We start from the raw sequence: 144,179 nt of genomic DNA, 5'->3' as shown, positions 1-144,179 counted from the left end.
TGCTGCAGAAAGGTCTTTTTTTAAAGGTTGCCGTTCGTTTTCATGGAAAGTTTTTGACAGTCCGAAACAGAGATTGGATCGAGCACAGATACTGATACAGAGGGATGTTTGTATATGTATGTAAATAAGCGTGACTTGCACGTGAAAATGCACATCTGTTACATAACTTGACTGTGTTCCAGCATTATGTCCTTCAGCAGAAGCTGCCTAGAGAAATTCTCAGTTGTGGGTATCCTGTACAGATTTTCTGTTGGCGACAGTTACAGTAGCATAAATATTTCCTATTCTGTGTTCCAGCCAAGAAGTAGGCTTGATCTGGAAATGTAGGCACAAATCAATGAGGAAAAATAGGCAGCTGCTTTTCCTAGAATGAGCTAGTAATGCAGGCTTTTTGGTAATCTTACAAATTACCTAAATGTTGCTGCCACTCACTGAGAAATCAAATGTAGTCCAAGTAGACATGTATTTCGCAGAATCACATACAGCTCTGAAGTTTTTCTCAAGTACCAACTTTTGGTTATAGAGCAAGTTTAAAACCTCAGTTTGGACCAATGCTGTCAGTACTGAAGATATTCCGTGGCATACTTCTTCAGGTTTGTAACTGAGCTTTGGCAGCAGCAGTTTGGAAAGCAGATTAACATAATGACTCTATTTAGGAAAAATGGTTTTATCCAGCAACTTGGAAGAAAAAGAAAAGCTAAGTCTGGAGAGTTTCCCAGCAGATAAGCTGCAGACCTACGGTGAAAAGCCTTAGATGCCTTGGCTGAGCAGCATGTCTGATGTGAGACTGAAGCTGAAAGCTGGCTTCAGTTTCCTTGTCAACACCCCTAAATGCCATTTGTGCCCAATAACACAATACCATGAGGAAAGCATATGTAATTAGGTATGTGCGTTCCTCTTGAAGTGGAGGGGCTCATCCAACTGTCTGAGCTGGAGACAGAATTTAGGAAAATAACAGGTTGGGTGGCCAAATTATCTGTATCAATTGCTACTCAGTGGCTCTGCAAATGAAACTGTATTAGGAAGCCTACTTTTATTTCCTGTCTCAAGACAGAAAGGTCAGCCAGGCAGGTATGCTGCAGGTTTTTAATAAGCTGGACAAACAACGTTATTTAGGCTCACATTTCAACTTGTTTGCTCATGTAGGTCATCACCTGCATAGCGTCAAAATGTGGGACCTTATCTAGTAAAATTAATTAAATTTTTCTTACACAGACAATTGTAATCACCACATGGCCTTGTCAGACAATCAAATTTAAATAGTATCACTCCCACAAGAGGTGGATCAATTGCATCATGTTAGTATTTATAGTTAATGTACTATGGAGAAGGCATGGCTTTGTGTTTGGCTTCTTAAGATGGTGCAGTTTCAAGTCTGGAGTATTGAAAGTCTCTGCTAGAAGATAAGCCATTCACAGGATTGGCAATGAATTTTCTGCATCTCAGTGACTGCAGTCCGTATCTTGCAAAAAGATTCTCAGCTGCTGGCTGGTCAGTGGCCTGGGTGGAGTAAGCTGGTGGTATCTATTTAATTTCCTTGGAAATCATGTATCAGAGTTACCCTATTTTGAATACCAGGTGGTGAAAAGGTCTGGAGTCTGCCTTGTTCTCCAGGGGTGGGGCTCTGTGTGCCAGTTTCAACACCCCATGGACACCCACAGTAGGCAGAACTTGTATGTCCTTTGCCTCAATAACGATGCTTTAGTTCTTCATTTACCCTAAATTTTACCGTTTAGCTTCTCTAGCTCAAATATGCGTAGCTAATGACAACAAAATGCGTCTGGAGGTGTGGGGTTGTGTCCTCAAAGGTGGACCTGTCCAGAGGTTAACAATGTTACATAAGCTGTTCCTGCCCTGCAGGTGAACAGAAGATTTTGACCTAGTGAGCAGTCCTTCAATGATTCTCATAACCTCATTTTCCATGAAAGGATGTATTATGCTGTCTGGGGGCATACACCTAGGGAGGCAAATGCAGTTTAAGAGAAGCAGTTAACTCATCTATGCAAAGAACACAGGAACCATGGATTAACATACTTAAGTTTGATTAACATCTAACAGAATTTGGACTGGGCTTTTGGCTGCAGCTGGTAAGGATCCATTGAATTTATATTCAGATTAGTTGGCAGGAGATTTGTAATGTGTCTTTACATACCTTTTTCTTGTCTAGGTATTCTCACTTCTCATTGGGGAAGTAAATGGCTTTTGAGGAGAAGAAAACATAAACAGATTCTTTGCATATGTACTACAATCTTAGTCAAAACAAAGATATGTTGATTATTCCATAGAGAATACTGTAACTTGGATGTGATCCAGTATATTAATTTTTTAAATGCAACACAATGTAGGGCAGTAAAAATCCATTGTAAACCTTTCTTTGGAGGTAGAATGGTGTAGTGAAATTAAGAGTCAAAGTTCTTACATCCTTATTCCCATTAAGTGGTGTCATTGTTGCTTATTGATGCCAGTGGCACCAGATTTCGCTATATAGTGGTTATGTTACCAACTCATTATAAACAATGGAATTTGACCCTGATTTTTAATATCAAGAGATGTATTTGACAGTAACTGGTACTCATATTCTGCTTTAAAGATTTGAAATAGATGCTAGAATCAGCATATTGTGAACTTGGGTATAACTGCATTATTCTTTAATCTTTGAGGAGAATCTGTGTCTTGATATTCCAAAAGTTTTTCCTTATAAAAAAGATATGTATCATCTAAAGCCATCTGTCAAAAAAAACAGGAGGAGTATTCTGGGGAGGGATTTGCTTTACTAGAATAGCTTTATTGATTGTGTCAGCGTTCTTGTTAATTAACCTATTCAAACTGTCTGGTCTTTAATTGATGTTTTGCTTGTGTAAGGATTTGTAGTTCATGCCTTTGGATGTACACATTAGGTTTATATTAAAATGTAGACTGCTAGCTCTTCATCTCTGTTATCTCTGTTTTGTATCTGATTGTCAGAGAAATTAGCCAATAGTCATCAATGAGGTGCTAATTCTGACCTCTTTTGATGTGCAAGATGATGAAAGAATATAGATTAGGAAGCAAAAAGCATAATTTTACCTTTGACATTGGCTTACTGGGTGACCTGAGGGAAGAAATTTAATCTTTTTTTCTGTTGCTGTACAAGAACACTCTTCTAAGCCTACGAAATTATTTTTGTTGAACACTCAAAGATGCAAGTTAACTTCTGTAAAGACACTTGAATATAAAGACTTCATATTAATGTGACATGTTTAAAATAGAAACACTAACACTGACAGCTGTAGGTTGTATGGCTTTAGTGTCGCACCACTCCAGTCACAGGAGTGACTGTACAACAGCACAAAACTATAGCAAAAATAATCTTGCCTTTTACAATCTAAAATTTAAGACAAAAGACAATAAGAAACAAGGAAGGACAGTGAATAAGTTAAAACACAGAGTCATTATTATTCATCAAAAAATATGGAAATTCAAATACTTAAAGGGATTAATAATAGCTTTTTTTTTCAGGGGAGAGTCTTCAAATAGGAGGTGATGTAGAACTGCTTCTCTGAAATGCCAGCGTATTACCAGTGAGGGCTGATGCCTTGCTAAAGAATAGGACAAAATCTTGATTAGGTCAAGAAATGCTGGGCATGGGAAGAGACCATGAAAGGCGAGGGAAGGCTCAGAGAAGTCATGGCTTTAGACTAGCAGGTGGATTTGTCAGGCTGGACAAGGGAAATTCGGCGGGTCTTGTGGTGTAGGTAAAATTGTGCAGGCATAAGCCCTGGCCCAGACTGATGTCTCTCATAGGTGATGCTGGTCTGGAAGAGTGTGATCAAAACTGGTTCAGGGCGTTGAGATGGAGGGATGATCAGGGCTGCTCAAGAAAGATGGATGATCAAAACAGTAATAATGTGTGTTTTGGGCAACTGGCACATCTATGAGTAATAGGGTGGAATACTAAACTAGAGAAGATTACTTTGATGGAGTGCAGTTGGTTTTTCTCTTGAAAAACAGATAAGACACAAAATAAGAAGCAAGCTGGTAGTTATTCTATGCACAAACCCATTTCTTTTGGGAAAAGCTATTGTTTTGTAAAGCTTTTGTACATTGCAAGCATATTCTATGAGAACTTGCCACGTTGTGCTTATGTCCTTCAAGGGCAGAACCTTTAAGCTCTCTTCAAAGTGAGTAACACTGTGTTCCATAAGTAACAGTACAAGAAAAAGACATGCAACAGAAAATGATTCAGAGAGGCAGTAAGGGTGAGAGGATGTTGTTCTTAACATATTTTGATCTTAGATCCATGAGAATATTTTTCACTAATGAAAATAAAGACATCTGTGCAGGGTCTTGAATTCAGAGTGTATGCAGAATCTTGAAATTTCTCCTATATAGAAATCTTGTTTTATTACTTTTCAGGACTTTTTTGGGGTACTTGAGAAATTCAAAGGATTGACATAGCAAATAATAATATTGCCACCTGGTAAGTTGCTCATCTTTATCTTATGGAGATGTTTTGACTTTTATCTTGCAGACAGTTTTCTGAAGCACGGGATTAAAATACTCCAGGTGTCGACAACTTTGACTTGAGATTTTTTCTATTCCCAACTGCTACTTGGAACAAAATACTCTGCTGTCACAGGGCTCAGGGAAAGTCATGATGTACTCTGCAATCATGCCGAAGCTTTGTAGTTGTGCCAGCTCAGGGTGTGGGAGCTGCCTGAGAGCTCCTCAGCTCCGGCTCTGCTCATACTCTTGTGGGGAGGCAGTATGTGCTTCAGGAAGCTCTACACTGCAATCTCATTTTGACATACAGTTTTTATTGTCATAGTTCACATCCAGCGATCAGAGCTACAGGGTGCATCTTCCTTGCATTGCAGACACAGGTGGGAGCAGTGAGGTTGTTAGCTGGTGGAACAGCAGGGAGGAATTTGCAGCTGCTATGCTGTGCTTTTCTTCTCCTAAAATAGGCTTTAGGAGGAACTGACCACCATGCTAGTATCCTTCTTACATCACATACAGGAAAGATGAACTAAATCAAATTTATTTCTACGTTTTCACTACCATTGGCTTAATTCAGACCCTTTATACTATGGCAGTCTACTTTTTATTAACCAGGTTGTTCAACAGTTGAATTTGCTGTCGATTCTTGTATAGTGATTTAGATGGTGACTATGTTATGTTTCTTCCCCCTTTCTTCATGTGGTCTATAGAGAAATTTCAGAATCAGTCTATTTTGATGAGAGCTTCTGAATCCTGACTTTCAAAGTTTTGGTACTGCTGAGCGAAAGAGTTTTGATCACAGGGCTCTGCCAAAAAGGGCCCCCCAAGTGAATGTTTTGTGTGAAAGCATGCCTTGCAGTTTAAACCCAGAGTGACAGTGATTGTAATACAACGCTGTTCATGTGACAGCCAGACAAAGGGGCTATTATATACGGCTGGCTAGCATCAGATCTTCCCAAAGCCAACAGTCAGGCTAAGCTTGGTCGCCCCGAGAACGTGAATACACTAGAAGCATTCTCGTGTTAAAAAAGAAGAAAAAGATGCGTGTATGTGCATGAGCATGTGTGTACGTGTGTGTGCACCAAGGTCTGATTAAGTTGTAAGTACAAAATGATGTAATTGATTTGTTTATGTTTTTGTGGAAGTTGGAAAATTTGAATATAATGCTACACTGAGGACAGACCAGGTGGGAGTAAGACAGTATGTCAACAGACCAAGTAGATCTGGAGTTCTTTTGTACCCTGCCACAAGATTGCTTGGTGCTTTGGAGCATGTGTGATTGAGTTTTGGTTTCCTCTACAGTGTTTACAAAAATTTGGACTGCACTGGACTGTCAGTGCACATGTTATGATCACTGGAACTTAAGCACAAATAATGCTTATGTGTGTTTGTGGGAAGCATTTTTTTGGTGATTTATAAATCTTCTTCAAAGGGTTCCAGACCACTGGAAAGAATCAGAGCACTTGGTTACATGAATAAATGTCCTTGACAACCTGTGATCTGGGCAATCTTGGCCCCAGAGGCCACAGACGTGTCAGCCATTGCAAATCTACTTAAAAAATAGGATACTGAGCTGGAGTGGAAAGCTCTTCAATGAGAAATGTATTTGTTTAGAAACAACTGTTTCACCTTTGCAGCCCTGAGAGCTGAGCCATCTTCTCCAGCACACAGGAGGTGGCACCTGATGATGACCAGGTCTCACCTGGCAAAAGCACTTTGGCCTCATTCCCTATGTACTGCTGTATGTCGCTTTTTTTATTTCCTTTTTATTCCCCCCCCCTTTTTTTTTCCCTTCTTCCTCTTTCGTTCTTGCTCTTCATCTTCTCCTTTTTTCTCTTACTTCCTTTTTCTTTTTTCTTATTCTGATTGCAGACCTTACTAAACTAGTGTTTGCTCATGAATGGTATTCACTCCTAAACGCTTAGCATACAGGAAGAGTGTTATTTACAGAGCAGTCTTTGCTTGTTTGTTGATATACTGGCATTGGTATAAAACCAAAGCACTGTGAGTTCAATTTCTTTAATTTGTGTAAGGTTCAAATATGCTTTTTTCATTTTGTTCTGTTACACTTGTTGAATACAGAAGTTCAAAAGAGAAATGATTTAATATTCTGCAGTTGTTTTGTTTATACTGACACTTTTTTCCTACTTTGTTTACACATTCCTAGTGAGTATTTTATTTTAGAGAAGCTTTTGAAGTGTAAAGAGGAACAGAAACCATTTTTTTACAACTGGTGGTGGAGTAGTATTAAATAATTAGTATTTTTATTTATTCTGTACTCCGTCATTAGGCTTTTCTTTAAAGTTTTTTTTTTGTCTATACTTTTGAGTCAAGAAGTATTCTAAAGAGGGTCAGGCTGTATTTTGTGTTTCAGGTACAAGTGATAAATCAAGAAGCCTAGCATATTGATGGCTCTATTTAAATATACAATACAAATGCCCGAAGAGCTGATGATATTGTTACTCTCACCTGCACCATTGAAGTGCCAAGTTCAGTCCTGCTCCATCCAGTGTGTGCTGAGGGCTGCCTCCAGCAGCCAGCCCTTCTGCATGGTCACTCCCCACCACTCCAAAAACATGACTGTTGGGAGTTCTTGCAAGCTCTGTATGAACCTGGCACTTTTGCTTGCAAATTCCTTTTTATGCCAGGTTGCTGTTCTTGAGGATCAAAACTAGAAAGCTTAATGGTTTTGTCTGGATTCTACATGTCAGTAAAAATCCCAACCAGTTTTGGTCTGACACTTGATGGGGTTTTGGTCGTTGTTACTTCTTTCTGTAACAGTGTGTTCGAACAGGCTCACTGCCCCTGGCAAAAAACAGGACAGTGCTTGGTTTTGGGAACACAGTTGGTAGAGTTAAGACTCCTGACCAGCTTCTTCCTGCAGTGTTTACCTTACATATTTTAGTGAATCTTTTAAATAGGAAGAAATCCAAGGATAGAGCCCAGTTGGTGTTAGAAGGAGACTGAGCTGTTAGCCTAAGACATTCAGTGATCTGTCTCAGTACATCAGATGAATAAATGCTTGCTAAGGGTACAGCTGGGCCAGACAGGCTGTTTTTTACAAACAATCCTGAATAAAAGGATTGGTATCTTTTTTTATTTTTTTTTTTTAACTCTGTTAGACTGCATGGAAGTAAGTATTTCCTTTTCTCTTGCAAGCTCCATGGAAGTGATGCTTGTGATCTCTGTATGTGCTATTAAAGGATGTTTGTAGGCCACTGAACAGCTTAATGACAGTAGTAGATTTTAATTATCCATATAATTACTTTTTTTGGTATGTGAATCTCTTTGATTATGAAGTTACTATGAAAGTTCTAAAAGTGCAGCTCATGTGAAACAGTACATTGTCGTATCCTGAAAACAGCAAAGCAAACAGCTTCTCCAGATCTGAAATCCCATCTCTTATGTGGCCCTTTTACTTAGAAAGGAAATTATTGCTTCCAAATACTAATGTTTGGATTTGTACAAATGAACTCATGTTATGCATGTGCTTTACTGTTCAGATCACATCCTGCTGTACCATGTTTGTTTTGAGGACCACAAAACACATAGATATTTGAGTATATATTTTAAAATCCATGGATAGGGCTTAACTGCCTTCTGATTCCTGCCTTCTACATATGGTTTGATATAGGTGTTGCTATCTCTCATGATGTAAGCTTTTACAGTCTTGTTTGATGTTCTCAGGACCTCCCATACTTTTGGTGTTTTCTGATGCATCCAAATTGAGCTATTCAATGACACAAAACCACAAAACATGGGATCTTTGAAACTTGTGAAATTTGCTTTTTATGGTGACTTTCAGGAATCTGAAACACCACTTGAAGAAGGTTCTGTGAAAGATGGGAGGGAAGTTTGTCACTTGTGTTCAGCAAGTCTTGGCTTATATCCTTTCTAGATAATTATAATATGTTCAGATTTGTGTCTGTTTATTCCAAGTTTTTGTCAGCCCCTAAACGCACCTCTGATTTGTCCATTTGTACCATTGTCCTATCTGTGATGTTTGTGATGCTGCTTGTGTTTTATGAGTTCCTATGTGCTTCATGAGAAAGCTGATGAATACCTACCAACCCAGAGTAGTTCTTCCATCGGAGATTGTGTGTCCCCTGCTGCTACTTCACAGATCCTTCTGCCAGACAGAGGACACATTCCTCAAAGCAGCTAAGGTGAAGCAGTTAAGTAATTAATACTTGTCCACACTGGCTGTATGCTGGTTAGGGAGCATGTAAGAGAGGCAGAATAAAATGCCTGGTGCCATTATTCTTGCAGGGTGGTGTTGTTTTCCTGCTAGTGGGAGTTTTTGGTACACAGCAGCTGAGAAGTGTTTCACTGGCTGCAGTACACTATTATTATGATGATGTTATTGTTATTATTATTATGTAATGTATTTTAGTGGATTCTGATTAACCACATGATTGCTTTTTATGCATAAGAATGTGAGTTAAGTAATGGATTTTTTTTTTTCCTGCCATGTCAAAGATCTGGGGCACCTGTGGTCAGATGGCTGCTGCTGCTGCTTTGTGCTTGTGTTTTCTTCCTGCCATGACCCAGAGAAAAAAAAAAAAGTATGTAACACCCTGCATGTTCTCAATGTCATGTTTATGAAGAGAGGAGCTCTAAGTCCAGTAGCAAAGAAAACACTTCCCTAACTCCGCTGGCTGTTTCTCTTGCCTGTTGAGAAGCAGGAAGGTTGGTGGTCTACCGAGTGTAACAAACAGCCCTGATCAAATGAACTCCTTCCTCTGCTGTGTAGGGGACTGAGGTCTTAACCCTTGGCAAGGGTATGGGCTTCATGTAGGCTTGGGTGCTCCTGCTGTAGCCTGCCTGGGACTGAGGGATGAGCTCTCTGTTTCCAGTGGGTTGAGGAGGTATGACCATCTGGGGAACATCTGCACCCTGTACTCAAGTGTTTGATGTGAGGACTGCTCCTTTAGTTTTCAGTTTTGGCAATGATGTTTCTAAAGAAAATTTCTCAGTTTGCCCAGGCTGCCCGACTCCATTGCTCTGTCATCTCCAAAATCATAGGCTGCCTCTTCACTATTGTCTGTTTGCCCCAGTCTCTCCCCTCCGCCCCCTTAACACACTCATCTCCTTCCCTCAAATTTCCTTCTGTTTACACACTGAAAAAGTGAAAGCAGAAAATCACTGAGGTTCTTTTCTCTGCCCCATTCGTGGACCGTGCGAGGCTGAGTGCAGGCTCCTCCTGGTGCCAGGGCAGACCCCTCGGGCACAGCGCCGAGCGGGGGCATTCATTCACCAGCGGTTCGTGGAACTCTCGGCTCCGCCTGTCTTGTAACGGAGCTTTAGTGCTGCTTTAATCCACGCCACATGCGGGTGACCTGAGCAAACCCTGTGGTGAAACAGAAGCCCTGTTGTGTGTTTGCGGAGCAGTTGCTCGGAAGCTGATGTACAGCTGTGGCCGGGCTTGTTTGGAAGTGAAGAGTAACTTGATCTTTTAATCTTTTTTTATTTCCTTTTTTTTCACTCCCCAGACTGATATTGTAAATAACAACTGTTTCTGAAGGGTACCTGTCAGTGGGATTGAAATGCATATTTTAAACTGAGGCATAGATTTCATGAAGGTTTTAGCTGTGTGCAAAGAACGTGCTTTCTTTTCTTGTGAATTATTACAGCTGATTTAATTTCTTTTAGAATAAAAGGTATTAATATGTTCTTCCTACTTGCACTGAGTAAACTAGGAATAACTCAAGTGAGAACAGGGGACTTTCAGAGTAACTGAGGTAAGGTGCATGAACACTGATCCTTTGTGCATTGGCTGGGAAATGTATTGTAGGACCTGTGGACATATACATGTCTCTGTCATGTCCCAAACCTGCCTCCATTAAAGCCAGAACAACTGGCCTCTTTTAATAGATTATTAAATTTTCTTTCAGAAAAAAAGCTTAATTGCAAGCTCTGTAATAGCCTCTGCTGAGAATGCATGGTAGCATTAGTGCTCTTTATGCCTTAGGGTTGTTTTGGATAAGGCACTACCAGTTGCAAATACTGCTATGCAGGTATGCCACAGGGCTTCATCATTCTAAGATGGAAGATGGTACTGAACATAAGTTTCACGAATTCCAAGGAAGTTGCTTAAACTTTGATTCTGCAACAGAGTGAGTTTTTCATTATTGAATAAGAAGATTGGGAGAGCAGTTATCAAAGAATGAAACAAAAAACAGCAAGAGAACTTCTGTGCCTGAAGTATCCCTGCTGCTGTGTAGTAGATTTTTTTGTCTCCATAACCCATTTCAGAGAGCTGGGAGACTTAATCTCTTCTCTGGAACAATATTGTTTCTCTGCAACTTTAATGCACTTCTAACATAGGCTCCATTCTTTCTTGCTGAACACTAGTTCATGCCAATTTGCATTATGTATGAATAACAACAGCCAGGATATGCATTCATGCTAAGTGAACCTCAAAGGATGCAATGATTTGCAGTTCTGGTTTGCACTACTAAAATATGGAGGAATTTTTGTGTTTTCACAAACTGTCAACCTTTCTGTGTGTACAACACCCTTTTACAAGTTGATTTTTATTTTGACAGTGGATCAACTTCAGAAAATAAATTGTAGGCTTTTTTTGTTTGCTGAAATATTCCTGGGATATAGGAACATGGCGATGAGTGATGTAAGAATAAAACGTCTGAGGTTACTGGCTCTTGGTCTGCAGCAGGAAGATTTTGGAATTAAATAGAAATCCATTGCAGTCATCCAAAAAATGTCCAGTGACATTCAGAAACATCTCTGGAGGCTGCATCCTAGGATGTACTATAAGCATCCTCTTCTTTTCCTGTAGTAGTCTCTCACTACACTTCCAAAAATTACACTGATTTCTGTTGCATTGCTCATCTCCAGGGAAATACCAAAGTTTCAGCACAACTAGGTCTTCTCTTCAGCATATATGTGTGCTTCTCTTCATTGCAGTTCACAACAAGAATACCAATGGGAAAATAAATTAAAAAAAAAGTCAGAAAAGAGAGCATTATTGGCTTCCTCAGAGGTAACCCAAATGTGTTAAAAATTCTCTCAGTTTGTGGTATTGTGCATGGCAATTCCTTTGTAAATGTCTCTGACCCCAAAATCCATATTTCATGTTGCTAATACTACACTCACGGTAAGTACTATAAGCATGATGTGCATGTAATTGTCACTGTGGCAAAATATTGAGCTGGAGGTGTGGGTCTTAAAGGTAGGCTGAAAATGGAAACTAGTAGACTTAGATTCCAGCACTATTGTTGTTTTTTTTTTTTTTTTAATGAGACAAAACATTTAGACAGGAGCCTAAGAACAGTGTACTTCAGAGGAGTATCATCAAAACCAAAAAAACCCTACAGTGTTAGAAAAAGTTGCAGATCTTACAGGGAGTGACACTGATAAAAATACTATATGTGAGATTATGACATAACATATACATAAAAGTGAGTGTGCTCAGTTAAGTGGTCTATCTTTTTGCTTAATTAGAGTCTGAGGGAGAGAAGGTATTTGCAAAAGGCACATGAGAGGAAAGAGAGACAAGAGATAGCTACATGGAAACTTGCTAGAACCCTTTGCATGGAGCAGCCTTGGACTCTTGAGGGCACAACAAAGACTCTTGAACAGTGACAGACAGCATCTGCCCTGGTTCATCTCACCCATCGAGGGAGACTCCTTCCAAAAAATTGGTCACTTGCTGTCATGGAAGGCGGGAATTGGAGTGTCCCACTCTGCCCTCCAGAGAAAAGAAGCATTCATGGATTAGTTCACTGGCCTGCTGATATGTTGGGTCAGACAAAGAGACTGTTGCTTGCCCCAGCCCTTGGTAAACAGCTTTGCTTTGGCTTTCAAACACAAGGGCATCCTTCTGTCTTTCAGGAGTGGATGCAGTGGGTATCAGTACAGTTTTTGTTGCTCTTCTACACATTCTTACCTTCCTTCACACTCTCTAAAGCAGAAAATTGGTGAGGAAGGTCAAGTAATCTCTTGCTGCTTACTGGGTGAAATGGATGAAAAGAAGTAATTTTAAGCAGTATGGCAGCTGGTCTGTCTGTCTTCCTTGCTGACAATAGCTACATACATTTCTGTGCTCTCAGTAGAAAGCCTCTATGAAATTGAAAAAAAACCACTTAGTCAAGGGAGAACGTGAGTGAAGGTCAGAGTTGTTTTACTATGTCAGGACTGGTAGGTGCTAAAAGATTGGGGTTTAGAGCCAAAAGAAGATCAGCTGGTAGTAAAAACTGTTCAATAATAGTTATTGGCCAGACCAAGCATGCAGTTTCACAAGGTGTCATGATCATGACTCAGTCTTTAGTCATCAAATTGGTCGCAGCAGCACCCAGCATAGGGCCATGGGCAGGAGGAGGGATGTGCTTCCTCTTGGCATTACACAATCCTTTGGAGTGGCCCCTCTGGTCTCTTACTCTTACACTGGCTTCGAGTTCTCCTTGTTTGTACTGTGTGCTGCCAGGCTGCTGCAGTTGGGTTTGCTATCTCTGTGAGAAACACCCTGCTAAACTGCTTGCAGTGTCCTTGCTGATGCCAACGAGATGACTAGGCAGGCAGCATTGAGCTGTTGGGTTGCTCTGGATTTCAGAGAGCAAGCAGTTTCATGAGTGAGTTCAGATTTCACCACAGATTTCTGCACAGATGCAGCACCCTCTCCATTTTGGCTCTTCCCAGAAGCTCCCTCACTGTGACCATCTAGTCCCTCTGCAAATGCTGTTTTTCAATGTCCTCCTACCTGGTGGCTCATCTGTTAGCACAATAAAACAGCAGATGTGCTACTGAATGTGAAATCCTGTCCTGTGCAATTTTCAAACCCTGAATTGCTTATGTCTCTCATCCATTAATGAGATGACACATTCACACACTCAGATGACCATTTCCTTCTGAAAATAGTGAATGCTTTTTATTTGCCTTTAAAAAAAGCCCATACACAATTTGCAATACTTGTTTTTATTTTTAATGAATGACTGAACCACAGCCAACAACGTTCCTGTAATTTTAACTGAGTGGCAGCAGAAGTTGTAACAGAGATGCTGCTGATGCCAGTTGGGCTATAAGTTATACATCTACTAACAAAGTTTGCCTGTTTTCTGGCACAGTCTCTGACACATACACTCCAGTCAATCATTGTAAAATGCCTAATAACAGATGTGGCAATTAAGCTGAAGAATTCTGTCTCTCTTTTAATTTTTATTACAGAGAATAACGAAGTACCTCATTAAACCCACCATCACAGAGATTTTTTAAAATTTGGCATATAAATGCCTGCAAAAATTAGATCTCTGAATACGATACTTATTAAAGGTGCTTTGTCAGACAGTGCTATGAATAGATCATTTTCGTAATGACAGATACGTGCTTGTGGTACTGCTGTCCTTTTACAACCCATACTGCGAAGACGTACAGTTTTAAAGAAGGCAACATGTGTCCTGAAGGATAACGTTTTGAGGGATTTAGGGCCTTGTGCTCAAGTTAATAAAAATGTGATCTTGATTCTTCTGGGTTCAAGTTACACTGCCTTCAGCTGGAATTAGCATCAGACATTTAGGAAAGTTTCAGATAACCTGCAACCAAATTTTAATATTGTTTATCAGAATCATTAGAACAGAAATCATTAAACATAGTTTAATAAGAGAAATAATCTTGAAAAAATATATTAATTGCAACCAAAAAAGTCTTTTTTTTTGATTGTTGGAGCTTCGAGGGCATTTGGATTCATTAGTTTATTTTAATGATGTACAACGCACTCTTTTGAAAGAAGAGTCTGATTAATTTAAGAATTTAATGATTTGAGATGTCTTAAAATTATGATAAGAAAATTGAAGCTGGTATAAATCAGAACTGGAAACTTTGGTATGGAATTACTCTTTTAGTACCAAAGTGGTTTTATGCATGAAATACAAAGTTGTTTTCTTTGTCATTGTTAGAAAGAACATGGTTTTTTACTGCCCGTCACAAGTGTTGGTAGCATTTTTATTTGTTAGAAGTATTATCTTTTCACTGAAGTGCAGTTTCTTGTCTTAAAGCATTCAACTATTTATCTAGGAGTACACAGAATCTGTCAGTTTATGTGTACATTTACTTGCACGTATATATATATATATATGCACCACTGTGCATGCACACACACATGCACACACAAAAAACCTGCAGACACCACTGGCACCTGGCAAGCTGAATTTCTCCCTAGGAGTACTTTTTTTCTCTGCTTTTTTTGTCTGCTAACAGACAGGGAGACCAAGCACTAAAACTACAGAAATACAAACATGGTTGTAGGTTTATAGAGACATCAATTTGATAGATGGACCACTCAGTGGATAAAGAACTGGCTGGGTGGCTGCATGCAAAGAGTTGTGGTCAATGGCTCAATGTCCAGCTGGAGATGAGTAATGAGTGGTGTCCCTCAGGGATCGGTGTTGGGACCAGCCTTGTTCAACATCTTTGTTGGTGACATGGACACTGGGATTGAGTGTGCCCTCAGGAAGTTTGCCAATGACACCAAGCTGTGTGGAAGGAATGCCATCCAGAGGGACCTTGACACGCTTGTGAGGTGGGCTGATGCCAACCTCATGAAGTTTAACCATGCCAAGTGCAAGGTCCTACATCTGGGTGGGAGCAATCCCAGGCACAGCTACAGGTTGGGCAGAGAAAAGATTCAGAGCAGCCTTGAAGAGAAGGACTTGGGGATGAGAAACTTATCATGAGCCAGCCTTAGTGTGTGCTCGCAGCCCAGAAAGCCAACCGTATCCTGGGCTGCATCAAAAGGAGTGTGACCAGCAGGTCAAAAGAGGTGATCCTGTCCTTTTGCTCTGCTCTTGTGAGACTTCACTTGGAGTATTGTGTACAGTTGTGGTGTCCTCAACACAAAAAGGACATGGAACTGTTAGAACAAGTCCAGAGAAGGGCCACGAGGATGATCAGGGGACTGGAGCACCTCCCGTATGAAGACAGGCTGAGAAAGTTGGAGCTGTTCAGCCTGGAGAAGAGGAGGCTGCATGGAGACCTCATAGCAGCCTTCCAGTATCTGAAGGGGGCCTAGAGGGATGCCGGGGAGGGGCTCTTCATCAGGGACTGTAGTGATAGGACAAGGGGTAATGGGTTCAAACTTAAACAGGGGAAGTTTAGACTGGATATAAAGAAGTTCTTAACTGTGAGGGTGGTGAGGCATTGGAATGGGTTGCCCAGGGAAGTTGTGAATGCTCTATCCCTGGAGGTGCTCAAGGCCAGGCTGGTCAGAGCCTTGGGTGACATGGTTTAGTGTGAGGCATCCATGCCCATGACCGGGGGTTTGGAACTAGATGACTTTAAGATCCTTTCTAATCCTAACTGTTCTATGATTCTGTGATTGAATTCAGGTGTCTTAAATGTTCAGCTACTTCTTAACCTGTTGATCGTATTATGTCAGTAAATATTACAGGCCACAGGTGGGATAATGAGCCCAATTTGTCACTCTGTAATGTCTGGGAGCAGAGCAGATCAAACAAGCTAGATAAGTAGAGGTGGAGGAGAAGGCTCCCAGAGAAAAGCATTGTTTCCATAACTATGCGTTCTTAGAATCGTTATGAAAGATATAGAGTTAGAATAAAACTGAGTCCTGCCCCAGTTCTCCTGGAGCAGTAGTAATGAATATACAGCTGCTAAAAGTATAAACTGATACAGTATGAGCACTTGATGGCATCTCGTTAATGCCTTCAGCAGTAGTAAATTAACTGTGGTAGAGAGAGACAGGGAGATGGGTGAGGAATGGAGTTGGTGGGAATATGGTTCTGGTCTGGCAGGTGTTGTTCTGTATTGCTCCTTCCATTTATTCCAACTAGTAGCATCTCCAAAATATGCACTGAAAGGATCTTCAAATGTTGTTGACCTAGTTTACTGAAAAACAGAGTCTTATATATTGCTCACTTAATTGGATGGCCTCATCAGGTTATAGTGTCTCACTAACAGGTGCTCAGTGCAGAATTACCTTTGACTTTAATGGGAATAGATTTGCCCCTTTAACTGTGATTAAAAAACTAGAATTGACCACTCTTTCTCAGTTTTGCGTTACTGTTTTCCATTTTCCCCTTTGATGAAATAATGCAGTAATACTACATTGATTCTAACCTTTGCAAATGCCAAAGTAAAAGATGGAAGAATTGAATGAACGAATGAAGTGTCAAAGAAAATACTTCTGGATTCCCTATTATTCTACCAGAATGTTTTGTATTTACTGGGAGAGGGGGCAGAGGGGAAAGTTCATGCAATGAATCATAGGTGCTTTGAACTAGATTGCTGGAAGTAGAAAAGAAAAGCTGGTAAATAATGCATTGAAATGTTCAAAAGCTTTAAAATGAGATGGCATCAGAGTTAATTAACTTTTTTTTTTTCCAGAAAAAGATAATTTGAAAATGGAAGTATTTAACAAAGTATTATGATACAGATGCATACAGTGAATGAATGCTAGGCTAAATCATGAGAATAGGAACTAACTGGAATAACAGCTTTTATTTTCTGTGGGCATTATATGCAAAATGGAATTTCCTTGCACGATATACAAAGATAAACATACTGAAACAGTGCTACCAACATATTTGTTCACAAATTTTAACAAGTTGGTATCAGAAGATGTAAACAAATGAGGGTGTGCAGATGTCTGATTTTCATAATGGAAAGGTTTGGTGAAAGGCTGTGACAAGTGTGGGGAGCTGCAGAGTGAAGAATTTGCCAATGATAATGGAGGCTGTGTCTGGGAAAGGGAAGAATCTAATGTATGATGGAAATGTATGTGGAAAAAAAGAACATGTATGTAATGGGGGAAGAAGAGAAACAGAGGCAGTCTGTGAAGAGAGATGAAACAAGAAAGTAGAAGACATTTAAAGGAAGTTGGGCCCATTTGAAATGGATCCTAAATTACATAGCAAGCTGAAGGAATTGTCTGAGTCTGGTGACTGTAACTCCTTTACATGCTGGCAATAAACTGGAAGTGGCACAGTGTCTGGAAGGCTGATACTTGACATAATAGGAAAAGAGGGGTTACAAAAGCTACAGTCAAGAGAGGGGAAAACCATGAATGAGACTTTCCACAGCAGTGGAACCAGGGCATTGGTGTATTTAAGCAACCACAGGATTGTCCTGGGCAACTTGTCAGCAACCACGGAGTTTTCACAGTTGTACTCATGAACACAATATCCTTTCTTATTATTCCCAATCTAAAAATGAAATAGCAGATGTCTGGTTGTGTTGTCTTCTTAAGGGACTATGGTAAAAAATCGATTCAGATTTCTCATGTCCTGCCACTTAACATCTAACTTGATAAATAACTTTCCTTAAACATATGTATGCAGCCATTTTTACTCTTACACCTTCTAGACTTCACCTGCACTATTAAAACACCCCTGGAATTAATATGAAATACCACTTTTTCAGTAAGTTGATTAAGAAGAAAAGGGCAAGCAGGGGGGGGGGGAAACGCCTGTGTAGATATGATTTTGTATCACGCCCTATATCATGTAGCCTCTCTTAAAATATGTGTTACTTGCTTCCACTACTGACTGTTAAAAGACAACAGCTACCCTGGAAAGACGCTCGGGGCTGATAGCTGCCATCTGTGCACTGGGTGAAGGCCGCTGGTCCCTGCATCAGTAGCCTTGTCCCAGCTGGGTGAGTCACCAGGCAGCCCCTGGCTCCTGCATGTCTCTGCATCCCCCCACTGTTTTCTTCCAAAATGTGGCCTGTGGCTTCCCTTGGGGCAGCTGCACAGCCCCGGGGCAGTCTGCAGCTGTGGAGAGGGGCTGGAAGGGGAGGAGGAAGACACTGAAGGTCTGACTGGAAGGTGCAGACAACAAACAGCTGCAATAGTTCATTGGCAAACAGGCAGTCATCTGGGGAATGGCAACCTCCAAAGATCTACACACACTGAAGAGATGACTGAGGGCGGGGTTTCCAAAAGCAGGCTGCTGTATGCCATTCCCTGTGTGTGGAAGGGGATCTACTCTTGGCTTCAAGTTGTCCTGCAGTGATAAGGAGAACATTGCCATTACCCCAAAATATGACTCTGAGGCAATGCTACCATCCACAATACAGACACATGTTGTGCAGATTTTCAGTGGTCTGTCTTTATAAAATTGGCTTATTATAAACTCTTTTTAGAAAAAGTTTCCTTTTATTTCTCATTTCTCACCTCACACATAGCTTTTCTGTTCCAAAGCTTACTCTTGTTTTATTGTTTGTCTTGGGATGAAGCAGCATTAAGCATCTTGAGGAATTTACGTTTGGGTTTTTTTTTTTGGTATGAGAGCCTGAAGCAATAAAATATTGCTCTCTAATACCCAGACCAGAATTACATAATAAGTATACTTACATGGTTCACTTAAAGTGTCTTGTGCAAAAGAAGTATATCAGGGTTTATGTTCTTGCTGTTATTTCATCTAAAAGTGTGCTTTTATGATAATTTGATTTGGATTCTAGACAGCCTTAACTGTGTTATTTGGTAACTTTTCATCTGAGTGGAAAATAGCTGGATAATCTTTAGGTTTAGCCAAAAGATTTTTGTTAACAGTTCATCCAATTGACTTCCAAGTAAATAAATGCACAGTACCATGTGCTGTAAATAACCTTAATGATCACAGGTTTGCTTGTTCAAGACCTATACTAGTTATCTGCCTGGAAAAAAAAAATCTTTCAATGTGAACAGTGCTCTGATTTAGTGGACAATGACAGCTACAGTGAAGTGACCCAATGCTTGTGATGTTTGGCAGCCTGCCTTTGAGGAATAATAATGAGTCCATCTGCAAAGGATCTGGCATGCTGGCATTTGTCTTTACCATGCCTCCTTGCCTTGTGCAAACTTGACTTCCACTGAACTTTCTTTCCCTCTCCTTTTAATACTGATTTGAGGGAGAAGAGGGCTGATCAATGGATATATCTTCCCTGCCAGTTTAGTGGCTATAGAAACTCTCACTGTATCATGAGAGTGTTGCATGGCAGTAAGTGAGATTGGTGGGCCAAAAGGAGTCTTGCTTTTCAAGAGGCCAGAAGTTCCTAGGGAAACTCTCATCTGATGTTTTACAGTAAGAAAATCTTGTAAAAGGTACTGCTGAGTGACTTTGAAAAAGTAGAAGTGCACCTGTCTCCATGAAAGAGACTTGTTCCAACACACTTAGCCTCTGTCCTGGTTATTCTTCAGGTACCAGTCTAAATTGTTTTTCCATTTCATGCACTTAGTCCATTTTAAATACCTTTACACTCTTCAAATCTGTCAGTTTACTTCACTTTGCATCTCAGTAACTAACAAATTTGAGACTTTGTCTGCATTGTAACTGTTTTTGAGTGACTTAGGGGTACTTTCTTTTTCATGCAAGACCAGCTAGTGTTTGGGAAGGGAAGCCTGAGATGGGGCTGCATTGCCTTGTGTGCCTAAACTTGACTTAATTGGCATAAATGGCTGTGACACTCTGAGGGACGTTGGGAGTGAAAAAGCTTGCAGAAGAATAAACATATGAAGAGGAAAACTGGAGGGATTATTTTGTGTGGTGGGGTATGAAATAAGGAAATTAATAGTATGTTTTGAAGGAAAGCCCAGTGATTGTGTTAGTATTGTTTGCGTCTAGTCATATATTTAGGTACTTCATCAGCAGGTCTAGGGTCTTTATAATAATGCTCCTATTCAGTTTAATTCATATTTGGTTTAGGAGTGAAGTTTCATGTGACATGGCATCAAACTGATTTACTGATTTCCAAAGGAAAAATGCCTTCTGCTCTCCACCCATTAATTCTCTAATGTAATCAATAAAAGCAATCAGTTCTTTTCACGGAAGTTAACATGGGACTAATCATCTTTGACAAGATTAGGTCAGATTCAAATTCTGCTTTGCCTGACATCGGTACTGTATAGGATGTTTTTATAAACAAACTGTGCCTCTAATAGAGGAGCTGAAACTCAGGACTGAGAAGAATGTAGTGCTATGAAAAACACCGTGTAGGAAGTGAAAGACCAAACAAATCTTCCCCAGAAAATCTTGAGGAAAAATTCTGGGGCCATGATTTCCAGTTTAAGGTAGCAATCACAAAGTCTGTTATCAGATGCTGGCTTAATCATGCTCTGGAGAGCATGAAGGCAGGGGCATCAGCAATGGGCAATGCAGTAACAACTGTGTTGTTTGCAGTTCAGTCTGGAAATTTAACTGTGATGGACAGAATGAAGATTTTTTAAACTAGTGTCATGGTTTAACCCAAGCCACACAGTTTGTTCACTCAATCCCCTCTTTTCTCCCCCAGCTCCCAGAGAGTTAGGAAGGAGAATCTAAATAATGTAGCCCCCATGGGTTGAGATAAGAACAGTATAATATCTAAGCTATAACACAAATCACTACTGCTACTACTACTAATAATAATAATGATAAAGGAAGTAACAAGTGAAGAGAATACAACACCTCACCACCCACCGACCCATATCTCACCCCACCCTGCCCAACTGAGCACCCACCGATACCTCCTCCAACCCCCAGAGCACTCGCCTTTCCGGATCACCCTCAGTTACATCCTTGGCATGACGTGCTATGGTATGGAATACCTCTTTGGCTAGCCTGGGTCAGGTGTCCTGTCTCTCCTTCCTCCCGGCCTCCCCTCCTCCCTGGCAGAGCATGAGGCTCAGAAAGCCCTTGGACAAACCAAACATTTGAGCAGTAACTAAAACATACTTGCTATCAGTACCGTTTCCAGGCTGAAAGTCAAAACACTGCACTGCACCAGCTACCAAGAAAGAGAAAACATGACTGCTACTGCTGAAACCAGGACAGCGAACATTTGCAGTACATGCTGCTAAAGGCAATGTACTGTAATTAAGACCAGCTCATGGGATTACAGTCCAGAGAGCTGTTCAACATACTCATCATCAGCATACTCAGTATCACTGCAGAAAGCAGAAATGCGTCAAGTAAAACCATACAAGAACCATGGCAGAATACAGAAAGTACTATTATGTAGTTAATCTTATAACTAACTGGCATATTCCTGCTGCATTTTTTATGTTGCATTGGTAAAAATGCTTTTGTGACTGTAATGAGAAAGCTACATCAGCATTTCCCTTGATCTTGTATCTGTTATGTCATGTTAACAACTGCATCGTACTGTTCTCTGTTGCTCATGTTGCAGTTCTAATCCTGCTTAATTCACCAGCACCATTTGATTCTGCTGACCCAAAAGTACTTGGCTCTCAGCCTTGAGCAATCTTCACTTCTTTTACATTTTGCATTGTTTTGTCTTCCTTGCTCCCCCAGTTCCACTTGTATTTACCTTTTGTTATGACAAATCTGAGGGAGAGCTGGGTGTCCAGAGGTTTCCTTGTTGCTCTGCTGTGGGTAGGTGGAGAGATTAATTTGTAACTGCGTCTGTTTTCACTGATTAAAGGAGAAGTGTTTGTTTGCCTTTCGTAGTTACCTACTCTTTCTCTGGTTTTGATCCTGACTTCTATAGGAAAAGAAGCATACCAAAACAAAACATGTGCAAAACTGTTAACATATTTGGTAGTAGTACAGAAAGTGCCTATAAATTTCAGATGATGGGTAGTAATGTTTAACTATTTGTGTTTGTATGGTGCACATCCAGGCTTTTTCAACTGCTTACTAGTGAGACAAATGTGGTTTGTGTAGTTACTGCAATTAAAATGTATTTTAAGGGACTTACAGGAGTATATTATACCTGCACACCTGTTACTCCATTTTAAAATGAGCTTGGTAGTAATTATGGTATGCCTCAGGATGATCAAGTTAATTTTTTTTATATGACTTACGTTATATTGATGTCTATTAATATCTTCCTTTGATGTAATAAACATATAATGAGTTATTTTTCCTTAATCAGATTACAGAGTTTTAGGGAAGTAGTCTGTGGTTGCTTCATGCAATTGCAGTGCTTTCCTGTCAACATTTTTAAATCATGGGCCTGCCTTAAAGTCTAGGGAAACAGAGAAGCTAAACTTACCTCTTAGTTTAGAGCCTTCCTTAAAAATCCTGCCCAAATGAAAATAATGATGGAGCTTTGCCAACTGAAGTTTTTTCCTCAAGTAGTATAAAAAATGTTAGGATTATAAGATTTTTAGTGTTCAGTTAAGACGTGTTTGGAAGAAAGACCTGGTGGTAAAAATCTGTGGGCTAGTTTGAATTTGTTGGGTGTTCAGTCGGATTGTAAAGTCAGAGACTTAGCCTGAGCTGAGGAGATCATACACACTGGTTAACACTCAAAATGATGGGAAAATGTATTTTGATCAGTCTAGTATGAAGCTTGAAAAAATGTTTTTTTTCTTTGCCACCTGTATATGTAAACGTGTTGTTTGATATTGGAAAGTATTTTGGGGACAACCATTTGCTGCTTTGAAGTTCCTTTTCATGGAGATTAACAATGCTACTCATGATAGAAAGTTCAATGGCTGGTAGCAAAATTCCTGTATACTGCTCAGGAACATAAATTATACAATGTGGTGTAGGAGGTCAGAGGAGTTTTCAGTTTTAGCATGAAGTATATACTCTCCATGCATATGCTGATCACTAATTTGCATACAGAATGCATTCTCCAACACAGCATTTTTGGTACTCAAACCACAGGTTCTATGGTATATATAGGTAACGAAGATACTGCATTATTGAGTGACATAAGCAATATATAATATGAAAAGGGAGTCTCTGAACAGAGTATCTCTGTGCAAACTGTAGACAGCAAGAGTTAAATGAGTCATCTACAATTTTTATTGCTAATGTAAACACTTTAGCAATGCTAATCAGTTGTACTGATTTTCTGTTTTGATTTACCTTAATAATTAAGCCAAAGATCTGGAATGCAATCAAGTTTTACACTAGGGGGTTCATGCAAATGATTTTTTTTAGATATAATTTTATTTTAAATTTTGTTAAGTGCATCCAAATAGGAAAGTTGCTGAAGCTGAGAATTAAAAAAAAAAAAAAGGAAATACAGTTTACAGTCTGCATAATCAAAGTGACTGTTCTCAATGAGGGAAATCACCACTTTGTTGAAATTATTAGCTGAAAACACAGCTGTTTTTACTGCTTTTCAAACAACTGCACGCTATCTACTTTGCTATGCAGCGTGCATGCAGAGAAACAGTTACAGACCATGAAATGTCTTTCAGCAGCCCTGATTTTTCAAGAGGGCTTCAGCAAAATGGGATCATCTCTGTATACTCAGGTACCTTATATATAATAGTTTCTTTTTGAAAGCTCTTTTTATGTTGACTTCTGAAGAAGGTATTGTAAAGTAAGACTATTTCATCTGTCTCCCTTTTTTTTTTTTCCTATGGCCCAGCAGACATTTTTTCTTATAATAAAGTTATTGGTGTGGTTTGCTTTATTCTTGTTCCATAATATTTAAAGTAAGAAATTTCTACTTCTGTTTAATTTATTTTGTTAAAAATACTTGTATAATTTAAAGCCAGACATATTTATTGGAATTTATTTTCTTAACTACCAAATAGACTGAATGTTTTTTTTCTTTTTAATCTCTGTAGCCACATACTGTTAAATTTTGTGTGAAAACGAGGATATAAAATCAAATGTTAACTCAAAGGGAAATGTAGCAGTTTAAGTTGTTACAAATTACCTTCTACTAGCATTCAGTCTGGCATTTGTGGATTAATGGCAGGTTGGATTAAAAGTATTTCAATATGCAAACTAAAATTGTTTGCTTGAAAACAAACATGGACCTAGTCAGTGTTAGGACAATATTTTAGATTCTTATGTTATTATTTTTTTAATCAACAAAGTGTTCAGTCTGTTTGGAAATTGTACAACTGGTAGAGGAGGGGGTATTTTTGCAAAACTGTATCGGGAATTCAGCTATAAAGAGCAGGGTAATATGAGGCTCTTTGTTAACAATGACAAGTCATTTAGCCCTTCCCCTGATTAATTGATTTGTTTGCATGAAAATTACTGTATATATATAAAATTAATATTATTTAATAAAAGAATCATGCCATTTTTTGCAAGTCATGACCTTGCATTGCACCTCCCCGTACTGTAGCATCTTGAAGTACTGATAAGTATTCATACACATATATAATTTAATCTGTATGTTTGCATTAGAAATTGAACACCACCACTCCCTGAGTCCTAAGGAATATCTTGTACTGGATTTTGTTGCTCTGACTTGCATGTCTCCATATGATGCTGTTGCCTGGGTCCTGTAGGAAGGCAGTTTATGGAGATACTGAGGTCAAGGTAGTGCTCAGGTGTTAGGGTACAGCCTTTTCAAAGGAGACCCTGGGCATTACCCCTCCTTGGTGGCCTGGACCCCAGGTGCTAGCACTTCCTTAGGGAGGCCACATAGTGAAGGCAGTGTGTAATTTTGGGGAACAGCTGTTTACGAAAGATGCTGCTTGAGATGGAGTGTTACATGGTGTTTTCAGGAGGCCAGTGTAGGCTGCAGAAGTTGGGGATGCTGCTGACAATGGAGTAGCACAGACCCCTCCTTGTAAGTGATGTGCGGGATTTCTGGTGCCGTGTCATCAGCTGAATCTTTCTACTCTTTCTCTCTTGAGCAAATGCCAGACTTTATTTTAAATTGTAGCTCTGTCATTTGGTGTGGACAAACTGTCACTAAACACCCTCTGAGCATGGCTGTCTGCACTTTGATGGACAGTGGGACCTCTAAAATGTAGTTTGTTCATCACCTGGATGCTCTGCCGTTCATGTGAAACTACTCCTTTTGTAATTCTTCCAAAATAGGCATGGTACTGCTACTGCTGGACAAGCAGTGTGTGTTTCTTGAAGTACCTGTTGCTTTATATCATATATATTGATTATAGATGGGTCAACAGTTTTACCTCATTTATAATCTGCATAATAACATATTATAAATATTTTTTCGTACAGCCACCTTTTTTGAAATATGATTCTCTGCTTGAGCTCTTCTTTTGGCTTCCCTATCTTACTCCTGTACCATTGGATGGGGACAACTTTGTCTTTGAATCTGGAAGATCCCAATGTGTGTAGCCACTGGGAAAGGTAATGTTTTCTTTTGGAAAATACATGACATAAATTCTGATCGTAATAATTTTTTTTTTGTTTTACTTAGCACGTTTTAAAAGATTTAAAGCTTTTAGTTGAGTAATTAACTGGGGAAAAAAATTCACATTATTGTATGTACAAGGTAAGGTCATGGATAAGTAAAAGACTATTTCACACTGGGCTGAAATGCAGTCATTTTTGCAGGAGGTTGTTAGGATGCAAAAACCACTACAGTGGCACCAGTAGTGTTACACAACCACCTGGGTACAAGAAGTGAAATAAAAATAGATTTTTCAATTTAAGTGAAAAGAAGCTTTTACATATGCAAAATATAATTAACCATATTGGAGTTTGGCCAAAATTTGATTATGTTGATTCTTTCTAACTCAATTTCTCATTCACAGAATCTGAATTAAGATCTGGTTTGTGTTGGTTTTTTTTCTTTTTTTTATTTTTATTTTTGATGTTCAGAGATTTTTGACATACAGAAAGAAATTAATCAATTTAGTTGGCCCATTCTGTCACCTAGTTTCACATGAATTACACACCACAATGGGTAGGAGAGGTTGGGGTACAAGCATTTGCTGGATTTTTTTTCTTGTGTAAAGGTTATAGTAGTGAAATCAAGCCTTATGGTCTCATTATTATTATCATGATGCATTATTGTTATGATTGGTCAGCTAGTCCTTGAGACAGTCTAACTGTTCACTTGAGGACATCAGTATTTCCTGCATTTATGGTAAACTGTATTTTGGGTTTAAACACAGGGTTAGGATTAGTGGCAGTGTTGCAAAGACACTGTACATTTTTTTTTTCAATTTTCATGGCTAAATCTTTACAAAGAAAATGGAAAACTGTATTTCCTTTTTAATAAAGTCTTTCCACAAAAAATAAAATATTTCCCCAGGGATGTATTTGAGATTCATGTCAAGCATTAGGAGTCTCTGCCCCTACTGTTGTGTACAATTTGGTTTATACAACTATGTGTATATGAAGTAGTTACCATGCAAACCATACAAATAGCTGCTTGCAGTATTCACCCCTATACACTTGCTTTGCTGCTTTTAGTGATAAAAGCAGTTCTGAGGGAAACTATAAGGTAGCAAAAGCAAAATGGGAAAAAAGCCCCAAATATAACTATTTACATTGCATGATGTATTTTAAAACAAACTAATCAAGATGTACAGAAAGTGAAATATACCTGACCCATTTTATTGCATGAAATTTTTCCTTTTGCTGATTCTCAGGAATAGGGAAGAACTCCAAGTAAACTTACTGAGACATTCATGCTGTAGCTCAGAACAAGTGACAAAGGTACATAAGTATGAAAGTATACATAAAAAAAGTATGAAAGTATACATATTTCATATATGAGAGTATACCCCAGCTACAAGCTATTTACTGCTGCTGTCACTGGCAGTGCTGTATGCTTTAAATAAATCTACCCCTGCCAGTAATAAATTGTTTTTTACAAATGAACCATGATCACAGCAAGAAGGGGGAGGTTGTGCCCCCCTGCCTTGAATAGAGAGCGCAGAGCCTCAGGCAGGCACTGGCACCCCATCAATGTTTTGTCAAACTGAGTTGGACAGCTGGATGGATTAGCATTGCTTGCCTTCAATTGGACACAGGAAAAACAGAGTAAGTTCCAGGCGGTTAGAGTAAGTGGGTCTAGATGTGTTTTCACTCAGTGTAGGTGATGACAGGAGGAAGAGGAGTTTGTGGCTGTTAGCCTGCAAAAGGTGATAAGAGGTCAAAGAGTGTGAGTGAAAGCCGGATGGGCTACATACTTAGTATTTTGGCTGGTCCTGGGAATTAGTCCTACAGCAGGAACTTGCCATGCATTCCTCTATTTTCTAACCTTGTGCAATCAAGAACTGACTGATTGCCAGCACAATCAGCTTGCTGAAGAGTTTTCTAGGATGATTCAGTATTTTTCCCTTTTGCAACAGGTCTGTGTTCCTCTTCCTGCACTGACAACTTTGGAGGCTCTGGAGTTCAGAGTGGAGCTTCATTTCTAGGGCACTATGCTTATAATTTGGCAGAAAATAATATTGTTTTTATTATGATAACAACATATATACATATTGTGTAGTAGAATAATCCTCATTTTCTGGCTCTTAACTAGTTTTCCAGATACCCAGTGAGATTAGTAAAAGTTTATTGCCACAGGAGAACATGTACTACATGCTACTTCAATTTGCTGCTCATTTGAGAGACAGGTGGTTTGGGTTTTTTAGATTTAGGCTTACATTACTTTTCTTTAGATGTTTAGTAGTATCATTTTATCAAATGTACTACACAGTAGAGACATGATGGCTCTCTGCATAAACTTGATTCTTTGCTTCATGGAAGAAAAACCTTTTAATTGATATCTTCTGTATTATAAAGTTAGCTGATTTGTGTTTTACTTGAACTTTCTGTGAGTTTTTGTTATTTTTATTGTAATATTTTGGTATTTTTTTCTGCATAGTAAAGTATACTCTGTAAAAGACACTTAAATCAGACTTGCTTCATAATCTCTCTGTTCTCTTTCTTTCCCCAGTTACTCAGTTACAGTGCAAGAGTCATATCCGCATCCTTTTGATCAAATTTACTACACCAGCTGTACTGACATCCTAAACTGGTTTAAGTGCACACGACACAGGTGATGTATAGTTGTTGATATTGTCCAATTGCTGATCTTATAGGTATTTGTAAAGATTTTGTGTCTGGCAAACTCAAGCAGATGTAGGACATTTTAGCTCTAGTGACTAGTCTGTCTAACTGCTACAGTATGTATCAACTGGAAGACGCTTGTCCAAGCAGCATCACATATGTTTTATCGGCAGATTAGGGAGTAACATCCCATGGAGTGCTAACAGAAAACAGATAGTTTGAGAAAAAGCATACAACATACAAAATTAAATTCCTCAGACCCTGTGAGGTGTATTTGTAGAGAAATACCATGCGAGACCTTTTGCTGCTTGCAACCTTATGTTCTGGGACAAGTGTATGCTACTTGACAGGAAAATAAAATGTTTGTTAAAGAGAACTCCTTGTGCTTGCAGAAAGTAGAGCGAGGGGTGAATGATTAAAAACTGGTGACAGCTATAAAAAGGATTTTCTCCAGAGAATGTCCTTATAAGTATTAACTGTCAGCAGTGGGAAAGACTTCCTGGAGCACAACAGCTGGAGGAGACAGATCAGTACAGATAGTACGTAAAAAGGAGATACTGCATTCAAAGAGAGATTAATTTTTTTTTATCTATGACACTTATATACAAGCTGTTCTTTACTGGGAGTTCAGACTGTCTCAGATGTTGTGGAGATGCATTTACTCATTGGTGAAGTATGTAGTCAGCAGCCAGGAGAGGCAGGATTGGAGATTTATGGACATAGTGAGGAGCAGAGAGGAGAGAATGGTGAGAGAGCCCACTTTTGATAAATACTACTTGCTCATGTCAGAAGGAAGCTGTATTTTCTGCTGTTCGTGATGGGTTTATGTGCTGATACCTCTGTGTACTGTTCACCATAGCCCTGCGGGGCTGCATTTGACAAAACACAGTCATCCTCATGGCCAGAGGCATGCTGTGCTGCCAGCTGCCCAGGGGGTCCAAGCTCTCCTTCAGCCCTCCTGTCTCTTGCCTTAAAAAGGACCGTTCTCACGACATCTATGCTTCTAGAAAACCTGACTCACCCTTGGGAGGATGATCCCAAAAAGTTTTTCCCTTGGAAACTGATACCTGTGATGATCCAGCAAACTGATTTGTATTGCCAGCCTTTAGCCTCCATAGAGAATGCTAATGGCAAAGACAGTGATGCTCTGGTTTGCATATTAGTTAAGTAGTCAAAATCCTTAACTGTTTTCCCTGCTGTCTGGCCACCCACAGACATAAAGCTTGTTGTGGAACCACTAGGCCTCTTGAACTCAGCAACAGATAAATCAAGATCTCTTTGAACCTTTTTTTCTCTCCTCTTACTGATACCAGAATGCTTTTTAAAATATATAAGAATATATATTATTTTGTTTCTGAACCATGAATTGTATGTAACAACCATTCATTCTTTTCTCTAGGATCAGTTACCGTACTGCCTACAGACATGGTGAAAAAACAATGTACAGGCGTAAATCCCAATGCTGCCCTGGATTTTATGAAAGCAGGGAAATGTGTGTCCGTAAGTTTAGCTTCTAATTGCTTTGAAATTCTGTACATTTATCACAATGCTGGTTTGACTGTCCTTTCATGGGCGACTTGTGGAAGCTGGTGTAGGGGCTCAGTTATTCATCAGTGGTGCACATGCAGCTCTCGAAGTCAATTGGTGTTGCACATATGCAAATGGCAGGATAATTGGATCTCAGACGTCTAAGTAACCAGCCTTGATGTGATTCTAAGTAATGATCACATAGAAAATGCACAGCACAAGTGTCAGTACGTTTTCCAACACAGTAAATAAATATAAGGTTCAAAACCAGAAGGGAAATACAAGGTTTTGTCCTTAGTGTGGGCTCTGGTTGATCCCTGTGCTTGGTCTGTCTTGCAGATAGAGATCTGTAACAACTGTTTAAAGGTGGCAGCACCACCTTTTCATGTGACACATACCTTTCTTCTTATCTTCTGAAGTCTAAAGGGGGAAAAGCTGTGTCCAGAGCCTGGTGATGGCTTGTGCTCAGCTCTTTCTCTTGTGCAGCCTTGTAAAGACCTAGGAAGGTCTGATTCTTAAAATGGTATTAGCTCAAAAGCATAGTAAGAAGGCAGAATGAAAACAGAGCAGGTGTTAATCATAGAATCATAGAACCCAGAGCCCTGGAGGTGTATGATTAGTAGTTTAACATAGGGCTGTTCAAAGTCATACAGCAGGTTGGGCAGCTGCATGTTCATGTCAGCAGGACTGAAGGCAGGGAGCTTGTGATACGCATGCAGTTCAGAAGGACAGCATATCCCTAGAGGCAGGCAAATGTGTAGGGCTACATACGAAAATGATTCAATAGTATTTCAAATTATTTGTCCCTGTGAATGTGTAGCATGGACTGCCATGGTAAGTTTTCCAGAAGCCAGGGAACCAAGTCTCTTAATCTTTTCATCTCCTTTTAGAAATGGGCTCATCAGGGGCAATCTTTTTCTTTCTGTAACATCGTGATTTTGACCTGTACATATAATTTCATAATTTCAGAGAAAAAGCATGCATTATAATGAAAAAAATACTATATCCTTTCCTTGGCCTCAGCTTTTCTAGTAAAGAGATTCAAAAAACCTAAAAAACATTAATGAACAGTGTCAGAGTGTGGAGACAGTGTTCTCACAGGAAAATGAATATTTGGTACATGAGCTCTGAATAACTCCGAGGGATACAGCAAGGCCATGGGAGGCCCGAGGAAGGCTAAGCAAGCAAAATAAGAAGAAGCTGTAATTCACTGAGTTATGAGAACTGTGGACTGTTGGCAAGCGTTCGAGGTCCAGTTCTCACACCTGTGCTTAACCAATTATATGTTAGTCACTAAGGGTCCTCAAGACAGGTATCCAATCATGATATGCCAAATTGCTGTAGGTGTGTGTAAGCAATAGTATATAAGGAGTTAATGCTTTGCAATAAATGGCTTTTTGTCTGATCACATTGGTCTCTGACTGAGTCCTTTCCGTGGCATCAGAGGGACTGAGGTGAGATACTTTTTTTTTTCTGGAAATGTGGGTCTCTCTAAGAGCAGACCAGAAAGGGGCTTGAGCCTCTGGACTGCAGCGGCCGCCCTTGCGCTTGCTGCCTAGTTTCTGGACAGGCAACCAGCTGGCAAGACTTGCCAGGAGAAAAAAAGGGAAACCCCCAGTTTATTAGGAAAGCCACCATGTGTGAGCCCTTTTGGTGGCTGCTTCAGCTGCTTGTATTTGAAATTGTGTGTCATGCCTGAGTCAAACCCTGGCTTGGCTGGTCTGTGTAGGGTCCTGCTAGCAGGCTTCCTCTCCAGCAGGACCTGGACTGAAGCACATGTGAAAGACTGGCTCTGTGTAACTCTCTATGGCACACTGCTTTACCTGGTGTTTTTTTCTCAGTTGAGATTGAGAAATATGGAGATACATTCATTGCGTTATTGTCTGCCTTACAATGACAGTGGTGAAGCATGGCATTCAAAGTGTGGCGAAACTTGTCCAGGAAAACATTTGGTGAAATAGCAGATAATGAGATTTGTCATTGACACTGGATTTTGCACAGTTTAGCAGACAGCAATGCAGTGGATAAGTCTTTGTTTTTTACCAATAAATCAGTCTGAAAATCAATATCAGTATGTACGCTAAATAAATTTATTCAATACCGATACAAAATAGTACCTTAATTTACACCTTTCTGCTTGTGAGGTGCATCCTGGAAGTAACCAACAGGATTTATTTGTATCCCTGGCAATTATAACCTGTGAATGTCATAACACATCACACTCTTCCCATTTATATTTTTGCTTTACAGCACTTACTTGAATTTGAAAATGCAACAGTAAGATCTTTGATTTAAGCTGTTTTCTGCACATGGAAAAGCAGGATCAAAGTGATATTTTAAAAAATATTTTAAAATATTAAAAAATGCATCTATCTGAAATCGTATTGGCTATTATTTTAACCATTTTGTTTTTAATGTGTATCTATTAGATTTACAATAACTATTTTCTAACTACATTTTGTTATTGTACAGCATTTGAATGATCATATTTAATTTTTAATTAAGGAGTATTCTTTTTGAAGTATATAACAGTTTGATTATGTGAGAAGTATAATGATGAGCCTCATGTGACTACAGCTTCTGCATAGCTATAGTTAGTATATGTAGTAAATTAATTCTAAAAAACAGACTAGGGACAATGTAGGCCCCCTCCGGAAACTTTCAGGAGAACTGGCTACACAGGACTTGGAGAAGGCTGAGGTTCTCAATGGCTTCTTTGCCTCGGTCTTCACTGGCAAAGGCTCTGACCACAGCACCTGAGTCTTGGAAGGCGGACGCAGGGACTGTGAAAACCTAGACCTTGGGCCCACTGTACATGAGGATCTGTTTCGAGACCATCTTAAGAACCTGAATGTACACAAGTCTATGGGACCTGATGAAATCCATCCGCAGGTCCTGAAGGAGCTGGCGAATGAAGTTGCAAAGCCACTGGCCATCATATTTGAAAAATCATGGCAGTCAGGTGAAGTTCCTGATGACTGGAAAAAGGGAACTATAACCCCTATTTTCAAGAAGGGGAAAATGGATGACCCGGGGAATTACAGACCAGTCAGTCTCACCGCTGTGCCTGGGAAATCTGGGAGCAGATTCTCCTGGAAGGCATGCTAGGGCACATGAAAAATAACAAGGTGCTTGGTGACAGCCAGCATGGCTTCACTAAGCGGAAATCCTGCCTGACCAATTTGGTGGCCTTCTATGACAGGGCTACAGAACTGATGGACAGGGGTGGAGCAGTTGATGTCATCTACCTGGACTTGTGCAAAGTGTTTGACACTGTCCCACATGACATCCTTGTCTCTAAATTGGAGAGACATCAATTTGATAGGTGGACCACTCGGTGGATAAAGAACTGGCTGGATAGTTGCACTCAAAGAGTTGTGGTCAACGGTTCTATGTCCAGCTGGAGACCAGTAACGAGTGGTGTCCCTCAGGGATCGGTGTTGGGACCGGTCTTGTTTAATATTTTTGTCGCTGACATGGACAATGGAATTGAGTGTGCCCTCAGCAAGTTTGCCGATGACACCAAGCTGTGTGGTTTGGTTGATACGCTGGAGGGAAGGAAAGCCATTCAGAGGGACCTTGACACACTTGTGAGGTGGGCTGATGCCAACCTCATGAAGTTTAACCATGCCAAGTGCAAGGTCCTACACCTGGGTCAGAGCAATCCCAGGCACAGCTACAGGCTGGGCAGAGAAGAGATTCAGAGCAGCCTTGAAGAGAAAGACTTGGGTATGTTGGTCGATGAGAAAATGAAAAAGAGCCGGCTTCAGTGTGCGCCTACAGTCCAGAAAGCCAACCGTATCCTGGGCTGCATCAAAAGAAGTGTGATCACAGGTCGAAGGAGGTGATCCTGCCCCTCTACTCTGCTCTCGTGAGACCTCACTTGGAGTATTGTGTTCAGTTCTGGTGTCCTCAACATAAAAAGGACATAGAACTGTTAGAACAAGTCCAGAAGAGGATCATGAGGATGGTGAAGGAGCTGGAGCACCTTAGGGCCACGAGGATGATCAGGGGACTGGAGCATCTCCCATATGAAGACAGGCTGAGAAAGTTGGGGCTGTTCAGCCTGGAGAAGAGAAGGCTGCGTGGAGACCTCATAGCAGCCTTCCAATATCTGAAGGGGGCCTATAGGGATGCTGGGGAGGGACTCTTCATTAGGGACTGTAGTGATAGGACAAGGGGTAACTGGTTGAAACTTAAACAGCAGAGATTTAGACTTGATATAAGAAAGAAATTCTTTACTGTTAGGGTGGTGAGGTACTGGAACGGGTTGCCCAGGGTGGTAGTGAATGCTCCATCCCTGGCAGTGTTCAAGACCAGGTTGGCTGAAGCCTTGGGTGATATGGTTTAGTGTGAGGAGTCCCTGCCCATGGCAGGGGGGTTGGAACTAGATGATCTTGAGGTCCTTTCCAATCCTAAGTATTCTATGATTCTATGGTTCTAATTCTGTATTAGTACTACTGAAAACAGTAAATTCAGATAACACTGGTTGTACTAATCATAGAATCATAGAATAGTTAGAGTTGGAAAGGACCTTAAGATCATCTAGTTTCAAACCCCTGCCATGGGCAGGGACGCCTTACACTAAACCATATCACCCAAGACTCTGTCTAACCTGGCCTTGAACACTGCTAGTGATGGAGCATTCACAACTTCCTTGGGCAACCCATTCCAGTGCCTCACCACCCCTACAGTAAAGAATGCCTTTCTTATATCCAATCTAAAATTCTCCTGTTTAAGTTTTAACCCGTTACCCCTTGTCCTGTCACTACAGTCCCTAATGAAGAGTCCCTCCCCAGCATCCCTATAGGCCCCCTTCAGATATTGGAAGGCTGCTATGAGGTCTCCACGCAGCCTTCTCTTCTCCAGGCTGAACAGCCCCAACTTTCTCAGCCTGTCTTCATACAGAAGGTGCTCCAGCTCCTTCACCATCCTCATGATCCTCTTCTGGACTTGCTCTAATAGCTCCATGTCCTTTTTATGTTGAGGACACCAGAACTGCACACAATACTCCAAGCGAGGTCTTACAAGAGCAATTTTTTATTTTTATTTCATAAAAGATGCCAAATGTTGATATTTAGAGCACAACCTGCTCTGACTTTTGAAACCATTTTGGAATGCCTCAGACTTCAAATTACATTAAAAGTAAAGATCCTTCAGTGGAGCTAACTTTACATTTATTTGGTGCTGTAACAGTTGACCCTGGAAGGCATTGAGAGACTTCCAGTCCTCCTGATCGTCAAGTACAGCTGAAGGTTCAAGGCAAAGAAGGAGCTCAGCAGATAGTGGAAGGCATCAAATATTTCATACTTTCCATTGTTTCAACCAGCTTTCTTTGTAGTGAACTTGTACATAATAGATGATGCCTGCATTTGCTGTGTATTCACTAGTATAATTACGAGTCATCCAGCTGAACTTCAAAAGCAAGAGTGATGCTGACAGCTGAGATCAAATGGTAAGAGATAGTATGTGGGGAGGATTCTTTTTCTTTGTCATCATAGCAGAAATATCAATGGCAGAAAGCCAACACACTATCTTTTTTCTGCAAGAAAATGGCAGCACACTGAAGAACACATTTTTTATACGCAAGAAGAGAAGAGAATCAAAGCCATCTGAAGTATTGCAGGTATCTTCATTTATGCTTCTATTGCTCCACAATGTGCACAGCATTGCCATTAGGGTAGTTTTATTTTCCATGGAGTTTTGATTCCTATTTTCTTAGTGGAAGATGTAGAATGCTTCTAAAAGGCTAAAATATTTATAGTGTTTTTGGTGTTTTGTTCGTTCGTTCCTTTATTTGACTTATCAATTCAGAAAGCTCAATTAGAAAATTCTACTGGTAGATGATTTTGGTTTGACTTAACACTTCACTGAAATCTTATGACTTCCTTTTTAAAATAACAGAAATCTACAGTGTGAATACTCACCATTCACTGTTCTGCTAGAGGTAGTACTTACTAGTGGTAGTGCCATTTCACTGCCTATAGTGGGAAGAGAATTAGTTGTCACTGCATAAAGAATTGCAAGAATGTGCCAGCCTCGTGTTGCTAGAATCTGTAAATGTTATATTTGCAAAGAGAAAAGAATGACTAACAACCAGAGAAAAGCACTAGCTGAAATTTAAGTGGAAATAATTTTAGTCTTTTGGAGTACAGTCTGAACAGATGAATTTGGATTTAACTTAGGATACAAGATTTATGACACTGACTTCCATACTTGTTCATGAAAACTTTCAACGGGTAAAACTTGTGTTTTCACTTTTTGATGAAAATTCCTTTTGTGTTTTGTCTTTGGATTCAGTGTGTGTATATATATATATGCAATATGTATGTGTGGAATATATGTATGTATGGAAAATATGCAAACAGGCTTTTTAATCACTCATATGAAGATTTTTGTTTTGTTTGTTCTTCTCTAAATTAAAGATAGCTGTTTTATTGTAAACTGTCCAGATTGATACAAAATTTTAACATCCTCTTCTTTTGACTAATGCAATTGATAAGAAGAAGTCACAGTAGAAATAGATACCTGTTAAGAGTTTTATGGAAAAGACCACCCCTGTACAGTCATCGTAAGTTTAAAAAAAAAAGTTTAGATCTGATGGACTTTCTGAGCTGATCTGAATGTAGTTTTTGTGCAGATACAGTTATTTTATTCCCATGTTCAGTGTAATAATTTTTTTACAGATGCTGTCTCTTACGGTTGTTAACTATGATTCAGCTGCTGTGAATCAGTTACCCTGTAAAGTGTATTTGTGTGTCTCATATATATACACACATACAAAATTTTAATTGGTCTTCATTGAATTTATTTGGAAGCAGCAATATTTGTATTATACAACTCCCTTCAGTGCTTGGTATCCCGTATTTCTTCCTCATTAAAGTCAGCAGAGTTTTGGCTGTCAAAACTCCCAACATTGCTACCTATAGATAACTTATGTAGATGCTTAGTAGTTCTAACCTTTTTTGAAGAGTTGTGTTAGATTTACCTTCTACTACTAGGAAACTGAAACACCTCTTCAGTGTCTGAAGAACAGCTACTGTTGATTTATGCTGTTGTGGCTAGGAAAAGAATACAGCTCTAATTTGTGAGATGACTTTGCATGGTGAAGACTCTGACCCAAAGTTTCATCTTTTATGCATTTGTTCTAAGACAACTCTATTTTATTTTTTGAAGTAATTGATGATTATTTGCACAGTGCCATAGTATGTGCTGTTACATAAGGACTGTAGGAAGGACCTCTGCACTCAGCATGGCATGAGGGGCAGTGCAAGGAGATGCTCAACAAGCTTCTTTGGTACCTCGCACTGTGTCCATTTCCTTATAACATGTTTATTTTTGTATTTTTTTCCATCTTTTTCACAGATTATGTGATGGAATGTCTTAATGGTTTATTGGTAAGATTTTTCACACACTTGGTTTAGCAGGAGCTTCAGTGCCTAAGGTAGAACTTACTAGGCAAGGATCTTCAAAGATACAAGTAATTCATGTCTAGGTATAAGACTAATTAAAAATTGTTATGTATTATTAAAAGTAATTATCTTCATAATAAAGAACAATGTACTAGCTTTCTTGTATCATGTGACGTTAAACAATTCATATTCTATCTGTTCATTTCTAATGAAGATCATTCTAATGCATAGCTGAAAACTAGTAGAAATAAAAACTGAGAACAAAAATTAATTCTGCAACTAGGGGCTGGGATACTAGATAATGAAAGATTTTAATACTATACGTGATTGATTGCTGTATGGCTTTCCCTTTTCTTGGCTACACAAAATACATAAATGACTAATGTGCTACATCGTGTCTAATTAGGAAAAAAACGGGACATTTTTCAAGTATTTTTCCTAATTAATGTAGAGCAATTTCAATCCATTCAGAACCAATTTGATTCATGTATATTCCCATTAAACTTACTGTAAACACCAACTTTGTCTTTTTCTCATCATTCACCTTGTATTCATTGGCATACTAATCAGGGTACTGTAGTAGTTTATCTAGAAGTGTTAGTACAAAGAAAATTCACATACTGTGTACATTTTTTAGGTTTTATTGTTTTTTAAGCTAGAAGAAAAGTATTACAGTGTGTATATTTTGGAAAGCTTAAGGATATTTTGCAATGAATATGATGCTAATGAGCTGTTGCTGGTTGCAGGTTCTTCCTTTCAGTGTGTTGTATTCTGAGACAGTTATATTGATGTACCAGGTATCAGAACTATTTCAAATTGTTCTTTAAAGTTTCAAATAAAAGATCTATTTCAAAGTAAGCCTTAACTGTAGAAGTACATGCTTACAAAAAAAACAAAACAAAACCAAACAAAAAGAACGCACCAGATCTGCTTAGCACTTCAAGGTTGCAGTGATTCATATTATTTATATCTTGTGCCTCACCTTAATCAACATCACTGTTTTGTTGTGCTTCAATATTAAAATCCTGATCTGTTGTGAATTGTATTTTAACCATGCTGTTGCAAAAGAATCCTTTTTTTATGAGTGCAGAAGTTTCCCTCTTTTTCTTAATGTGAGAGTTTGCTTCAGAGAATCGAGGAGTAGTTGCAGTTGGAAAGGACTTGTGGAAGTTATCTTCCCCAGCTTCCCAGGCAGGGCAACCTACAGACTCTAGTCCAGGATTGTATTCAGATGGGTTTCTAGCCTATGTCCTACTGTGTCTTTTTTTTTCATTAAATGTGGATGATTTTGCTTCATTAAATGCCAAAATCTTTTAGTAGCACAAACATGGTTTTAGTCAGAGCCTTCAAACTTTGGAGAAATTGGAGACAGGCGCACTAAGAAAATTTGTTTTGCAGAGATGCCATCAAACATTAATACGCAAAGGTTTGTTTCACTTTTAAAAGACATTTGATACAGGAAAGGTCTGGATTAGTAATAAGCTTAGAATATTTTTTTTTCCTATTAATAGTCCTTCTTTAATTCTTTTTTTTATTTCATTCTGTGACAGCTCATTGTGCTGATAAATGTGTCCATGGTCGTTGTATTGCTCCGAACACCTGTCAGTGTGAGCCTGGCTGGGGAGGACCCAACTGCTCCAGTGGTGAGTTTTCACCTGCTTCTGCCTGTCTCATCCTCTTTCCACAGGGTTGTCCTCTCCTTTGGGTAGATTATCATTGATCCTTTGCTTTCTGGTCAGGGGGCTGTTTTGAGTTATCAGGTTCCTGTGCGTGACCTGATTTTTTTCATTTACTTGCAAACAATATTATCCTGTAGCAACAACACTAAATGTCACAAGTTAATGTGTGCTCAGAATCATGCAGGTAATGCAAATCTGTTGTTCAGGCAGCATGTTCGGTGAAATTTGACACAGAATGTGTGTGAATAAAAGCAATAAATTACATGAGTGAAAATTTAACACTTTAAAGATGATTACATTTGTTGTATAGTCTTTGTAGATACCTAAATGTGATTCTTTCCCTAAACATATCTAAAGAAACATCACCTTTCTTGTAAGGCATAAAACTGAAAGAGTTATCAATGCAGTAATACTGTAATGCCAATCTTAATCTAGTGTGTGGGATTGTCCAAAGAAATTGTCAAAAAATGTTATCTTTCTTTCAAAAAGCTTATGTATTGAACTTTAATTAATCAAATGTGAAGAAGTGTGTATCACTAGACAACAGAATGGGGAGATACTGTTATTTATTGAGATTTCCAAGTTCGAAACTTGCTGAAAAAGCTCCCTAGGCAGGACAGGAACCTCTAAATCTGCCTTTGGAAATAATCCTTTCTCTCACATGATTTTCTAGAATCTTTTTCCCTTACCTGTCTGGTATAATTCATTTTGCATGCACATGCAGCTCTTTTCCTCTGCTTCATCCTCAGCTGGTTGCCTTTGATTACTTTTAACAGCAGCCTCAATAGCAAAAATACTTTCTGGTGTGTGTACATAACAGGACAAAACTGAAAGAGCTTTTGTTCACATGCCTTTAAACAGTATGGTCTCTGGAGGGGTTTGTGATTCTGTAAAGGCTTTTGTGTGACATTAAAGCTAACTGGAATTGTCGACATTTGTTTTGGATCACTAGAGTAGTCCTAGGAGAAGGGGGGTAGGGGGAGGAAAAGGATACTCTTGTGCATGTGCTGCTGCGACGTTTTGTTTTTCTCATCCCATTCCGCGTGGACAAACTTAAGAAAAATGTGGCTTTCACCAGACTGTCCTTCTGAGTTTGGGCATGGCTGTTTGCTGCTAGCTGTGCATGACTTCCTTATCCGTGTGTCAGTGAGATATAGCACAAACCAAACTGAATTGAAGAACAATGGATGATGTTGGAAAGACAGTAAGTGATAGGGTTTGGGCAGTTTGGCACTCAGTTTTATTGTTGCTTGCCCTATATAGGAGACACTCATGTTTTGCCTTTAACTGTATTTTCTGCATGATCCCCAAGTGGATTAATTTTAGTCACAGAAAGGTACAATAAGTTAAAATAAAGAGATGCTTTTTTAAAATAACACTAATTTTATTAATATGGCAAGTTGTTAATACAAGAAAAATACATATTGTAATAATGTCTATCATATAAACATTTTAAGTATGTAACTATTTAGCTGCATATTGGGGAAGGAACAATGATTACAAGACAGGCCAGTGTTTTTGTAAGGCAGTCACTTGGGGATTTAATGGTTACAGACAATCAAATAAAATACTGTGACTGAAAGGGAGGAATTATTCTCAAAGTGTGAGATATTAGGCAAACTTCCAGTTTAGGAATCTGTTTATTTTCATGGACATAACCATGTTGGAAGCAACTGTTCTACCTAAGCATGAAACTTTTTGTAAAACTGCAGAACTAAGCTTCTCTTCCAAAGTACTATCTTTTCTCTATTAGGACTGATTATTCTCCTTACAAAGGAATTTCATCCATAAGTATCTGAGAACACAGTTAGTCCTGTTGCAGCATTTGTCCATGTGCCAACCCCCAGCTTGATTTTATCAGTTGTTTCTTGCTTGTACTTATTCACTGTGTTAAAATAAATTTTTAAACCATATGCCACAGCTTAAATGTGACAGTGAATTTCTGAGTGGTAATTGCAGATAAGTGCTTCCTAAATGCTGTAGTGTTCTCTCCAAAAATGGCATAGTGATTGCATGTACTAAATTCATGTGTAGTGCAGTAAAAGCTGAATCAGTAAGCTTCCTCCGTGTCTTTGCACACCACTGTGTGCTACTGCCTAAGAACCTTTCCAGAGATTAAACTATTTAGGAGAATCCCATTTGATTTTGTAGCAAACATTACCTCCTTTTTGTGAGTAGTTTTACCCAATTCCTAATAGCCTATGCTACTGGCTGTTTTCAGTTTAGGAAGAGGAGGGCTTTCTTCTTTCAGTGCTTAATTCTAGCTCAACCCATAACTCTTCTCCACCTGCCTTTCTGGAAACCTTATGCCACACATGAGAGGAAAATAGTACTGGATGTATTCTTCTGTCAGTAAAATCTGAGTGGTGATCTTGGAATTTGGCTGATGAAATAATACCCCCTTAGGGAGCGTTTCCAATGTGAGATTTTTTTTTCTTTTTTCTTTAAAAGGAAAGGTCTTTTCCTTTTAGACAAATACACTGTATTAGGCAGTGTTTGCTTGCAGTGAATTTCAATGGGAGATGATGGAGATTATGATAATGTACATATATCTGAAAAGAAATACTACCTGGATTGAGACATCACTCATATACGGAACACTTCCATTCTAGTGGGAGAGATGACAGTCACAAAAACCAAGTTATTCTAATAAAGATTTATTGACTGAACACAGTAGTGAGGTCAGCAACAAATGAGTGGACAGAAGATGTGTTGAACCTGTCCATTGGAGTGAGCAGATCAGCACAACCAACATGCTGACAGCACCCCTTTGAAGATGCGTCCATGAACTTCAGGAGTGTAAGTTGATCGATTCTGGGCTGGGGATAGGACAAAATTAAATAAAAAGGACACAGCTGTAAAGATAGGTATGTTTTTAAATTAAGATATAAACAAACAGAATTTATTGAGAACTGAACAAACCAACACAAACTTTCCCTCTCAAACTGGATCAATGTTCATATCAATTTTTTAATTTGCATGTGTCAGGTTGGATTATTAGAGATTGCAAGAATGTGAATACAGGTTGTGTATAAAGCAGTCTTCCGTAAATGTTGCTACACATAGTGATAGTTGACTGTTGAGATGTGAAGAGATGATCAAACCATGTTTTACATTTTTAGATTGTTTTCTGCTTTTTTTCTTCTCACACTCATGTAACAATATTTGCTCTAATACACAATATATGGATCAGATTGTCAGTTTTGAATGTGTGTGCAAGCTAGGTAACATGTGCAGCTTAACATGGAGCCCCACTAAGAAATCAGGACATTCACTTTGTTTTTCTTCTCATGCCTAGTAGTCCACAAATAATTCCTTCAAAATCAATAGGACACTTTCTGAATAAGCCGGAGCAGAGGCAAAAGGCCAAAATCAATATTGCACTGACTAAACTGCAAAGGTTACAGCTCTCGTGACCCCCAAGCTGGCCAGAGTAGTAAAGCAAAAAGGGAATGACATGGTTTTGATGTATGGCAAGTATGTTAGGATTTTAATTTGTATTTTGATTCTGTTGGTGATTAATAGAGTTTCATTGGGACTATAATCTGAGGGAATGGGAGTAGAACAAGTGGCATTAAGGCATAATTTGGCTCTGGAATTTTTATAAAGCATATAAGGAAGAAATTCTTTACTGTAGGGGTGGTGAGGCACTCTAATGGGTTGCCCAGGGAGGCTGTGAATGCTCCGTCCCTGGCGGTGTTCAAGGCCAGATTGGATAGAGAGCCTTGGGTGACATGGTTTAGTGTGCGGTGTCCCTGCCCATGGCAGGGGTGTTGGAACTAGATGATCTTAAGGTCCTTTCCAACCCTAACTATTCTATCATTCTATTCTATGAATCTATGATTCTATGATTCTATGATCAGAAGAGGACTGCCTTTTTCCTCAATACATTAAGCAGAGTGTTTAAAGCTGGCATCTCAGAAGAACATTTTCTTACTTTTAAATGCACTTCTTAAGGAAACTGTTAACGTACAGTCACTCTGCTACTGTCAGATTTCCTTTACTGCCATGGATGCTTGTAAAGTTCACAAATTCTATTAGAACCTCGCTGTTTTCTTAATGGGAGTTGGCAGACGCAGAATATGGCAGAAACTGGATCCCTTGGCACAGCTGGTGTGAGATACTCACATGAGTTACAAGCACTGCCAGTTTCTCAGAGTTTATAATTTCCATTAACCCTGCAGAGATGGATTTGTTACTGTTTTCCATGGACACACTTGCACTCCCAAGTGAAACAGCTCCCTTGGTGAAGGTACCAGGGAAGATGCCTTGGAGCATCTTGTACAATCTCATGGCACAGTCTGTTAATCTGGAACTGAGTTTTTGTGACCAAGGCATTGCTTTCCTTTTTGTTTGCTGAAAGCATTTTGACTAACTGTGCTTACAAGGTATGCTTGATAAGTTTTCCAAGCCATTCAACATGCTGTATAAAATAGGTTCTGGTTTGCACCAGAAAGTCTCGATTCCCAGAACACACAAGTGAAACTGCAGAGAATCCTTAAAGAGAGCTACTCGCTTTAGCTGGAAATGTAGTGAAATAGCTCATTCAAGTAATGCAGAACTGCTACCCACCACAGCTCTCAAACAGCCACATATGCAAATGCATCCTATTAACAGAAGTGACAGCAGGTCATGAACAATCTCAAATTTAACCTTGTATTTATTACATGTCTTTCCCAAAATCTTCACTACCCTTAATTCTGTAATACTTCTGTAATTCCCCTACCTGACTTCTCAGTTTTGCCAGCTAAACTCCTTATTTTCTCCTCTTAACAAGGTTGAATATCTTTAGGTTGAGAAACTAACCCACCAGCAAGTTCAGTCAGGTGAAAATAGGGAAAATAGATATTAAAGAAAATATAATCACGATCATCGTTGGCAAAGTCACTATGGTGTCACTGTGGTAGGTGGTATCAAAATCCTCAGGGCTACATAGCACCGGTGCTTTAGTTCTAGAGTTCATTACAAAAATGTATTTGAAATTATAATATTTTTATGTTTAATATAATTTCTGTCCTATAAAGCATTTTGGTTTTGAAGTTCTAGGGTAATTAATAGATTTTTATGTATTATTTATAGATTCAGCGTTTTGCTGAATTACATTTCCAATCCTTTAAGCAAAAGCAGAAACAAAAAAGTATTTTCTACAAAATAGGATTTACTTATGCTGAGATTTACTGAAAGAAAGTTTTGCAAGAAAGTGTGTTAGTGTTACTGATTTGTAAACATTTTCGTGTTTACACGAAATGAAAAGAGATTCTTTTAATTTCTGCTTTTCTGATTTCAGAAACTCAGTATTGTGGTATTTACCTAAGCTGGTTTCTTAAATGATACATATGTAATTTTTTTTCTTCTGGTAGCAATGCAGAAATATTTTTAGCATTTGTTTAATTTCACTCTGCTTTGTATCTTGGCCGACTTACATGTTGTCAATGGCTTACTTAGCAGGTTTTCAAGAATGTGAAGAATAACATTGGTTGCCAATTTAAAATTAAGATGACCATGAAGTCATTGTAAAATATTAAAAAGGCTAATTTATGGTCCTACAATGAGATCTGTGCAACATCAGGATCATGGGCAACAGTCCATTTTATAATCAGTATAATCAGATTCTTACAATTTTGCAACTTTTCCTGAAATAGTGAATATTTTTAATAGATATTATCTTAGTAGCAAGATAAAATGAACACCAAGAACCATCTGTGTGTGCTTTTCTCAGCAATTATCCAACCTGGTGTTCTGCTGTCCAAAGCACTTTAAGGAGTTTTCTGAAATTTATGGCATGTGAAAGGCATATAGTTCCAGTCTTTTACAGGATCTGAAAAACACATTTTCATTGTTCTTCCACTTCATGGATCAAAAGGCTTTTACAAAGTAAAAAAAAAGAAAAATCCCTAAATTAAATTAAAGCTTAACATTTTGAATAAAAATCCTTTCTTATACACAAAACAAAAAGTAAGAATGAAAAGTATGCCACAGGGTAAAAAGCCTACAGTATGACAAATGAAGTCAGAAACAAAAGACTGAAATAAAATCCAGATTTAATAGAAAGTGCATTGTGGAAAAAAACCCCAGACACTACTAAGCATTTTTGTCTGAGATGTAGGTAAAATAAGTGTTTACTAAAAGGAATTGGTATTTTATAATTATGATAAATTATTCTATAAAGGATTTTTTTTTCTGATACACATGTGCACGTATTTTCATCACATCCTGAGCAGATTAAAAATACATGGAAAATAATCTTTTTATTAAATAAGATTTTGGTGTTTTTCTAAAGGATGTTTTTATTCTACTTTGAAGAATAGCTGGCTTTGTTTTCTGGCTTTCTTGACTCATCTCTGAAATTTTTGTTTGCCATGATCCACATTCACCATCTTGCAATCCAGGCTGACATACAGATTGATGTCACAAGGGGCTTAATGCAGCTTGTTGAATTTTGAACACACTTTGGTATTTATAGCTTTCAGAATCAGAGAGAATTTACTTTTATTTGGTTTACGTTTCAGGTGGGAGTAGTATTATCTGTTTCCCGTCCTGCACAGATATCCTGTGGGAAACAAATGCCATCAGTTTAGATCTGCAGCTAAGCAAATCATAATAGCAGAGAGTAGTTTCAAAAATATTCTCTGAACTTTCGAGTGAGGGATGCTGTGGATTTAGGATAATGGCAACATTCATAGTTTTTTAATAGTTCTTGCTTAGTGAATAAGTGAATGTTGTTCTGAGCACACTCTCAGAAATGAAGATTGTTACAGGTAGCATCTACATGGCTATGAGTTTTCCGATCCTTGTTAACTATTAAAGATCCATAAAGTATTATACAAGTTTAGTTTTGTGTAGACCAAGATGTGATGCCTTAATGTAATACAGGACCTATTTGGCTTTTGTAATTTTCAATATTGGCCTATTTTACTTGCACTGACTATGCTTGCCTATTAATGGTGGTTATTCCCTGATAATGCAAGTCACTTGTGGGTCCTCCTAGAAATGTTACTCATATTTATATCTTCTGCTCCAAAAGACTGGAATAGATTTTAAACAAAACATGTTACAGTTGGGCTATTTTTAGCTGTAGGTGATGGTTATTTTTGCTCCTTGGTGGACCTCATGGCTGTCCCTGCTGGGGATTTCTGGACTCCTTCTGCAAGTAAAAGTGCACAACAGAAAGTTGCCTCTGCACCAGAGAACCTAAGGTTGAAGGAAAAGGAAAGAGGAAGCACACAAGAGATGAGGAAGGAAACAAACACTGATAAATGACTGTGGCAGGTAGTGGTTTGACATACTTGCTGCATCAACTTTTTGTGGACTTCACAGGAAGGAGGAGTTATAAGGTAGGGATGTAGAGGCAGACATCATGACAGTTTTATGGCTTGGGCTATGGAGAGCTGTGCCAAGTTGTAGAGGCAACTTGAGTAGTAGCAAGGAAGATGATAGTCTGAGAATGCCACAAGGGTGCTAATGTCATGGACAATGAAAATGTAGGGGTTGATATTTGAATACTGGATGAGAAATGATAGATGACAGTTACACCATAAAGGCCATGAAAGGACAAGGTAATAGATATTTGAGAGTCAAAGGAGGGATGCAAAAGAAGGCACACAGATTTAGACTTGTCCTTGATGTGACAGCCTAGAAAGGATTTAAGGTCAATCAAAGTTGATGTTGAAGTTATGGGCAGCTTCGGTTACACGTGCTGTAGCAAGAAAATCTTTCACTTGCCAAAGGCTGTGGCTCCTTGAACCTGTCTGGAAATTATGCTGGACTTGTGAGGAAACAGAGAGAGAGTGGAATTCTGCATGTTTGTCACTGTTTGCTTATTTTAAATTTATACTTCCCAATATTTCTTTCCAAGTGAGGGAGCGCACACTGTGTTTCTGCTGTCACTGGTGCAGATTTTTGTTTCCAGTTGTTCTAAAGGACCATAAAAATACATAAACCTAATACTGCAATAAGAATCTTCTGTTTTGGTAACAGTGGTACATATTTCTAGAAACACACAGTGTTTGTTACAGACAAATGTGTATGCCAGAACAAAATGTCATCCTGTTGTCTTGGTGTTGCATTCAGACAGAGACAAAAGATAGCAAGGAAAATAAATCTTAGTTTTGCTGTGTTTCTTTACTTCCACCTTCCCATTAGCAAGAAAAGAAGAACAAAAAGAAAAAATGTTAAAAAAAAGCATTGCAGTACACATTGTTTAGCTTGAATATCATGTTATAAAGGAAACTGTAGCACACTTAAAAGGTAGTGGTTGCAAATCAGAAGTTCTGAGGAGGTTTTTCTTCTGAAACATTCTTTGACTTGATTTGATAGCCTTATTTTGTTCTCATTATAGACCATTCTTTAGAGAAGTACAGAACTGTAGGTGATCAAGGTGGGTTTGTCAGGAATAAACTCAAACTCATTTGCACTTTTTTTGTTGCCTTTTAATGAAATCAATGAGAAAAAAAGAAAAAAAAAGAAAAAAAGACAGGAAAAACCTAACAATAATGTGACCATATTTAATTAAGAATGCCTTTGTTTATAGAGAGCAATAAAAGAGTTGCCAAATTCTTCAGGTGAGTTTCAGATTATTATAAAAATTCATCCCTTGTGCTATAAAATATCAAGGTTCCCACCATTTGAATTTGCAAATCACCAGCCGCTCACCGAAGCCATATACATGAAACCACATCTAGCCCAGCAGAATAATAATGTGCCTTGAAATTATTATACTAGGAGGTACAGAAATTTACATCTTCAAAGATGCTACAGAAGGCCCCAAAATGATAGCAATTTGCATCACAGATTTCAATGGTTTCATGAAGGTGATTTTTGCACTGTTGAATCCTTAAGCTTCTGTATGTTTCTAAAGTTGTTTTTTGGCCCTTAGTTTCAGTGAGTGTTTCTTTATGAGGATAGACCATATTGTCTTAAGAGTTTCATACCATACTTGCTCATTTAAAATTAGGGTTTATATAATGCAGTGATCTTATTCCCAAATCAAACTTCTGCATTCACTGAAGTAGCCTTTTGAGAGAAAAGTTCCCTCTGTCCTGTATTTGTAGCATTGTGTGATGTGCACAGCATGCACTGTGGTTACAAAAAAAGATATTCCCAGATAAACAGATAAAAAGAAAAATGACAAGATGTGGCATTAATACCATGGTCTTTGTAAAACATTTCATTTGATTATATTTTCAAGTTAGCTGTTTTTTCTGTTTAAAACAGCAGAACCTGAGGATGAGTGTAACATATGTGAAAAGAGGAAGAACTACTTTTGTAAGGAAGTTGCTCTGTGTAAACCAGGGCAGCACTAGGCCAGTTCTGTATGATCAACACAGAAAGTTAACTTTGGTTTACTTAATTGGGTTTTGCATTTCTGCATGATTCAAACTGCTTCCAGGAGTTACTGAGGCTGAGATGCATTGTCCTTGTAGTGGTGTCAAAACCATGATAAACATGGGGCTCTCGTCTATACATTGCTTCCCTTTCAGATACACCCTGTCCTGAGACAGATGATTCACAGCCCCAAATCTGTTCAGAAGCTGATGCTTTTGTGTGTGCATGCATGTAATGTTTGTATATGTGTGTGTGCCTGTGACCTTGGTCCAGTGAGGACAGTCAGAGCAGCTATTCTGATTAAACTCCAGCTGACAGTGTGCAACCTGATGATAGTCATTACCTCAAAGACTATCCCATTTTACCAGATTAGCAGCTGTGTGAGTTCCAGCCCAGCTTTCTTAGTGTCTGAATACTAGGAAGCAACAGAAATAGTCTGATATAATAGTTCATAAATTTAGCCTCCAAAACTAATTAAAAATAAACCAAACTTGCCACAGGAAACATTTCTATGCTTTGACCTCTTCTTTTTTAATAGTAAACTCGGCATTGGTTTCTGACAAATAACTTTAATTTCCTATGGGGAACACTATTGATTATCAGTCAGGGGACAGAGAAGTAAAGTATGTGATTTATCCATCTTGTTCCGAATTATTATTTATTCCCATTAATCCTGCAAATTTCTCCATGGTTCTTCCCATAACTCACAGATGGATGCCAGGCTGGTGGCAGAATTTCGTGAAAGACTATTATGCAGTTGTATTATGGTTTTGTCCTGGTGGAATGCTTCACAGTTGTGCTGTAGTGAAAAACTGCATAGTCAGCATTTGTTATCTAGCTGGCTGTTGCCAGAAGAATGGTTGTGAGACTGGAAATCCTATCAGCAGCTGTACTGATGCATTTTATTTTAATGATTTCCTGCAAACATGAGAAGATCACACCAGAAAACTTACATATTATTATGTACTGTGAGATACATGCTCTTGCAGTAAAATAGTTGAGAAAGGTTCAAGTTCACAGACGCAGCATGTGAATGTCATTCACCCTGGATGTCAGTAAATCTTTAGGAGACAGTCAAGCACATCTCTGGGAGGCAGACTGATGATGGGATTGTAAAAGGAGCAGAGAGAGTAAAAGGCCTCTGCTGCTTCACAAATGAAGAGGTTTCTAGCAAGGCAGTTTTGGGGCCTGGGTTTTGGATGCAATAGCAGATGCATGGTGGTGTTTCTGGTCTGTGTGGCTCTGAGACTCATTATGCTGGGTCTTCAAGCAGCTAATGCAAATGTTGTTGCACAGCACCAAATACTCCATTTCCAGTAACTGGTGGAAGAGCACAAACTCACACTTAACAACCAAGATGATATCTATTGCCTGTCATGTTTTTATAGCTAAAGTGTGTTCAGGCCACATTCACCCTTGACTGAGCTCTGCACTGGAATACTCGTGGTCTGGCAGTCAATCTGAATTGTTCTGTTTGTCAGACATGCCAGGGCAGGTTTTTTTGCTGTTGTTAGTGGGTTTTGTTGTTGTTTTGTTTTGTTTGTTTGTTTTAATTTTATAATTATTCCCTTAGGAATGGATAAAGTTGAAATTGTCTATTTTGTCTGGAAGCAGGAGGGCAACTGTTAATCTGAAACCAGACTAATGTGTTAAGCACAGAATAAAACATCAGGGTGTCTGCTCAATCAAGACAGAATGCGTGAATGTCTCAGACATCTCACCACCCATACATGTATTCGTGTATATCCCAAAATAGCTAGTTTTCTGATAATTTGAGGACTGATTAAGCATGAGGCTTACACTTTCTATTCCATGCAGACATGTTGAAAATAAACATATAGCAGTTCTGAATGAATGGAAGTTATTATGGGGAAAGGCAACTTGTGAGATACTGTGTGCTGTAGACAGCAGTGCATTGTAGTGTAGTCCAGAAGAAAACTCCCAATGTGTTCAGAGAGAGGCCAATAATAAGATGGACAGTTCTTACAGTTTGACAGTATTACGGGGTGTTTATAATACATGCAGTACTTTCTGTTGCTCTATATTTTATTGGTTTTTGGTGCTTGCAACATATCCATTATCGATTTATGTTCTAGTGACCTCTCCTGAAAAAAAAATAAAAAAATCTTAAGGAGTAGGTTCTTTAAAAGACTTAATCCCTTTCTATTTGTGTAGCCTGAGTGAACAGCTACTATAGCTGAATAGTGCCTGCCCTGAGGAGGATTCTTGAATTACTCTGCATTAGTCTAGGAAAGTGTGTCTGTTTTCTGCCTGACTTTTTTGCCCCAGGAGAAGATTGAGAGAACAATGGTTGTCAGTCTCCCAGACGATAGTCAGTTGGTGCAATTGAGGCTTTCCTGTTGTACTGCTGTTATCAACAGAACATAAATATAAAATCAGATCATTTGACCATATGATTAGCATTCCTGTTGAACTCTAGGTGACCTTCATCTTCTGGCCCTTTAGAGAACTCCAGTGTTTCTCACTTAAGAAAAAAATCTTCCTTAGCATTAAGGTTTTTCTTTTGATGCTGAAATAACCGCTGTGTCATTTGCTCATAGGGTTTTAATGGGCTTCACTGGAACAGACAAGAAGCTTTTGAATGATCATAAAGACACATTGGATAACCAAATGTGTAATATCCAGATGAAATTTAGCCATGTAATCTTTAATTTCTGTTGCTTTGTGAAATACTTCTTGTGTTATTTTTCACCCTATCGGTATATTGCAATATTGAAAAGGAAATACTTGTACTTGTGTAAACAAGTAAGAACTTCTGAATTGAAATAAAATAATAATCTTATATTGTGTAAGTTTTCCAGCTTCCTTGTGGGATTCAGACAGTTGTTTATGGATTTAGACTGCATTTTTTTACTTTTTTAAGTTTGCAAGACTTCTTTGTGTAAATGGAAGTTCACTGCAACCATAACTGCTAGTTGATGGTAGGGAGTCATAATGAAGAGTTTTGATAATGAAGGAACTAGAACTTGCATTTAGTTCACAGCTTACAAAGTCAATTTTTATGCATAAATTAAGTTCTTTCTGCCTGTCAAGATTCTTGAGGACCAAAGAGAACTGAGGATGTACTGCATAACTATTTCCATTTTACAACTTTTTTGGTTGGTTGTTTACAGTTGACTCATAGTATCTTCATTGCTGTAACATGAGCTATTATAAAACTGCTGTAACTTTTTCCTTCAACCCTGTCAGCATGTGACAGTGACCACTGGGGACCTCACTGCAGCAGCCGCTGCCAGTGCAAGAATGGAGCATTGTGCAACCCCATCACTGGAGCCTGCCACTGTGCATCAGGTTTCAAAGGCTGGCGCTGTGAGGAGCGCTGCGATCAAGGAACATATGGAAATGACTGCCATCAAAGATGCCAGTGTCAAAATGGAGCCACCTGTGACCACGTGACTGGAGAGTGCAGATGTCCTCCTGGATACACTGGTGCTTTGTGAGCATTGCTATATTATTTATGGGGGAAAGATGCAAGTCCTAAATAGTGCTAACAAGAGAAATTAAGTTTAGATTAACTTAATACTCCACTGTTAGTTTGGCTGCTGTGTAGTGCAGGGAAGTGGGACTGGTGGCTAAGAAGCGGTTGGGGAAACTGTGTTGCAGTGCATATTCAGTTGTGTAGCTGAAATCCCTATTAATCTATACTTCTAAGTAAAAGCTGCAGAAAGTAGCAGCAGGAGCTTTGTCATGACCACATGAAAATGTTTTGACTACAAGTTTGAGCATAAGCCAGTGTAGAAAGAAATATCTTCAAGAAGAAATAATTCCTAGATTGCCAGGTGTGTTTCCTTAGATTTTCTGCATAGACGCTGTACAATATTCACCGTGTGTCTCTTTCTGTTGGATTGCTTTCTGTTTTATACTTTTGGCTGGAAAAATTAATGGTTGCATTAAAAATAGAGAGGTGGCTGGAGACTGGAGTGTGTGCTGATGTAACAGTTGTCTCTGTTGTACACCACCACCTCCCCAGCTGCGAGGACCTCTGTCCCCCCGGGAAGCATGGGCCCCAGTGCGAGGAGAGGTGCCCCTGCCAGAATGGAGGCATCTGTCACCACGTCACCGGGGAGTGTGCCTGCCCACCAGGATGGACGGTAAAAACACTTCCCGAAATCAACACAACCCCGTAAAACTTCCATATTTGTAGATTTAAGGCAGCACCAGAAAAGGGTAGCAAATGAGGATAGCAAATGCAGTCTGCGTGTTGCCAGGAGTAATGAGAAACGTGTTTTAAAGGACTGGAAAAAAAATACTTGCAAAGCCATCTGTTACTGAAAATCCTCCAGTTCTGTGCTGCCTTTTTAACTATCAGAGTCTGAGAAGCAAAATATACGATTCATACTGTTATGAGGCAACATTGTTTAGATCTTGTCTGGAAGTCACTAATTTCTGCGTAGAAGTTGATATTATAGGGAGGTGAAACTGTTATATGTTATAGCAGTGGGTTTCGTGCCTGTTTTCATATATATAATATGCACAACAAAATCACCTTTAAATATTGTGTTAAATGTTGCTGTTGAAAACGGGACATCAGAACTTTGACATTATCTGTAGACTTTCTAGCCTTTTGCCAGTGTATAGGGAAAGAAGAATTGACCTTAGATTTGCAAGTAGTCACCTCTACTACCATGCAGCCAACTCCAAACTGGCAAATACTGGAGTTGGAATATGATCAAAAGGCTGGAAGGTGATCAAAGCCCAAATAATTTCTTTACTTACATTCACAGATAATATTGATCGATGGTATTTGTTAATATTATTTTTAATTGAAATGTCCTTTCGAGCGAAAATACCCATTTACTGAGCTCTTAATTATCTCATGATAATTGAGATATTGCATTGAGATAACCTATTGCAGAGGTCAGGTCTTCACCAAATAGACAGCATAGCTATGAATGATAGTCTCTGTATGTTTGAATTGCACCACAGATCCTGACTGCCTAACTTGGCTTATGGCTATTTTTATTTTTCATTCCACTTAATGTTAGAAGAATGAAATTATTTGTTATAGAATACATTTTTTTTTGCATAAATTCTTAACTCTCTTTATTTGCTTAAATACAGGTAATGAAAAATGAGAGTGCATGTGAATCTGTAATAGAAATTTTATACCAGTGTGTCTTAACTAACAACTTACTGGTTAGCCCTTTGGCTAATATTCCATTCCAAGTAGTTATTTAAGCATAGGGCATTAGATTCAGAGTTTTTGATTCTGTAAAACATGATTTTGTCAATGTAATCTTTTTTGCTTTACATGTAAGGAAGGTTTAAAATAGGCAGATATACATTCTGCAGTATCTTATGTTAATTGAAATAAATGCGTGTCTTTTGTCTGATGAAATGCCTGTAGATGTTTTTCTTGAAATGGCTTCTTGAAAGTCTTAAGATCTGATGCTCCCCTCACTACACAGGTGTAATTAATTCCAAGGATGTAAATAGCAATGCAGAAATTCAAAACCTGTTGAAGAGAAGCAGGCATCCTATGTAAGCTTTTAAGATACGCTCCTTTAAATTAAATTACAAACAGCTTCTCCTTTCATCAGAAAAAAAACAACTTATCGTAAAGTAGTATAATTGGGGCATTACAGCAATTACTGATTTCTACACCTCTACTTATTGGAGGGCATTTCCAGATGTCTTGATATATACTGCTCCTCCTAAATAAATTGGGAAGATCTTGATATCAATTAGTCTTAAATGTCTAAGTGTTTTCACTGTTGCTTAGAGATAGCATTTTTCATTAGCTTACACTTCCAAATGGAAATCCTAGAAGATTAGCCCCCAGTGCTGAGACATAGCTTGTGTTTAAAAGCTGGAGAAGACTCTGGCATTTCCACGATGAGCGCTAGACAAGTGACATGAGATCTCCTTGATCTTCCTTGATTACAAACATTTCTTCTTTGCCCACTGAAGCTGTAATCCCAAATTTAATATTAAGATATTTTGTTTTCTGCACACACAGGGCATGGTCTGTGGTCAGCCTTGTCCTGAGGGTCGTTACGGGAAAAACTGTTCCCAGGAGTGCCAGTGCCACAACGGAGGGACCTGTGACTCAGCCACAGGTCAATGCCATTGCAGCCCAGGTTACACAGGGGAACGGTAAGGAAAACATATTTTTGCTGGACTGCTGATGGGATCTGCTGTGGCTGGTAGAAGCTGATAGCAGAATGAAAATACCTGTGATACTATTAAAAGAGTCCTGTGAAATATTTGTCATGTCACATAGCTGACACTGGGTCACAAGTTAAAAGTGCTTATGTGACTAGCCTTCTGTGGGGAACTGCTTGGTTTCAGGATTTTCCTGCTGTGGTCCATGTTCTGGCAGTGTCTTGTGTGTCTTCACTTGGGTGGTTTGCAGAGTGACGCATTTGGGGCATGGTGAAGGGATGAGAAGGGAAACTCTTGGTTAGTGCAGCTGTTTGGCAATCATAGTAGCAGGGGAGGCTCATACAATCCTTCAGACCGATCAGGGTGGAGACGTATTACCTAAAGTATTTTGTTCAAATGAAGAATTGAAACTTCTTTATTTTCTGACCTGATTGCTAGAAATCACCTTTGATAGACTGGAAAGGTAGCATTGCAAGACATAATCTTTGAAGGCAGTGGCAAGTGATGAAAGAAGTGATTTCCTGCAAGTATTTTAAACATCGCACAACTCATTTGCTGAAGTCAGCAGCAGTTTAATCACTGGGGTCAGCCAGGGGAGCTCTGCCAACAATTTATGGGCATTATAACCATATACTCTTCCCACACAAGTGTTCACAGGACATGACAAGAGCTGTACCAGTCATAAGGGAGAAAAAAAACTCATGAAGAAGGGAAACATTTAGTCCAGAGCCATTTGGATGCCAGAATAAAATTCGCATCTGTGAAGAAACGGGGTAGACACATTTAAAGAGGCACAAACGAGTCAGCAAGGAAATCGAAGGCATATCCATATGAGAGTGTATGCACTTCACTACGCTGGTGTTTCTAGAAGCATTTTTTTTTTTTTACTTGGAATTTAAATCTGACTTTAATCTTAAGTGCCTTACTGGCTGCACCATGTTGTTCACTTTTGCAAATCTGAGCTCCCTTTTTTCCTGCAAAACAGGCTGTATTTGCAATTCCTGTTTTTCAAGGTATTCCAAGGGCAGGAACGGGTCAGAAGCAAGGTTTTAGACCTGGTTGTTATTTCATGTCAGTGGACTGGCAAGGAAGGCTAGGGTTAAAAGAAATGTGTGGACTTTGGCTGAGCTAGCACTTACATGGAAACAGCAAAAGGGATATTTTTTAAAAGTGCTAAACTGTTCACTTCTGTGTGTAACCACAACATTATTTGTCTAAGATTTCAGCAGGGTGGTGACTCCTGGAACTGCTTCATATAGGAAGAAAAAGAGGACTCTTAAAGCATGTAATAGTTTCTAGGGTTAACAGAAATGGATCTAGCTTAAAGTGCCTTTGTAATTCTTCTGTCTGATACTTTTTGATTGATGCCTGTCCTCACCATGAAGTGGAAAAGAATCTTCCAGAGGATACAACTAAAATAAAATAAAAATTGTAGTGTTAAATTTGTCTAATTTGTCTGGGATTCCTGATTGTCATTTGGAGAAAATTCAGTATCAGCTTTATTTGTATAACTTCATTAGGAAGCATTTAAACAGGGTTATTATCTCTATTATTATGCTACATTTCTGAAGGAGAGCGGATATGATTTCTGACTTCAGCCAGGGCAGAGTTATGAATACCTTGAAACTTCTGGATAGCAGCATCAAAATGAGGCAGTTACTGCCAAAGCATGAAATGAATGTGTATACCTATTTTATGTCAGCCAGAGTGCTCTGCTAAATTCTATACATTTTCCAGTGACTTGTATCACATCTTGGAAAATTTCCTGTAATAAACCACCAATCATACAAAAAAACTCATCCCAAAACAAACAAAAAAAGACAACTATTTAAGAAAAATGGAAAGACACCACCAAGGAAATTCTTTTATAGGACTGGGGAAATGAGCAGGTTATAAGCTAATAAAATCATTATTAATGTGCTGTATTATTAAACAGTATTTTTGTACAATCTATAACTTGGCAAAACATACAGGTACCCAAATTGCAGAAGATGTTTTGTGCCCTTTCATTTCCCAGTACTCTTCAGGACTTCAATGTCAGCATGTTCTGGCCCTAAAGCTTTGGAATGTAGCTGTTTTGTCATTTTGTCCCTGTCAGCATAATTCAGAGCTTATAGGATACTTATATTGAAAAATATGAGGATTTTCCCTGATACGTAAGCTATGAAATGTTGTAATCCTTGGCTCTGAGATACAAACCTGTTGAGCTGAGAGGTCTCTTACATACGATAAAGTGTTTTATGTGCACTTAGAGCTGGAGCCTTTAGTAATGCTGTAGTAGTGCTGCTGTTCCAAATTTTAACAATTCAGTTATATATAAAAAAGAGAAAGCTGAAAACATCAAGTTCATATTGTATCTCTTTAATACATAGTCAATGAAACTGCTATCTGGAAACTCTTTAGTAAATGAGTTGTAAATTTTAAAAGCAGGATACTGAAAGTGTCTTTTAGTTAGGCTGGACAGCTAAACATACAGTGTGATCTTTAACTCAAATAATGTCTTTCATATGTAAAACATTAAGAAAATAAGATTGTTACCCAAAGTAGATGTCTTCTGAAATCTGTGTGAATGAAAGCAGAGAGGTTTGGTGAAGAAGTCTCTTTGTTAGGATATATTTTCCTCATGGAGCAATAAAAATCATTGCTATTCTCCTGTATGGGTCTTTACTAATTTTCACTTTAATCTATGGGAAAAGTCAGATGAAAAGTATGGGTTTGTATTCCTGAAGATTTTTCCATGTTATGTTGTGAATTTTTGAAGGGCAAAATAAAAACATAAAAAGTGTTCAGAATGAAATTCTGAAAAGAAAGGTATTCTGGAAACATCATGTGTTTGGAAACACAGTTAGAAAATAATCTCTTCAGAGACTGCTGAGCATGATTGCCAGGGAACTTTCTGGCCTAAGCATCTGCAGGAGCACGTGTGTCTGCTGGCTGTTCACACTATTGCCAAGTGAAGAATGTAGATCACTTAAAAAAATTACAGATGGATGACTTTTGAAACCAAATACTTGAAAATTTATTCTTTCATACTTCAGGTTTGATTTAAAAGGGTTTGGTTTTGTTCTGGTTCCTGAATGTGAAGTGCAAATGTCTGTGTATGCAAGTTGTCTCATTTGTTGAAGGGAGACCTTTTCCAAAGGAATTTGCAAAGCCAATGTTTTTAAGCCTGACTAGCTGAACAGCAAAAGAAACCAGAGACAGGGACTTTTGAATATGAAGTTACATACATTTCGGCTCTACTTAAGAGGCATTTTAGGCCATTATAGGAGATTCCTTAAAAAAAAAGTGGTAGTTTATGGGAAATAGAATTAATTTTGGTTTGTTTGTTTTTCTCACAGATGCCAAGATGAGTGTCCAGTGGGGACTTACGGAGTGCAGTGCGCTGAGAGCTGCAAGTGTATGAATGGTGGGAAATGTTACCATATTAGCGGTGCCTGTATCTGTGAACCAGGATACACTGGAGAGCACTGTGAAACAAGGCTTTGCTCTGAAGGAATATATGGTCTCAAGTGTGATAAAAAGTGTCCCTGCCATATGTCTAATACCTGGAGGTAGGCTTTACAGGCTTTAGCCTGTTTCCTTTTTCTACATAGAGAATAGATCTCATAATATAATCTGCAAATAAATATTTCCTGATTTTTATAGTACTTTCATGCAAACTGAACCGGTATTTGGTATTCTGTAACCATATCAAGAAAGAAAATACCAGCTCAAAAGAGCTTCTTAATTTTAGTGCTTGCAGCTACATTTGATCTTAATATTCACTGTTGTATTTGGTCTCTGACCCATGAAATAAACATGAAGACAAAGTGTGATCTTTGTCCATATTTACCACATGAATAAATCATTACATTGTTCACCATATAGTCAGTATACAATCATATGTCTCTTGCATATTCTGGTGTACTGTAGATGAGAGCTTGCCTTAAGAGTTGGGTATGAGAGGAGAATCTATTTCTCTCTCATTTTTTTCTGTGTATAAATATACAAGAATAGGTGTAGGTGACTGATTTAATACAAAATTTCCAAAGCCCTACCAATTGTAAGTCTAGATTTGAAAAATACATTTTTTGTCATTTCAGTGATTTTTCTAGAAAGCAGGTAAAATCTGATCCCTGGAAATAAAATGAAAATAGCTTTCCAATTAGCTTACCTTACTACCCTTATTCAGTGAAGAGTCCTATTTTTTGAGTCTTGTGTGTTTTTGTAGATTTTGCAATGTTTCATCATGTTGTTATGAAAATCTGGATACTAGTTTTTGCAGGCAAACTTTCAGCTGTGAGGGAGGAATGTCACATGTGAGTTGAGGCAATCCAACATATTTATAGAACAATTCTGGACAGCTTTCTCCTGTTACAAAATGCAGTTTTGATGAAATATTTTGTTAATTCATTTGCACTTAATTGCATTACTAATCACAGCACCTTTTATCAGGTTTGTGAGCATTATCTAAAATTTCTGCTGTTGAAAATAGCTGTGAAAGAAATTTGCGGGAACTGTTGACTGTCACATAGAATACTGCTATAAGTTCTATATACGATGTATTTTTTATTCCCCATAGATAAAACAAAAGCCTTTAGCCAGAATTTAACAATGATGTTAAAGCACTCAAGTGCATACATGGAAACATCTATGCTTTTAGGCCTCTGTGAAAAATTACTTTGTGGATTGTCTGAGTTGTCCAACATACCTTTCATTTACAGAGCATGTTGACAACAAATTGAATTTTTTTCCCATTCAATTCATCTGCTTTTACAGTTGTGTGCTTGTGCTTCTGTTTATCCTGTTTACTTGACATGTCTTTTGAAAAAATGCAGGTTTTGACATAAAAATAAGCAATTCATTCTTTGGGCAATGTGTTCAAGAATAAATGACACCGTAATGCTGACCTGTCTAGCCCTCAAATGCTAGTAGACCAAATAATAACTGATATTACAAGTTCCAGTAAGCTGCTTTCCTGAAAATTTGTCTGCAGACTGTTGTAGCAGCCCTACAGGCTTAACAGGAATATATTACACTGTATAGTATTTCTGATATTACAGGGATTACTTCTGATTCATATTCAACACAGCTGTTCCTTCATTTATACAACTGGAAGACAGCTTGTGGTCAAATCAGATCACAAATGTTCACATGTAAACAGCTGCATATGGATGGTCTTTTTTTGAACATTTTCCCCTCTGTATGATGAATCAAAAGGCACTTAACAGCTCTGAAGGTGCAGGAGCATATTTGCAATGATCTGTAAGGAAAACAAAGATTTTCATGATTTCACAGGTGTATTTTTCATATTTTTCATATATGGGTTCCTTTCCCCTGGGTCAGGAAGCGATTTAGACGACCAAATAACAGAAATCAAAGGGCATCTGAATAATGGTACAAAGATAAAAAGGAACACTTTACATTTTTAAGAAACTTTAGAGAAGCCAATTCTATCTGACTGTGCTCATCTCTTACCAAGTGTCAATCCACTAGGAGACAACTTTTTAAGCATATCAGGGAATATGCTCATAACTTACTTCTCTACCACAGGTACTATTTGGGCTGACAGCAGCCAAAGGATTGTCTTCATAGCACTAATGCATTTAGCAGCAATGTAACAACCAATAATGCCACGATAAAAGGGGTTAAATTCCTTCATGAAATACACTTTGTGTATCCGTAGGTCTAGGATCCTGGGGGCCTTGGTATTGTTAAAAGCTTCTTTCATCTGGGTATGACCACTAGGTTAGATCTTCTCAAAGAGGAGCTGTTGATAAGCTTAGAGCCCTATGTTATTACTTATGTTCTTAGTATTCATAGATATGGAAATAAACTAAAGTTTAGTTAAAAAAAAACAAACTTAGCACCAAAAAATAACACTGTAACATGTACATATTTCATGGTATACAAGTGTATGTCCAGCCAAATTCTTCAAATACTTGAAGGTACAAAATCATGATACATCATAGTTCAAAAATGCATACAAATTTCTATTACTATTTAATGATTAAGGACATTGCATCAAAACAGCTTTGGCAGTAATTCACAATTTGCATTTTGGGTAGGCTAAGCTACAGGGATTTTGCCGTTGTTACTGGTTGGTGGCAGCTGCCGGGTATGGAAGATAAATCCATCCTTGCTCTTAGTGGTATCAACATCCTCTATTAAAAGCTTCATAAAGGGTTAAGTATAGATACACTTGAGAGATTTTATTCTTTTTCAGAGGTCTAGAGGACAGTGGTAGGTAACAACCCTCTTGTGTCAAGAGTTTTTTCACACATGGTTCTTTGCTGTTGCATTTTTTGATATATATGACAGGATTTGAGTTAGAGTGCAAATCAGACACAGACCTCTGTTCTCCGTGACTACACGACACTGTCAAGTTTTCCCTTTTCACTCAATAGTCAAACGAAATAGAGTGAGTGCAAGCTGGCTAAGACTAAGGCTGTGTAAAACATGTTTCCTCAGTGGGGTACAATCACAGTGCTGTGAACTGGAATGAGCAGACCCATATGTCCTGCCATTGCCATCCACAGTGTGTGGGACTTACAGAAACTTGTCATTCTGAAGATCCAGTTTGCAAGGATGAGTAAAAAAGACCTCGATTTGCCTTCATCAACATTGACACTTAGTTTTGTATAGGAATGATCTTCCAGCCTAAACTGCTTTTAGACTGGGTTTTGTCATTCCTTTGCTCAACTGACAACTGATGACCATTCAGAAAATATAAAAAGGGCAGATTTGTAATTGCATATTTATCTAAAATGTTTATGAAGGATATTTGCTATACCTGTGTTACCGACAGCATACGCAGAGGTTTCAGGTTGATCTCCAAGCTAAATTTGAGAAGTCTCTGAATTTTTTTCTTGTAAGCTTTTTCTGGTGATCTTCCAGCACTACTTCACACTTACAGCAGGTGAGACCAGCTTGAGTCATTCTGTCAACTAATTTGTTATCATTGAGGCTGTGTGTTTTTAAAGCCAAGATAAGGGCATCTTACAATTTTGCATTTTTCTAATGATCTTGTATGTACATGCAAGAGCTGTTCATGGAAATTTTATATCGCAAAGAGTGCTACAGAATTTAACTGGAAATTGTAATCGTGACACACCTATATAAATCACATGAAAATCATTGTGTTCATTTAAGTCCTTCAAATATATAAGATCAACTACCCATAAGTATTTTGTCTTTGTACAGAGTAGGGTTGCATTGCCAGAAAGTGTGAACAAAAGACCAGGAATAAAAGTGGATATACTTGCAATATCTCTCAAACATCTCTTATTTCCCCATCTTAATATATAAATGTTGTTAGCAATTAAGATAACTGCATGAGAACCCATCAAAAAGCTTCAGAAGTGCTTCAGCTTCCTACATCTAATTACAAATTACAGAATACTAATTTTGGTGTCAATCAATATATGTGCAAGTATGCCTTATTAACACTCACTGGGGGGCACAGAATATCAGTGCCTCTGCTTCATACCCAATGCTTACTCATGCATGTGGTCTCCCCCTCTCCTGAAAGGGAGAAAACCCAAAAACAAATAGTGCGGGGGTTTATGTCTTAAAATGACAGTACTCTTAATTTCATGTTACAAATATATTATAATACATCTCCTAGTGACTATTCGGTTGTGGACTGAAAAATCTTTTTATACTCCCTGCTCTGTATTCTTCCACTGATAAGAAACATGGGAATTAGATCCAAAATGCCAGGGAGTTCCTACAGGAAGTCAGGAAAAAAATTTTATAATTTTGCATGTATTTGATATGAGAATAGTTCCATTTCAACTTATTTCATGGCAGGTATTTTTGTAATGGAACAAATAACAAGGGCTGTTGACTATAAACACCATGAGTTTTGAACCATTTCTACATCTAGTTCTCTAGTTGAGAAGACCTTTCCTCTCACTTCATGTAAACAAGCTTGATACTGTCAAAGAGATTTTAGTATCTTCAAGACCCTCAGATTCTTAAGATGTTATAATCTGTGCAATACTATGTAGTGAGAAAAATGCAGAATGACATTCCAAGCTTTGTAATTAATAATTTCCTTGATCAGAAGTATGTTGTCAGTTATATTCAGCAGCAGGGAGCTCTTAGTTTGACGAATAGTTGTTGAGTCCAAATGCAGTTGCAACTAAACTGTATTCCCATCTTACATTTGAACTTTTCCTAACAATATTGTTGTTACTTATAGCACCTAAATGTGCAGTAGGTATTTTTTCAAACTTTTAAATGGTCAGAAAAATACTCAGTTTCAAACACAGCCCCCCACATGAAGTCAGCAAATCTTGCAAAATCAGGCTCTTGTCATGGGTTATTTAATATGTCTGGACGAAGGCACTTCCTTTCTCCAGAACACTTAAAGGAACTTCAATCAGTGGCACACAAATAACTTTGAACAGTCTTCCCATTGTAAATATATTAGATTTGGATATTAAGGCTTTCCTTTGGTGCAAATTAAGCAAGTGCTTTGTCTGCCAGAGTGCTACAGAGTACCCCATTGTGTCCACTTTTCCAGCACATATATCTTTGCACAGCTGATGATGTCCATTTGTTATGAGACAGCAGCTGTCTGTCTGGCCTTTCAATGAAACTGCTGTTCCAGGTAGAGACAGCTGGTCTGCCACCAGGTATGGCCAGCATAGGGGGAAGAATCTTCAGAAGGTCACTGCTCTGATGGTATATCTGACTTCCACCCGATGCAAATGAATTTGTAGAATTCCCGGAAAAATGTCAGTTGTCCTCTTTTCGGCCAATAATTTAAAGAAAAGAGCATGCTTGCTACTCACTGGGTGCTGTGTTGTTATTTTGCGTTGGATACCATGCTGTATTTCCAAAGCATCGTATCTGTCAGACAATATGCTGCTGAATGTAACATAAGAGTGTTATGAAAATGATTCTATTATACTTGGAGTCACAATGCATTCTGGGAAATGTAGTGGTTTCATCACCTTGATATTTGCAACCATGGATATCTATTTTATGGAAAAAACTTCTTTTCTTTCCAAGTCCTCCCGAAATGTATATAATTTGTATGTTGCTGCGTTTCTTTAGTTGGTATACATTTATACATACATATACAGAACCCTTTGCTTTGTGGTTTGAGGTGTAAAATTATCCCTATGCAAGATCTGTTACGCAACCTATCTATAACAACATGTTTTTATCTGGGAAAAAAAAAAAAGCCATGTTTAGTCCTGAATTATTTATCCTTTTATACCCCCTGGCAGCTGTCACCCAATGTCTGGGGAATGCTCCTGCAAGCCCGGTTGGTCTGGGCTCTACTGCAATGAGACATGCTCTCCAGGATTCTATGGCGAGTCATGTCAGCAGATCTGCAGCTGCCAAAATGGTGCTGACTGCGATAGTGTGACTGGAAAATGCACCTGTGCCCCTGGATTTAAGGTAAATAAGTCTCAGTTTCACAACAGCCTTTAGTTAGGTGCCAAATTCTTCAAGATGGGAGTGTCCTTTTTCTACCACAGTAAAAGAGGTAAAGACACTTAGATACCAACAGGTGTCTTACAAACAAAATTTGTGATTGGTTGTCAGTACTGAATGGAAGCCATTTTAGGAAAGAAAAGTTAGTTCCTCTAAAAGACATAGAGAATAATGAGGGTGTGCTGTTGAGTTGTAAATAAGAGGAAGAGCAACAGCTTTCAATCTTTATCTTGTTGTATCAAGGCCTCATGCTCCATACAGAGAAACTCTGGACAAAGACATTTGTTTTAACAATTCAGGACAGACTATTCTAAAGCTTCTATAGCTCACTTACTGTTGCCTCTTCACTGGATGCTAGTCTGACATAGAAAACATTTTACAGTATCACCGTTCCTCTAGGACTAGTAACTCTGAAAACTTCAGCCAAATTAATTAGTAAAAATAGTTCCCATATCTACATTATTTTCCATTAAACTGCTTCTGTATTGTGTTTTGTTTTCATAAAGGGCTTCTTTATTGCTGAAAATGCTGTCCATTGATTTAACCAAGTGCTGTTGCCTATGTGACCTGATCTCTCACAGCACCTAATAGTAAACAAATGCTTAGTGTAGACTTAAAAAGTATTAAGGGCTCACTGTCCCTTAAATTCAGGATAACTTAGTGAAAGCCTAGGACAGTCAGGGGCTGTATATTTTCTTTTGTAGCATCTCAGTTGTGGTTATTTATTAGTTGTATTGTCTGAATCTCCTTAAATAGACTCTTATTTTTTTTGTAATTCAGGGTGCTACTTGTGGTACTCCTTGTCTTCCGGGAACATATGGAGTAAATTGTTCATCTGTATGTAACTGCAAAAACGATGCTGTCTGTTCACCAGTAGATGGTTCTTGTGCCTGCAAAGCAGGTAAGTATCCCTTATGATTAATTTTCTTTTCCTATAGAGAAGGAGAAAGAAACTTAATAAAAACTTAATAAAAAGCAGACCATCTTGAAGACCATATCACTAGATACTTTATGCTTCAGCTCCTCTGGGGGGGGGGAGTGAAAACAACAACATCTGCTCAGAGAAGAGTATGCATGTCTTGTTTTCATGTTTCCTCCATGCAGTTCTCAGTGGTCTGGACACTTCGGCTGGGCAAATTACCAGTGCTTAATCTGAGATGGTACACCACTGATTCTTGCGGTAACACCGTGATCTGCTAGAAGGTTGCTGGTGTGCCATTTATCTGATGTCAGCCTTCCTAGTCAAAATACCTTAGCCTCAGGGAGTACCACCTCTGGCTGTCATCCTTGCCCCTCTCAGCATTCCAGAGATGCAGACATTCCTGACAGTCTGGCACTGATGTTGACATCTATTGGCTTTTTTTTTTTTTGAATATTCTTTCTTTCGTCAATTCTCTGACAAAACCTTGCCTACCACCTTCCCAGCCTGTACCCTTGTCGTGGTTCAAAACCAAGCCGCACAGAGCTCATTCACTCACTCCCCCACCCTTGTTCCCCCAACTCCTGGAGAGTTAGGAAGGAGAATCCAAAGAATGTAGCTCCCACGGGTAATAACTAAGGGTATAACATAAATCACTACTGCTACTACTACTAATAATAATAATGATAAAGGAAGTAACAAGTGAAGAGAATACAACACCTCACCACCCACCGACCCATAACTCACCCCACCCTGCCCGACTGAGTGCCGATCGATACCTCCTCCAAACCCTAGAGCACTAGTCCTTCCCAGGTAACGTTCTGTTACCTCCTGGGCATGACGTGCTATGGTATGGAATACCTCTTTGGCTAGCCTGGGTCAGGTGTCCTGTCTCTGCTTCCTTCCAGCCTCCCCTCCTCCCTGGCAGAGCATGAGGCTCAGAAAGCCCTTGGATAAACCAAACATTTGAGCAGTAACTAAAACATAGGTGCTATCAGTACCATTTCCAGGCTGAAAGTCAAAACACTGCACTGCACCAGCTACCAAGAAGGAGAAAAATGACTGCTACTGCTGAACCCAGGACAACCCTCTACAGTTCCCTGCTTCCATGAGAAACTTTCTAAATTTCTCAGTGTTAGTGCGAGCGGACTCGTGTTCCTCGACCCCTCTGCCTCGCTCTCTCCTCCTAACAGTAATTTTGATAGTCATTGTACCTCCCACTAGCAACTGTATGTGCCTGTTCACCTTTCCATCTTCCAGTAGCACATGCATTTGGCTGCAGCAAAGATACCTGAGACACCCTCCAATGCTGATTTTGCAGAGACAAACAAATCCCTTGCCCAGCCTATGTTACAGACATCCCCTTCCATCTAAAAATGTTTTTCTAAAAAATATATAAAGTTTGAGAGTAGGGGAGAGGTGTTCAGAGTTAGATAAATAGACATTAAATTTGTGAGGGAGTGGTAATGAATCTATTGTGTAGGAATGTGGGGAATTTCCAGTTTCTACTTTTGCCACAGACAGTGGAGCTGATTCAGCTCTGTTAAGTAGCTATGCTAAGTAGCTAGGTCATGAGGAGAAAAACTTTTTTGAGCCATGTATAATCCTATCTTCTAGTGCATAATACAGTTTTAGTCATAACTGTGATGAAACAGGACAACAAATGGTGACATTAAACTAAACCTAGATATTTGTCATGTAAGTGAAGGCAGTTCATAAGTTCTGGAAAAACACTTGAGAAAAAAATGCATGCTTTTTAGTGGGGGCAGTATAATATTTTTTTCCTGAAATGACCCTCAAATTCAAAATTACTGAGCCAGGGTAATAGGCAGCTTCATTTCAATACATGTGTTTTGCATAGTCTATTGATTAGGCTCAGGGTGGAATTATTTTTCCTTTTGCTTCCTGTAAACAAGGTACAAAATTAGAAACTCAGTGTGTGTCATTTCTGATAATAACATACGACCGGTTCATGTCATTCCTCTTGTATCCAATATATGATCACATTTTAGAAAATCTATTTACATGTCTGTCTATACAGTGCGCAGTCTATGAACCATTGCTGTCAGGCATAATCAGTGGTGAATGCTGCATTTTAGAGCCTTTTTCCATTGTATTCTTTTTTTAGTATTTGGAAAGAAGTACAGAAATCATCTAAAAGTTCTATGTATCCTTGGATAAATCCAATTTACACATTACTTCGATGTTTTCACTTTTCTTGTCTAAGATTTCTGTTAAAACCATATTGCAGAACTGTCTGTATTGAACACTGGTGGAACAATTATGACAGCAGCAGCTTCCTTGGGAAAATATTCCTAATTTTTTTTCAGGCTATGCCTTAAAACTTTCAGTATAGTTTAGTGCTTATCAGTGAAATTTCAAGGTGTCTCTGTTTTCATTTCAGATCTCTCATCAATTGCTTTTGTATGTTGGCACTGATCTGCAAAAGTGTGCTGTGCACAGATGTTACAAGGTGCCCTTGAGCACCTTTGTTCAAACCTGGACAAATTCTCAGCTGAAACTGCTGGTACTAACCTGTAGTTAATGTTGCCCCAGTATCACACATCTATCTCTAAGAGATGCCACACATAGGCAGAAGGAAACATCCTCATAAAAGAATGGGGCAAAGCCTGATTAATTTGTCACTTTCTTAATTTTGGCAGGTTGGCATGGTGTAGATTGCTCAATAAATTGTCCCAGTGGTACCTGGGGACTTGGCTGTAACTTAACTTGCCAGTGTCTTAATGGGGGAGCTTGCAATGCTCTGGATGGAACCTGTACCTGTGCCCCGGGCTGGAGAGGAGAAAAATGTGAACTCCCTTGCCAGGTAGTTTAATAATTTCACTGAATTTTGCACTGTGGGGTACTGCTGGGCAGGGGCATGCTCTTTTTGTTCTTCTGACTTCACGGGAATTAAGAAATTAAGGAATATTTTTCTTTGAGTTTTGTTTGTTTGTTTGTTTTAAGATGAGGTATAGTGTACGCTGATCCCATGAGTAAAGTGGCAAGCAAATTCTAAAATATTCTGGAAAGTTGATTAGAGTAGCATCTGTTCATGTTGATGCAGTGTTTCCAACAATGCATCTCCATCAGAAGACTGATTTTTCTTCTTCCTGAAGCAGCTTTGTTTATCACTTAGTGTCTTGATTCTGAAGGATGATTCTGTCTCCCAAGATCCATTAGCTCTTCCAAAACTGACTTCTTAAAAAAAATAGTTATTATTTCATGGCATTAACTTCACTGTTCCAAATTTAGCAAAATAATGCTTAAAAGCATTTTTATTTTATATAATTCAGCATGCCCATACTCATTGTCTTGCTTGCTCTGTCTGTGTCAAATGACATCCCAAGCATTTACATATTTCAAATGCCTTTTCTGCCTCAAAATTCCAGAACAGGAGGATAAACAGAAAACTAACTCAGATGTGTCCCCCCAGTGTTGTCTGATTTTTCTGTTGTTTGAACAAATTTTATTTAAATCAGTGTATTTCAATTTGTTTCAATAATATCAGAAATTTAGTATCACTGCCCAGATTGTTTCCCAATATTTGACTGAAGTTTGAACTTATCCAAATACATAGCAGACTAAAAATACTGCAGAACTGCAGATACATTTTTATACAGGTTTTATTCTGATTTTTAGTGTGTGTAAGACCAAGTTTTAGCCTCAAATTTAAATGATTGAGTTTTAAACCTGATACGTTTTTGCTTTTGCTGTGGGTAACTCTACATTACATTATGTTAAATTATACTTGCTTTTTTCTGTAGTTTTTTACTTTGGTTTTGATACTTTTTCTGTAAAATCAATTTAGGGTTGTACTTTGTCTTGTTTTGAGAATGCAGTTATAAAGATTTTTCTCTTTTCAGTTTCTCAGATTGATTTTGTATGGAATTATGCCCAAATATTTGTGCCATCTTCTACAGAAGAAGCAGAAAAGGCAAATATAAGTGTTTAGATGTAGTTCTGTGAAAATCAGCTGTGTTCTTTTGGCACAGCTGAATACCCCAAGACGGGTGTTCAACTTGTAACTGTAATCTCTCTTGTGGTTCAAGAAATGTCACATAGCCAAAAAATAATTTTGTGTTGTACACTGTCTCATGGCCGAAGAGCTTCCTTTTTTTTAACATAGTATATGCTGTAATGCAGAAGGAAGGATTTTAATCAAAATAAAGTGATGCAGTTTGCATTGTTTAAGCAATCAAATTCACACTGAAGGCATATTTCAATCTAATGTTTTTGCTACTCTTGTTTAGAATTTCTGGCTTTATGCAATAGTGGTTTTGACCGACACATAAAGTGCTGAGGGTCTGAGGCAGAAAGGAGGATAAATTGCTTTTCCATCAAGGGACATCGTGGTCCTGGAATAAGAACTCAGCTGTAAGAGAAATTAGAGGAACAAGTACAAATACAAGAAAGTTTTCACTGCAGCCTATTACTGTGTTCTGAATCATTATCTCTGGGTCCAGTAGTCTGGGATTTTTCAGGAGACTGTAATAAATTCTTATCTTCCCTTTTTAAATGGAGAATGAAGGTGTAGGCCACTAAAATGTTCTGAAAGCCATTTTATATTCAGAAAGCAGATTATGGATGCAGGAATGATCAGTGGTTGCTTTTTGAGGCTGAACTGACCAGAACTTGTTCTCCTCTAACTTCCGGTTGTCATCATCTCTGGGTTGTTTGGTTTCTTTTGTTGCCATAGGATGGCACATATGGCCTGGACTGTGCTGAACGCTGTGACTGCAGCCATGCTGATGGTTGTCATCCCACCACAGGATACTGTCGCTGTCTACCGGGATGGTCAGGTACAAAAGAGACTGTCATGAAGGACAAGAGAGTTTCCAATATGTTTGGGGCTTGGTCTTGAATTTTGATTTTATGGGTACAGGAGGAACAGAGAAGTATGTGGAGTTGGAAGAAGAAAAAGGACAGTTCTGTGGCTGCTGTGTCCCATCTGTGATTCACATATATAGAAAATTTCTTGAACATGGGCTCCACAGATAACTGGGAATAGAAGTGGAAATCTTAACACTTGGGCACTCTACTGTATGATTTCTTATGAAAGTAGTGAATAATATAAATATTCAAGGTTGAGCTGGAAGCTTTGGTAAGTACAGCATCACATCCAGGAACTCTGACAGCTTTGTTCAGGCAGTCAAAAAGAGGATAAACTCTGTAGAAGCTGTGCTGTCATTTGAGTTTCTTGAACTGTTGAAAAAATGGTTTCTCTGCACATATTTTTGTATGTAAAATTGTTGCACTTTTTTCACAAAGTTTCTCCAACATTTTCATTGTGGTTTTAAGAACTATATATATTTAATATTCAAAATTTGAATTTGACACTGTTGTTACCCTCACTCATTTGTGGAAAGCAAATTTTTTTGAAAATCTGATGAAGCTATGCAATGGCAAGCTCTCATGAAATGTTCCCTTTATTGCTAGGAGGTAGTTTTAGTGCTCATAGAGATTTCTAAGCAATAAGTGTTGGGAAAACCCTTCCATCCTCTGTAAGGTTTAATTCACACTGTAAGTTTGCCCCTCTCCAAGCTTTTGGGACATTGTCTTACTGGGATACTGTTAGTGTTGCATAGATCAGGTTTCATATTACTGTTTGCGTGGACTTCTTCCATTTAATAATGAGAAGTTATCCTGAAAAACACACATTAAGTGAACAAAGCATGTTTCTGCTGTGAAAAGAAAGGAGATGGGTTTTTTTTGTGATTTCAGATATCATTTACTATTATTTATGGTCCACTCATTTATAAGTTAATATTTTTCCTAAGTAACTTGCAAGTTCATGATATAATTGTGTTCTGTTTTCTCTGGTGCTTGTTTCCAGACATCCTAGATGGAGGTGAGCAGATAATCTGCAGCAAGTCATTAATTTGAAAAGCTTAGCTAATAATTGTGCTCACAGAAGTTTGTGTAGGGCTTATGACTTCATTGGGTACAGTCTTTACTGAGTTTTTTGTTCAACTTTGATTTTTGTATGCCTTTCTCCCCTTCACCCCTGTAGCTCTGTAGACGGATCACAGGCATTTTGTTCAAAGTGCGAAATACTTACAGTCTGCAGTTCAGGTTGGTTAGTTGTAGTTGATTACAGCTTACCTGGTGTTTTTTAATACTTTCTGTTCAGATAAATATGACTTTTGTAACTACTGGGGGGAAGGGGGTCAGAAGTATCTTTCAGGGATACAGCCGTGGGCAGAAAGGGCTCCTGCTTTGCTTTGTAAGTCCAAACCCATTTATGATTTGTCCAATTTGTCTCTATAGTAAGCTTCTGCCAAGTTCTTTGAGAAAGCCTGTCTAACCATTGGGTCTCCCGCTTGTCACACTTTTCACTGTGAAAGAGAGAGGCTTCCAGAGCCAGCACTCACCTAACTGTGCCAGCAGTTTGTTGGTTTTAATCCTTTTCTACAAGCTGCAGGTTGTCTTAACATCAGCCACTCAGACACCTCTAGGAAGTTACTACCACAAGAATGCGAAAGTAAAAAAAGTTATCTGAGCAAGTTGTAAAAATGCACTATTAGCATTATGCCATCTATTACTATTTTGTGAGACACTACTTTGTATTTATTTTGTCATGATGTTAATGGCCTTTGACGACCGTTCTTACTTACAGCTAGTTTCAGGTAATTGTGTGTGTGTGTGTGTGTTTGGACAACTTTCTCAAACCTGTATTTGGACCTTCTCAAAATACGATTCCTTAAATTCACAAATGTATTAAGCAAAGAATACTCACATTAAAAACATGTAAACAGTTGCTAATCTTGAGCAACTATGGTGTAGGCAGTTAAAGCTGTTCACAATTTCCAGATGTACTGCTCAAAATACATCTTGTGAGTGTTCTAAAACTGAGACCGAAAGTATGTTACTGAGTGAGCCATATTAAAATAAATAGTTTGGAAAGGCTGTACAAAAAATGTAGCAACTTTTTATAAGAGGTATAAAAGTTACCTAGCCAGTGTGCTATAACTAACCTAGGATGTGACAACGGCTTCAAGCACAGTCCGGCTTCAAGCACAGCACAAACCTTGACTGTGCTTGAACTCAGCTATTGAAAATGTGACAATGTTTTTGCCGGCAGTGAAACCTTTTATATTTTTCTTAATTTTTTAGTAAGGAAAAAGATTTCACTGGAAAGACACTTCATGCATGATTACAGATAAAAATTTAGTATCTGTCCCTGGATGATGTCATCACAACAGTGTGTATAACAGACTAGTTTCAACATGTTGGTGATGTCTAGACAGACAATATATAATAAACGCCGTAGTTAGCTTTATATTCAGTGTCTGGAAAAATCTTCGTCCCGCACTTCACATGTCAGAGCAATACCCATGAGGAATTTGGTCTTTGTGTAGGTATTTATATTTAGAATGATTAAAAAAAGGAGAGAATACTTTAGAAACAGGTTCTCAAATAGCTGTACTGTAATGTTACATTGCAGAGATAGCTTTAGACTGTAGGATTAAGGGAGATGCTGTGTGTATTTTTATGCATAATAGGTGGAGAATCAGATGGAGGCTTTGTGAAAATATAGAAAGGTACTAAAATGAAACAAATTGTATTAGAATGGATTAGATTTTATTTTCTTCTACATTTGTTAAAGTAAACATCAGACTTAATAGATTTTTTGGTGGTTAGTAGTACCTATCAAAAAATACCAAAGAGAGGAAGAAACTGATTTTGGATCAGTCTGATGCTTATGTAACCCAAATGAAGGATTTAGTTGTTTAAAAAAATTCGAGAGAGTAATGTTAAAAAATAAATACGTTTGAAGGTGCTTAGAAATGTAGTTAGTGAGTCTCTTTTCTGTTTCAACTAGAATAAATTGATGAGTGCAAGGTGAACTCCCTCAGATGTTTGTTGCCACCAAAATTATGTGAAGTTTCCAAATACATATTCTAAATGTAGTATTTTTCTCAGCCCTGTGCACAGAGCAGATGTCTACACTTTCTCCAGAGAATTTAAAATGAGGGAATAGTTAATGTAAATTTGCAAAAATAAGCAAAGGGTGGATGATTTTTTCCCTTGCTGGGTGACAAAGTTGTACCATAATGCTGGGGAACAGGAAATATGATGCACAGGGAGGGAGGTCACTGGCCTGGTACTGTGCATGCTCCCTTGCATAGGGAGAGATCTCTGAGCGGCTGAAGTGGACATAAGTGCTACTGCCATTTACAAAAGGGTAGCCTAGCTAATATCCTACCCTTTACTTTCATCTCAAGATACAGCTGCAGTTTACCACTTGGACAACACAAAGTTGCTATATAGTTAAGGGGTTTTAAGTGTGTTATTTTATTTTCAAGAGGCCCAATATATTATATTTTGCTTCTTAGGTCCTAGTTATGAACAAACATGTAAGTTCAGTTACTGACTATTGTGTTTCCATGAGCTGCTATAAAATTAAAGAGATAATTAAAATTTGTTTTCATTGGTTTCTATTTTAATTTAGGGTTTCTATTTTTAATTTAGGTTCTGTTGCCTATGAGGATAGTTAGATTTTTTCATCTAAACAAAAGTGACTTCATTTTTGGGACTCTTATTAGGAATCCTACACTCTCTAATTTACACCAAATGCTCCCTGTACAGCAGTTTTATTCTGTTAAAAAGCAAGAGTTAAGGGTGATGTTTTTCTTGGCAATCTGACCATTCCATCATGTGCCAGGAGCCACATGATAGGATGGCACAAATGAGAAACACTGCCTATGCTGAGGATGATGTCTGCCCCAAACACTCTTGTCCCTTGACTTTTTCACTGTATCTCATAAGTAACTTTTCTTCTTTTGGAGAGACTGCAATAGTTAGACAGGGGAAGAATAAGAACCATTAAAACAGAAAGCAGATGAAAGACACAGAAAATGTATTCCTGCAATAGGTAATGATAATTAATTCTTCTAGCAATTCTTCTAGTAATGTATACCAAAACACTATATAACTTTGAAGAGCCACTTCTACCATTTCTCTCAGTTACCACAATCCACAGTAACTGTTAATTTCATCCCTTAATTCTGCAAGCAGCTGTCAAAATACAATCTTTCCAAATTCCCTCAAAGATTTGAAAATTCACACTCTTGCAAAGTGAGATTTCATATTAAAGCATTGTAAATAGAACAAAGTATTTTTCTCCAGACAGTTTGTATTACAGTAATGTGGGTGTTACTCTGTCTGATAACACATTACTGTTGTGCTTTTTTGGGTGCAGTTCTTCTGAACTACTCTCTGAAGAAATGCCATGTCATGCCAATGCCACATTTGTTATTTTTAAAATCAATTTAAAGGTTAGGTGGTGCCAGGTATTACTAAACACCACTAGTCTGCTATCTGCAACAAAACGATAACACTGGTTTATGGGAAAAACAGATGTAGTAATATCAGCCTACGTTTTACTGGCATGCACAGTATTCATTCATATGCTACAGCAGATAGGGTGTTGGTGGCTTTTTGGTGTGCTGAACACCTGCTGACACTAGTCAGATTGCCCATCACCAGATGTGTTGTTTCTGTGAGGAAGCGCTGTGCCTTTCCATGTGCTCCTGACATTATTTCTAAGAGGCATATTTGTTGCTGGATTATAACGGGAGGACTGTCATCTGACACCTGCCACACTGATGCAAATAACCAGGTTCCCTGGGAAGTGCTAACTACAACTCTCCTTCTGTCCTTAGCTTTTAATGTGTAATGCATTTTCTTCCCCTCTTACATAACAGAATGAAAGATATAAATCAGTACTTTGTCATGCGTCTCCCTCTCCTTAAGAGTGAGAAACAAGCTCTGCTAGAGTGGTGTGCGTGGTGCTGGCACCCTGGTCAACCCAAGAGAAGCTTTTGCAAGAGCAGGGTTTCCCTCCCCCTTGGATGATTTCCACATGGTTCTTGATGCACGAGGTCCCTCCCATTGTGATGAATATTCAGTGTGCCACAGAATGCAATTATATGCAGGCACTGTGTCTTGATAAGTATCATATTTACTTTCCAAACCTAGGGAGATGAGTTCTTCAATAAGAGGTTTGGCCTACCCTACATCTGGACTTCACTGTGTCTGTATCTCTATTGCCTATCTGTTGTGCTGGGTCTTTATGTGGAAGAAATACCAGTCTTTTAGAAGAAGAACTTTAAATCAGTAGATTAAGCACATTTATTTTCTATGTATAGGGAAGGTAAGAAAAGGAGAAGTACTATTTTCTTGTGGCTACATAAAATGTGGTAGATGAAGAGCTTCTTTGGGGTGAGTAACAGGGTATGGCAACAGTATGGCCTTCAAAAAGATACTGGGCATGTCTCAGAAGTGATTCTTCCACTAAAATTTGCAGATACTGATGTTTGCTTTCAAACTCTGTTACAGTGCTGGTTTTGTTTACAAGCTTTTGTAGCTGTCTTCCTACCAAAACTCATGGGCACAAATTCTCCCGCTGCAGCAGTGAAGAAGCAACAGTCTGAACTTCTAAAGAAAAATCTTTGATCCTTTCATTAACTCCTTAATTTAAGACACTTTTATTTAGTCTTCTGGCTGGCTTCAGCTAGTGGGTGAGGTACTTCTATTGCCTTAAAGACAATTAACTTCTAAATAGTGCCTACAAAGTTTTTCAGCATATCCTTACAGTGATTTTCTTCTTTCTTTGGGCTGCTCTGCCGTCAATTGACAGAAAAGGAGGGGAGTAATTGCCACCACTAGACATCTCAGTTTCCTTGAACAGATGTGATCTAGTGTTTATACGTCTCATATGAAGAGAGAATATGAAGGGTGAGGTCTTGGACCATAATGTAAATATACCATTAGCTGTAATGACACAAAGATTTCCCCAAGTTTTGAGGGCTTGATCTTTCTCTTATTTAGGCTGTTGTATATCCAGTTCAGCTCTGATACAGGGGAAACAGATAAGTTTTAATTCTGAGAGTCTGTACTGGAAAGTTCCTTGTGTTGTGAAGGTATGTATAGCAAATACACGTTCTTAATGAAAAAAATACCTTTTTAATGTTTGGATAGCTACTTATCAGACTAAGGGAAACCTAATAAGCTGTAAAATAGCACTTAGTCCAATAATAAATTACCTGGGAAGACTGTAAGAAATAATTGGTCGATTTTTTTTCCCTTCAAGTGCTAAAACAAATTAGCTCTCCGTTGATCAGAATTGGATGGATCATTGAGTTTCAACTTGCAAATATAGCATAGAGAGTATGTAAACACTCCGCTGGCATGGGCTGAAACCATGGTATACCTAAAGAATTTATTTACTTCATTCATGCAATTACGAATGCTGGGGGAATGCTGATTTAGATGTGAGGCCCCCAGCATAAAGCACTGGGCATTAAATGCATGAGCATTTCTTCAGAGTAGCTTAGCTGAAGTTTATCATGACCATTCAGCTATTGCCTAGCAACTTGTGAAGACCATCAAAGAGCTCTTTGTCCATAGTTCTGGCAAAAACATTTCCTTTCATATATCCTTATCACTATCAAAATCAACATGAAAAAACTTATGAAAACCCATTTAATTTTATAAGAGATTAATACTCACTTGAAATTGCTGCAATCATAAGCCAGTACAATGTTGATACCATTATTGTAAAAGCTGAGTCTAATCTTGCTTTGTAAGTTCTGGTAAAAGTGTTTTTTTTTTTTTTCTCAAAAATGTTTAGCTCTTCTACAAAAGCATACCTTTCTTTGCTGAAATTTCATATAAAGCATCAGTTTGGAAAATTCTTTTTCTGATTTTTTAATCCTTTTAATATTTCTAACCTATTCTTTTTCAAAAATACACATTTGATTTTTACATCTGTAAGATGTGAAACTCAATTTCTTGTTTCTAAGTGCTTTGTGAACTTATCTAAATAACATTGAGTGAGATTTTAAAATCTTTTTATAAGTAGAGATGCAGTAAATCACTGAATGTACTAGTCTTTTGGCTTTACTACATATGTTCTTGGCGTGCACACAGAAGAATTAAATTAATTTTGCTTGTGATCAATAATGAATAGAATTATTTCTGCAGGGGAACAGAAGTAGTATTCAGCACACTTGTAGTATGTTATACTCTCATAGTTATTAGCCAGTGATACTTAGGATGCACTGTTTCTTTGCTAGGTAGGAGGATACCATTCTTCATCTGACTATAAGGGGTGAAAGTGGGAAAAAAAAATCTAGTACTTCATCTAGTACTTCTAATACAGTCTAGTATTTTTTTTTTCCAGTTTCCCTAATGGATAATTTTCTCTGATGCGTACTGGAGGAAATTTTCCCTTTTTATTCTTAATGGTAGTTGTTGGCTCTTTTAAGTGTCCTGGGTTTATGCAGTATGGGGCCCATTGTCTTTTCTATCCTAGTGTACCCCGTACCACCCTTTGACACCATGCTGTCATAAAGCATCCTCTGTTCACAGATCAAGACGATATAATTGAGCCTGGTGTTATTGTATGTCACTGCTCTACATAATCTCAGATAATGCACTATGGTAACTCTTGGCAACTGCTGACTTGTTACTAGTGACCATTGTATACTGAACACTACTGAAACCCATTAAAGCTCTGTGAAAAATGTCTTTTCTCTAGCAGGGTTCAATGAGTGAAGCTATGTGTGATATGACAGATAACACTCATGTGAACAGAATGCTAGGCTCAATTTTGAGATGCTCTCCATGTGTCTAGTTATGCTTTCACAGACTTACAAACCTGAGTTTTCAAATTTGGGAACCTAAAGCAGATCAATTTCTTAAAAACTGAAATGTAAGTGGTCTTGTTTCTAAAAAAAAAGCACTGTGATCTCATCCAGCTCATGTGCATCAGCATTTCTCAAAATCAAACCACTTTATTTTATCTATTTATCCACAAATAGGGAGTTAATGAAAAAGTTGACCCAGCCTACTCAGAAGCAAGCCTACAGTGTTTCTCAAATGTAGATGAATATAGGAGAATGACATTACTTACACAGGCAAAAATGGGAAAAAAAAGTAGTGATATAAGAGACCTTTCATTTTTTTGACAATAAATTTGGCTTAGATCAGTATTAACCAATGGTCATTATACAGCTGGGGCTTTTAGGTGGCCCATGTACTGTCTGCTGCTGGTTGGTGTCTGGATTCTAAAAGGCATGTACCTTTCTCGCTTGCTGGCATAAATTGGTGCAATCTGTTGAAACACATATTTGATTATTCAGTCTGTTGATCATGTTGCAGAGAAGCAAACAATTTGAGAGCGTAGAGTTTCACTTTTCCTCTAGTTAGAGAGTTAGGTATTTGGATACAAAGAGCTTTACAAAGCAAATGCTGCAAGGGTTGAGGAATCACCTCTAAGTCTGGTCTATCAGTAGACAGTATAATTTTTTTCAGCATTGTTACAAACAGTAGGTTTGCTTTTCAAAGTTAAAAGAACTTTTTTGTGTCACATGTGAAACTGCTTTGATTTTATGACACTGGCAGCCAGTGAACCTGTGGCATATTTTGCTGGAAATACTTACAAAGCAAGACATGCTTGTGGCTGGATCCAGTCCACTTTTCCTTTAGCAAAGGGCTTCATTCAGTAGAGGCATTACAATAATACTTAATTGTTAATGCAAAGTACTGTAGACACAATAAAGTCTGAGTTCCACAGTGGTGCCCGCTGGCATTTAACATGCAGTGTGCTTTTAGAAACCAGATAGTGGAAAAAGCAAACAGGAAAGTAATATTTTATGTTGCTGCATTGCAAAGAAATAAAACATCGCATGACTAGATGATTGCAATTAGCAACTTGTATTATGATGTATGTATAGACGTTAAGGTTGTGGCCATTTTATAATAATTTTGCGTCAAAAATGGTTAGACAAAGCACTGACTTACCAGGATCCTTAACACTGTTGCAGCTAAGCATTTTGGAATGTTCGCATGGTGTGTTTGGGAACCCTTTGTGTGTGCTACATTTTTCCATTTGGTATGAGGCTGAGCAGTAATCAGCTCACGACTAATTAGAAATTATTCCATGTCCTGCACCCTATTATTAAATAAAATTATGTCAGACCTCAAGTATTTTTACATTGAGGAGGAAAAGTTTCTGCAAAATATTTTGTTGTGCATTTCACTAACATAAAAATTGAAAATAAGCTTTTGCTGTTTTGAAACAGCCATTATGGAGGGAACAAAAGCCATTATTTTGATGCATTTGAATTACTTTTTTCTTTTGATCCTTTTGATACGAATGGTGAAAGTGAGAGAAATAAAAGGCTTTTTAAATTTTTATATGTGCAGAGGTCTTGGAAAATTATCAAACTCTTTATCCGATTCAGAGGTTTGCATTCTTCTTTGTAGATATTAAAGTATCTGCAAAAAGGAAGCCTGGAGGTAACATCCCATTGAGCTCTTATGTTCCCTGTAAATCTGTGGAAGTGCTTTCCTGTTACAGAACTCAGGATCAGCCCTTATGTACATCTTTCAAAACTAGAAAATGAAAGAAATTCATTGTGCTGGGGGAAACCAGGAGCAGAGATGGGAGTTTATCTTGTTATATTTTTCTGATGTTAATGATATTTTCATAAACAAGTTTTGTGAGCTTCGTTTTAAAAATGGGGACCAAAGGTTTAAACTAACTACATGTAAGAGTTCTTTACAAAGGCTGACAGTTTTGTTTGTTTATTGTTGCAGGCATTCACTGTGACAGTGTGTGTGCTGAGGGACAGTGGGGTCCAAATTGCTCATTGTCTTGTTACTGCAAAAATGGAGCGTCCTGCTCTCCAGATGACGGAATCTGTGAGTGTGCACCAGGATACAGAGGCACCACTTGTCAGAGAAGTAAGGACAAAATAAATGCTTTAAAATCTCTGTTTCTTCCTCCGTTACTTGGAATATAATACCATAATGCTTTTTTAATTGTAGTATGAAGTACTGTGAAGCACTCTTTGACTGGATTTTGTGTCAAAGGGTATGAATATACAGAAATAAGTGTTACCGGAAATTAAGAAGTGTTTCCAACTAGTAGTGCTCTTCTTGTAGAACTTTTGTTTACTGTCTGTGCTGTGACATTGCTACGCACATGCCTTTCAAAGAAACAAATTCAGTACAGCATTCCATTCTAAAGGCAAGCATTTCCAAATGCGGTTGATGAATATTAACTTTGTAATATATATTTTAGTAGGTAAATAAAACATGTATGATATTCGGTAGGAAGACACCCAGGCTTCCCATTGAGTCTAATCATTGGCTAAATTACTGCTTTCTTTTAACACTTATTTTGAAGCAGCAAAGAATGGCCAGAGGTATAAGGCCTTATGGTAAGTAGATTATATTATGTGTACCCATAGCTGCATTTGGAAAAATTGCCTCTGTAAAATTTAAGTGTTACAAGAAGAGATACAGCTAGACTGAGGCAAATAATACCAAAAACAGGGAGGCAAAAATAAACTGATGTGCAAAGTATCTACCCTCCCAAGATTTGTCTCAGTTTGTCAGCAATCTAGCTGCCTTTGATCTCAGTTGTTGAAGCTGTGAGGAAAAGGTGTTCAGAGAAGAAAAATTGAGTCCTCTGCACTTGGAGGGTAATCCTGTTTTGAGAGGAGGTCTTCCAGAAATAGAGTGAAGAAGCAGGTGTAGTAGGCCAAGTGAAGTTGCTTATAGGCTCTCCAAAAGAGGTTTAAAGGCAGGAGATGACATGAAATGGTTACTAGAAGGTAGAAAGAGAACCAGAGGAGAACAAAGTCTTACAGTCTAAGAATGGCAGGATTTCAAGCTGAAAAATGTAATTGCCTATGGCACTGCTAAATCCCACATTAGTGTGGCATTAGCATTCCTTAAGCATTTTTAACTAACTGCAGAAATTATTCTTACTATCTAATCTCTAAAGGCCTAGCAGTTAATCAGTTAATCCAAAGGCAGACTAAGTGTAACACTACATATAAAAATGTTTCCTGTATTTTGGAACTGTGCCTATAACCTGGACAAGAGGCTTCCAGTCCAGTGGCTCTCAGAGTCCCTCTCTGATGTACGGTCTGGAGGCCGGGAAGACAAAGGTCATATGAATAATTTGGATCCCAGTCAGAAAGTGCCTTTTCAGTAAACAGGAAGACCTTTTGGCACTGTTTCACTTGGAAAAGTTAATCTCTCTAGAGAGGTCTGGCCATATAACTTCTCTCAAGTGTATAATTAAAAGACTGAATCTTGAATGAAATTAAAATAGAAAAGATTCCAAGCTAGTTTTCATCAGTGCTAATTGCTGCTGTGGAACAGGTATTTCTCTTGATGCATTACCTAATATTCTAGTTTATCAGGAAATAAATGTCAAAAGGGATTAAAGAAACAAAGGAGATTTTATGCAAGTCTTTTTATTTAAATTTTTTCTTCCTCATTTTTTTTTAAGAAATCGGTGCCTTTAGTGTAAGAGTTAAGTAGATGACTCTGTATTTCTGCTCTAAGGTTTCCTAAAAGGTGATGCATAGCTGTCTGTACCATGTAATGAGTACAGTGAATACCTAAATGAAAGGATGAATGGAAAACATTTGTATGTTTTTCTCACTGAAGTAATGGCTATTTGTATTTTAAGTTAGAAAACACAGAAGTCATGATCTAAGACTACCCTAGTCATCTACAGATAAAACTATCCACTCTACTTTTTTGAAATTACTTCAAAGGTGCTTTAAAAGACATTAATTTTACAGAGGACATGTAATGTATAGCAAAATACATATAATATGTATAGTATACATGCATTTCAAACGTAACTCAAAGGCACTGAGGCCTGACAGGTAATAGAATGCAACGAAATCATCAACTAAATAGAATATAGTAAACCCTTGAGGAAGACGAGCAAATCTCTTTTTGTGAGTAAAGCATGGGACTTTATAAATAATAACCACCACTGCAATTCTTGTACATTTAGAAAGGAGAGCTAATTCAAAGGTAGAAACTCATGCACTGAAGAGTAGTTCACAGAAATAGAGAAAATATGGGAAGCAATGACAATTTGTTCTTTCTAATTCCAGTTTGCTCTCCTGGGTTTTATGGACACCGCTGCAGCCAGACATGCCCACAATGCGTACACAGCAGTGGTCCCTGCCACCACATTACTGGCTTATGTGACTGCTTACCTGGATTTACAGGAGCCCTCTGTAATGAAGGTACATGTTATAATATAGACTTTATGGGATGCAGATCAAGCACTGTAATAATTTTAATTTCATAATTTGGAAATAATGAAACCAAAAATAGCTTCTGTTTTAGCATGTGCAGCTTATAAGTTAGAAATCTTAAGCAGTTTTAAGTTGTTTGAACATTTGATCCTGAAGTATAAAACCCATTGTATTCTTGTCTGCATTATTTGTATAATGAGTATGTATACTGGTCTTACCAGAATTTTGAATGCCTTACTTTAACATTATACTAAGCAACACATTTATTGATCCAAGTACCAGTCGCTTTCTCTTGAAATAAGGAAAACACAATCTTGTTCTGATGACTAGGAGTTCTAATTCTGACAACTTGTTCTCAGTATGTCCCAGTGGCAGATTTGGCAAGAACTGCATTGGCATATGCACCTGTACCAATAATGGAACGTGTAATCCTATTGATAGATCCTGTCAGTGTTACCCTGGCTGGATTGGTAGTGACTGCTCTCAGCGTAAGTATAATCTTTTTTTTTCTTCATTTTTTAAACAATTGATCAAGGTTTGGCTATTTAAATTCTCTGGGGTTTTTTTGTAAAAAAACACTGCATAAGTCAGAAATGAAGACTTCATGGTATATAACGAAGAGATGCTAAACTTTTCTGCATATCATCAGCACTATCAGACACACATCTGCACTACGATTTTCATAGATTTTGGGCTAGAGCATACGACAGAAAGGGATCAATTTTCATTCTTCCACTGTCCAAAGAGTTGTAGAGAAGCTGCATGAGATTTGTTTCAGTAGTGGCAGCAAGGGTTACTTGTACTAGATAAAAGAAAAAAAAAGAATAAATCCCTACTGTGTGAGTGGGCAAGCACAGCAATTGTCCACAGAGGCTCTGAAGTCTCCAGCCTGAAAGAGGTTGCGAAACTATCACTGTTGAAGATCCTTTGATGTTGGACAAGGTGACGCTAGAGATCTCTTCCAACATGAAAAAGTCTGTGACTTGATGAATCTTGCATTGAAGAGAGGGTTCTTGACTTGTAGTTTGCTTGTCTGTAATTACTCAGTCTTTCCATGGTAATGTGAAGATATCAGGGCTTGTATTCTCAGGACAGTCTTACATTTAACAGAAGTATTATTTTATAAATTAGGAGCTGAGGCACTTAAATGCAGTGCTTTTTCTTAACACGGTTGCATATAGAGCCACTGGCAAGGCTCAGAATAGAGTCAAGATTTTGTCAGATACAACTTACTCCTCTGGCTGCAAGATTATCCTTATTCTTGTTAAACATTTGAACATCTTGTTACCAAATTTTTCTCCATGACTTTTTAAAGTACTTACAACTTTTTTATGGAGTTTTTTCTTTCTTCTTTTTATAAATGTTTCACAGATACATATTTTATTGTCATTCTACCTCACTTGAATATTGTCTTGGTATGCTAAACTCAAGGACTATTTTGTTCCTGACGTAAAAAGAAGAAGGGTAATTTTATTGTTTCATATTTTATTAAATAATTAGGCACTCCCATATGCCTTGCTTGGTCTATGCAAATTACTAATGACGGGCAATAAATATCTGAAGCAAAATTCTCACAAGAAACATATCCAAATCCATGAGGTACCAAAATCCATACATTCTGGCTCACATGACATGCCAAAATTTCAGCCAATCCATTTTTATGAATAAAAGAAGCTGTACAAGACCCTGATACGTCAAAATTCAAAAGACATTGTGGTGGGGTTTCAAGGGAGGTGCATTTCCTAATAACATGCCTAATAACATTGTTTTATATCATTTATGGTTTGACTGGTCCAGGTTAACAGGCACTGTAGTAGCACTGTGATGTAACATCTGGTCAATTTGGAAAAAAAGCTTTGCTGGCTACACTCTGTGAAGTGATTAGCATGCACAAGTCAATATGATACCAAAATAAATCTTGGGCCTGTTTCTGTGGAAGCCAGTAGCAACAAAGGTCCCTGTTTTTATGGTAAAATAAGTAGGTATTTGGGAGAGTAGCAGAATAGGGGCATTTAGGAGGAGGAGGGACCTACTGAATCAATAACAAGAAAATGATGCCAGCAATATGAATGGGAGCGTCTATTGAGGCTGTGCTCATGGACTGTAACAGAGGAAGTTTATTTGCTTTGTATAAAGGCTTTTCGTTCACATGGAAAATAATGATTCCATTAATTTCTTTTGGAACCAGCGACCTTTTTGAAACTTCTAACCTTTGGTCTGCATGTGATTTACATTCCTTCTTCATTGACCACTAATTTTGAATACAAAACAATAATAAAAATCATTGTGTGGCACAACTGAAATGGAAAGAACAAAAAACAAGCTTAGTACTTTTTTCCCAGTACAACATAGTGTATTTCTTAATGAAGTGAAATTTGGACAAACAGAACACTGCAAAAATACAGCCTACACATAGATGAATCATTATGCAAACATTTAAAGGATTCAGGAACTCTTATTTCTGTCAGACAGGTCTCTGGACAACAAAATCAGTACCAGCAAAAGGAGTTACCAGCCTTTTTAAACTTATGCAGGTATAAAGCTAAGGCTTCAGTGTCTGATCTCTTGTGAAATACTTGTGTTGTACCTCCATAAAGCTATTCCTAGCTTATGCATCTCTTTAACTAAAGAAACAAATAAAAACCTCAGGATGTGAATTCTAATCAGCAGAAAGGGCCTATTCTTAAGAGTACTTTCTGCATTTAGTGATATTCTGACATGAAGAAAACTATCTTTTCCTGTGTGTGAATACTAAATTATCATTTTGGAACCATTCAGTATTCTAATGGCAGCACATAGTATCAAAATCATTCACCATTACATCCTCAAAGCAGTCAAAAACCTATAGTAAAATTCTATCTCGTAACATGTCCAAATGATTGAGAATGAAAAAAAAAATCTCCTTTTTATAGAGAATTAGTTGGGTTTTAGAAATATTATATTGATTAATGGACCCACAGAAGCAACTGAATTAATGTGATTAATGTATGGTCTTGATTACATGTACCACATCTAGGCAACTGTGTAGAATCTATACAGTGGAAATAAAAGAAGTAAGCTTAGTATTTGGTCTAAAGTAATAGATGTGTCTATTGCTCTTGGGTCTAAGGCTGTAAGATGTTTCAATCTTCTCTGTTCTTCACTTTGAGGCTTAAAAGTCTGATCCCCTTAATTGTGCTTATTGAACTGTTTGCAGATTAAAAAATGAATTAAGAAAGGAAAGTTGCATGGTTTTCTCTATGTGAAAGCTGGTATGAGTGTCCTAGGTGCTGAATATGAAGTATGTGTCACTGGTTGCTTTCACACATCTTTTATCTGTTTTTCAGCACTTTCTATCTAGACTAAAATGCTTTCTTAGTTTAAAAAAAAAAAGTCTGTATTTTTTTCTCAGAATGAAGCAGCCCAAAAAATATGTTTAAAAGAAAAGCAAACCCCAAATGGAGCAGTGCTCATATATGAATGTAAGCAGCTCTGTTCAAGCTTATCAAGGATCTTTGTCATTTGAGATTAATTGTTGTTTTAGCTTGCCCACCTTCCCACTGGGGACCAAACTGCATCCACACCTGCAACTGCCATAATGGAGCTTACTGCAGTGCCTATGATGGGGAGTGCAAATGTACCCCAGGATGGACTGGCCTTTACTGTACACAAAGTAAGTGACTTGTTACCCATCCTTAGTCTATAGTCGTTGACAGAATTTTTCTTCAGTATTTTAATGGTTTAACCATTGATCTCTTCCATGCTGCTGAACTATTTTGATACAGAAGGTGCAACACATTGCCCCCATGGTTGCAGGGGAGGCCCTGTATAAGCACTGTCAGAGTGCTGATCACTACATTTGGGATCCTCTTTAGCATTTCTTCAGAAGAAGACAACTTTCGGCTGCAGCTGGGCATCCCTGAAGAGTCTGTCACATGCGCACACAGAATGACTCTGACATTCAGATGCTACCACTGCCTATGTGTGGTTTGGCTGCAGTTCAAGGCACTAATTGCATCAGTTCTTCAGCAGTTCCCCACAGGGTGGGATGATGGTACCATTTAATTTCCTCCTTCCCTGAAACCACCCTAGGAAGTGCTCTAGTAGCAGGGACCTGATGACCAAGACTTGTAAGATAACATACAGCTGACTGAAGCCATGAAAGTAGCTTCTACCTTAGCCACAGTCCCTGGTGTCACTGCAAAAGGATCATACAGTACATCTTGTATCTGTAACTGCTATCTCCAGGATCAATTGCAGCAACAGCTCTAGCTCAGCACCTGTAATTCAGACACTGATAAAGCTATTTTATTTGGAACTTAGAAACTTAGCTTCACTAGACTCATAAATTTTTGAATTTTCTTCATGTAATTAATACACTATTTTTTTTTCCCCAAGAACTTTTCATTAAAATTAAAATACTAGCCATGCAGTGGCTGCCTGCAAACTTGTTGTATGCTGGGTAAGAGTTCATATTAAGTTTGAGAAGTAAGCATTTATTAGAGATAGATATTGATAAAGTTGGCTTCTTTATAACATTACAGCTTCAATTTGGTTTACCTTCAATCTGGGCATCCCTGCTGTCTGTAATCTGTGCACAACTGTTATTTTGAACTCAAGAAAATTAAGACTGCTATGTTTTGCATTCAGTTCTTAAGTACACTTTTTCATATAATCAGAACTCTCCTTCTTCAAATGAATAATGTCATAGTGGCAGGAAATAACTGATATATTATAGGGCCATATGGATGCAGTTCGGGAAGACATTCACTATACTGGTTCAGCTGTCAGCTATCATGGTTATTTTGCTTCCTGCTGATGAATAATGATCTCTCTGTGGTGACATGTCTTCATGCTGAGATGGTATCTTGGCAAGGAGCTGTGCAAAAATATGTCCAAGGGTTCATTTATCACTGAATAGACTCCCTGCTCTGGTTCACAAACTGCCCTCTTTCTCCTCCTTCAAATATCTTCTTAAACCCATTTCTTTGAAGAGACCTTCTTGCTGCCTTCTTCTGAACATCTGCTGTCTGTGCAATTTCTCAACCTCATTTTTATGTAGTTTTTTTCCTAACATGAACTTTAAACCACTTAAAATAGGGTAGGTCTTGAACTATTATGTTTATAGAATGCCATGCTGAATAGTAGGGCTATAGATATGACTTCTCAATAACATACTTAACCAGGATATTCGCATGTTATTTCCAGAGCAGTTGTTTCACTCCTTTTCCCCTGCTTGTTTTTGTGTTGCAGGATGTCCCCTAGGGTTTTATGGGAAGGACTGTGCACTGATATGCCAATGTCAGAATGGAGCCGACTGTGACCACATCAGTGGGCAGTGCACCTGCCGCACAGGGTTCATGGGGAAACATTGTGAGCAGAGTGAGTAGGGATGGGAATTGTCCATGCACGATAGCAAATATTAAACTCTGAGCTGAACCTCTCTTGTTTTGGCTGGTGTTGTGTTACAACCTCTTCACCTTAGTGGGAATTCTGATGTGGAAAGAGCTTCAAGTGTTGGACCTAAGCTTTTTCCAAATAGGTCAAAGCCTGCAGAATTAGTTATTAAGAATGATTCTGACTGGAGTGGCTGTTTCTTTCAATCTATAGCTACATGCAAGAGGCATTTGTACTTCATTCTAGTTATTTTGGACATAGTGCTAAAAACCCCCAACAAATCTGTCATGTAAGTGTGACAAATGAACCCAAGTAATTGTCATTAGCTTAAACCACAATGTAAACTAATACAAAAATAAAGAAGTACATCAGTCCTACAGGATAAAATTAACTTTATGAGATGGTTTTACAAAACAATTTGATGATAAAAGCATTATTTTGTTCTCATATGTGTGTGATTCTTTGCCCCAGGAAAACAAGAATAACACCAGTGACATCAACAGTGTTACATTGTACAATATTAAAAGAATAATTGGGCTTTTGGCCCAAGTTTTGCTAACACTACAGAGTGGTGCTCCCACACTTCATGCATTATATTGCAGAGCAAAAAAGTCTATTCATCCTGCTAAATTACAAAAAATAATTTTGAATACTTCAGGAAATCTAGCTTTATAATTAAGTTTTATAGATTTTATAATTCATGGTATAATCTGGTAATGATTTAACAGTATTAAACTAAACATTTTTACATTTCTGAATTTGAATTGAAGTTTTAAAATTGACTTTTCATTCCAATTCAGATTTCAAAATGCCAAAATGCATTATAGTGCGATGGGGTTTGCCCAGACATTGTCTTCATTACTTTTAATCTTGTGTTACTGGGTATACCCAAGAGAAAGATGAGGTATATAAACTTGAGTCTAGATTTACCAAGACTGTAAGAATATTTATCTGGCACCCACTGTGTTACATTATCTTGTAAATTATTCTAAGTTAGAAATACATAAAAGATGAGATATATTCTTTTAAAGATGAAAACTAAATTAATATAGTTACAAACTCCTGCGAGATTTCAGAAACTGAGTCTCAGAAGGTGAAGAAATACCACAAATTCCTCAGACCATCAGAACTACAGTAATGCAACCAGCCACTCACTGACAGAAGCGGTGGTAAAGAAATATTTTTTATCAGTGTAGGGTAATTCCGTATCATGCTGATTACACAATGTAGAAGACACTTTGATCAGTAATGAATTATTGTATTGAAGTAATTTTTCATTATTAAAAAAATAACATAAACCTCTTCCAATGAGCTTGTTTTTTATAATTTACCATTTTTCTCCTGTAGGTAGTTCCTTAATGTATACATTCCAGTACCAAAGTATGCGGTAGGCATACTCTTACTCTTTTACCACATCAGCACATCTGTCATATGACATAACACCAGCCAGATGTCTGGTTCCACTCATATGATTATGTGATAATTCAGGAAGGGATCTGAGTAACCTGTGAGACTTGACATTCTGGTGTAAAACTGGCACTTTGTTGCCAGTTTAAAGGGTCTTCTACCTTTTAAATGTTGGGGTTCTTGGGGGTTCTTTGTTTGTTTAGGGCAGAGGTAAGATTTTGTTATTTTATTTTATTTATTTTATTTTATTTTTCTTTCTTAATTTCATTGCCTCGGTGACAGCAACATTACAAGTAAAGGAAAATCACTTCTAAATACAATCTCCTTTCTCACGCATGCATGCCTATAGAGAGAGGACCTCTCAGGAACAGCTTGTTAGGTCTACTACTAATAACACATTGCCATCTGCTGGCCATATATAAAAACGTATGAGTTTAGAAATGTATGGTAGCATGTAAAGTGCTGTAGATCTGTAATACCAAAACATTTAAGAAGTACTGTGTCGGATGTTTATTTGCACTTATTTTGTGCAGAATGCCCTCAAGGCACATATGGGTATGGATGCCGGCAGATATGTGACTGTCTGAACAACTCAACTTGTGATCACATCACAGGAACATGTTACTGCAGCCCAGGCTGGAAAGGGGCCAGGTGTGATCAAGGTAAAACCTAGATGCAATAAAATTGTAATTGTTTTATATAAAACTTGGATTAATATATTAAATGCCATATCTATATTATTCATTAAATTAACCTGATAAGGAATGTGTGTTTAAATAGTCCATTCTATTAAATTATACATGCTCTGTAGATTTTTTAAAATACTAAATGCCTCAGTGATAGTTTGTTGGAGCAAAGCATTCAAGCGTAGATTTCATAGTATGTTTTGCAGTGCTGTGCTGTCCCAAGCTGCTGATAGAGCATGGGCTTTACCTGCTCTCTGCTTTTGCCTAGTGAGTGTTCTTATTTTTTGAACTCCTTGAAAATATATCTTTCTTTGAAGAAGATGAATGCTTTTCCTTAAGGCTAGGATTGTCTTCATATTGCTTTCTGAAATAGTTCTATTTTGGCATTATTAAATGCAGTTAAATTAGCAGAAAGGTATAGAAGCGAAATATTGTCTTCTGCTGCTGACACATAAGCCTCTGAATTTATGCCACGTATTTTCATTTCTTCTTGTATTTCAGCTGGTGTAATTATAGTGGGAAACTTGAACAGTTTAAGCCGTACCAGTACTGCCATCCCTGCTGATTCTTACCAGATAGGGGCTATAGCAGGCATCATTATTCTTGTATTGGTTGTGCTTTTCCTGCTAGTGCTGTTCATAATTTACAGACAAAAGCAGAAAGGAAAAGAAACAAATATGCCTGCAGTGACTTATACCCCTGCTATGAGGGTCATCAATGCTGATTACACCATTTCAGGTAAGTGGTATTTAGAACAAGGATTTTTCTCTGTCTCTTGATCTCGTGCTTTTTTAGCTGAGCCCTGAAGTGGTTCAGCTGTGCCCCTAACAGGGCTTAATTGTGCATGTTTCACATTTCTGCATTAGCGAGGGCTACTGTGAGGAGGAAAATACTTATTTCAAAAAGGATGACTGGTTCTGCCTTGGAAGCTTTCCTGGATGGAGAGGCTAGGGAGGGTTTCCCTCTTTAGGAAGGGGAAGAGTGAGACACTCCTCTTAACTTGCCTTTCACAGGAGAGAAGCCCCTGAGACCACAGTGACAGCAGTGCTCGTGAACTGGCACACAGGGCCAGTGGGACGCAATAGTAGACTTGTGTGCTTACCTTTCAGCTATCAGAGACAGCTCACCTGAGTTCAGGTGCCAGCATCTGTAGCTGCTTAGCTTGTTCTGCATCATAGTCTTTTAATCTCTGCTTTTGATACTACAAACATGGCTTAACCTGGTAAGATGCATTAACTGTAAGGAACAAGTGCCCATATACCTTGCTTTACCAACTTTTTGAACCCTCAAATGTCTTTTCTGCACTAAAAAGTGGAAGTATGGATGTTTCTATTCCTCTTTGCTTATTTTTAAACAGAACAGAAAAGTGTGGCAAAAAATAGTTTCTACTGAGACTTTAAATTCAATGCCAACAGCTTGAATACAGAAAGACTGTTATAGCTGTAGAAAATCAGGATTTTACATTAGTTGTGGCAAGATTCTGTACAGAGGCAGATAGCAGAGTTTAAGACAAATTAAGAGAAGGAGCAATGCTCCTGAAACAGGAGTTTTCATCCTATGAAAGTGCATGTGGATGAGTACATGAAACTACGTGGCATATCTAACAAGTATAGCGATATGCCTTCCGTACTTTCCTAAATATACAATTACCAGCATAGGAATCTTCTCAACCAAAAGGCATATTTAAATCACAGTGCTTAATAACCATTACTGTAATTGAGAACAAACTTTTACCTATTCTGTTTCTTCACTTCTACTCCTTTGTATGTTGAGTGAAAACCTGCTTGCTCTGTTAGGTTTAAACTCACTTACTATAAATTTATTAGGTACCCTTGCTTTTATTAGGAAGAACAGTGAGTACTTCTTTCTTTGCCTTCTGTATATTTTTATGATTTTATAGATCTTTAACATACTCTCTTTTCCACCATCTGTTTCCAATACAGAGAATTTGAGATTTGAAACTTCAGGCAGTGACTAGTCAGTTACTACCTCTAATTTCTTCAAATGAATGCAAGATTTTTAAACTTTTTTTTTTCTTTTCCCAAGAAACCAAATCAGATTCTGAAATCAGTACAGTACTGTCAAAAACATATCCTGAGAAAGAAATGCTATGTTATTTTTACTTGTTTATTTGTATTTCTTTTCCATTTCAGAAACCATTCCTCATGGTAGTGGTGGAAATGCAAACAGCCACTATTTCTCTAATCCTAGTTATCATACTCTAACTCAGTGCACTACCCCACTTCATGTCAACAACATAGACAGGCTGACCATGGCAAAGGTAAAGCATAAAAATCTGGATCCTTTTGTGTAAATGAGCCTTTGATTTGTTTCTGTAATGTTTCTTTTTAGTTTTACTTTCCCTGATTATCACATGGAAATTCAGCAACTTTCCATCAGTTTTAGTTTCTATAACGTATCTTACTTTGATACAGGCAAAAACCAGCCAGCTGTTTGTGAACCTTAAAAATGTGGAACCTGGAAAACGAGGCAACATCATGGACTACACAGGGACACTGCCTGCAGACTGGAAACATGGTGGCTACCTCAATGAGCTTGGTAAGAAGAAAAAATAAAACAATAAGGAGAATGTGAATGTTACTTAGTGTGTTTGGGATGGACTGAAAAGCAGGGATGTTTTCCTGGTTCTCCACTTAGGGTAATGCCAGGCTTGTTAGACTGTGTGAGGTTCAGGGCCATGGATATGACCTTCCATTAAGGCAGCATTCTTAGAGATAAAAAAGTAACTCCTTTTGAGGAACAGTGAATCAGTCACAGCGAATTAGTCTGATGACCAATGGAGACATGATGTGAGAAGTATCTTATTTTTATAAAAAAATTTGCTTATCAATTAGCTTCATAAAATAATGCGTACTGTACAATAAGGGTCTGCTTTTTGTACAGTTTTTACATGGTACAAAAATTACATATTCTTTTAAAATAAATTAGGAGTTGCATATGGATTAGTAATCAAGTAAGTGCCAGGTCTCTGAAGACAGCTGTCAGGCACTGCTGATTGCTGATGTTTACACTGGGATTTATATTGAGAGAAATCGGTTACTAACAGATAATTACAAAGCTGTAGACTTGTACAATAGGTGTTTAGGCCATTTCTGCAGGCCAAGGGACTGGAACAGAATGACCTTGGACAACACAATGGGAGTGGTTAACTTTGTAAGAAAAGTACCAAGAAATGGAGCAAACTTTACATACCCTGTGTTCTTCAGGTCAAGACAGGACACCTTTCTGGTAGATACGGTTTATCCAGACTAAAAATACTCTTTAAACAAACAGGAGTTATTAGGCTCATTCAACAGTAAGTGGGGGAACGTAATGGCCCATGACATATGTGAGGTTGAACTAGTTTATTCCATGGTGCTCTATGACCTTAATCACTTTCCCTGTTCAGAAAGCTACTGTTTGAAAGCATGCAAGCAAGTAGTAGCAATGCTTCTGTACCCCTATATCAGGCAGTTTCACACGGCTTATAAGAGAATTATTCTGCTGAGGTTGAAATTAGTTCCAAGGCAAATTTAAAAGCTTTAGAAGCTGTTATCTAATAATTTTTCTCTAATTTTAAAACTTTTCTGTTTATTTGTGTTGTTTTTCTCAGGTGCTTTTGGACTTGATAGGGGATATTTGGGAAAGTCCCTGAAAGGTGAGGTGATTTTCTGATGGATTTAAGTGAATGGTGTAGACATTCAGTTTACTCTTCTAATTTATCTTTGGTTTCTGTGTGAAGAAAACATAAAATAATTTTGGGTTAAGCTTTCCTAGACATTAAATCAATGCATGACTTTTTTATTTTTTTTCTTTTGAGAGGAAGGTTAAAATAAAATAAAATAAAATTCCCAACAAATTACGAAAAAACAAAAACAACAAGCCAAGCCTTTTTATGTCCCCTATGTGTCACATCTATCAAATGTTTCTGTAACAGCTGAGTCACAAAATAGTTCTATTCTAAACAGACAGCAGAACAGGGATGGCCCTTGAATTCAGCCTAGAGAGCCAGGTAAGGATGCAGGCTGCCTCTGATGAAAGGATTTAAAAGCGATAGAATCTTGCGACCAGTATGGTAGGACTGCATGACTGCAAGCCTGCACTGCTTCATCACATTAACTGAGGTCTTTGAAAAGGGTATGAAAATATGAATAGAGAGGAATTAAAAGCTTCAGAATTTCAGGGTTGTGATGATATTTTTATCTTTTGAATTATCTGTTTTTCTTGTAAGATATCATAATGGACCGTATTGGTATGTGGCACTATTTTTGTTACATGATTTGGGTGTGCCAAGGGTGACTAGAATTGCCTGGATACCCAGAAACTGAAAAAGGTGTAGCTAGGTGTTAATATGAATAATGAGACAAATATGTACGCAAAAAGCAGATGGTTTGTCACCTTGTGTATAATACAGGACAACTGAGCTGAAGGAGTGGTTTTATTATACCTGTCATTTCCTGGATTTGGGTCACAACAACCCCATGCAACACTGCAGGCCTCAGAAAGCATGGCTGGAAAGGTGCTCCGTGGAAAAGTCGCTGGGGGTGCTGACTGATGGAGCTGAACATGAGCAGCTTGGGCCCAGGCAGCCAAGAAGGACAACAGCATCCGGGCCTGTATATATAGTGTGGCCAGCAGGGCCATGGCAGTGATCATCCCCCTGTACTTGCACTTGTGAGGCTGCACCTTGAATCATAGAATAGTTAGGATTGGAAAGGACCTTAAGATCATCTAGTTCCAACCCCCCTGCCATGGGCAGGGACACATCACACTAAACCATATCACCCAAGGCTTCATCCTACCTGGTCTTGAACACTGCCAGGGATGGAGCATTCACAACCTCCCTGGGCAACCCATTCCAGTACCTCACCACCCTCACAGTAAAGAATTTCTTCCTTATATCAAGTCTAAACCTCTGCTGTTTAAGTTTCAACCTGTTACCCCTTGTCCTATCACTACAGTCCCTAATGAATAGTCCCTCCACAGCATCCCTGTAGGCCCCCTTCAAATACTGGAAGGCTGCTATGAGGTCTCCACGCAGCCTTCTCTTCTCCAGGATGAACAGACCCAACTTTCTCATCCTGTCTTCATACAGGAGGTGCTCCAGTCCCCTGATAGTAATCGTGGCCCTCCTCTGGACTTGTTCCAACAGTTCCATGTCCTCTTTATGTTGAGGAGACCAGAACTGCACACAATACTCCAAGTGAGGTCTCACGAGAGCAAAGTAGAGGGGCAGGATCACCTCCTTTGACCTGCTGGTCATGCTCCTCTTGATGCATCCCAGGATACAGTTGGCTTTCTGGGCTGTGAGTGCACACTGAAACTGGCTCATGTTCATTTTCTCATTGACCAACACCCCCAAGTCCTTCTCCGCAGGACTACCATGAATTTCTTTTTGCCCAACCTGTAGCTGTGCCTGGGATTGCTCCGACCCAGATGTATGACCTTGCACTTGGCATGGTTAAACTTCATGAGGCTGGCATCAGCCCACCTCACAAGCGTGTCAAGGTCCCTCTGAATGGCATTCCTTCCCTCTAGCATATCAACAGAAACACACAGCTTGGTGTCATTGGCAAACTTGCTGAGGGCACACTCAATCCCACTGTCCATGTCACCAACAAAGATATTAAACAAGACCAGTCCCTTCACCCCTGTCCATCACTTTTGTAGCCCCGTCGTAGAAGGCCACCAAATTGGTCAGGCTGGATTTCCCCTAGTAAAGCCATGCTGGCTGTCACCAAGCACCTTGTTGTTTTCATGTGCCTTAGCATGCCTTCCAAGAGAATCTGCTCCCAGATTTTGCCAGGCACAGAGGTGAGACTGACTGGTCTGTAATTCCCCGGGTCATCCATTTTCCCCTTCTTGAAAATGGGGGTTATATTTCCCTTTTTCCAGTCATCAGGAACTTCACCTGTCTGCCATGATTTTTCAAATATGATGGCCAGTGGCTTTGTAACATCATTCGCCAGCTCCTTCAGGACCCGCGGATGGATTTCATCAGGTCCCATGGACTTGTGTACATTCAGGTTCTTAAGATAGTCTCGAAACAGATCCTTAAGATGGTCTCGAACCAGATCCTCTCGTATAGTGGGCCCAAGGTCTAGGTTTTCACAGTCCCTGTGTCCGCCTTCCAAGACTTGGGTGCTGCAGTCAGAGCCTTTGCCAGTGAAGACCGTGGCAAAGAAGCCATTCAGAACCTCAGCCTTCTCCAAGTCCTGTGTAGCCAGTTCTCCCGAAAGTCTCCGGAGGGGGCCTACATTGTCCCTAGTCTGTTTTTTAGCTGCTACATACCTATAAAATCCCTTCCTATTATCTTTAACATCCCTAGCCAAGTTTAGCTCTAATTGGGCCTTAGCTTTCCTAACTTGGTCCCTAACTACCCTGACAACATCCCTGTATTCATCCCAGGCCACCTGTCCTTGCTTGCACCTTTTATAAGCCTCTTTTTTCCTGTGAATTTTTCTCAGCAGCTCCTTACCCATCCAAGGAGGTCTCCTGGCCCTCCTGCTGCACTTCCTTCTAGTCGGGATGCAACACTCCTGAGCTTGTAGCAGGTGATCCTTGAATATTAACCAAGAGTCTTGGGCCCCTTGCCCTCTAGGGCTATATCCCATGGAACCTTGCTAAGCAGGTTCCTGAAGAGGCCAAAGTCTGCTCTCTTGAAGTCCAGGGCAGTGAGCTTACTGCACGCTCTTCTCACTGTCTTGAGGACCTCAAATTCGACCATCTCGTGATCACTGCATCCAAGACTTCCCTGGAGAGTCACATTTCCAACGAGCCCTTCCCTGTTGGTGAGCACGAGGTCAAGCAGGGCACCTCTCCTCGTTGGCTCCTTTATTGCTTGCAGAAGGAAGTTGTCTTCCACACAATCGAGAAACCTCCTGGATTGCTTGTACCAGGCCGTATCGTCACCTCAACAGATGTCAGGGTGGTTGAAGTCCCCCATGAGAACAAGGGCCTGCGAGTGTGAGGCTTTTCCTATTTGTCTGAAGAGTTCTTCATCCACAGGTTCCTCTTGATCAGGCGGTCTGTAACAGATCCCCAGAGTAATGTGTCCCATCACCGATTTCCCCTTAACCCTGACACACAAACTTTCTGTTAACTGATCACCTGTCCCCAGAGAGAGTTCCATAGTCTCCAGCCTATCCCTAACATAAAGGGCAACTCTCCCTCCCCTCCTACTGGGCCTGTCTTTTCTAAAAAGCCTATAACCCTCCATTCCAACACTCCAGTCAAAGGAGCCATCCCACCATGTTTCGGTGATGCCTATTATATCATAGCCCTGTAGATGTGCCCACATCTCTTATTCCTCTTGTTTATTCCCCATGCTACGGGCATTTGTATAGAGGCATCTGATCCGAGCTCCAGATGAAGCCTGCTCAGTGGCTGGAGCGGCTAGAATATTACTACATTGCTCAGAGTATTTATTATAGGTGCTGGCAACTGACTGGGTGTGTTGGGATGGAATGATGCTCCCCTCCCCCGCACAACTAGTTTAAAGCATCCTTGACAAGTCTGGCAAGACTCCCAGCAAAGCCACTCTTCCCTTTCTTTATCAGAGCAGTTCCACCAGCCCCCAGTAGGCCTGGCCTACAAATGTGGGCCCCATGTCCAAGACACCCAAACCCTTGACTATGACACCACCCTTTCAACCATTTATTAACCTGTCCAATCCTCCTTGCCTTTGGAAGGTCCTCCCCTGTGTCTTGGAGAATTGTCGAAAAGACTATCTGAGCTCCAGAACCCCTGACCACCTCTCCCAGAGCTCTGTAGTCCTTCTTTATACTCCTCAGGCTACTACTATCTATATCTCTAGCACCCACATGTATCCCTAGAAGCAGGTAATAGTCCGTGGGACTTACTAGAGCAGGCAGCCTCTCCGCAACATCCCTGATCCGTGCCCCAGGTAGGCAACACACCTCCCTTGCGACCGGGTCAGGCCGACAGATGAGCGCTTCTGTCCCTTTCAAGGCAGAGTCCCCTACTACTACAACCCGCTGCTTTTTCCTGGCGGCACCAGTAGAGATCTTCTGTACCAGTGCACCAGTGACTGTTTCTGATGCAAGTGTATTTCCTCATCAGCCCCCTGCAGGACAGCAAAGCGGTTCTGGGTGGGTACAGCAGATTTAGGAGGAAACGCCTTGCTTTTAATTGCTCTCTTCCTCCTTTTGTTGTTTTTTTTTGTTACTAATTTTCAGCTTCCCTGATCAACAACCCCCTTCTTTCTTCCATGACTTAGAGGGGAATCTTGAGGCCCCTGTGCTGTTAGGTCCTGGAGCAAGCAGTCCTGCTTCCTCTCAGCTTTCCTGACATCTTGCAGCTTACTGACAGCATCCCGTAGCTCAGCCACCTGCTGCAGGAGGACCTCCATCAGGGAGCAGCGAGCGCAGCCCTGCCCATTCTGCACGTTTCCCTCACAAGACCAGTGCAGGCACTCTCTACACTCCAAGTTCTGCACCGCAGCCTCCCCACTTACTGGCTCTGTCTGGGTGCCTACGCTGGCCACCACTGGGGCATCTGGGGCAGAGCTCCCAGACCGGACCCTGGTCATACGGCGAGTGCTCACCATCCCGCTCGCCTGCCCACGCGAGCTGCCGCACAAACTGCCTCGATCTGCTCTGTTTGCCTGCTCTGTTCACCTGCTCTGTTCGCCCCGCTCCTGGTCACCGCGCTCCCTGAGTAGGTTTTTAAGCACTCACAGTTGGTGCCACTCCTCCTGTCTCCGCCCCTGGTGAGTCACCTCCTTGTGGTAGCTGAGCTCTTGGGCAAGTCCTGTCAAGGACCCGGGGCTCCCTCCTCAGTGGCTCTTGTCTCCCTGTGGTGAGGCTTCTGGACGCTGATTTACCCCGGCTCCGCTCCGGTGTTACAGGTGTCCTCTCTCAAGCTAGTCCCCTCAGCAAGTGAGTGCCTTGCTATAAGGGAGATGTTGAGGTTCTGGAGTGGGTCCAGAGAAGGCTAATGAAGCTGCTGAAGGGTATGGAGAGTAAGTCTTATGAGGAGTGGCTGAGGGACCTGGGGGTTTTGAGTCTGGAGAAGGCTCAAGGTGGGGCCTTATCAATCTCTCAGCTACCTGAAAGGAGGTTGTAGCGAGGTGCTGGTCAGTCTTTTCTCCCAGGTAAAAAGTGATAGGGCAAGAGGTAATGGCCTCAATCTGCACAAGGGGAGGTTTAGATTGGATGTAGGAAAAATTCTTCACAGAGAGGGTGATCAGGCATTGGAACAGGCTCCACAGAGAATTGCTGGAATTACCATCCCTGGAGATACATAAAAGATGTGTAGATGTGGTGCTTATGGACATAGTTCAGTGATGGACTTGGCAGTGCTGGGTTAACAGTTGGACCCAATGAACTTAAAGGTGTTTTCCAACCTAAACAATTCTATGGTTAAGGGAAGCCCAATTAAAAATATATTAAAGCAGTCACAAAGTTAAGCACTACCCACTGACAGGTTCACTAAGGTTGGTCTCATGCTGCATTTTCAGAGTCAGGAACAAGCTGAGAAAGACTTAGCTCTAAAGCTTAAATAACACAGCATAAACCAGAACAACACAGAAAACAAAGGAACACAGGCACCACAAAATCTCTTCCCAGCATAAGAAAACATATCTTCTCCTAAACTACAGTTATCTGTCCTTCAGTTAAATCCTGAAATAACAAGCTACCTGATGTTTTCTTTCCAGTTCTATGTGCATCTTATGGAAACTTTTGAAGAAGCTGGTTACTCTTTCAGTGTGGCCTCATACTCAAATTCTTATAGGATCATAGAGCGCTTAGGGTTGTAAAGGACCTTAAGATCATCTAGTTCCAAACCCTCTGCCATGGGCAGGGATGCCTCACACCAGACAATGTCACTCAAGGCTCTGTCCAAACTGGTTTTGAACACTGCCAGGGATGGAGCATTACTTTGGCAACCTGTTCCAGTGCCTCACCACCCTCACAGTAAAGAACTTCTTCCTTGTATCGAACCTGAATTTCCCCTGTTTAACTTTAAAGCCATTGCCCTTTGTCCTGTAACTACAGTCCCTAATGAATAGTCCCTCCACAGCATCCCTCTAGGCCCCCTTCAGATACTGGAAGGCTGCTATGAGGTCTCCATGCAGCCTTCTCTTCTCCAGGCTGAACAGACCCAACTTTCTCAGCCTGTCTTCATACAGGAGGTGCTCCAGTCCCCTGATCATCCTCGTGGCCCTCCTCTGGACTTGTTCCAACAGCTCCATGTCCTTTTTAGGTTGAGGAGACCAGAACTGCACACAATACTCCAAGTGAGTTCTCACGAGAGCAGAGTAGAGGGGCAGGATCACCTCCTTTAACCTGCTGGTCACGCTCCTTTTGATGCAGCCCAGGATACGGTTGGCTTTCTGGGCTGTAAGCGCACACTGAAGCCAGCTCATGTTCATTTTCTCATCGACCAACACCCCCAAGTCCTTGTTTGCAGGGCTGCTCTGAATCTCTTCTCCTCCCTATCTGTAGCTGTGCCTGGAATTGCTCCGACCCAGGTGTAGGACCTTGCACTTTGCATTGTTGAACTTCATGAGGTTGGCATCAGCCCACCTCACAAGCGTGTCAAGGTCCCTCTGAATGGCATTCCTTCCCTCCAGTGTATCAACCAAACCACACAGCTTGGTGTCATCGGCAAACTTGCTGAGGGCACACTCAATTCCATTGTCCATGTCACCAACAAAGATGTTGAACAAGACCAGTCCCAACACTGATCCCTGAGGGACCCCACTCATTACTGATCTCCAGCCAGACATTGAGCCATTGACCACAACTCTTTGTGTGCGGCCATCCAGCCAGTTCTTTATCCACTGAGTGGTCCATCCATCAAATTTATGTCTCTCCAGTTTAGAGACAAGGATGTTGTGCAGGACAGTGTGAAACGTTTTGCACAAGTCCAGGTAGATGACATCAACTGCTCTACCCCTGTCCATCAGTTCTGTAGCCCCATCATAGAAGGCCACCAAATTGGTCAGGAAGCATTTGCCTGTCACCAGCCACCTCATTGTCTTTCACGTGCCCTAAAATGGTTTCTTGAAAATGGGGGTTATATTTCCTTTTTTCCAGTCATTGGGAACTTCACCTGACTGCCATGATTTTCCAAATATGATGGACAGTGGCTTAGAAACTTCATCCTGCAGCTCCCTCAGGACCCATGGATGGATTTAATCAGGTCCCATGGACTTGTGCGCATTCAGTTTCCTAAGATGATCAAACTGGCCATCCTTAACTTCACCTTACCATTTGCCCAGACACTGCCATTGGGAACAGTCTTAGATCACTTAATTTAATAGTATCCTGGGTTTAGCAATTAGAAAGGCAAGAAGTATTCTGAAGTTCCTCTTAAAAACTGATTCGACACATTTTCTGTAGTTAATTCTGGCTACTACTTTAACGAGAACTGAAGGTTCTCAGACCTTGTAAAAGAAATTTCCTGCTGCCAAGATCAAGCCCATAAAAAAGCATACCATTAGAGGTACTTTGCTGTATAACAATTTCAAAGTGTTATGACTGGTTTCTACTTAAATAATCATTTATGGGTAACTTTTTTGAACTCAAAATTAAAGAATGCTCTGGTTAGCAGCAATGTCCATAGTGTGTAGCATGCTTGAGAGAACAACGTGCTTTAATTTTTGCAGATCTAGTGAAGAACTCAGAATACAATTTAAGTAGTTGCTCTTTAAGTAGTTCTGAGAACCCATATGCTACCATAAAAGACCCACCGGCTCTTGTACCAAAAAGTTCAGAATGTGGATATGTTGAAATGAAGTCACCAGCACGCAGAGACTCCCCATATGCTGAGATTGCTGGCTCTGCTTCAGCCAACAAGAACATTTACGAAGTTGGTGAGTACAAAATCTACTTCTAGATGTTGGAAGGTTAAGAACAAAGAGCACAGGGGTTTTGTTCTTTGAATCATTCTAAACAGAACACATGAAAAATTACTGAAAAAAAAGGATGATGCATTCAGATTCTGCTTTCTGCTGAAAAGCTGTAACAATCTTGTTCTTTTGACATAAGCATTATAATTCACAAGAACAGAGCTTGAAATACCTTTGGCTCTGTTCTGTAACCTAGAGGTATCACTGAATTTCCCTGGTTTTAAAGCCTTTGTTTAAACAACAGCATAAGATAAGCTTCGCATTTGGCTGCAGTATAATTCAATGCTATATTAGGCTGTCAAGTACTGAATACAGCTGGATTAAGTTTATGGGAGGGATAGGAAAGATCTGTTTTCTCCCCCTGGTCAGAAATAAACAGCATCTTCACTGACAGATGTAGTAGTTGTTGATATGGGCCCCATCTAGCTACTCTTCTAGTATAGTTACAGAAAACTTTGGGATTGTGCGGAAAGGTAGTTGTCCTAATGGTATTTCTAAGGATTTTTATAAAATCTTGATCAAGTTGTGGGTGATTTGGGATTTTTTTGTTTGTTTTTGTTTTGAAGCCAAGACCCCTAAACATCAGCCTTTGTTTTTACACCTGTATTTCAGGGCTAAACCTGACAAGGAATCTCTATATTGATGCAGAAAGGAGGGGATAAATTTTAATGTAAACTGAAATGAAATACAGTGTTTGCCTTCTCTTTGCCACTTCTGGTGTTAAAAGTATGTGCTTTCTTTTATCACAGAACCTACGGTGAGTGTTGTCCAGGGAGCATTCAGCAGCAGTGGACGTTTCAGCCAGGATCCTTATGATCTTCCAAAAAACAGCCATATTCCATGTCATTATGACTTGCTACCAGTTCGAGATAGCCCCAAATCCTCTGCAAAAGGGGTCAGCAGTGAATGACCCCAAAAGCTGATGTGTAGCACAGTGGGACTCTGAAGGGGCAAAGTGGCATGATTGTGCTCCTTCCTCAAGTTTTACCATCATACTTGGCTCCTAATCTGTCCAGCAGACAACTGCTGTACATTAAACAGAATCTCAGCATGAGGTTTGTATTGTGTATACAAGTGACAGATGGACAAATGCCACACTCTGGGGATCCTGTTCATGCTTTTTTTTTCCATGGCAGTAATTTTTATAGAAACAGGTATGCAACACATTTATACTGAAATATACTGGCTTAAAAACATTAGTTTGCAGATCAGTGTTGATAACAACCCATTTCAACAATTTTAAATATAGACTTCATGTTTGTCACGTTTGAGTAGAAATACTCCCACAACACTGCAATTTACCAAATACCACTTCATATAGGTGATCTGATTTCCTAGTTATGTAGAAGAAAAACTGCCTTGCCAAATTTTACCTTCCATTCTGATCTTTAGTCAAGACATACTAAGAGACAAGATCTGATGGGGATAAGTAAGCACAATTCTGCAGTTTGCTAAATCCATCATTACACGTTTTTGTCCATTACTGGTGGTAGGCATACTATGCTTGAACAGTTTTGCAGATAAAATCATTGTGTACATCAATATTACATGCCTCAAGATCTCTTGGTACTGCAGCACCAGTCTTCAACAACTCTTTTGCTACTGTTCATATGTTGCAGTTCTGACCACTATTTCTGCTGTACACAAATAATCCATAACATATCAGTAATCACTTCATAAATATGTAACTTAAATCAGTTTATTTTTGTCACCGTGAACTGACTATGTAAGGAGTGGACAAAGGTGATGACTGCTGTAAATCTTAACTGCAAGGAAGGGTTTACATTTTATAAACAGGTAGTAATAATGACTGTAATATAGAATAAAACCAGTAAAGTGTTCTGTTTTCTTTCTTACAAATAACTAAGCAATCTCTGTGCATATTTGCTCAAAAGGCACCTTTTCTTTTTTTATAGTTGATGTAGGGAAACATGCTTAAGCTGGTCTTTTGCATTGCTAATAACGTGCTCCCCATTCTTCATTAACTTGTGTCTTCATTTTTACACTGCGTGTCTGTGTTTTTAGTGATCTAGCTTGTAACTGAAAAGTACTCCACTGTGTCTCCATTTCTTTTGCATTTTTGCTAACTGGACTTTTATTTTATCTGGTTATAGACACCTCTGTGCAGGAGGAGAAGATTAAGAATTTCTGTCATACTGATCTCTGTCAGAGGTAGTTAGCATAGTAGTTTAACTTAACAAATTAACTAGGAAAAAAAATCCAAACCAACAAGGCATTTTTGTTGAGGATAATAACAAGAATGCAGAAAAAAAGTAAAAAAAAGTCCCTCTGTGAAGTTTAGCACATTCTGTTGACTGTATGGATGGAGACAATCTTTCCAAAAGGCTCATTTTTCTCCCTTCAAAAGAGTCGTGTTTTTTAAGTGCACAATTCAGGGGAAATTAAATTTGCCAAGGTATCCATATATTGAGGGAAAATTGTTGCCCAGACATGTCACCCTAAAAAAAATAATGGTTGATATAGGTTGGACATTCTCTTTCAGTGGAAAGTTACCTTTAGAAATCTAAAAATGATGTCGCAATATTATTTCAGCTGCTGTTGCTGTCAGTGATGCTACTTGCTAAACAAGGTCTAGCAAGCTTTTCCACCCTGCCCTGGTGGTACTCTCTAGCTTCTTGTGAACAGCTTGTCCTAGGGGTTGGTATATTCCCAATTGATGAGGAAAGGATGCAAGTGGTTGCATTGTATGACATATAATGGAAAGCTGTGTTTGGGGTTGCATTTTGGCACATGAGACCTGTGATAATGATGATAGAAAGGTAGTAAATAGGTTAAGAATTCAGTGTCTGTGCTTCCCAACTTAGCACATGGAGTGCCACAACAAGTTTTATTGTTACATCTGGACTGTAATACAGTCTGAGACAGAGTTATCACTATTATGAGAGCATTGATATATTCTGAAGAAAATCACAACCAGTTGCCTTTGGAATACTAAATGCAACAGAGGATCAACTGAAAGAAAAACTGGAAAAAAAATTTGGATTATTATTTTTGTTTTTTTTAAAAGGAACCCCAGAGCTGAAATGGAAATACAGTTTGCTTTTAGTTGTTGTCACTGAAGTGGTGCTAAATGAGAGATCTGCAACTGAAGACATCATTGCGGATGTGTCCAAGCCTGAGAATGTATATGCCTGAATAAAGTGCACCATGACATACTTGGTTCTTTCTAGCCATGAGCACTGGCTCTTTTGCAATTCCTTGGGCATTTCTTATATATCTTTGGAATAAATAATTTGATTATTTTTGCATTCTTTCAAGTACAGAAATTAACTACAAGATTTCAAAAGCCAGTTACAGTTTAATCCTTCTGTAAGGGAAAAGTATCGATTTGGTTTGTGTGCATATAGATAACATGTAGAGCTACTGGTATATACTTGTGTTTGTACCTTATGAACAGATTTTAAAATAAAACCTTTCTTCTCTCAAGCCATGAATAGCAAATGCTGTATTTAGCAACTGTGAGCTCAAAAACACCTTATTTTCATCCTCTGTGTAAAATTTGGACACCACAGATGATCATAATATAACCAGTTCATTTTTCATGAGAAAAAGTGAAGAGCTGAATAGACTACAATTGTTTGGAAATTTCCAGTATGTCACATATCCTCAAGTGATATATTCAGCCAAATATTCGTGTAAACAGATGAGTTTCTGATAATTTTGCCTATTTTGTATGTTCTAAATACACACATTACCAAAGTCTGCCTTTCTATTTGTGGGTTAAACTCCTGCTGCATAGTCAGCATTAAGCAATACCTGCATATTTCTAAGCAGGATTTGCAATACGCATTGGTCAAGTAAATGACTTGTGAATTTATTTCAGTGAATGATCTTTGGTAGACACTCAGAAAACAGACTGTCTGCAGGCGTAATATATTCTTGTTAAAATGATGGCAGTGTATCATTCCAAAGGAAAAGAGTGCATGGGACTGACATTAGCAATCCTGCTGTTTCCTGTATAGCTAGTGTGTATACTCAGCAGTCGATTTAAGAAAACCCCAACTCAATCCTCATGACAGACACACAGCCCTTTTTGTATCACAGTCTGCTCTTCAGAGAACTTAAATATCTTTGAGCATACATACTATACTGTCCTGGATACAATAATTTTAGCAAACACTGTCTACTCAGAGAATTGGCTTCACCACAGACAGTAGTGGAAAGTGATGCCTTGCCTCTATATATTCACATTACAACAAGAAACATAGCATTGAAAATGGAGATAGCTATCCCTTAGCAACTTGTTATCAGTTTAATGAAGTGCAAAATGCTGCACAAAGTTAATAGCTGGTTTTAAAGTAAGTAGTGAGTATAAACTTTAGGTTTTAAATAATGTAGGCATATTAGTTCTGGTCATTTAGAAGCATCATAAACCTCAAAGCTTTTTACTGTTATCAAAGACTTTTAATCACAACACACTGTTACACATAAAATTTTGTCCTTATCTTGACATACCCAGAAAACTCCCATTAATTTTAATTGGAGATGTACATGCAGATTAGAGGGGAAAGATTTCATTGTATTCATACTTTCTGTTGAGACAATCTGCAAAGTCAAGTTTATACTGAAGTTGCACAAAATCAAAAGTGGGGAACATGTTATTTAAAATATAGTGAATTTTTCAAGTACTGTGACTTCAATTGAAATTTTTATTAGGTATGTGTCCAAATAATAACCCTTAAACTGAAACTCTAAAGTCCAGACTAAAGAATACAGAGCTCATTTTTACAAAATGCTTTATATTAAAGATTAGATATATAGTAGTTAAAATTACTAAAGACACAAGGGTGCATGTTTGTTAATTAATGTACATAAAATCATGTAATTTGGTACACTCCTATTAGTGCTAGAGCACTGAACCTAACTCTTCTATGTCCAGTTTTTTAGCCCCCAAGACTTCACTTTGATATGATTGAATTGTAATGTATTTTTAAAGAAAACTTATCAAGTATGCTTGGCCTTTTTTCTTAGCTGTAACAAAAAAAGTGTTTTGTTGTGAAAATATATCTATTTTCCAAAGATGACTGATGTTCATCATTCTGCCCTTCACTACCATTTATTTCACTTCACATACCTGTAGGTTAATGTAATAAAGTTTCTAATGGAAGAAATACTTTGATTTTTTTTTTCGTTTTCCATTTCCTTAGGATGGAAATAGCATGGGAAATATAGAAAATATTACCCTTGTCTGTGCTGGACCACCAAGTAATATATTTTATTTTCCCTTTTTTAGAAAGCAAGTAGTTTATGAGAAGATATGCAGAAAATCAAGGCTGGTATTGAACTATGGAACTTCTGTGATCACTGCCTGCTCCTGCAGGAATTAATTATGTAAACAGGGTGATGCTTTCTAGCCTGTCCCTTGAATACTTAAAAGTTTTAACCTTGATTAAGATGGAGACTGGGTTGCCAAAAGCAAGGCATTTTCCCTTTTTGTTAGGGTATCAGCCTTGGATTAACCCTTAGAAAAACAGTTAATCAAAATACAAACACAACTTAAAAGGGGTAATATATGTAATTTCTTTTTTATTACTCTAACCCCCAAACATGGATCTACAACACTGGCTATAGATAGATGAGGTGGGAAATTTTTCCTTCCTAGCACAGTTTAAGGATGAGAGACTGGCATTAAGAACTCATAATAGAAACATAGAGTGGTTTGGATGGGAAGGAGATGAAGATAGAGGATCCACCACAGCAAGTCCATGACACCCTGTAGGACTAAGCAGTGGAGGCCAGATGGCTAGCGAGCAGTGCTGGAGTACATGGAGGGCCTGTGGGCCTTTGTTCGGCAGCAACCCAGGGAAGCACAAGATGTTGCTGAGTGAACCAGATGTGCCTGGAGACGTCTGCCGTGGCCACAGTGTCCTGATGTGGTCTGAGAAGACACAACCGAGGCCTTGGTGATTGGCATGGAGTACTTACGCCAAGCACAAAACAGACAGGGATGGAGTAGTCAGTGGCATTGCAGTAACCCCAGATGCATGTGCTGAAACTGCAGTGTTAGTGGGGTGAGGGCCACAGGAATGACTGGTCTGCTGTGACATCTCTGAGTGATGGGTTCTGGTGTCCCCAAGCGATGTTTTGTGACCATGCATCCCTCACTGCATTTGGTCGCTGAGTCTCACACAGATGGCTTGTGCCCTTCACTTCAGCTGAGCAGCTGGTGAGGTTTGAAGCCCTGAATGAGGCCTTGGTGCTGGTGTGCTTGGGGGCTGTTCAGTGCAGCTCTCCATGCCTGACCCCAGCGCTGTCAGAGGATTCTCCCCAGCCCTGCTGGGTTCAGGCAGCCAGTAGACCCGCAGAGCTGTGCTTGCAGCAGCAGAGGTGAGCTGGGTGGGGACTCCTCACCTGGAGTGGTGAGCTGGGTGTGTTTCCTTTTTAGAGGGACCTGGGCACTTCTTCCACTCTCCCCAAGCCAGCCAGTGACCATGGTCTCTCTTCCTTTCTAGTGTGATACCTCTAGCTGCAGTGGCAACGAGAGACACATTCATCACTCCCAGGTCACTGCTGCACATGAAGAGCATGGCTGCACAGCTAGTCAACTGCTGTTCAGTATGCCTCAAATGCTCAGAGGAGGCCAGCTATGTACTGCCACGCCTCCACCAATTTTCCCTGCCATGCATCCTGAATTGGGTTGAACGCAAGCCTGACTGCTCCCTCTGCAAGAGGAGGACCGTTTCTATCATGCCCTCGGTGCGGGCTGGTAACGGCTTTGAGGAGCATGTTGTCACTCAGTCTGCAGCATCATGTGTCACCAGCTGCCATGCAGGAGCTCCATAAACATCCCACTGCTCACAGCCCTGCAGCAACAGAACGACAGCTTACTGAACACCAGCTGCCAAGGTGGCTTCCAGCCACACAGCTGGCTCTTCCTTTACCAGCTCCCTTCCAGCCCCTTCTGTCCTGGCGTGCAAATGTAGCGAGGGAAAGAACTGGCAAAACGAGCCCACGCACGGCACCAGTGCCGCTACGCCGCGGCGAGCAGAATCCCCCAGCTCCGCGACCCCTCCCAGCGGCCGCCCGCCGACGTGGCAGAAGAAACGTCCTACTTCCGGCTGCCGCCATGTTGGGTGTCGGGAGCACTGAGCTGCCGAGGGACGCAGGACGCGGACGCACCGCCGCCGCCCAGGGTAGAGGAACGTGCCGCCAGGGGGAGCCCCCCCTGCACGGCGCCAAGACACGGGGCGTGCGGTATGCGCGCACACTCCGGTGCTAGACAGCTCCGCAGGAGACGTGGCAGCACGGGGGTGGGGCCGCGCGCTGGGGTTGCTGGGAGTTGTAGTTGACACCCGTCGGTGCCTCTGTTCATCGCCGGCTGGGTCTGGGCTGTGGTGTTCCTGCGAAACGAGCGCTTCGGGTGGGCCGTGGCGGGGGAAGACAGCCTGCGGGAGGGCTGGCGGGTTCTGGCCTTTGAGCTCGGTGAGGCCGCGTGTCGTTGTGGGCAGAGCGTACACAGTGGCACCCGTCGTCCCCGGCGCCGGGGAAGGAGTGGCTGAAGGGCTGGGCTAGGCCGGGCTGTGGCGGGCGGCAGAGTGCCTTCCCTGCGCTCCCGGGTGGCGGCAGCGGCAGTAGGGTATCGTTGGGTCCCGAAGCGGCTGGGGCACGTCTGGAGGTTAGGGCGAAGGGGCCGGGGACAAGGTGGGAGGTTTGGGCATAGGGCAAGGGAGCCGCTGAGGTGTTCCCGGGGTGGGAATGGGGGGTGCTGCCTTCGCTTTCCGTGTTCTTTCGCCTAACCTGCTGGCCTAGGCCGCGCCGCTCCGGCGGCCTGTCATCGCTGGGGCCGTGCCTCCTGCTGCCGGCCCTAGTAGACGTGTGCATGTGCTTGAGTGTGTAGAGGCCCCGGGCCGAGCTCCGGTAGCCTTATAGAGGAACGCCCTTACCTGTCTCTTTTCCCTCTTGGGTGGCATGCTTAGGCTGCACAGTGTATGCCCCTCACCTGGAGAGCAGCCAGAAGCTTGATCCTGCTCTGGGCACCATAGCTTATTCTGCATGTTTAGAACCACCTTGCCCTTTTAGGGCAGTAATGGCTCCTGTCCTACCTACTGACAGGAACATGCCCTGGGGCCTGTCATAAGGTGGAGATTGTGGGCAGGTAAAAGACCTTACAGTAGGACTCGTTGCTGCCTCAGTGACTTGTGGCATTGCAAGCAAACGCATGTGTCAGCACTCCATCGAATTTACAGTTGGTTGGTTCTAGTACGTTGCTAGGCCATGTCTGCTGTTCAGTTCTACTGAGTCATTCTCAGACCGACCAAACTTCTTCAAGCCACCGTGTAGAAAGTTGGATGTCTGGCCTCAGGGCTTGTGCGTTCTAGCCTTGTAGCTATGGATGGAAATGCTGGTTCTGGTAAACCCTTGTGATCTAAGCTTGAATTAGCATTATAGTGAAAAGCCTTTCTGTGGAGACAGTGTTCTCACAGGAAAATGAATATTTGGTATATGAGCTCTGAATATGTACTGCCACGCCTCCACCAATTCTCCCTTCCATGCATCCTGAATTGGATTGAACGTAAGCCTGACCTTTCATTTGAGGATCTGTTAGTATCTGATATAAGTGGTGTTTCATGAGGTTTACATTAGGCCATGGAACTATATAAGCTTTGTGATATTTGAAAATATATATTTGATAGGAAGGGTCCATGTGGTCTAGAGCAATTTCTGACTGTTGAGAGTGGCACTAAGAATGTGGGAAACAAAATAATCCTCACGGATTGATTAGGAAGCTTTTAAAACAGTGGAACTTCCTATTTCTTATGAAATATATCTATGGACTATGATAAGTGCAGTAGTCTCAAGACCAACCACTTCTGGCATGTCTGGTGTTTTGAGGTATCTTGGTGCTGTGTAAGGTCTGTGGCAGAACCTGCTAGTTTCTGCTTGATAATTTTTTTTTTTTAGGTGAAAAAGGCTTAACAGTATGCTATGGATATAAAACAGGTATAGGAGAGTTCTGTTTGCTTTTTGTTTTGTTTGGGTTTTTGTGTGTGTGTGGTTTTTATGCTTTTCGTTGTTTGTTTTTTTTTTGTGTGTGTTTTTTTGGTTCTTTTTTTTTTGTTGTTGGTTTGGGTTTTTTTTTTTTACTTGCCTGTATAGCACTCTTTAAGGCTTTGGACTTTAGAACAAGTCATTTAACACCAGGTGATTAAACTGATGATCCCCCTATGCCCTTCTTTTGGCTTCAGGGAGACTCTGTTTTCTGGAACTTGCCTGCATTTAGCAGACTGGAATCTGATGAAAATTTTATCCCTGTCTTTGTGCTCTCCCTTTCTAAAATGGAATAAACCAATGTGAAGGGTTTTTCAAATGAAACTTTAATGTACTAACAGTTCAGCTCTGGTTTTGTTTGGTTTTAGAGTGTTATCTTTTTGATAGGTGTCAGCTTCAACTTAATAGCTGAAAACTTTTGTCATGTTTTTTCTTGCTTTCTTCTTAGCCATTCTGTTTTTTCTTTCTTATTTGTATCTTTGTGAGTTGTTGGGCTTTATTTCCCCTTTGATCTCTCCTGTTGAATCTCCTATATGTGCCTGTGAATCTATCAGCTGGTGTAACATTTTATTTGAAGAGGTGGTTGCACTGGGAATGGCTTCAAACAATTATTTGTTCAAATAAATGAATAAATGTGCTTTATTCTGAACAGCTTCAACTTGTGGTTATCCATTAACAATTTGTGTAACCAGTACTTAATACACAATTAATTGTAATAGGCAGAGCTATTTTCAGGAGAAGTTTAACAGCATTTGAATTTAGTTTTCCATTTGTGGCTTTTCATTTTAGGCTCGGTTTTGGGAATGGTTTTGCCTCTTAGAATTCAGAAGTATTGTGGAGTGGGTTGCTTTTTTTTGTTTGTTTGTTTTTTTGGGGGGAGGGTTTTTTTGTGTGTGTCTATGTTTGCTTTGTTTTAATTAGCAGAAGCATCTTCAAAAATACAGGAAGGGGTTAATTAAGGGTGACTGAAAATATGGCTTCACTATAAATTCTAAAGTATAAATGATTTCTAGAGAATATGTTTTTATCTGTGTGAGATTTGCTGATCTCAATCTGTAGGTAATCATATTGTTAACTGTGAATATATTTATTTTGGAGTAATAACCTGAAGAATGCTTCTGAATATGTTTATGCCATTAAGATAATCTCAAAAGACTAGTGCAAAGGTGGTTACTCCCTGTTAAACTTAAGTCAAAGATGAGTAATTTTTCTGTTCTGCCTTTTAGTCTCTAAATCAAAGTATTTCATTCCTATTTTAACACGAGCTGTGTTAAAATTTTCAGTTGGAAATTTAGCCTGGTTTTCCTTTCAGTATACACAGGCCTTGCATTTGGGAATTAGGTTAATGGATGAGATTCAGCTGGTAGGAGTCTGTATAGCTACTAAACAGCTATGGATGGACCTAATGATTCTGTGATTTAAATTAAGTATATGCCTGGCAAGTCACAAAATCAGGGCCAAAAAGCAGAAAAAGCCTTGAAGTTTCATATAGTAGCAAACCCCACTGAAAGCCATAGAGGTGTTCCTGATACACAGGTCAATGTAGTTAAAAAGAGCAAAACCCCAAGATTGCATTTTCAGGTTCAGATTCCCAGAGGGCAGTGGTGAAGGAGCAGAGAAGAGACAACATCCCAAAGCGTCAGGCTGGATGTGGCTCTGAACTAGTTAAAGATATCCATACGCATTGCAGGGGCATTGGACTAGATGACCTTTGAAGGTCCCTTCTAACCCAAACTGTTCTATGATTGTGATATACTACGTATGCTGCCTATTCTTTGTGTTATGTGGGTTTAACATCATGCTTGTAGTGTTTTCATCAGTACTTACAAAGATTAGTAAGTGATAGAAGCTTAATGTAATTCATTCTTCTACATCTTCAGTGGCTTATTTTGAGAATGACTGATCATTGGGAATGTGTTTTTTCTGTGCTTTTCTCAATTTTTATTTTCTGTATCTGCATAAGCCAGGATTTTCTTCTAACTAAATGTGAGATTATCAAATTGGTGAAATTAATTTATGGTCACAAATCACTAGATGGCAGTACTGCTGTTATTTTCACCTCATTATACATGCTTCAGTTTGCTTGTCTCAGAGTTTCTCCTTTGTTTCTTCAGTTTAGTAATACAAAGTGTTCTAGTTTGCAGGAGGGCACAAAAGTAATTTTCTTAAGAAGTTAGGCTGTATTTTCAAATGCTGCTTCTTCAAATTAGGAGGTTGGGGCTTGGACTATGAAGTATTACTACTTTCTTTTTTATGTGCTTAGCATTTTTTTTTTTATAATGACTGAGAAGGCAGATCAGTTCCACACCCAGCAGTCAGACATTAGGGATTGGTAGGCTGATCTTACTGAGAAACTTTTTCCTGCATCTCTCCACAGAGAAGTTAGAAACTCTCATTGGAAACTTCTGAGGATGGAATCTTATTAAAAGTCTGTGGATTGCTTGGATTCCACTGCCATGTTGTTCTTCCACCATAATGCTGCCCTATTTTTCACATATAACTGGTTTAATAGGCCATTTAGATTCAAGTGTTAAACCATACATCCTGTAGGATGAGTTTTAATTATATGTAGCCCTGGATTCTTTCAACAGCTATTAGCTTCCAGTTACACCTATTGAGTGGTTTGCTGTCTCTTCCTTTTGTGTTTTCCTTCTTCCATATCTTATCTTTATTCTTAAATGTCTTTTTAATTATTGTTATTTGTGTGTTTTCTTTCAGCACATGCAGACTACAACTAGCTTATATTGAGAACTCTGAGTATAGAAAGCAGTTATTTCTGCAAGCTTTACGTTAGTCCCTGCCATGTCAGGACTTCACAGTGAAACTGATGGTTGTGTGAGAGGGTAAAGTAGAGGGAAAAGAATATAGGGACATTTTGGCTTCAGGGTTCTCTAATTGGTATGGGGATGGGTAGACAGGGAAAAGAGTGAAGGAAAATTTGAGAGTGAGAGGAAAATACTGCAGGCTGTTATGGTTGTGCATAGTGTGAGAGGTTAAAGGAATTTGTCTATTATTTTAGTGAAAAGCAGAGTTCATCTTTTCCCCAGCTGTGGTAAGAAGCCATTTGATTATAGTGGTCAATCATAGCATCATAGAATAGTTAGGGTTGGAAAGGACCTTAAGATCATCTAGTTCCAACTCCCCTGCCATGGGCAGGGACACCTCACACTAAACCATATCACCCAAGGCTTCAGCCAACCTGATCTTGAACACCGCCAGGGATGGAGCATTCACAACCTCCCTGGGCAAGCCATCCCAGTACCTCACCATCCTCACAGTGAAGAATTTCTTTCTTATATCAAGTCTAAACCTCTGCTGTTTAAGTTTCAACCCATTACCCCTTGTCCTATCACTACAGTCCCTAATGAAGAGTCCCTCTCCAGCATCCCTGTAGGCCCCCTTCAGATACTGGAAGACTGCTTTGAGGTCTCCATGCAGCCTTCTCTTCTCCAGGCTGAACAGCCCCAACTTTCTCAGCCTGTCTTCATATGGGAGGTGCTCCACTACCCTGATCATCCTCGTGGACTTCCTCTGGACTTGTTCCAACAGTTCCATGTCCTTTTTATGTTGAGGACACCAGAACTGCACAAAATACTCCAAGTGAGGTATCACGAGAGCAGAGTAGAGGGGCAGGATCACCTCCTTTGACCTGCTGGTCACATTCCTTTTGATACATCCCAGGATACAGTTGGGTTTCTGGGCTGTAAGCGCACACTGAAACTGGCTCATGTTCATTTTCTCACTGACTAACACCCCCAAGTCCTTCTCCGCAGGACTACCATGAATTTCCTTTTTGCCCAACCTGTAGCTGTGCCTGGGATTGCTCCCACCCAGGTGTAGGACCTTGCACTTGGCATGGTTAAACTTCATGAGGTTGGCATCAGCCCACCTCACAAGCGTGTCAAGGTCCCTCTGAATGGCATTCCTTCCCTCTAGCATATCAACAGAACCACACAGCTTGGTGTCATCAGCAAACTTGCTGAGGGCACACTCAATTCCATTGTCCATGTCAGTGACAAAGATATTAAACAAGACTGGTCCCTCCACCCCTGTCCATCACTTTTGTAGCCCCGTCGTAGAAGGCCACCAAATTGGTCAGGCTGGATTTCCCCTAGTAAAGCCATGCTGGCTGTCACCAAGCACCTTGTTGTTTTCATGTGCCTTAGCATGCCTTCCAAGAGAATCTGCTCCCAGATTTTGCCAGGCACAGAGGTGAGACTGACTGGTCTGTAATTCCCCGGGTCATCCATTTTCCCCTTCTTGAAAATGGGAGTTATATTTCCCTTTTTCCAGTCATCAGGAACTTCACCTGTCTGCCATGATTTTTCAAATATGATGGCCAGTGGCTTTGCAACATCATTCGCCAGCTCCTTCAGGACCCGCGGATGGATTTCATCAGGTCCCATGGACTTGTGTATGTTCAGGTTCTTAAGATGGTCTCGAACCAGATCCTCTCGTACAGTGGGCCCAAGGTCTAGGTTTTCACAGTCCCTGCGTCTGCCTTCCAAGACTTGGGTGCTGCGGTCAGAGCCTTTGCCAGTGAAGACCGAAGCAAAGAAGCCATTCAGAACCTCAGCCTTCTCCAAGTCCTGTGTAGCCAGTTCTCCCGAAAGTCTCTGGAGGGGGCCTACATTGTCCTTAGTCTGTTTTTTAGCCTCTACATACCTATAAAATCCTTTCCTATTATCTTTAACATCCCTAGCCAAGTTTAGCTCCAATTGGGCCTTAGCTTTCCTAACTTGGTCCCTAACTACCCTGACAACATCCCTGTATTCATCCCAGGCCACCTGTCCTTGCTTGCACCTTTTATAAGCCTCTTTTTTTCTTGTGAATTTTTCTCAGCAGCTCCTTATCCATCCAAGGAGGTCTCCTGGCCCTCCTGCTGCACTTCCTTCTAGTCGAGATGCAACACTCCTGAGCTTGTAGCAGGTGATCCTTGAATGTTAACCTAGAGTCTTTTATGAAAGAGGACTAAGGTCATATGATAAATTTAAGCCAGACACAAGAGAAATAGCATTATGTTTTTGACTGGACATCACTCTGAGATTATCCAGTTTATTCAGACACACTGCCTAATGGTGTGTACCTGAGCCTGCAATGACCGAGGGAATGGAAATAAGCTTTACAACTGGCAGGGTTCTCCTCACAGGCTTCCTTCTCCTGTCCAGAATGGATTTACATATGACTGGCTTTCCCAGAGGCTTACAAGTGAGAGGAGATTCATATTTTAAGTTGGTTCCATGTTTGTTTTTTGGATTTTTTTGTAATTATATTCCACCAGCTGACTCATAATTTTTGCAAGTTAGGGATTGCTGTATTTGTTTAATAATTACTTCATTTTTCACATTGTAAAGTTAATAGAGTGAAGCAACTATAGTTATTTCCATTTATTCTATTTCCTTACTTTGCAGATGTCATTTAGATTACATTTGCGTAGCTTGTTCCTTTGTCCCCTGTTCTGCCCCTCATCCTTCCAATATCTCTGTGAAGCTTCAAAAAAGCTTTGTACAGAGTGTTTTGAAAAACCTGGAACTTTTCCAGTCATTCTGCATGGCCACAGTATTTATTTTAAGTAGTAAGCACCTCTCAGCAGTTTTTAATCATGGCATTCAGTGAAATAAAGGGGCAGATTGAAAGAGCCTTGATAAAATAAAATGGGCCTGGGAGGTTTTTTGATCAGTGATTACTTCAGCTGCACAATGGAAAGTTCTTTCTTGCTTTGCAGTGTATAATTGAAAGAATGACTTTAGAAATGCTTCTTCAAGGGGGAATGTAAACTCCTTTAGCTTGATTTAAAACATAATCTTACTGCAAATTCTTTTACTTAGTGAAGTTTAACAGAAGACGGTGCAGTTTTTTTCGAAGAGATGATGAGATGTGCTCGTTCTGCAAGGACAGTCAGTGCCACACCAAGCAGTTACTGAACTTTTCATCCTATTGGAGGAGAAGCTTTTAAACGAATTGAAGAGGTACTCAGAACCTAAAATCCCTCTGTGATGAGAGTTTTCATAAAGGGTGCTACACATAAACCACATTTACTTGCTTTCTGAGGCTGAGCTGAAACATTTAAGCTTGAATTGCATATGCAAATGATTTGTCAGAGGGAGATATAGTTTGTGATTTTGATACTTGCATTTGTTTTTGAGACTAAGCTTTTTAAAATTAACATTGACATCCATTTTGGATTTTTAAGTTTGGCAACAACAGTAATTTTTCCTCCATATTGAACTTGAGTTGTATATACATTTAAATCAACATTGAAGCAATTGGGAGGGGGTTGAAAGAGGAAAACCAGTATTTTTGTAAGTGGAGTTATTTTTATATACACATGGGTATTTTTATTCAACACGTTATCTCAGCCTTTTCCTCCATAAATTGTTAAAGGAAATAAAGCTGGCAGTCCTCTGTAGCTGCTGATGTAATGGATATGGTGGAAAATGTTTGAATCTATTTTTCATACATACTATTACTTCATACAGGGTTGTTATTTCATAAAGAAATGTCACCTTGGTGTAGTACAAGTCATTGCTGTCTAGTTTAACAGACTTGGGAGGAAGCACGGGGTTTTGTTAGCTTGCCTCTTCACAAACAAAGATATCCATGTCTTCATTAAAGTCTCAGTTTTTTCCCTTCTCCTATACCCTTTTACATAAGTTTTTAAATAAGCATACTTAAGATTTTTGAATAAGCATATAGCTTTACTTTTTTGGAAGCAGTATATTGTAAAAGGTTTACTCAGAAGATGTTAGGAGATAATTTCAACGTAATCCAGCCTTCAAAATAAAAGCCAAAGTTTTCAATTACTTTCACTTCTGATAGTGTCACCAGAACAGTATTGCATTTTACAGCAAGTATTTGTACTGGAAAACTTGCTCAGTGTAAATTAATTCAGTGTAATGTAACATATGTTGGAAGTGAATTTCATCTGGTTTTGTTTAGCTTTTCTGGAGGCTTATTCAGCTGGCCCTAAAACAGTTCTGTTTGAAGGTGGACAAAGTCATGGTTATAGCGTCGGCCACAGAGTCTGGGTGCCTGAGCCATTGTCAGCTGTGCTGCTGTCTGTGGTCAGTAAGGTGTTTGCCCTCAGGTGTCAAATGCTCAGAAGCATCTGTTGAAGTGCTTCAGCCTCAGAAGGCTACAGCTTCTTGGGTAGTTGTGGTTCTTCACTGTCAGAAGAGGGAGACTTTTGCCTCCTGTCTTGCCTCTTGCCAAGTTTGCATTCTGTCATGCATCAGCTCTGAAAATAACAGTTCCTTGTTTGAGTTACAACCACTCAATAATGCAGCAAAATACTACACTGTAGTTTTTTGCATGGAATATGGGTTTTGTGAAATGTGATTACGTCTTTGATATTCCTCACCTAAGTACCACCAGTGTATATTGGAAACAGTAACTGGGCATACATGATAAGGTTTTTGGAAAGAGGCTTGGCGTTTGAGGTATTATTATGGTGCTAAAAGTAAAGGGAAGATACAGTGGAAGTCAGACATAGTGGATAATTATGTACTTGAGATTTTTTTTTTTTCCTAGAGTTGGTATTTCAATCACCTGGTCTGTCAGGAATGTAAATTACTGTGTTGTGGCCTTTACATTCTAATTTAAAATCTTTCCCTTGTTTCTCAAGGTATGCTGGTTTGCTTGTTTGGTTTTTTTTTTTTTTTTTTTCCTTCTCAAAGCTTTTTGTAGCTGAAAGAAAATGATGGAAGAGAGTGGTATAGAAGCAACTCCACCTGGCACGCCCCCACCAAGCGCAATCGCAGCAAAGGATGCTGCTGCCACTGCTGCTGCCGTTGCTACACCTGTCTCATTAGGTACAACAATTTTGTCAGCAGCTTGGTCACATTTATTCATGCTTTTTGAAGCACAGCAATTCATCCAAAAACACTGCAATCAGCATAGTTACAGTGCTCTTCTCCAGACTAATTGGAAGAATTTGTTTCTTAATCATGGAAGTGTGCTCCTTATCTGACATGCATCTGACAGAATTTATTAAATATTTTTTTATTCTTGAAACCTTTTAGTGAAGTCCGTGGATGCACCTGTGTTTTTTAAGGCAAATAATACCTTCCACTACAGCGTACATTTAGATGAGCAGCGTAGAAGGGAATTTAAAATCAAAGAAACTTACAGTATTGTAAGGGATTGTAGTAAACGTGAATAATCACTTGTTTTTTAATATTGTGAGTGGTAATCAAAACATTTTACCTGATTTTTCAAGAATCCTTAACACCAAATACTTTATTTTCTGGCACAGCTGTTACTGTTCTCTTGAGTCACACTAAGTGCAGTGGGCTCCAGAGTGGAGTGCCCTTAACACAGGGGGTGTGCAAAGCAATCCACAGGGATGTGGGAAAAAATACTAGACCTTCATTAGTACTTCTTATTTAAAAATAAGAAAGAAATGAAGCTTTGCTGATATTTAATATACAGCTTGACTCTAGTATCTTCACTTGATTTGTATGTTGGGACATTCATGTGTCCTTAGGGAAGAGTGGGTGTTCCACAGTTCAAAGGGGTTGACAGTGTCACTGTCACTCATTTTCTCACTTTCATCATGCTGCAGTGCCTTGCAGTTTGTGTGCCTGCTCAAGACAATTCATGAGTTACGTTATCTAGTTTTAACTATATTAACCCTCACAAAATGGACAAGTGACTCAAAAAAGGTTCCTGCAAAGAGACAGTGCATTGAAAATACTACTAATAATGCAAGCATGGGCAAATTGGAAGAAAGTGAAACATCTGAGACTTCTCTGACTCCTAATAAGAGCTCTTTGCCATTGTTTTTGTCTTGTAGTATGGCTAACAGACTAATCAGATCTGACATAAAGTTGGCAAAAAAATTTTGTTGAGGACTATTTGAAATATATATTTACATCTGGTATTGTTAATGATGTACTTTGCTCTAAGTGTACATTCTGTCTTGAGATAATAGGTAAGGATAGTATGAAACCACTATAATTAGCAGGGCATCTAAAAACTAAGCAGAACATGAAAGCCTATTTTTTTTATTTATTTTTTTAATGTTTCAAGTCATATAGTATGCATTCTCATAAAGTCTTTATAAGCTTCTTTGGAAATTGCTTACTTAATAGTGAAGATAGAAAGCTATTTACATTGGGGAAACACTTGCTCTTCCTGATACGGTTAAAATAATACATGGGAAACAGTCTGGTGACAAACTAAAATGTATTCATCCACAGATACTGTTGGAAGAAGCATAGAAGATGTTGCTGAAGATTTGAAGAAACAAGTATTAGAAGAAATGACACAGCATGGCAGGTTTCCTGTAAAGTTGCCTGAAAGTACAGGTGTTTCTGACATGTCTCAGCTTACTGCTTTTGCTAAATTTTGTTTCAGTAATAAAATCCAGAAATAACTATTTTATTGTCAGATGCTAAAGGAGGGATATGCCAGAGAAGATTTATCCTCAACAGTAAATGACTTCTTTAATAAAAGCAAATTTTTTATTAAAACTGTGTAATTATAACCACAGATGGAGCAGTTACTCTGACTAGGGTAAAAATAGATTCTGGAACAATGTTACAGAGATACACCATATGCTAAATTTATTCGTTGCCTCATTCTTTAGCAAGCTATTGCAACAAAGAAACAAGAGCCAGAAGTGCACAAAGTGCTACAGGATGTCATCAATGTGGTTAATTTAATGAAAATTGAGTAATAATCTTTTTTTAGATAGGGAGAGACTGTGATTTTTTTTTTTGTATTGCACAGAGGTTTGCTGGTTGCCATGTGGCAAGGTGTTTAAAAAGAGTTGTTGAGCTTAAAGGTGGCATGAACAGTTTTATTTTACGTAAATACAAGTCTCCCAGATTTGCTGATGTTTTCTGTAATGACAAGTAGCTGTCACCAGTGTGCTGCCTAATGTCTGTTTTTAAAAACAATTGCACTCATACTTTGGCCTTTCAAGGTAAAGGTAATATTTTAACAAGGAGTGATGCAGTAACTACTTTTTGTAGGAAGGTCATGCTTTTGAGAGAGCATTTTAAAAATTCATACTTGGAAATGTTTCCAACATTATGCAGTTCTACTGCCATAAGCAATGCAAGTGTCATATAAAAGCTATCACATCTGTACACATAAACTTGCAAAGAGGACTTCCTGACCTATGTAAAAACATTCCAAAGAGTTTCAGTGGGGCTTAAACCCATTTTTAAAAATACCAAGTTGCAATACTTTCTGATTAGTTTGCAAGAAAATTGATTGATATCACTGAACATGGGAATTTGCTAGCTGAATTTCAAGAAAACTTTTGCATGACTGGTTAGTGGGAGTGGAAAATAAGTAGCACAGGCAATGATGCACTTCTTCCATTTAGATCTCTCTGCCTTTGTGAGGTATCTTTTCCAGCAATTACAGCCATTAAAGCTGTGTCAGAATTGTCTGAACATCAAACTGAACTTTCAAATCATGGTGTTAAACCAAGGTTTAAAAAATAAGGGGCTCCTTCAATCACATTGCTCACATTAAATATTATTAATAATACTTGTGTTATATAGCATGTCAGCAGTTATTGACATTTATTATCTTGATAGTATATTAGTAAAACAATTTTTAGTGGAAGCAAAAATTTTTTGTACTGTTAAATAATTAAATTAATTCCTCTTTATCGTATCCTTTTAACATTTGTATTGGGTTTGTTTTGTGATACACATAATATATTACACTATAGTGATACGTGTAGATAATTTAGAAATTGCATGGGATTTGCATGCTCACAAATTTTTTACTGATAAGCATGTGAGATAAAGTTTGTAGACCACTGCATTAGTGCAGCTTGGCATATAGTTTACTGTCATTGGTGTTTAGGCTGAGACTAGTCAGATGCTTGAGCTGATCCAGTAGGTTACTGCTACAAAAAATGATCATTTCTATTTTTCTGACTGAATTTTCTATCTAAACTTGGTTTAGAGAGCAAAATTAGGTTATCTAAGGATCAGTTGAGAGCCAGACTGGAAAATTTGTTAAAATAGACCTGAGTAATGGAGCAAAGACTCATGCTTAAATTTTATACTTTTGGAGTTTTTTTTGTTTTCCTTTGAATTATGTAAAGCTAGTAATTTGCTTGCTGCTTTTTCTGTTGCTACTGATTTCCAGAGCTCAGGGTTAGAAAATTTCCTACTTCTCTTTCTTCTATTATGTGTGAGATCATTCCTATCTCTTTGTTCAGAGAGCAACACCCATTCCTCTTTTTTCTTCTAATGAGGGATTATTTTGAAAATTTGAATACAATAAAAAGCACTTCTGTTAGACTAACGTACTAAGAAAAAATCACTGTTTAATTTTATACATAATGTACAGGCAGTCTCTGTTCTAATAGCAGGTGTTGTTGAAATCTTTTAGAGTAATTATATCTGCTAACCTTTAATAAGCAGAATTGTTCTGGGGCCTTCAAGAATAAAGTGAATCAGCCAAGTATTCTGTTCTTCCTGCTCATTTTCTTGTTAAGCTATTGTGTGTTCCTACAGTATAATAAATTAAATGCAGCAAAATAAGAGAACACTTGTGAATTATTTTCCCCCCTTCCTAGGTGCTTTGACAGATCCTATTACTCAACAAGCAAATCTGTCATCAGCTTTGGCTCCTGGAACTGATTCTGCAATCACTTTTCCTGAGGAGCATGATGACCCCAGAGTATCAACTGCCACAGGAGGGCTGTGGGGATTTATAAAGGTATGGGGTTTTGTCTGTTACACTTCATGAGGAATTACTGATTTTACTGACTGGAAGACATATTTTAAATGCGTGTTGCTATAAATCTCTCTTTGGCCTCATATACAAGGTGGCTGAAACGATGCTTTTGTTCTTCCTCTGTATGAAAAATGGAGGAGTGTACAAATGCTGGTGTTTTAGGTTAATAGATTGCTGTGACAGGAAGATATGAATACCTAACAAGTTCTGTCACATGTTCTTAAATCGGGGAAGCTTTAGGACCTCTTTAAGACCTGAAAGGTAATTTTTACTTTACAGTGACTGGATGCAGAAAAAGTCTGTTTTACCTCACCAGAGTTCTTTGTATATCATGTTTCTTTATTATTCCCTAATGAACTGAATTTGATTTCTATGGGATTCAGTCTTGCCTGTTATAGAACAAAAATTTCTCTTCAAGGAGAGGAAAATACATTTTCTTCAGTTCTTCAATCAAAGAACAATTTACGTAAGAAGTATTTAAGAGATGTAGGATTTTTCTGCTGCAGCGCATGTAGTATATACTGCAGAATGGATTCTCCTTGTGATGTGATCTAATCACACAGAGGAAATAAGCAGCAACATCAACTTACTAGAACTTCATTAGCCTATAACCTTTTTAGAGTTGTGACAAATGTTACATGTAAATAGGATCATGAAGATTGTGGCAAAAAGATGTAATGGCTACGAATGAACACTGAAATATCTTCAAGAGCAGCAGTTTTTTTGTACTGTCTCATATTAGAAGTGAAGGAAGAATCAAGAAGATTGATATCTCAACAGGGTTGCAGAATTTTGGAGGGGCTTTCAAACCCTTTAGAGCATGAAGAGCTGGGGGAAAAAGTTGTGAGTGTTACGGCAGACTCTGAGCCCTTCCTTCCTCCAGGAATACACATCTTGACAGTGATACAGTCTTAAAGAGGAAGAAGAATCCTCTCAGTATGGTGAAAACAAAGTTGTCATGCTGCCCTTTTCAAGGAGAGATGTCTTTTCATGATCATAAAAGCATATCTTCTGTCTTCCTTTAAATAATGTCCTTCTCTCAGTTATCATGCACCTCTTAATATTCACAATAGATGGTAATGTTCCAGAAGGGAACATTTTTGGTAACATTATTCTGTAGCCGTTTTGAGAGTACCAGAGCTTGCCATTGCAGATTACTTGAAAAGCCAGTTTCATCCATATTACTGTTGCTTTTATACCAGTAGGATCCAAAAGGTGTCCTGTTCTTATTTATGGAGAAAGTCTGTGTCACTGATTTCAATAATAAAATACAGATTTTTGTTGAAGTATTAAGCATTCTATGTGCTCCCTGTGTTCAGTGATGACCTGTTTCTGAGGCTGGCTGTGGTGGAAGAATGCAGAATCATTAATTGTATTGAACCATCAAGTTCTCGGTGTGTGTAAGCACATATCAGAATCTGTGTTTCTTAGAGATCAGCCAGGATCTGGGAGACTAACTGGTAATTATTACAGAAATGCATCCTGGATTCCCTGGAAAAGCTTACACAGTAGTTGCAGCAGTTATCTTTATTTCTGTTCTTGAAGTAGTTTGAACTACCCTTTTTTCTCTAGTGTTCTAAAGAAATCATACACCTTTTTTCCAGATTTCTTTCAAGCTAGATAATATCCCAAGACTCTTGACAATCTAAAGTTGACTTATTCATTGTCTAGAATTGAACAAGACTGAAACATCATCAAAGATGGCTGAGTAGTCTTGTATCAGTTCCAAGACTGGTTTCTACATAATAGAAGGCAGAGCTGGGTACTGTGGCAGTAATTGCACCTGACAGCTTGCATATTTAACTGTTTGAGAAATGAAGACAGCCAGGACCTGAATTTTCAAGATTTGTGTTTGTGCTCTGCTGATGTGGAAGATTCTCTATTTGAACCATTTGGATTTATGTTGACTTAGAATTGATCTAGGTAGAAATTCCAAACTAAACTGCATTTTGGTTTAGTGTTGTGATAACTCTGTGTATTGGTATAAAACTATGGATTATTTATCCCTGTTTGTGCTAGGCTGATGAACATAAAGGCATCTTCCCCAGGTAGAAGCAACAGCTTCTTGCTACTCAGGAATCTGATTATCTTCACAAGATGTATAATGACTTTGTGTTAGTTAGGCAGGCAGACTGCTGATTGAAGAAGTACTGCTTGGCTTTGCAGTACTGGAATGGTACAAGAACTGGAAATTCATACTTTAAATGTTTCTGAGGATCTCATAGTGCTCAATTTTTGTTAAAACAACAGAGGAACTTCATGTTGTGGGAGAGCTGAAGGAGGAATTGAAACTTCCTTGTTCTTGATGGCATCCTGTGGGTACATGAGTAGTCACAAGAGTTTATGTATTACTCAGTGAATGCTACCATTCAGAAAAGTCTTGTATTCGTGAGAAACAAGTGGCTATAGTGGGCTCTGGCTTGAAAAAGCTTAATTGTATATGAGTAAGTAATTGTTTTGTTTTCTTTACCAAATTCTGCAGTCAGGCTTGGTGTTCTGCACAGCACTGAGAAGAGTACCTAAACCCAGTGGTAAACTCTTTTAGTGTGAGACATAGAATAAGATAATCATCATTATTAGTAGCCAGACAACATCGCAGTGTCTGTAGAAGTGTGGGATATGTTGGTTTTGGTTGGTTGGTTGGGTTTTTTTTCAAGCTTGCTACAAAGAAAACATTCAAAGGGTGGATGTGTCTTTGAGCAACCTGGTCTAGTGGAAGGTGTCCCTGCCCATGGCAGAGGGGATGGAACTGGGTGATAGGCAAGGTCCCTTCCAACCCAAACCATTACATTGTTTATGGGAAAGAAGCTTGCTGAGCAAAACATACTCTGAAATAATTAGAACTACTCTGATTCTGCAGTTCTCTGGAATACTGTGTAATATATTAAGCAAGTGGAAAGACATATGTGCACAGTGCTGTCCTGTGTAATGTTTGTCATTTACTGAAACAGATACAATCATATGCAGTTTTAATATTGGACTGAAAACAGCCTGTTTACTGAAGAAGTTTGCTAAGAGATTTCTGTGAAATACTTTCCAGTGCTTTATCTTTCAGTGATTCAGTGTAGGTATTTTTCTTCTTTCACCCTGTGATCTTATCTGAATTCAGATAAACTTTTAATGAGATATTGACATTAATTAAGACTATGCAAGACACAGGGCTGTGTTTGGGTTTATATTTAACGAATTCTTAGGTCTGTCAGCAGCTCCAACTATGACTTGGCTGGAGAATATAGAACATTTTTCCAGAAATATTAAAAATCTGTTTATAAACTGAGGACTTCCAGCTCACTTGCTCTAGAAATATTTGTTAGTAATGAGCCATTCAAAAATAGATCCTATTGTCTTTAAGAACATTAGAAAAGGAGACTCTTCAGCTTATCACAGTCTAAATCTAGCTACCTAGTCTTATGATACCTATAATTAGCATTAGGAATCTACAGTTTTTTTAAATGCTCAACTAGATCAATTTTGTAGCCCGCCATCACCAGTGGTACTGCTTCTGCATTAACGCAGAAAAGGATGGTAAAGATGATATTTGAACTTCATGTTTTAACTGAAAACTCATGCAGTGATAGTCGCATTCTGTAGTGTTTGTGCTGAGGAGTGAGATACAGCGAGTGTTACGAAGTGTAAATGTGGTAAGAAAAACACAAAGCAGCTTAATATTTGCTTTTTATTTGTTTTGGGGTTTTTAAACTGTAACATTTTGAGATTCTCAAGAAAAAAAAAAACAAAACAAAAGGTAATAAGGAAATATGTTTTGCTTAAATTTAGGGTGTAGCTGAAAATCCCATGGTGAAGTCTGTTCTTGATAAAACCAAACATTCGGTGGAGACCATGATCACAACACTGGATCCTGGCATGGTTCCATATATCAGTAAGTATTTGTGATAAACCATTAAGTAATACCTTTAAAGGTTGGAGAGATTAATATAATAGTACACTACTTTTACACTTGAAGTTTGTATATGTAGTATGTTAATTCACAGTCACAATACTGTATTGATTTCTCAAGTGATTTGTCTGCTGAAACTCATTTTGAAGGCTGACTTTGTATGTGTGTTTTGAGGTTCATTTCACTTTTGTATTCTGCTGTAGTTCACATAATGGCACAGTAATACCCTTTAATTCCGATTCAGATAGTGAAAGATGAGGAAGTTATAAATAACAATGAAAAAAAAAAGTGAAGAGACTTCCATATAATCCCTCTATGGCATATTATTTTCTCCCACTGTTTCTCTATTTAAGCCTTAAGGAGCTGAGTTTAAACACACCATATGTTTTCTGCTGGATCACATGCTTAAATAGTACTGTGGAAGATGTCACATTAGAGCTAAAACAAGCTCTAATGGTAGGCATACTCTGAGAGGCATAGAACAGAGGTATTTACTTAGCTTTTGAGACTTTCTTTTTTATGTTGCACTTTTCTACCTAATAGTATTTGCACCATTTTTTAGAAATTCATCAAACTTGAAGCAGTTTCTGATTCAGATAGTAGGACCTTTAAAATTCTAAAATAGTCTCATGAAGTCTGAAATGCACTGAGCCAGGAAGGAAGAGCATAGTATTTCAGTTACAGTTTGTTGTGGTATTCAGCATTTTTTACTAGAGTACATTACATGTGACATATAGCCGATGTGAAATTTCTACTTCTTTATAATGGTGAAGCAACAGACATAAATTGTCCAGTGTAATGGTTTGGGTTTTTTTGGTTGTTGTTGGTTTTGTTTTGCTTTTTTTTTTTTTTTCCAGCAGTCTGGTAAGCAGTCTTCCTCCTTGGTTCTGCCTGTACTGCCGTTTATCTTGATGCAGGTGAAACTGGTCATGAAACTGATAAGACTGAGAACAAACTATTAAAATGTTCTTGCGTTTTGTTTTCTAACCTGATTTTCAGGTGGACCTATTCTGTTATCTGTTTAACTGCATTTCTGCACTGTTGTTCTATCCAGTGGACAATATGGGGCATAAAAGGGGAAGATAACTGAATTATTGAGTAGTTAATTGCGTTACATTTAAGGGAAGATACCTCAACAACTGACTACTGAGGAGATAGTGGGATATGAAATCAGTGAGAAAGCCAGCCAGCAACTGAGAAAGTTTTTGAGTAGAGGGATGCAATGCAAAACCAGAGTAAATGTTGATCATGTACAATTTGGCAAACTGTATTTAAGGTTTCTATTGCAGTCATGACCATCCCTTTTTAAAATAGGATCTGACAGTATCCAGTTATGTTTTGTATGTTTTGATGCACTGTTCATTGGATGGAATAACATTACCTAGAGGAAGTAATTCTAATAAAATGCTTTGCTTGTAAAATTCAGTTAGAGTAAATGAATTCAGTAGTTACCTCAAATTTCTCTGAAGTCAAGTTGTCAGGGAAAGGACCTGTATGCATCTTGGCTATTAAAATACTGCCTTTTTTATAGTTGCAGGTTGTGGAGATAGGGCAGAGATTTGTAAACTTAGTATTTACTTCCTTCTTACTGTTGTCTTTCATTCTTGAATTACTTAGTTCTTCATCTAACTTGTACTTCCTAAGTTACTTCTATACAGTGGCAAAGAAAGAAGAGACCAACTCTGAAACATAGTTTTATAAGAAATAGAATGTATTTGAACTAGTTTATAATATGAATGAGGAAAAATACATGAGCATCTGGTACTTGGCACTTGCGAGGCTGCACCTCGAGTGTTGTGTTCAGTTCTGGATCCCTTGCTACAAGGAAGACACTGAGGTGCTGAAGTGGGCCCAGAAGAGGGCAACAAAGCTGGTGAAGGGTCTGGAGCACAAGTCTTGATAAGGAACTTCTGAGGGAACTGGGGTTGTTTAGTCTGGAGAAGAAAAGGCCCAGGGGGACCTTATCACTCTCTATAACTACCTGGAAGGAGACTGTGGCGATCAGTCTCTTCTCACAAGTAACAAGAGATAGGACAAGAAATAATGGCCTCAAGCTGCATCAGGGGAGGTTTAGATTGGATATCAGGGAAAAATTCCTTACAGGGAGAGTGATCAGGCATTGGAACAGGCTGTCCAGGGCAGTGGTGAAGTCACTGTCTCTGAAGGATTCAAAAACCCATGTAGATGAGACCCTTAGTGACACGGTTTAGTGGTGGTCTTGGCAGTACTGGTATAATGGTTGACCTTCATGATCTTAAAGTCTTTTCCAACCTAGTTGATTCTATGATTCTATATATATGTATTTTACAGAAACTGGGGGAGAACTGGACATAGTGGTTACTTCTAATAAAGAGGTAAAAGTTGCAGCAATTCGAGATGCCTTTCAAGAAGTCTTTGGAATGGCGGTTGTTACTGGAGAGGCGGCACAGTCTAACATTGCACCCCAACCTGTGGGCTATGCTGCAGGTTTAAAAGTAAGTTGATATGTAACAGTACTAAAGTACCTCCAGTGCAAAGAGAGAGTGAGGAATCGTTCACCTACAAAAATCTGATTTTCTGTAAAGGGGAGGGGAATTGTAAAATAAGTATACTTTTTTTTTTTTAATTGCCATCTGAGTCATTAGATCAGTTTGAAGCTACTTGATGAAATAGTTTTAGGTTTTTTTTTCTGCAAAGACATTCACAACAAATGATATTCATGTCAGTTTTTTTATACTGTCATTGATTGCCATCACATCTGTCACACATTGTGATAGTACTTAGTTTCAAAGTATAGCAGGCATACTAGCACACATGTTGGAAATGCTAGAAATTAAAAGAGTTTCTTTAAAACTGAGTTTTTCTCCCCACTAATTCTGTAGATCAGTAATAGTTTGATCAGCACTTGTCAGATATCTTCTCAACCAGATCTGTGGTTTGTTTTAAAAGTGAGAATTCTCTCTTCAGCCTTGCAAACAGCTGTGCTGGCTGCAAGTGTTATCAAAAGTTGTTTTACCAGACTTTAAAAACGTAGGTGTTCATCAGGTAAATTTATATGTAACTACCTCCCTGGCCAGTAACTAAGAACCCTGAAAACAACTATTTAGTATTCTGCTTCTTAAATACAAGCAAATCATTTACTCAGTAAAAAAAAAGTTTTCTCCTAACTGCTGTGGCAGTGTGCACAGATGAGTAAAACATATCCTCATAGCAACATATTAGCTGATACAATTTTAGGTTGAGGTAAGGAGTATAATGTTCCTTTAACTGTTTAGCTACTGGAGTGTAGTAGTAGCATTTCTATTAAAACTTCAGAGTGATGAGAGGTTTGGAGCAAATGATTGCCTGATCTTAATTGGATAGGTAACAGAGGAAAAGGATTCTCTCCCTTACTCTTTCAGAGTTGGTCCAGTGGTCTTAAATGACCCAACAAATCTACAAAAAAGTCAGTGTGAGTAACAGTCGTATATACTGATGCTTTAACTAATAATGAAACTTGTCACAGTAACAGGTAAGGAATCTAGGTCTTTTTCAGGGAAAAATAATAAATTCAAAATATTTAATCAGTTTTATCATAGTTTTTGTTGCTGTTAGGGATTCCATTGTGGCTTTTCATGAGGTTTGTTTTTTTTGTTTCTTTTTCTAATGTGAGAGATTTTTAAAACTTACTATTATTTCAACGTTTTCTTTTTAACTTGAAAAGTATGTTCTAGTATTCTTTTTGTATTAATCTGCAAGCATTGTACTATGTTGTGATTCAAAGAGACTTGTCTTTAACAGCTTGTGTTATCATTTAGGGAGCCCAAGAAAGAATAAACAGCTTGCGTCGGACAGGAGTAATACATGAAAAACAACCCGCTGTATCAGCAGAAAGCTTCATTGAGGAATTGCTTCCTGACAAGTGAGAACTTCAGATAAATTCTAGGGGAGGGTGGGATGTAGGGGAAAGGAATATTCTTTATTGGCTCAAAGGGGCCTAAAGAAGACTTGCTGGCAGAATCACTCTGAGCAGAAGAAAGGAGAGAGTTTGCCTTCAGTATTGGTCTGGCAGACTTGAGTTTGGTGATGATGTTCAGCTTTTTGTCCTGGAGAATTTAACATACAAAATCCTCGTCAATTTTTTCAAGATTCACAATGCAAAAACACAATGAAGTTACACTGAAATGACAAAGCTAAATAGCTGTAAAAGCTGGAATATAGCTAGTGGTTTGCTCATTCCTGTGAGCAAAACTTGTGTTTCTTCGCTTTCTCCAAAATCGTATTCAGTTCAGAAAGTACACTGGGAGATGTTCTGTCACTTGTAGCTCATTTGTATCAATATGATTTTATCAGAGAATATATTATCTAATTTGCTTTCACTGAGAATGTGTTTACTGCGTTTAATTTGCACTGCACAGACATAACAATGGTGTTTCCAAATATGACTTGATTTCATAACATGCTTTTTGACAGACAGTTCTTGAAGTAGCTTTATAATTAAATTATAATTAATTATAATTATGCAAACTTAGTTTTTTTGTAATGTTTTGTGCATTTTTAAAGGTACATTTAGTATCCTTAGTGGAAGGTAGATGGTGAATTTTCTACAATAAATAGATTTAGGAAGTGTTTTAGGTTTTGTTTAGTATTTATTTGCATCTAGTCTGATTTAGGTGTTTTATCATATTACCAGGAAGGATTAAATGTGACAGTGAAATCTCTATTTCAGAATAATTGCTGTTCTTGTCCTTTGAATTCTGTCATTCCTAAATCTGAAAATGTTGCTTAAAGAATTCAGCATGAAAGAGCGCAACCACGACTGAAGTGTTACTGAAGGGAATGATAGCTCTTCTCTCCACACATTACAGGCCCCCAAGAACACCTTGATCTTTGATACTAGTTATAATAGAAGCAAAGAATAACTTAATGGATGTTTTAATTTTTATTCAGTAGGCATCATTGCTCTGTTCCCTGCTACAAAGGTGACACAAGTAAAATAGTTCCTGTCTTGCTCCACTAAATTCTTAACATCAAATTCACATGGCTCACCCAGTCAGTTCTTAAAATTGGAATCTTGCACTTCGTTTTAGAACAACACCTTTACTTCTCAAAATACAGTATATAATATATATATATAAAACAAAACCTACAATAATACTGCCCTTTTTAAGTCTTTATAATACTTGGCCTTGGTTTTGTGATTGTACTTTCCATGGAGCACATTTTTCCTGTGGCAACTGAACTGTAAAACTGTTACAGGCATTGAATACAGTGAGTTAATGTTGGTGCATTGTCCTTGTTTTTATTTGGATTATGTCAGTGTTGTTAGTTTGTTGATAGGAGAAGTGATCTAATGTTTTTGCAAGCTAAATAGGGAACCATTTTGAATACTGCTTCAGTAGCCTTTACTGTGTATGCTGCAGCAGGCACCATCTCTCCAGAAAGATGTGAAAGTGTTTCTCTGAATAAATCATTTAAATAGTTGTTATAAGATTACACATACCAAAAAGTCCTCTGAATATAGAACATGAATGATAGATTTTTTTTTTTTTCTTAATTGTTAGGGCAAGTTATCTCAATAAGAAACATTCTCTAAAAGCATAGTGACTATGGCCAAAAGAATATAACTGCACATATGCCTACCCCACCAAATTTCTGTGTTTTTTTGATCTGTAAATTTTAAATATATTTTATATATTTTAAAGTATATTATGTATTTCATGTGCATACATATGCAGTATAATTTTATCTAAATAAAAAATAGCTGTATGCAGATTTTACTTGAAAAATACTAAAAAACTGATGAAACTCATTATTACTACATTTGTAGTAGAATTTGTAAAATGGTCACAGTTTAACTGCTAGCATGTTGTTTTTCAGTTGGGTGATGCCCAGTACTCAGAAATAAAGTAGCTTGTATCTCATTGCAGGTGGTTTGACATTGGATGTCTGATTATTGAGGATCCCATTCATGGAATTCATCTGGAAGCTTTTACCCAAGCAACACCTGTGCCTTTGCAGTATGTTCAGCAGGTGAGTTTTAACTTTTTTTAAAAATGTTGGGTTAACAGTTGAGATGTAAGACTTAAGGTTTAATTTCACTTATGATGTCAGTTCTTGCAGTCACTCCACTTAAATGTTTTAATTTATGAAATTAGGATAAAAACTATTTTTGAATCATATTTATGTATTACCTAAAAATCGTCAGGCATTTGTTGCAAAGCAGTTTTGATCAGTAGTCTCATTCTGAAATGTGTGGCACTTGAAAGCACTAGTTTTACTTTTCTAATAACAAAGAAATATCCCAAGAAGAAATTAATCAAAAGGAAATATTATCTAAGAAGAAAACCACCAAGAAGTACTCCATGAAAAAATGAAATACAGTTTTAAGAATTGAAATACCATTATCAGTCTGGTTCAGTGACTTAACCCTCATGAATCTTTATGTCGATAAGGTAAGAATACTCATTCTTCCTCAAGCGTGGAAGGAGTTCTTTGCAGCATACAATGTGCACTAAGCAACTGCACAAAGAAGTGCAGTAACCACGTTTATCCATCCAAAGTCTTGGTTTTCTTTTCTTCACATATATATTGGAGTGTTAATGCCAACAAAACTGCATAATAGTGAATTGTCTATTGCACCCATGTATGTGTTAGCAATTCAGTGACATACCTTACACTTAATTTAGGCAGAAATTTTTAAATTAAGATCTTGCCATGCAATTTTTACTAAAGCTCATAAAGCCTTGGTATTTATGTTGTTATTTACCACCAAACAGACTGCATACTGTACTGATTAGTATTCTGAAAAGTCATCCCTAATAAATAAATAAATAAATGATAACCCTTCTTCAGAGTTGGGCATGGACTTAATTCCACTATGAACATACAGACTGTTACCTAAAATTCAAGGCTGATTTCTTCTTCTTGACTATCCTATCTTGACAGGGATCCAAAATTTCTGAAATGGTAAGATTTTAATCTTGGAAATGTCATGGTTCATCCCATTTAAAATAATGCAGTAGTATGCAGGTCTTAAATATCACCAACAGAAGCTTTTCATGAGATTGTTTACATTTCTTTGGACATTCAGTAGGAATTATTCCAAACTCCAGTCACTATATGTTGCTTGAAGGAACATATGAGTCATAAATTAGTTAACTCTGCTCTGAGAATTATTTTTAAATAAATGTTTCTGTGAAGAATTTCAAAACAAACTGTTTGCGGTTTGATCCTCCGGGGGCTGTTTCGAGAAAACAAATAGTAACTGTTTATTTTTTTTTCTTGTTACTACTAACTCCAATAGAGTGATCATTTTGGGATTGGTTTTAGTTCTTATATTCCAGAGTTCTTACAATTTTGAAAAGCTGACAAGTGGCAAAAGGAGAAATATTGTTTTGCTCAGTCTCTCTTTAGTTTTCCAGAATGCTTTTCAAAAGGAGTCAGGAAAGATACAAAGCTAAGGAAAAAAATACTGATTATGCAGATACAACTTAATTGACTAGATGATCTTTAAAGGTCTTTTCCAACCCAAACCATTCTATGATGCTGTGAAATCAATGTGAAGTTACTAATTAAATTATTTTCACTTTCTGTGTTGACCACTGATGTGAACCAAATCATGTTTTTTAAACATAAAGCACAACAGGTATGTTTAATTTTTGTTTCACAGAATATTCTGTTGTGTCATTTAAAAACTATAAGTTAATAGTAACCTTTTGAGTATTTCTCTTATGTAAACATATTTTGTAACTTTGAAAATTAGTATTTACCTTGTGTTAGCAGAAAACATTCTTGTTTAAACTTCTGTGCAGCCTGTTTGGTATATAGTGTGGTGTACAGCACAGGTTTAGCAAGTCTTTAGATTTGAATTAGGTCGAATTCTTATATTTAAAGAAAACTGTTCTTGTATGTACATCAACAGCAAAACAGCTTTGTTTCATACCTTTGTTCCTATTATGTCTCTTTTACAAACAGAGTGAGTTTCTCTCAGGGGCGTGTAAGAAACACACGTTGGTATAAATGCAGTCCAGTGTCTTTAAGCAAAATCAAAATTACAACAGGGAAAAAACTGCAGCAATTGTGTAGTTGTATTTCAGACTACAAACAGAATAAATTATGTTGGACAGGCAGTGTTATTTTTTTATTCACAGTACAAAAGATTTAGTAGAGGCAACCTGCTCTAGTTGAACCTGCTTTATAGGGGAGTTGGACTAGATGATCTCCAGAAGTCTCTTCCAACCCCAAACATTCGGTAGTTCTCTGAATATTAAAAACAGTTATAGTCCTCATAATTCTTGCTAGCTATGTGTTCTATTGCTCTGTATAAGGAAATGGTGGTAAAAAACTGGCTTTCTAGAATTGATGCTCTTTTGTTAATGTCTTTACCAACAGCATGGAGTTTTCTGAGCATATAAAATGAGACTCATGGCTGTTTATAACTCTAAAATACTTGATTTGAGAAGGTAAAAAGTGATCTGGAGGGTTTGTTTTGAGAAACCTTTTCTGTTAACAGACCAACTGTCATCTTGTTTTTAGCTTAGGCGGATATTGCAGCTGTGATGGGAAACTATTGCAAGGTTGATCTTTTTTATTTTATTTGAAGTTCAATTCAAATTTTCAGCAATAAAAATACCAAATAATTAATGTTGAAGTCATGTGCAATTTTGGATCATAGTGGAGATATAATAAGATATTCAGTCCACACTTGCAGCTAGGTGCACTCTTGTTTACTTCTTGCTGCCGCTATTTTGACTAGTAAGGACTAGTCCTGTTCTTTTGCTTAAGAAATCTGCTTTTTACATACCTCTTGATACTCACAAATTATTTTGATAATGGAGTAGACTGTGTTTTGTGACAAATTTATGTATCCTGTTATTGTTGCAAGACAGTAGTTTGAGGAAGCATGGAACACAGTAATGAACTTCACCAGCTGTACAGGCACTGGAAACAGACTGTGTTTGTCAAAATAAAGTCTGTATGAAGAATTTGGCCCAACCTGCAATGCTGTAAAGAACTGAATAATACTAAGAGCAGTCTTAGTGTGGCTAAAAGTCTTCTGCACTTCACTCTATGTGACAATGGCCAGAGGTGTTTGCCTAGGATGAGCATCAGAGCTGTTAAGGGCAGTGATAGTTCCCTCACTGCTTCCCTTCTGTTTCCAGCTTCAAGGAATTACATGTGTGTAATGCTATGTCTCATGCAAATAGCTCAGTCCTCCATTTCTGCCAGCCATGGCTTTCTTCTTGTATTTGGCTACTTCAGAGGGACATTTCAACCATTTTTGAAACCTTAGGCAGGTAAGAGTCATAGTATTAATATATATAATTGGTTCTATCTGTTAGCTTCTTCAAAAGAGAAAACTACTTCCTGGTAATGGTGGAATGTCTTTACTCTTTCAAGCATCATATTTTAGCTTTACACTATTCTGTTCAGGTCATAATACATACAAATGCAAAAAGTATTAATTGGCTAGGCAAATTATGGGACAGTCTGAAATTTGGATTCTGATACCCTTTAATTTGCTATGTGCATTCTATTTATATATCACAGTTGGTGAAGATAGAAACAAAACCTCCTTTTAAACTTTCAATAATCACTTCTTAAAATGTTACACAGGCGAAGAGTCTCACTCCTGAGGACTACAGTCTAAGATGGTCAGGCCTGTTGGTGACCGTGGGTGAAGTGCTTGAGAAGAATATACAGAATGTCAACAGGACTGATTGGCACGTGGTATTCACTGGCATGTCCCGTCGACAGATGATCTACAGTGCAGCTAAGGCTCTAGCAGGAATGTACAAACAACAGTTACCACCCAGGACTGTCTGAAAGAAAGCTGATCTGTGACACTAAACAATACTGGCTTTGTGATTCTAGAATTGAAGTGAAAGCTACACATTTAATTCTCAGTGGATGCAACACACATTTGTAATCTAACTTTAAACTGAATTTTACTTTTTAAGAAGTGAAGGTAATTTCCAGTAGTAGAAATGAGGTATTGCAATTTTTAACTAATATATGATTTCCAATATGATTCACAAAATGGGAAGTGAGAATAAATATATATTTATAACTGGAACAAATAGCATTGCAGTTTGTATGGTGAATGTGCTGTTATTTGAGACCTTAGTATGCATTTGCTGAGATATTTTAGTTAGTATACTTTTTAAAAGAAGGGGATAATTGTTTAGCTATTTCTATTATATCAGTAGTATACTATGTTGACAGCATAAAATCTATGTTACATATGCATTTCAATCCAGAGTCTGTCTTCTGTATTAGATGGTTTCTTGGAGCCTGTGCTTAGATGATACTTAACACCTGTTTTCATGTCTGTATAGAAGTTCTCAGGAGTGATGCTGCATAGCCCTTTCAACACATACCAGTCAGCTGCTAAAAAAGCAGAAATCTGTGCCTCATTAGTTGAAATTGTTGCTAAATTATTTTGAAATTTCATGTTCCATGCTTCATCTTTTTTCTACTTGTTTTATTTTTGTACCAATAATGAGATGCACTTCCAGTTAAAATACTAGACAAATTTAAAGTGCTTCAGTGGGTCATAGACCAGGTACCACATAAACATGAAATTATCTCAGCAGTTTCAACAATGTAATTTACTCCAGTGCTTCTAAACTTCATCTTTTAATTGGAATTCTGTAATTTCTTCTATGAAGTTACGGTTATTCAGCAGTTTGATGTAAAAATGGTGAGAACTATATCACTTGCTTTGCTTTCCTGGGTTTTCTAAGTATTTTGAAATCTTAAATGTCTTCCTGGTATCATGAGCTCATTGTTTCTCATGTAAGGCTTCAGTGGTGTCTGATTTTTGTCATGGCTACAAATGCCCTCTATCCATGCTTACACAATCTTAAACCTGTATTTAGAAATATGGCAGTAATTGTGAAGAAAATGTTTTGGTAATAATACTTTTTTTAAGAAACAAAAAATACTTTTTGTTTGCCTTGAAGCAGTTTTTCATCTTATACTGCTCTTTGATGCTTTCAAATGACATTTCTGTATATAACAAGATGTTAAGCCAGCTCATATTTGTACCCAGTGAAAGCCTATTTCCAAGTAATATATTTTGCCTTAATTGTTTACTCCATAAATCAGTTGAGTAAATGGTTTTCCTACAGGATTGTATCCATTTTAGAGGTTTATTTTTTAATATAGCTGATGAACATCTGTTTATTGAAATGATGTTTGCATGATTAAATTATGAATTTTGCACATACTTAAATGCCTGTCTTGTCTGAGAAAACCCAAAACAAACAGAATCTGACTCCTGTGGTCTTGAGATCTCTGTTGGGAGCACTTCTTTGTATCATAAACTAGAAGGATGATACAGTGCCTTCTGTTTGTCATTTTTTGCTAAAGGCATCTTCACATTTATTGTAATTTCAGTTTGCAGTGTATAATATGTTGAATGCTGCCCTTTTATCCTCTGCTTGCAGCATCCTCCATGATGCAAATGAAGAGGACATGAAATCATCAGTAGGTTTATTAAAACTGAAGAAACTGAAGGAGAATTTGTGTTTTCTTTCTCTCTTTCCTAGCCCTGGTCTTCACTGGTTTTCAGAGGTGGTAAGAGTGGAGACAGAAGGCAACTTCTCATTTTTGCAGCATCTGGTTCATTGTGGTGACATTGGCCCAGCATTCCACATATCTTACATGGCGGCTAATGTGGCATTTTCCAAAGCTGCCTTAGAGAACTTTTACATCTCTTTTCTCCTGTAAAAATCTGTTTGCTTTATGACAAAATGAGAGTGTCTGCACACTCTTCTCTCCTGTGTGCTTTCTCCATGTGGTTGGGTGCTGGGTTATGACATGGTCAAGTGAAGCGGTCTTTCTCCATTCAGAATCTCTGGCTCTGTAAAAATCTGTTGATGTAGTTTTGACAGCTCACCCAAGAATTAAAACTGCTTATCTTGATAACTTCATTGAGTTTCCTTCCTCTACAGAGCATTTCTTGTTTATGTATTAAAAAAACCACTCGTCCTCACATAAAAGCCAGGAGTTCAGCTTCTTCTCTGAGAGGCCAAGGAAAGGAAAAATGTCTGCAGTATGCTCTGGAATGCTAATAAAATTTGAAATTACTTCCGAAGTGAAGGCCTTTCTTAGGGTCTGAGTTGGCATGGGTGATTTCTGGAGCAAGTTAAGACAACATTCAGCTTTTTACCATCTGCGGGGCTGTAATGTGGGCTGTAATGGGAGGAGGAAACTTGGCAGGTAGGACGCTGACATCCTGTGTTAAGCTTATACTGAAATCAGCTTAGAAAAGCAGGTATCAACACATTTGGAAATGTAAGGACAATTCTTGACTGCTAGTCATCACTGCAGATACAGCTGCGGAAGCCATTTCTGCTGCTTTATGAATAGGTACATTTGCTCAAATACAGGAGCATGAACAAAAATCAGGAAAGCTCCCACATTTGAAGACTGAGGATATCAAGGATTGCTAAAATGGTCATGGGGATACCTCCAGAAGGAAACTGACCAGCTATTGCACTCTGCAGTCTTCTATTTCGAATTGCTGTTCTATTTGTTTTGTTTACTGTATCTTTTGTAGCAAGTAGTACTGACAGCTAGTTTCCCATGACCATGGCTAGCTCAGTACTCTCGTGACATTTTAGAGTTACTTGTCTCAGCAAGGAGATTTATCACATTGATAAATATTTTTGGAAAAAGAACATATTTTGGCCTGACCCACTTCTATGGTAGTTTCTACAAAAGTAGAAGAAGTAGTCAAGTGTAAAAGCACTGTAATTGCCAGGGAGCAGAAGGCCAGGCTGTGAGAGGTGGTTTGCACCTGTAGGTAAGCCAAAATGTAATAGTAACAGCAATGCTCTGCTATGTTGTTGGCGATGCTGACATTTTTTGCTGCACATCTTTGTAATGATCCCGTAATTTCATTCACTGCCAGCATGTGATCAGTTCATTTCCTTTGGGCTGGAATGTGACAGATGATTGCACCAGTGCATCTCAGCACTGCCTAATCACCTAATGATGACTCTGACAGTTCTGGTTAAAAACCTTCACATGCCTGCATGCAAGCCAGACTATATATTTTGTCCCTTAGACCACCATTTTTAAAAGTATATTGTAAATAGACACAGCCGAATTCTCCGCATTTGCATTAAATTGAAGCAGATCTACATGATCTTCAAACAGGGGCAGTCTTTAAAATGTTGGAGATAGCTCACTATCTCTGCTGTTGCCTGGTGCCCTGGGTGGCAACATTTTGCTGCCAAGTGTTAAATGCACTGCTTTGTTGCCATGGTTTAAGCCCAGCTGGTAACTCAGAACCACCCAGCCACTCACTCCCCCTGAAGGGATGGGGAGGAGAATCAAAAGAATGTAACTCGTGGGTTGAGATAAGAGCAGTCCAGTAACTAAGGTATAACACAAACCACTACTGCTACCACCAATAGTAATGATAAGGGAAATAACAAGGGAAGAGAACACAACTGCTCACCACCTGCCAACCAATACCCAGCCCGACCCAAGCAGTGATCTTGCCCTTCCAGGTAACTGCCCCCAGTTTATATACTGGGCATGATGTGCTGTGGTATGGAATACCTCTTTGGCTAGTTTGGGTCAGGTGTCCTGTCTCTGCTTCCTCCCTTCTTCCTGTGTCCCTCCTTACACATCACTGCACCAGCCACTAAGGAGGAGAAAATGACTGCTACGCTGAACCCAGGACATTGTAGATGTCAAGACAGGGACTCTTTAAGATGCGCTGTCAACTGCCATCCAGTTAAAAACTTGCCATATGTACTTTCTGTAACAAGTTACTCCTAGTGGCCATTGTCAAGCTTTCCCACTTGTCATAGGAGTTTTGGGTAGTTTTTGTTATCAGTGGGCTTAAGAAATTGTGATTTTATTGTTATTTTTTAATAAAAGTATGTGGAGACAGTGTTCTCACAAGAGAATGGATATTTGGTACATGAGCTCTGAATAACTCCGAGGGATACAGCAAGGCCATGGGAGGCCCGAGGAAGCCTAAGCAAGCAAGATAAGAAGAAGCTGGAATTCACTGAGTTATGAGAACTGTGGACTTTTGGCAAGCGTTCGAGGTCAAGTTCTCACACCTGTGCTTAACCAATTATATGTTAGTCACTAAGGATCTTCAAGACATATATCCAATCATGATATGCCAAATTGCTGTAGGTGTGTGTAAGCAGTAGTATATAAGGAGTTAATGCTTTGCAATAAATGGCTTTTTGTCTGATCATATTGATTTCTGACTGAGTCCATTCCGCAGCAAAAGTACTCGGTTTGGTCCAATTCACAAGAAATAACCCCCTCAAAAGAAGATAATGTTTAAACAAACTAAGCAGAAAATGTAATAGGATGGCTCAGCTAAGGAATATCACCACAAATATTCCTATGCAGTGATAAGGCTGAAAACTTTTATGGGCTGAGAGGCTCCTAGAAGCAGAATGCATGAATTGTGAAAACTGGACCCGACTGCATGACTTGAAAGCTGGGATGCCAGAACTGAGAAAGGAAGGTTCTCAAAGGTGTGCTGCAAGCACTCTGTTTCACTCAGTTTGCCTGCCTGTCTGGTTCAAAAATGAGTGTTAAGCAGAAATTGCAATATTTAGACTTAGTTTTGTTGTGTTTTCCCAATATTCTGGTCCCACAGTCAGTGTATCTGTTCCATAAAAAAATAGCAACAACAAAGTATGGTCTGTATTTTTTATAAATATCTGTAGGCTGCTTAAAAGTAATGCAACAGAGGTCCAAGCTGAAAGCGGTGGAAAAAAAACTCTAATTGTAATATCCTCAAAAAGAGGAACAAGTGCCTATCAGCTGCAGGTGTACCTATGCAACAAAGTGGGCATGGGGTGGCAGCAGAGATGAGCTTACTTGTGCTGATTTTATTCTAGTTAGTGTAGACGATGAAAGAAAAACAGGGCTGTATTTTGACTCTGGATACTTTGGGACTGGTTGATACTCTGCAATGAAACTCTTGGCACTGCTTTTTCAACACACTTGCCAATTGTGCCAAGGTGCAGGTAGCAGAAGTGGGGCTGTGTTCTGCATTCCCACCATGAATAAGAGCAAATAATATTACTCTTTTCAACTCAATATAGAAGTACTTTCTACCACAGATACACTGGCATGCGCTCTCTACAAGATTAAATAGATGAATTTTAGGCATGCTGTCACTAATAATGATGCTAAAGGAGAGTGTAACAGGGTTATCAGTAGAGAATGGCTGGAAATTCAAGTATGCAAAAACTGCTTTGCTTGGACGAAACCTCTTTTCATGGACTTCATTTGCGCAGTCAGTGGTCTGGACAGATTTTGAGTTAGAAAGTATATAATTATCCTTATCGCAGCTCTTATGCTGTGGCTTTAGTCAGACTGACTTGATAAACAGCTGTGCTGTACTTATGCTGTAGTGGCTTTAAGGTGGTGTAGAGCCCTGCTGGTGGAGGTCTCTGCCCCTGCAGATGCTCTAGCATGATAAGCTCTCTACTCAAATCAGCTGATGTGATCTGGGGCTGCTCTCACACTGTTTTGGCTGTAGCTAGGCTGGGTTGAAAAGTTGCTGCTCTGGGCCTGGCTCCAGTTTTTTTATCACAACACCATACCGAATGGCAGAGTTCTGTTAGGAACATCTTGGTTATTAAATTCCCCACACGTTTGTTGAAACTAATTTGATAACTTTCACACTGCTGTCCCTCTCAAGGTTTGCCATGAATATCTGTGAAAAAAGGATGGAGCATGTGGGGCCTGCTGAAACAGCAAATGGAGTTTGGTGGAACATATTGGTCCAAAACAAGAAATAAAACAGCCTTGATGGCTGCTACTGAACTTTCCAGAATGTTCTCCTTCAATAAAAGGATTTTAAAAATGTCTTCTGTTGTGATTTAAACCCAGCCACACAGCTCGTTCACTCACTGCCCCCCTTCCTCCCCCAACTCTCAGAGAGCTGGGGAGGAGAATCAAAAGAATGTAACTCCCATGTGTTGAGATAAGAACAGTTTAATAACTAAGGTATAACACAAATCACTACTGCTACCTCCAATAATAATAATAATGATAAAGGAAATAACAAGTGAAGAGAATACAACACCTCACCAGCCACCGACCCATAACTCACCCCACACCTCCTGACCAAGCACCAACCGATACCTCCTCCAACCCCACAGTCCCATAGCTGTTCCAGGTAACTCTCAGTTACATCCTGGGCATGACATGCTATGGTATGGAATACCTCATTGGCTAGCCTGGGTCAGGTGTCCTGTCTCTCCTTCCTCCCGGCCTCCCCTCCTCCCTGGCAGAGCATGAGGCTCAGAAAGCCCTTAGATAAACCAAACATTTCAGCAGTAACTAAAACATAGGTGTTATTAGCGCTGTTCCCAGGCTGGAAATCAAAACACAGTGCTGCACCAGCTACTAAGGAGAAAAATTGACTGCTACTGCTGAACCGAGGACAATACCAGTCTTCTCTTTAGACACATGCTCAATTTGGGAAAGAGAGTGAACAATGGCAGAAGAAGTCAGTCAAAGAAAAGAATGAAATATGAAAGGATGTGAAAGCAATCAGAAGAGTACCACAGAAGTCAGAATGTCTAGTGAGCAGTGCAGAAGTAGCAGCATCTTTACTGTCTTTTGTCCAATGCAGCAGATGGTAGAGTGTGGCTGAAAAATCGTATGGGAATACAGAATAACTTGTGTCTGCTACTGCTGACTTTGGCCAGCTTTAGACCATCAACACATACATGCCAAGTCTTGCAGTAGAGATGTTTAGCATATAATGAAGTTTACAAATTGCCTTTGTGGTTTACCCTTGCATGCAACATAGGGTAGGTTTTTCAGTGAGCAGATTTTCAAATGGGAGGATTTTGAGCAATTACATATTTAAATTTGTGAAAAAGAGAATTTTAATAAAATTCTCACTGATATTTGTAAAAGTAACCTTTTTTTTTCCTTAGTAGTATGATCTGATGTAGTGTTTGCAGATGGAAAATAAGTTTAATGCTGAATGGTGTTCAGTCTGAAGGAGCTCTGTGGGTCTAGTTTACTGTTACTTTTAATAATAATTTCTGACCAAGCAAATTAAAAGAAAAAGCTAAAAAGCTTTTCTTCATTTCCTACTGTTATCAGACACTGGAACAAGCAGGAAATGGGAACTTTCTGTACCCCATCAAAAGCTGTCAACAGACTTGAAAACCAGAATAAAATAACTTCGAATGTGGTTAATTTTCCAATGTGGAGTTTAATAATTAAATCTGTCTCTAATCTATCAAAAACTCACATTCTGACAGTTGGCTTTGACTTTATGGCTCTGTTCCATCCATAGTTACTCAATTAAGGAAAAACTATTTGCTTAAGAGTAATGGTGTATAGAGCTACAGTTCATAAAAGGAAAAAATGCCGATTGGTTTGATTTATCATCTCATTGTTCAGAATTCTGTTAAAGCTTTAGATATTCCAGCCAGTTGACTTTGTAAAGCAGCCAGACTATGACCTGGCAATTAAATTGTGACTACACAGTGCTGCAGAGGAGTAACAGATTCAAAAACACTTAACTGCTCCTTCTGAGCTAACACAGTGATTTTTTCACATACTAGAATCAAAATAGATGGAGCTTAAAAGGGTTACAGACCAATTCAAAATATTTTATGCTGAGAAAGTGATTTCCAACTGTTTACATTTCTGCAAGTGTGAGTGAACGTACGCGTGGACTTCCCTGTAAAATAGGGAAGTACCTCATATAGCAGGGGAGAGTGCAGATGAGTTGGCTTTCCAAAGTTAAGTTGGCTTTCTTTAATAGAAAATTGCATAGAATTCTATGTTTTGTGTGGGTTTTGGAGGTTTTTGTTAATCACAAAACCATGCTTCATGTAAAAGTATTCCCCACAACAGGAGTGAATGTGATCTTTTTCTTTGTTTTTCTTTTAATGGAGATCTGGTACTAGAATTATGCATCAAGACTTTCAGGCTTCTTTATTTTTGTCAGATCAATGCAAACAGCCTTTATTTGGTAAAGATCAAACTAAAAGTCAACTAACTAGTAGCTTTGTTCTGAGCAATGCATTGAACCACTGAGTCAAATTCTGTCCTCAATTTTCTCTTGTATTCCATCAAACATTCTCTGAGTTTTAAGTTTTCAGTAGAAAATGCATAGTTGGAGTATCTGTATGTTTATGCCTTCCATAGTGAGCACCTGAGTCAATTCTACTCTGAATGTTATAGGATATTTTCTAATGGAAGAAAACAACAGGATACTAGAGGGAACTTGGGGGTTGTTTTTTTTTTCAGCTCAATAACAGAAAAGACTATAGCTGTAACCCTGCTTTATGCTGAAAATAGAAAAAGTATGTCTTCTGGTGAGAAAATTAACAAATAAGAGATAAAGACTTAATTAAACTCTCCCGACTGGCAAATTTGTCAACCTGGGACAGGCCGTGAAGGGAACGGCATTATTTAACTGCAGTGAGAGCTAACCTAATTTATTTCTTCCTCAGATATGAAACAGAGAGCTATTCTGTTTGCTTTTGCAATAAACCACCCATGAACTCATAGCACTTAGGGATCATTTTCATGATCTAATTCTTACAGTTGCAGGAACAACTATTGCAAGCAGGTGGTGATTGTTCCATAGAGTTCTTGGAAA

At 38.8% G+C, this 144,179-nt stretch overlaps 2 protein-coding genes across 14 annotated transcripts; both read left to right on the top strand.

The window, feature by feature from the left end:
• The first annotated feature begins 25,338 nt into the window (after window positions 1-25,338).
• Window positions 25,339-102,069, top strand: MEGF10 (multiple EGF like domains 10). Of its 3 annotated transcripts, XM_005154895.3 has the most exons (24): window positions 25,339-25,454; window positions 28,003-28,104; window positions 29,515-29,615; window positions 38,605-38,697; window positions 51,268-51,514; window positions 52,049-52,169; window positions 54,038-54,174; window positions 57,525-57,737; window positions 63,408-63,582; window positions 64,399-64,519; window positions 67,201-67,364; window positions 69,237-69,339; window positions 79,148-79,294; window positions 81,478-81,612; window positions 81,984-82,112; window positions 85,148-85,276; window positions 86,857-86,985; window positions 88,941-89,069; window positions 89,595-89,831; window positions 91,247-91,374; window positions 91,529-91,652; window positions 92,707-92,751; window positions 100,729-100,935; window positions 101,721-102,069. In XM_005154895.3, exons 1-24 carry the CDS (start codon window positions 25,339-25,341, stop codon window positions 101,879-101,881), a joined length of 3,393 nt encoding a protein of 1,130 aa, XP_005154952.2. In that variant the 3' UTR covers window positions 101,882-102,069. The 3 variants fall into 3 exon arrangements, with proteins under 3 accessions (XP_005154952.2, XP_030910078.2, XP_030910079.1); XM_031054218.2 differs by lacking the exon at window positions 92,707-92,751; XM_031054219.1 differs by lacking the exons at window positions 91,247-91,374; window positions 91,529-91,652; window positions 92,707-92,751 and adding an exon at window positions 93,613-93,627 and having other exon boundaries at window positions 89,595-89,835; window positions 100,703-100,935.
• A 6,023-nt stretch (window positions 102,070-108,092) lies between these two features.
• Window positions 108,093-137,484, top strand: PRRC1 (proline rich coiled-coil 1). Of its 11 annotated transcripts, XM_031054169.2 has the most exons (11): window positions 108,337-108,352; window positions 109,894-109,932; window positions 115,809-115,949; window positions 117,657-117,791; window positions 119,181-119,288; window positions 121,529-121,671; window positions 125,467-125,569; window positions 127,898-128,061; window positions 129,364-129,467; window positions 131,476-131,578; window positions 135,164-137,484. In XM_031054169.2, exons 4-11 carry the CDS (start codon window positions 117,677-117,679, stop codon window positions 135,371-135,373), a joined length of 1,050 nt encoding a protein of 349 aa, XP_030910029.1. In that variant the 5' UTR covers window positions 108,337-108,352; window positions 109,894-109,932; window positions 115,809-115,949; window positions 117,657-117,676; the 3' UTR covers window positions 135,374-137,484. The 11 variants fall into 11 exon arrangements, with proteins under 11 accessions (XP_030910030.1, XP_030910033.1, XP_030910028.1 ...); XM_031054170.2 differs by lacking the exons at window positions 108,337-108,352; window positions 109,894-109,932 and adding an exon at window positions 108,093-108,186; XM_031054173.2 differs by lacking the exons at window positions 108,337-108,352; window positions 109,894-109,932 and adding an exon at window positions 108,108-108,125.
• Window positions 137,485-144,179: the final 6,695 nt, after the last annotated feature.

Source organism: Melopsittacus undulatus, chromosome Z (genome assembly GCF_012275295.1).
Source record: "Melopsittacus undulatus isolate bMelUnd1 chromosome Z, bMelUnd1.mat.Z, whole genome shotgun sequence".
NCBI classification, from domain to species: domain Eukaryota; kingdom Metazoa; phylum Chordata; class Aves; order Psittaciformes; family Psittaculidae; genus Melopsittacus; species Melopsittacus undulatus.
The sequence above is the reverse complement of the archived record's forward strand: the minus strand, read 5'-3'. Positions and strand labels throughout refer to the sequence as shown.

What these genes read in the sequence shown, in the direction of transcription:
- MEGF10 (XM_005154895.3), top strand. Translation starts at nt 25,339, where the DNA reads ATGATTCTCTGCTTGAGCTCTTCTTTTGGCTTCCCTATCTTACTCCTG. An exon ending in AATGTGAACTCCCTTGCCAG is followed by an intron (nt 67,365 to 69,236) that starts GTAGTTTAATAA and finishes TTGTTGCCATAG; the next exon opens with GATGGCACATATGGCCTGGA. An exon ending in TGCTGATTACACCATTTCAG is followed by an intron (nt 89,832 to 91,246) that starts GTAAGTGGTATT and finishes TTTCCATTTCAG; the next exon opens with AAACCATTCCTCATGGTAGT.
- PRRC1 (XM_031054170.2), top strand. Translation starts at nt 117,677, where the DNA reads ATGATGGAAGAGAGTGGTATAGAAGCAACTCCACCTGGCACGCCCCCA. An exon ending in GCTATGCTGCAGGTTTAAAA is followed by an intron (nt 128,062 to 129,363) that starts GTAAGTTGATAT and finishes GTTATCATTTAG; the next exon opens with GGAGCCCAAGAAAGAATAAA. An exon ending in CTTTGCAGTATGTTCAGCAG is followed by an intron (nt 131,579 to 135,163) that starts GTGAGTTTTAAC and finishes AATGTTACACAG; the next exon opens with GCGAAGAGTCTCACTCCTGA.